The sequence below is a fragment of the Synchiropus splendidus genome, chromosome 11, assembly GCF_027744825.2.
Source record: "Synchiropus splendidus isolate RoL2022-P1 chromosome 11, RoL_Sspl_1.0, whole genome shotgun sequence".
In the NCBI taxonomy this organism is placed as follows: Eukaryota; Metazoa; Chordata; class Actinopteri; order Syngnathiformes; family Callionymidae; genus Synchiropus; species Synchiropus splendidus.
In genome coordinates this window covers 15173181-15316769 of record NC_071344.1, presented here as the reverse complement: position 1 = coordinate 15316769, position 143589 = coordinate 15173181, and the positions used below count along the sequence as shown (strand labels likewise).

Sequence of the window (143589 nt, the reverse complement as noted above, 5' to 3'; positions counted from 1 at the left end):
TGATGTTTTATAACTCAACCGATCGCAACAGAATTGCTATCGATCCCAACTCAGAAGTTGAGCACCGGCAAGTATCGCACGCAGAAAACACTCGCAACTGACACTGCCAGTGTGTTGACTTTAAATAAAAAATACAAATTACAAGTCATGTTTTTAGACTGTAGCGAGACGTGCTGTCATGTATTGTATGGTTTAGAGACAGTCGCTCTGACACTAGGAGACTTTGAAGTGGCGGAGCTGAAGGTGCTCAGGTTTTCATTAGGAGTGACTAGGAAGAAGAAGAATAGAAACAAGTATATCAAAGGGATGGCAGGAGGTTTGGACTCATGGAGAGGAGACACAGGAAACATGTTGGATGTTCAATGTTAGAAATGAAAGCATCCAGCAAAAAGAGAGGGTAAGAGGCGCAGTGGTTAGCAAGAATGTCCAGGGTTTGAATCCAGCTCTGCAGCTTTCTGGGTGGAATTCACGAGTCTCCCTGTGTCTGTGTGGGTTTTCTCCAGTTCCCTGGAGTCCATGCTCACTAGGTTCATTAGACACTCTAAAATTGCCCCTAGGTTTGTGTGTGAATGGTGCCTTGCGATGGACTGGTGACCTGTCCAGGGTGTATCCCTGCCTCTCGCCCACTGACCACTGAGATAGTGCTGGTTAACTGAAGATGTATGATGAGGGTGGGTGTGACTAGAGTGGATTCACAAGATAACACATGGCACACACTCCACTGAGTCTGGTCTGCTTTTAGGAAAAGTTTTCCCTTTTTTTGGTCAGACTAAAGACATACCTCGTAACTCTTTGTTCAACATTGCTACCCTCTCCAATGGGCATTGGGTGATGGAGAAAATAACTGACCCGCCCGCCATCACTGTCTTTTTCGAGATAGGCCACACCCTGAAAGGTTCAGTTAAAGTCTATGTCCGATCAAGATGTCTCCTGCATGTCCAACCCAGAAGGGTGCACGATTGTATCTCTTGATTTCCCAAAGAACGTCTCAGAATTCCTAAAGTGGTGGGGGATTCAGTTTGTCCTTAAATAAGGGACGGACTGTCAGGAAGTTACGTAAGTGTAAAGGTGAAGAGTACTGATGGACGGTAAGTTGCGACTAAAATTGGCGCCCAAATTCCATTACCAAATCTGAGATCAAATTGATGACACCGTTGCCTCAGCGACGGGGGAAAGTTCGTCCCGCTAAGTGTTTGTGTCTGAAGGTTATCTGAAGTCACCCTCTTTCTGGTGAGATTGTCATGGCTCAGCAAAACGGCTCAGTGGAGTGTTGTGGCTACATCTGCTGCTGCTGACAGGGGGTCCGGCTGCTGTGGAGAAGACTGAGGAAGCAGAGCAGGAGCACACTGGGACCACATTTCCATCATCTCATCCATTAGGGTGCGTTGTGTGTCCTCAGCTCATTTAGGATGCAAGAGACAGAAAAGTAGCTGGTTCACAAGAACAAACGAGTCCATAGCGATAGCTTTTATTGGCTGCTTCTTTGAGGGACGGAGACATGACATACAAGCTGAGGATGTGCATGGTGGCATTAGCACATGATCGGGCAGGCTCTCCAGTTGCTTCAGGGAAAACAATCACACCAACACGCACGCCTCCTCCAGCATCCCCCACCGGCATCATCCCCCATAGACAGAATCCCAATCATCACCAGAAATGATCTATAAATGTGTGAACGCCTCATTTACGCCCGAGTCAAGAAAAGAAAAAAAGAAACCTAAGACGCTGCCACCCACAACAGCTGTTTTCCACAGCACGCGGCTAACTGTTCCTGAGTCAGTGGTTGCTAAGATTCATTTGATGAAGAAATGAGTGAGAAGAGTGTTGGAGCTGGTCTCTTATATATACTGACATATGCTTGTCATGGAGGCAGAGCAGGGTCGGTGTTCAAACATGGTTTAGTCCAAAACCAAAAACGGTCTCACAAAAATGGTGCGGGGACAAAATCTGACAAGACAAGAGCAGACTAGGAAAGACTTGATGATGACCTGGTGAGACAAGACTTACTTTGATAATGAGGGTGACTAGATGAGTCAAGACATGGCTTAAGTTGATGATGACTTGATAAGTAGACTAGGCGTGAGGAGACAAGACTTGGCTTTACCTTGACAAGACAAGGTGACGACTAGACGTGACAAGACTTGACTTAAGTTGATGATGGCAATTACTGGATGAGGCAAGATGAGACGACGACTTGACGTGACTCAACTAGACGGTAACTTGACGTGGAGACTTGACGGGACAAGACATGACGATGACTTGACTTAACGGAAACTCAACGAGACGGTTACTTGACTTGATGGCGCAAGACAAGACGATGACTTGACTCGACAGGAACTCAACGAGACAGTAAACTTGACTCCATATGAAGACTTGACTTGACGGGGCAAGACCAGATGATGACTCGACTCGACGAGGTGGGATTCGATGAGATGGTTTCCTGACTTGACTTGTGCAGACTTGTCTTAACTTAATGATGACAATGACTGGATGAGGCAAGACGAGACGACGATTTGACGTGACTCAACTAGACGGTAACTTGACTTCATATGGTGACTTGACTTGATGGGGCAAGACCAGATGATGACTCGACTCGACAAGGCGGGATTCGATGAGATGGTTTCCTGACTTGACTTGTGGAGACTTGACTTAACTTGATGATGACAATGACTGGATGAGGCAAGACGAGACGACGACTTGACGTGACTCAACTAGGCAGTAACTTGACAAGGAGACTTGACGGTGCAAGACAAGACGATGACTTGACTTGAGGAGCTGGGACGGATATTTGACTTGACATGGAGACTTGACTTGACAAGGCAAGACCAGAGGATGACTCGACAAGACGAGATTCGATTAGATGGTTTCCTGACTTGACTTGTGGAGACTTGACTTAACAAGTGGACGACGGCATGACGAAACATAACAACAAAGTAACCTGCAACAGAGGGGCAGATAAATGAGACAAAGCAAGAAACCAAGTGCCATCAATGAAGGGAGACGCAGACAAGACAGACACAGTGCTCACAGGAAGACAAGACTAACCCTTGCAAAATAAAACAAGAAGTCAACAACATTCAAATTAACGGACGACCAAAACTAACCCTGACTATCAAAATACGACTGGTGAAGTGTGACAATTCTCTTCATTTCTCATGCTGCAGCGACTGAAATGTTGATTTTGGAAATGCCTCGTTCTATATGTTGATCAAATTTAAGCGCAACCACATTTCACTTTTAGTAAGTCAAATACCCGCCCCAAAACTTCTGAAATGACAAGGTAATCCAGAGGATGTGCCACCTATCTGGATGCTCCAAAGTGCACGTCTGCTAGAGTGTAGGCCGGTTTTGCAAGCGAGATAATGGTCCACTTGGTCACAAGAGAACATTTGTGCCTGACAATCACTCCATGTTACAAGTGCTTAATGGCTCCGAATGGCTCGATTTGGACTGAAAGCAAGCCTTAAAATATCCTGGATCGCTAAAACTTCAGACGGTGAGTGACCGGGAGTGATGAGGTGGCAACTCTGAAGGAAGACTCAAGTCAATATTTCCTTTCCTCAGAGCTCAGATCAGAGAGACATGTTGTTATTTTTAAACACTTACATGCCGTCTTTTTTTTTTTTAAACACCTTAGACCCTCAAGGCAGATTCTACTTTCAGCGTGCGTTCTTCTTCTCCCAGCATGTCAGAGGTTACGGTCAGCGGCACATCAGTGGGCTTGTGTAGCAGGAGAGGCTTCCAGCATGTGGACTGTTTACAGAACACAGTATGTGAGCCCTGGCAGCTTGTTGCAGAGTTGATGAATGTGATTTGCACTTTGAAATAGCGCAATTGCATTAGAGTTTCTGTCACTGCCGGGCAGACTTGCAGAGTCAGAGCTCCTTTGTTTCTAACATCAAATCTTCATTATCTCCAGAGTTGGTAGTGAAAGGTACACACCGAGAGGACTAAAGGTTTTCAAGGCATTACCTCGTGTGTTTTAATCTATATTTTTGTTTAGAGCAACTGCATGAATAAGCTAAAAGAAATGTCATTTTTGTGTGCCTCTCTTCACATTTGGGGAAAGCATCATGTTGTTTTCTGTCTCTGGTGATGTGGAGTGATTTCCCAACAGCTTGACTCGTGGTTCTGACTCATTAGCTCCCTGAACTGCCACAATGAGTCTCATCAATCGTGACAGCAGCTTTTCCTCGTACCTGCCCATTACAGGTCTGTGTGCTTAATAACCCAATGTGCCATTAATCACTTGCTAGTGATCCAACCACGACATTTTAGGAATCTTTACTGTGTGGCTGTTTGAACAGCAAATGCAGAGCCTTGTGTTCCATGTCACCTTGTTGAATAAGTGGTAGTTGTTGCAGGATATTAAACAGGTGTCCATTGTAATATCCAACCTCAGGTGGAGTAATGTAACTCGCCTCGATCCCAACCTGCAACACCAAAATTATATGCCTTACATGAGTTTGTTGGCATTTATAGATTGACTGCGATGAAACATTTGGCCACATGTGAAGCTAATAATAAAGCATTATTTTTTACTTTAGTATTCAAATATTTTGGCATAAATTTATGAGTTTCAAACTCTGACCTCAAGGCATCTCCACTCACCTGTGTCAAAGTCAAGGCCCGGGTGCCAAATCTGGCCCTTCAAGTAATTTCATTAGGCCCGCAAGACCCCAAAATATGAATAGTGACTACCTATTCTCAATCTCAATCTATCTTCTATATAGACTTTTCAATAAATTCACTTTTTTTTCATGGTGCCTCGGTCTTGGTCCCCAACTTTGTCCGCGTGCATGACTGAGGTTGTCACCTCTGACCTAATCGGGTGTGTCATGAGGGACACCTGGGACATGAGAGCACTGGATTCATAGAGATAAAAAAAGACACAACATTTGGACGATTGTCAAGTGGACTATTGCGTAACGCAGAGGTCAGTGCTACGCATTGCATGTTGACACGTTGGGCTCTCAATTGAATCAATATGTTACACCTCACATGACTTAAAACTGAAGTTACTTGGAAGATGAAGGAGTAAGAAAACTTCTGGGTTGGTGCGAACGTGGGTAGGAATAGAAGGAGAATGGGCGAGGAAAAGTAAGATCCAGGTGAAGCAGTAGGGGACAGAGGTGGAGGTGGTTTCCATGAACAGAAGAGGAAAACAAGATCAGCTATAAGCAGAGAGAGAAGCCAGGCAGGAGTTTGAGTGAGTGGTAATCAGACTGACTGACGGCAAGGAAAAGAGAAAATCATGGGATTTTTTCTCTGAATTTTAATGAACATCATTAAAATTTGGCTTCCAGACATTTTACCTGAGATCATCATTCTTTCACTGAAATGGCTTTTGACTTCATTCATCTTCTAAGACTTATTCCCTTGTGGGGGTCGGAGCCGATCCCAGCTACATAGGGTGACAGGCAAGTTGCCAGCCTATCAGGGGACACACTATTCACTCAGTCACATACAGACAGTTTACAGTACTCAATTCACCGCTGTGTGTTTTTGAATTGTGGGAGGAAACCAGAGTGCCCGGAGTGAACCCACACAATCCCCACACTGAGGTCGCCCCAAGCTGGAAGAGAACTAGCAACTTTCTCCGTTCGACTTCATGCTGCAACCAAAACAAACCACTTGTTTTCTTTCTCAGAGGTTTGGGGATTTGACTAGGAAATCCGAAACAGAATCGGTAAAGAGATTTTGACTTTCTACCAAGTTCATGAAACCCACCCCATTTTTCTACCCGCACACACTAGACCCCGCACCTCAGAACCTTTAACACACTGACTCATTAAACTCTGGTTTTGTCAGACTGTCAATTTAGATTGACGATATTTTATTATTCATTCATTCATTCATCAGGAGCCCCAGAAGAGACTTCAGTGGATTTTGAAAGAGACTTTGTACTTGGAAAATATCCTCAATCTATTAATAAAAACTAAAACATCACTGAGGTTAAATACAAAGTTCAGCAAAGAGAATTCTACTTTTGAGATGAACTAAAGCCACGGGGGGATTTCTCCTTAACATTGAAAATATTTGAATAATAAATGATGTCATTTACAAAAATTATCAAAGTGAACTTTGGGTTATAATGAGACATGTTTTTGCGCAAGAATGTGCATTTTTAATGAGCTGGAGTGAAATATAATGCACCACAAGGCAACACAAACTGCTGTTGCCACATCTGTCAAGCGTGGTTTCTCGGCCCCTTTGGGATTCAGGATCTGGTGTAATGACCCGTCATATTCCCTCAACTCCTCCGTGTCTCGCAGACACATTTCCACACACACACTCTGATTAGACGGGAATCTGGGTTATCGGCACACACTGGGCAGAGAAACCATTTTTTGGGAAGCCATTGAGGTAGATTGAAAATATGAAATCCCAAACAAATGTTCCTGTCCCTGGCTAAATGCACCGCAAGGTTAGTGCACGTCATCTATTCTAATTCCATCAACAGGAAAGGTCAGAGTGGTATAATAAGCTGGCATGATTTTCCCCCGGACCCCAGCGGCACTTCCTCAAATTCCTGTTGAGAAGTTACTTTTGGATCATTTAAATAATATTCTTTACAGCAGGTACCTACTCTGCTTCACTCTGGTCTACTGTGGGTGTACTGAGGGTGGGCGGCTGAGCAGGGGATTTTCAACATCTTCACTGAGCTCGGATCTAAAGAATCTTCAGAAATGTCTTTTCACCTTCCTGTCAGTTTTTTTAAACTTCCCTGACACCTTTACTGTTTCAAACTAATCAGGAGAGCCAGTGTTGTGGAACACAGACATCTTGTTTGTCCTGCAAGATTTACCCGCTCTTCACCTTCATCGCTACATACACACACACTGGCGTGAACACACACACACACACTGTGAAGGACTTGTTCCTGTCCCAGGTGCAGAGAAATCTGTGAAGCAGCATGTGGCTTGTCCCAGTTCTTCTATTACCTGAGTGTGTGTGTGTGTGCGTGTGTGTGTGTGTGTGTGTGTGTGTGTGTGTGTGTTGCGACAAGAATGACCCATTTGATTTCCGATACAGGCTCTAACTTTGTCGAGAGAAATGTGCTCTTCATGTTTGCTGCATCCGCAGTTTTAATGCTGTCACACAGTCGTGATGGAGTGCCTCAAAGAAATGAATAGGAATGCATACGTGCATGCATATCTATGTAGTTCTTCATGCACATGTAAATATTTAATGTACATTTACATGCTTATGTATATTATGGGATTGAAATATATATATTCATTCATTCACTATCTGATAAGTAATCTTTTGTTTCTCTCCATTGTGACTTTCCCTATTGGTGATGTCATAGAATACCTGCTCCTGCAACATAATTATTTTGTCATCAGTCAATAAACGTGTCCATTCATTTGGAGCATATCTGAACAATGAAGATTTGAAACCCAAAATTATATGGATTAGAATTATTATTATTAGTAGTAGTAGTAATACTAGTAGCCTTCTAATTTATATTAATAATATAATAATTAATTTAATGATTCATATTCTCATAAATGTAGTGATATTACAAGCCATTAAAAAATAAAAAATAAATATAAATTGATATTTTCTTTGAAATGTTCTTATTCTTTTAAAACCGTTATTATACTAGATATTGTGTATATCTTGTGGCAGTTTCTGCCATGTTCTGTGACGGTTGCAGTATTCTGACATTCAGATCATGCACACATTAGAGACGGGGAGAAAATTCACAGTCCATGTCCTCTGAGAAAAACATCTTGATTTGTCGACCCACAGACCCGAGCGTCCACGAACACACACACACACACACACACACACACACACACAGACACACACACACACAGGATGAGCAAGACTGTACTACAACCACCCACAGCCCACATCAAGGACTAGATCCAGAGTCGTGGCTGAGCAAAAACACAGGAGCCGCACTAACCGCGGAGGAATGGAAGTCAAGACGACCACGCGCCTCAGTCCCAAACACTAATCCTACTACCATGGCAGCAACCATGAGCATTTACTCTGTTAATGACACTTGTAATGAACTATTTAAACTGATTGATATTTGAAAAAAAGTCATTTAATGAACAGAAACTCTAAATTTTAACATGTTAATGGAGGGTAATGTGTGTTTTGACCAGGCCTCTTTTCTACTATCTAGCTAGCTAACTAGCTTGCCCGCTAGCTATTATGAGTAGAATATGAAAGCTAAAGAGACGCATCCAGCTTGATTAAGTGTGTACGTCGAGGAATATCATGCTGTTTTTCCGATTCTATCTTTTTTTAACTAAATACCAAATGGGAAACTTCTGAATACATAACAAATGCGTACTGTAAATGCACTGTTACAAACACTAGCAAGCTACAGTACTTGTGGCCTTCATTACACACAAAAATAAATTTAAAATGTAAAAAATAACAATGAAATGCAAACAATTGATAACCATTAGCATGATTTATGAACTAAGCAGATTCCATCAAATACTTAAAAATAACATTTTGTTTCCAACCGGAAATGCGTCAAACTTCGTGTCACGTAGTTACATATAAATAGTTGTTGCCAGTTTTAAGCTTCTTTCACTTCTTCTAGATTTCTAGAAGTCACCACGGGTGAATATTTCGTGCTTTAAGTGGATTATTCTCTTCTAAACCGCCTAACAGGTGTGTGTTTGAGAGGAGGAGTGGAAGAGGGAGCGAATGAAAGTGCAGAGGAACCACATCGACAGGCGGAGAGAAAGTAAGAGAGAGAGAGAGAGAGAGAGGGAGCGCAGAAAGCTGCGCTTCTTTTCTTCTGGGTGTCAGCTGCAACAGCAGCGGCGGTTCGGTTCAGGGCGAAGGGTGACCGGGTCCCGAGGTGAAGGGTGTGTGTTCGAGTTGGAAAACTTTTCCGCCTCCTGGTCAAGACGTCTGAGATGTGAAGAAGCTTGAAGTATGGCATGTGAAGATGGTTTCTGGCAAGAAGAAGGAGATGGTGACAGCGATGCTCCCCGCTCACATTCTGCTCTACTTTTTCTGCCTGACCACTTGGTGAGTGGGTCTGTCTGCGGTCCTGAAGCTTCAGCAGCTTTGAGCTTTTGTCGTCCTTGTTTCAGCGTGAGGAGAGCCACAGGACAGACCAGGAAAGATGAGCGGATATACCCGGAGAATTTCACTCGCATTTTGGACCGACTTCTGGACGGATACGACAACAGGCTCAGACCTGGATTCGGAGGTACGTGTGGATCCATATGTCCATGAAGTGCGTCATTTTGTTGACAAAACTCAATCAAAGTTGCGCATCTTTAAGCTCTTCCCCGCGCAAGGCAGAGTTGCCTTGACATCTCATGCAACATCAAATCGCATATTCCCCACTTTACCCTGTAAGCTTGGTAGTTTTGCCTTCGCAGGAGTCATTGCTCTAAGCTCGCACGTTCATGCCGTTATATAATCGTGTTGCGGGACAAAACGGTTAATGCACAGTTCAAGTGCTAAAAGTGCGGATTTGGTTGTCTGACTCCCTGGCATGTTCTCATTGAACTGCAGCCTGTCAAGAACATGCACGACACAGCTGCACTTTATCCCTTCTGTATACCAAGAACACACATGTTCATTCACAGAGGGGCGGAAATCAAAATGGATTAAGTTTTCACTTTTTTTTAAATCTATTTCTTTCTTGCATTTTCTGGGCGATAAGCTGTGGCATGTCTTCTGGAATGGCCGAGATAGGGTTGCAGAGACCTCTCACTTCAAGTGATAGACTGTTTGGAAAGCTGGGATATGGCATGGAGGGGTTTAAAAGATGAAGCATCTTAAGGAAGTCTTATTCTGCGTTTTGTAGGTCCTGTAACGGAGGTCAAGACAGACATTTATGTGACAAGTTTTGGGCCTGTTTCAGACGTTGAAATGGTAAGTATAACTAACAGTGATTTCTCATAGCTATTGTTTTCTATCTCCCAAATCGTAAGGACTCCACACTCATGCAGCATAATGGGCAGAATCTGAAGATTGTTTTGAGCTCATTGTATATTCTTATGTTGAATCATAGTAAATAATCAGATAAAGTGAAAAAAAAAATTCTGAGGTTCTGGACAGGGAGGAGCGTTTCAAATGTAATGTCCGGAATGAGACTGGTCAGAAGAGATGCCAAATGCTCTCAAGAGTTCAATCAGTCATTACAATTGCAACAAAATGATCAACTCTACATTAGAGACTGAAGTGGCATCAACATTGCTTGTTTCCGTGCTTCAGAGCCCAGTTTTACACTGGCCTGATGGCCACTGCATTTTTCCACTGATTCTATAGTTATGATTATATTTCATTTTTCCATTTTATACTCTGAATTCATTCCCTACTTTCCTGTTGAGCCCAAATGTGTTATACTTACACTATAGGTGTTGATCCTTGTTGGTTTGCACTTTACACACAACTGAAACGCTTCAAATTTTGAAAAACAAAGCAGCGATTCCAAATCTCATCTACAATGGACTAGCTTCTTATGATCTCTGTTTGGGCACAAGATGGTTGGTTTCATTGACCCACTCGTGAGATTACTGTGACATACTCTAATCCATGAGATTATATCTTGGTTTTCCACATGAAATATGATCAAGACTCTTCCTAACGCTGTCACTCTTGTGTCAGGAGTACACCATGGACGTGTTCTTCAGGCAGACCTGGGTGGACCGCCGCTTGATGTATGAGGGTCCTATAGAGATTTTAAGGCTCAACAACTTGATGGTGACCAAAGTCTGGACACCAGACACGTTCTTTAGGAACGGGAAGAGGTCCGTTGCTCACAACATGACGGCACCAAACAAACTCTTCCGCATCATGAAGAACGGCACCATCCTCTACACCATGAGGTATTATTTGTTTTTCTCTATTTGGTTCAGTGTGGAGACAGAATTTGTTGTGTACATAGAGACTTCCTGAGGCTTTTGTGGTGACATGTTGTGTGTTTAGGAAGTATAGAATTTTTTTTTTTACTCTGTGGATTATCTTCATCTAAGTCTAGTGCTGTACTAATGAAAGAAAAATATTTATGTCAGCCTCTAACAATGTGCTACAGATAAACAAAAATATGTTTCAATATTAAACTCACATTTATTATTGTTAATAATGTTGGTGGTAATGGTTTCTGTCTGACCCACCACAGACTGACGATCAGCGCTGAATGTCCCATGAAGCTCGTGGACTTCCCAATGGACGGACACGCATGCCCGCTCAAGTTCGGTAGCTGTAAGTCCTTTTCCTATCGTCTGAGTGAAGCAAGAGGACAATGGAACAAGAACAGCCTACGTTTGCCCTGAAACCACACGTAAATGAGGTCATGAGAAGTTGAGCTGGCGACAGCATAGGCGAAGAAAAAGTTATCACCGACACTCACTCTTTAAATTCACCTTGAACTGAATACTTATCCCTCATAAATGAATTGGTTCCTTGCAAAGAAGTCAAGAAAAGTTCCTGCAAATTCAAATTTCCTTCACTTCCAAATGAAGACACAGGGTCACAGTTGGGAAGTGTCCACAGCAGCAACTGTAATGAAGCTTCAGATGCAGTGTCCCTTTTGCTTACTGCAGCATAGACATACCCTCTACTCTATTGCCTCTGATGGTGTCACTGATCGTGTAGTGTCCTGCTTCAACATTCCAAATTCCGTTGAGAAGTTTGTGGCGAGGAGTGGAACTGAGTGCTCCCTCGCTTCAGCACAGTGATTTCTTCTGAAAGTCTGAAAGCCGTTGAGTTTAAATGGCAGAATTACATGAAGCACAGCATGGGTGAGTTCCTCCGGTTTAAGAGTGGGTGCGTGCCTCAACGTAGAGTTGCTTTTAGTTGCCATGGCGACGCAGAGCTCACTTATTAGCTGTCGTACTTTGACATCATCCTGGTTCTCTTAATTTCCCAACTTTCATATCACACACAGAGTTGCAACAGAGGCGGCGGGAATAAATTAGTCACCTCTAGTGTTTGAGATTAGAACTCACTCGTGGCTCACTGTTAGTCTTTTGTATGATGGATTACAGTTTGGATATAATATGTCCGCACTTTCCGCCGATGAGACTCAAGTCGTACTGCTCTCTCTGTTTACACGTTCCAAAGTCATTTCACAGAAGACCAGCTGAATGACTTAATAGGTCCATTCTGGAGGCACTGCAATTTGCAACAAGTGCACAAGAAGCAGCCTCAGCAGAGTTTTTATGATCCCTCTAGAAGTCTCAGTTTGGTTCATTAAATATTGTCCATTTTGGGATGCAGAGAGTGTTGATATTTTTAAACTTAAAGCTCATCATTGTGCAAATGTTTTGACAGTATTCTCATTTGAATACGCTTGATGACTTTCCATTGTCTTTCATCTTGTTAAATTGCAACTCGATTGATGTTTATATTTGTGCTCAGTGATGTGCTTCGTTGGTCTTCAATGACAGACGTCTGGTTTTATTATATATAGTGTATTTGAACCTTTTTTTTTTGTCCTTCCTTTGGTGTTCTGCTCACATCTCATGCGGCTTCATGGGGACCCTATAATTTGGCTGCATCGATTCAGGATTTCGGTCAATTTGGTGCTTGAATGGGACCCGAAATGGATACACCGATAATCACCATCCTACTTAGTGTGATGTCTCTGAGTGGGAGTTGGTTTTATTAGATGGAGTTGTGCATCTGTCCAGATGATTTTTCACATTTTCCATCAATGTGTCTAGATAGTGTCAATGCTGTGGACCAAGTATCATGACACCTTGTGTCTGTACTCCGAACTTGGTGTGTACTGTGAGGTTCCCCAGAATACATGAAATATGCTAATAATAAGGTTTGATTCCTTGTAATAGTGGAATAGGTGTCAACTGTACTAATCTGCAGTGTCATCTTTATTTGTAGAAGAACTTGATTGTTAGTTAGTGGATCATTTTTGAGCACATTTGAGAGCTTCAGTATTTTAGTTTGATCTCGAAGGACACTATGACTAGACTATGATGAATGAATGAATGAATGAATACTGTGAGTTTGATACACCGACACAAAGTTGCCATGCTTGGGTGTACACGAATTCCACCTTCTTTTTAGGTCTTAGAAGCACAATGCATGTTGGTGAAAAGCCTTTTGAATGCTGTTTTAAGTAGCTCAGGAATGTAAGAAACAAATCTGTTTTGCTTGATCACATGACTTTCTTCAGCGCAGAACTGAAATGGAGTCTGAAAAAAAGAAAAAAACCCTGAAGATTCAAGTGCTTTGTAAGCCACTGAATGGTGCTTATTATAAATAATGAAGTGTTCTATTCTCCAAGTGAACAATGAAGGCCTAACTCAGCATCAGTGTTTATATCGGAGGCGCTGGTCAGCAGAATTGGCTTCTCTCAAGTAGCTTCTCTCTCTCAGTCTTATCGGACACACGCAGCGGAGTTGAGATTACATCTTCCGCGAATCTAAAGAGTTTTTTTTTTCTTCTTGGGTTAATGTGCTGTCAATTACCCAGCGTGATGACATTGTAAAGGACGAACTCACGTCTCTGTCACTGTCATCCTCCTCTTTTCATTTTGGCCCTCCTGCTCCGGCGGCTGGCCTCCAGTCAGGAGGCAGCGACCATGCATCTGATGTGGCCTGAAGCGCAGGAAAGGTCAGGTTCCCTTCCTCTGCCGCAGGACAGCACAGACCTATGCAGCTTGTTTCCATAGCTGGTGTGTGTGCGTGTGGGGGTGTGTGTGTTAATCTTCCCTCTGTCTGCCCTGCCTTCATTTTCTCTCCATCACCCTCTCCCCTGTTCTGCTTCTCCATCTGGACGTGCGTGCGTAGCCACCGAGTTCCAGTCCATGACACACCAGAGTCATTTTATTTTGGCAGCACAGCTGATATCTCGCCAATGTGGAGCTCCACAGGGAGTGGCAGGAAAAGACAACTGTCATTTTTCACTGCATCCATCAAGGGCCCAACCTCATCCATACATGCACACAGCACTTAGAGGAGCTGCCACGGTCAATAAATACAGTAAAAGATGATGCTAGTCGTGCCACATTTGATGCTCACATCCAGCGGTGTGGAGCCTGAATCTCTCAAAGTAGATTAATAAGTTGCAATTTCATTCTCTGCGATATTAAACAGAATACTTCATTAAAGGGATCACTGGAGGTACAGGCTTCTGCAACTATATTCTGCTCCTGAGGTTTAGTTATTTGAATAGTCTCCAACGATCACTGCTGGAGGAATCATGCAGTATGTTTTATATTTCCGACAGCCTTGTTAATCATTGATGCTGTTTGTCCATAGATGCCTATCCTAAAACAGAGATGATCTACACTTGGACAAAAGGACCTGAGCACTCAGTGGAGGTCCCTCCTGAGTCGTCCAGCCTGGTGCAGTATGATCTCATCGGCCAGACGGTCTCCAGTGAAACCATCAAGTCCATCACAGGTGGGAAGACACTTCGATCAGCAACATTGGATTTTTAAACAGTCTTTATTTTTTTATGAAGAAAAAGTTCGCACTGACAAAAAGTTACATGACGTTTTGCCAGGTTTAATAATGCACCATTCCTTGTTGGACGGCTGCTTTTAGAGCACAAATTCTGCGACATTCTGTCAGAAGAAGTCAGTTTGTATATTGAAAAAGTGTGAACACTTTTGGACTCAAGAGCACTTACGGGTCATCTTATGAAAACTTAATCAGCAGCTGATTTTAGCTTCCGACCTCAGATGGTGATTGACTTTAAAGATGTTGCCTTTCATGACGACAGTGTCGTGTATAGCCAGGTCTGTCGTGCCAAGGTGGTTGTGTGAACAGCAACCCTTTTGCTGTCCGTTTGCAAAAAAAAAAAAAAACTCCAAAGCAACAACAGGAATAGATTATATTAGATTATATTAGATTATAATAGAGCATCACTGAATCATTTCTGTGGTGGAGAGAAAACTGCAGGGACATGGCATTCCAGAGCGAGATCTGGGTGCCAACACCACCTCCTGCCTCATAAAGCACATTGCAATCAATAATAGCTTAAGTAAATGCAGATTTCTGTGTTTTATTGGATTAGGACCGGGTAACCGGGTATCGATGAGCTCCTGACTTATGAGCTGGCTCCTGTGGCTGGTTTTTGTTACACCCACTATCAGGATCCTTGGTTTTAAGATGGACAGTGATTTTAAAGGTGACTCCCAAATGACCGTAATTGTTGACTTATTTAATGTCAACAACAACAACTTAAGTCAGCTGTCTGAGGTGAAGACCATAGTCTCCGGGCAGACAGTGGTCCGTCCCTTTATTACGTCTTGGCTGTTCTACTGTCTTCTTGTTAAAAGCTTTTCTCCATATGAATTGTCAGATGCGCTTTTAAAGGACTCCCTATCTGACAGACATGTCCCTCTCTGGTCCTGCAGGTCAGCTGACCAGCTGCTCCTAGAGGCCCGAAAAACAAAGTTGGAGACAAGTTTCTAGCTCTCGTCCCTGTCCTGTCAGACAGGGCCAAAATACCTAGCTTTTTTTAATCACCTTAGTTGTATTTTATGTGATATTGAATGCATTTAATTATGGCTCCTTGTGCGTCCTATTGTTTTGAGTATATTTTTATTAACTTGTGTACAACACATTTGCAACTTTCAGTGCTTTATTATTAAGCTAGGTTTTGGCTTTGTACAATGCAGTTGTCACATGTTGACAATCGTCAGATGGAATTTTTATGTCTGATGTTGACCCAGAAGTCAGCATATTGACACATTGGGTTTCAAATGAATGAAATGCTCACCCTCATGCTCTATTTCCTGGTTCCATGGGCGGTGCTTCAGTTATCCAGTATGTAAATAAAAAAGTTTGGGCTAAGGGTAGAGCCATAGGGAAAGAAGAGGTTGTAATCTCACATGAGTTTTTACACACATTTTATTAAGAAGCCAAAACAGCACACTTGAAACTGATGCTATGAAGTGAGACCCTACGGGCCAATGAAAGTTTAATGAAGACAAAAATGTAATTCTGGTCTCCAACCTACTTCCTTTGTGTCGATCCTCCAGGCGAATACGTGGTGATGACCGTCTACTTCCACTTGAAACGTAAAATGGGCTACTTCATGATTCAGACGTATATCCCCTGCATAATGACAGTAATCCTCTCCCAAGTGTCCTTCTGGATAAATAAAGAGTCTGTCCCGGCGCGCACCGTCTTCGGTACGTACTCCTCACTCATTCACACCTCTTTTGTTGTGACTTGTTTGATGAAAACAGAGCAATCAAAGCTCGGTTATCTTTATTCTCCATGACAACTGAAGCTACTGTACGTGCTTTTGAAGATCAGTGGTAATAAAATCACGTTGATAAAAGCAGCAGAGCTTATTTTTAGCACCAGTGACAAAATAATCCCTGATGCATAGTACAGTGAGATGGTTTTATGTTTCCTGTTATTCAAAGTCTCTTCATTTCTTACCCTGATGCCTACACAGTTTTATGACAGCCTATTGAAGACGCCGTCATGAGCTACATGTGAAGCTCTGTTGTGTTTGCAGTTAGCTCTGTCTTTGGATTGCTCCTCCCGCCAGACGCCACATTTGACTCCCTGCCTCAGTGACTCAACTGGAGCGTGGCAGTCGGGAGGACAAACTGGAGGAGAACGTTTCAACAGTTCATCAGCTCAAAGCAAACACGCTCCTGCTGTCTGTGCGTGCGCCTGGTGTGAGCTCAAAAAGCAAATGATACGATTTCGGAGTTGAAATGTCGGCATGCGTCTGGGGGCTTGGATCACCTTCAGAGTCATTGAGTTGACATGTTGAATCACACCGTCGTGGTGCGAGAGGTTAGTCATCCGGGTCAAGGTGTCTGAACAGCAGCTGTCTGATTCCTGAAACGCTGCTGCTGTATAAGGAATAATGAGGTGTGTTTTTAAGGTAATTCCATCGAGGACTACGGTGTTTGATTTCACTATTTCATATTTTAGACAGCGAATGTTTCTTGACATGTGCCTGGAAGTTCACTCATCATTTATTCAGCAGATAGTCCTCCCTTTAAAGGCTGACTGAAGAATCCAAAATGGTGTTGCCAACTTTCACTTTCCGCTGCCGGGAATTTATTTTGCAACTCTATACAGAGTCTCAGATGGAAGACAGAATATCCCAAAAACATGCTCTGGCTCGCTCATGCAGTTTTAATTTTTTGAGTATTGACAGCAGGCCACGGCTTGAGACCAGAAGGGGCGGAGCTAAGTAGAGAGTATAGTATGGGCGTCCAGCTGCATTTTCAGAGCCTCAGTTCCAGAAGCGCAGTTACAGAGGTGGTGGTGTGCGAAGAGTGAGAATGAAGGAGAAGCGTGGAGTGCGACTATGGCTTTCATTTTATTAACTATGCAGGCATGCTCAAAAATGGCTGCCAACTTGCGGGGCGACTTGCGCCCTACTCCCAGTCTGACATGGCCTATTGAATCGGGTTTCACGGTCCAGGGTAGTTGGCTTGAAAAAGTTTTGAAAATTTGTGAAGATCCCTAGAAGAGATGTCCTATCGAACCCTGTGTCAGTAAGTCAGCAAGATATTTACAGTTATTTGACACACAATTACTACTACTTATTACTACTAGTTATTTTCTTTTGTTTTCATGCTAAATAAAAATGTAATAGTATAAATGCAGGTCAGGAGAGTCTTTTCTGTTTTGTCGGTCAAGTTGGAGAATATATCTTGGCAAGCATTCAAATGTTTCTCAAAGAGGGTTCGATTTTTGCAATGAAGATGGTTGGGGTTCTACAACCATCAGCTATTTTATTAAAGAAAATAAATACAAATAAAATACCTCATCTAAAACTACCAAATCTGAAGAAAAGCATGAATGAAAAAGAAAAGCTTCAGTTGAATATACAGGTCACTTATTAAACCTTTATGACACTTACACTTGAAGCCAAGTGTTCTCGAAAATACAACTTCAAAAGCAAAGTGTATCACTAAATTGGAAACTCTTGCTTCAAGAGGGACTTACAGGAAAATGACTTGTCAAACAGGAGCCTTGTGTTTTTCATTCTGTGGTTTGTGGCTGTGGGTCGTGTGAAATAGGGACTTGCAGTCCTCACAGTCAACCCTGGAACAGAGCAAGGTGTCTGGATGTGTTATTGAAAGTCGAGTTAGAGCAGCACTGTTGCACCGACATGATTATTGATTCATCTAGGCAAGAAAATACAATCTCTATTCATGTAACATGAATTAACTTATTTCAAAAATCAACCCTTTGCTAGGCATGTTCACTCTGGATTCATTCATGACTTTTACTGTGCAAGAATTTAAGCTAAGCTGAGCATTTAAAAACATACTTAAAGTCGTTGAATATCTCTGTATTTTTTTAATGATGGCACTCCTCTCTGTTACGCCCGTAGCTGTTTCCTATCTGATGCTCATTCCCTCCGCTGTATGTGGCCTCCAGCAATAGTTCACCTATCAATGTCATTCAGCCGCTTATGATTGACAGGCAATTATTTGCCGCTTGCGCCCGGGCGCTGGGGATGAATTTGTGTTTGGAAGGACTCTGCGGCAGCACAGGTTGTTCCTGATCCTAAAAGGGATTTTCTCTAAATCACATTACTGTTATTGGTAAATAATACCAAGGGCGAATGCGAGCTACTGGCTGACGGTTTGTCATTGTGGACGCACACGTGGCTCACCACAGAGGGGAGATTAGAGTCTTGTTATGGTGGAGCCGCCACTGAAACATCTTTGTTTAACCTTCAGTTTTGCCTAAACACACCTGTTTGTCAAAGATAGTGTCGTCTTTTTGTGCATCTGCAGCGTAGCTTAGTTCATGCATGCATTTATTCATCGGCTAAACAGCCTCTTGATGATGATGTTAGACTTAATTTATCAGTGTTTGTATGATATTATAGTTGTCAGAATTAGCGCTTAAGCTATGGGGAAGATGTGTGTGTAGCGTTGACTTGGATTCTGAGCAAGTGCACGTGAGCGAAGCTGTAATTTTAGTCAAGAAAAGAGACGAGATGATGAGAAAAGTCATGAATGTTGGAGTCTGTCGTGCTCACAACAGGACACTCGAGCTCATCGCTCACAGTATCAGTTTGGGAAAATAGAGCCTGATTGTTAGAGGAATGCGCAACGATTTGTGTTGAGTAAAACATGGAAATAATGGAAAAACAATTACAATGATGAATGCTTCACTTGTGCTCTCACAAACTGGCGTACTTACATGTGGTGAAAATACTTTTCAGATGCTTATTTTGACCAGGTATGTTGATCCTGCTGAACAAATGTGAGGCAGAGGGATCCAACGTTGCATATTGAGTGAGCGACTTTGACATTGAGGTCATAGAGTTAATTCATATTAGCAGACTTAGAATACATTTTTTATTAAAAAAACTGGCCTTGTTATCACTTCCACCCATCGGGAAATGGCTGCTGTTATATGCTATGAGTTCCTTACTTGGATAATAAAAAAGGTTTAGGACTTACACCAATGAGACGAGGTGTTCTCTTGCCTGTAACTGTGTTGCTGGAGCTCTTCTCTGACATCACATTGGATACCTGCTGTCTCTCCTGACAATCCCTTTGTTTTCAGATTTTATTGGAAAATACATGTCTTTTTTATGTATTAGCCAAAGGCTTGTTTTGGGAAAACAGATGGAGTAAGCAGTTCAACAGTTCAAGTAAAGAAAAGATGAAGCGATGAAGTGAAACATATTTTACTGCAGGACGAGAAGTGTTTCTCTTTCACTGTCTCCATTTTTCTAGCTGTTGTTCAGCTGCAGAGCAAAACTAATCACCTTCCTTGAATTGTTATAGTCAGAATACTGCTTTCCTTGTAAACAGACAGGTGCTGTCTGAGATATGAGCCATGACGGATTCTTCGGAATTGTCTTCATGTTTTGGGGAATATATTTGGAGCATCGTGTCTCATCAGTTAATGAAATATGCTGATGGGAGACGCGCAGCAGCACACGGGTTATTAAGCACCGTGCAAATGATCTTTGTTACTATTTATTCTGCACTGACGTAGCAGAGCTCTCCTGTTTCCTTTCGAGTTCAGGAAGTTTTCCCTCTTTCGTTTTCCCCAGGCATCACCACGGTCCTGACCATGACGACTCTCAGCATCAGCGCTCGCCACTCGCTTCCGAAAGTTTCCTACGCCACTGCCATGGACTGGTTCATCGCCGTCTGTTTCGCCTTCGTCTTCTCCGCACTCATCGAGTTCGCCGCCGTTAACTACTTCACCAACGCCGAGCTGGAGCGTGCCAAAAAGAAGCCGCCCAAATGCCCCCCCGGACCGCAGACTACGCCTGTCAAAGTCAAGGACGTGGAGGAAGTGCTGCAGGTGATTTGCGTTCAAGTACAAACCTCTATAGCACTTGGCTTTAAGTGGCAATTACCTGCGTGCTTGCGTGCAGCTTCACCTTTAGCCGAAACACTTGAAGAAGTAGGGGAGGCTCAGGAGTGAGTGGAAAGCAGGGTAGAATGCAGATGCAGATTTCAGTCACAGTTGGGGCACTGTCACTTTAGTTTTACTGCAAAAACCCTTCAGTAAAACTAAAGGGTCATTCAGTTAAATGATGAATTTAAATGCCATGTAAAAACGTTTCATTTTGACAGTACAGTATGGTGAAAAACTGCGTAGCGCAAGAAGCTCAGCTGAGATAAATTGTACGATTCTGTTGGCTGAGATCTTCAATACTCGATTCATTGTCAACTTGTGAAGCAGCCACGACGGGGTTCAAAGCCATGCTCACTCTTCCTCAAGCAATGCTGTTTAAAAGAGGCTCTGATGTCTCTTCAACACCTCCTTGGTGAGGTATACTGGCAGGCTTTAACCACTCGCGACACATGGGCCTTTTGCAAACCCTACCTTTAGCCAGAATGCCTTAAACATGCTCTGTGTTATCCTCTGTTTTCCTTAGTTCACTTTGCAGGATATGATGCGATCAGAACTTGAAAGAAGTCAACACAATAAAAGTTGGATGAGTAGAGCGTGACTCAACCAGGAGCAGTGGGAAAAAGAGTAGTCTGGATCTCTTTGCTAAAACTGCTGCCCCTGCGACTCTTCCATAGATTAGCAGAAGCAAGAAAATTGATGGATTGTTGAATGGTCAGTGTAAAAATCGTTTACTCTCACTCGACAGAGTATTAATGGTCGAAGAATGAGGGTCTTTTTAAAACTCGTTCTTGTGTACTGTGAGTGTACTAAAACAAGAAGGTTTTATAACTGCTATTAGCTGATCATTAGAGCTGACATAACATTGCAACGCATGCGTCTGTTTTACACGAGTCACCCCCCTCCAGTCCAAATCCAGTGTGGCATAATCACGCTTGAATGCAATATAGTGACAACAGCACTTCAGTGGATTAGGAGGTTTCCACAGCAACAAGGCCGTCTACATCTGTATAGGTTTCAGAGAGGCTCGGGGCGCTGAGAGAGAAAAATTAATACTCTCTTCCTCGAGAGCGGCTCCTGTTGACTCCAGCGAGGTGCTTGGCAGGAGGGTCGCCGTCTCTTTTCACACTTCCACCTTCACAGATTGGAACCTGATAACAAGAACACTCTGCAGGACGCTTTAAGAGGGGTGGAGTGTTTTTGCGTTTTTTTTTTTTCCTCGCCAATGTCTGGGCGCCACCACGCCTGAAAACATCAACTCGCAAAGGATAAGCTCCTTTGATGCAACACAGCATTACTGCCCTGACGCAGTCGCACCTACTTTCTGTCTTAAGCTTGTGCGAAATGAGCGAAATCCTCCATAAGTGACATCTGTATCGGTCGCACGCTGACGCCTCCGAAGGAAGGCCATCTGTGTCAGATCAATATGACAAGATTTACCGCAGCTTTTCAGATAAACCCACTTAAAGAATCAGCGCCTGCAGAAATGCTTCGACGTAACACAACTGCAGTATTTCCCTTTTTTAAGTCTTTTAATCATAGATATCATTTACTGTACTCTGTTTATTTAACCAGTGGTGACCATAGCATTAGGATTTTCAGAGCCTCCTCCAGCTTGGTAGAAGGCCGGACAGGGCTGTGACGTCTCTTGCAGGGCAAAGTAAACGTGACTGTCACATAGCTCTGGAAGCAACTCTTACTTTCACTTATATGTGAAAAATGGCTTCTGGCTTTCTGAAACTTTTTCAATAATAATCCTGCTTGACGTTCATCCATAAGCACTCGTGGGTGCTTTTCTAAGTAGAGGACTACTCCATATTCAACGTACTCCATAAATTGCTTGCCTAAAGTGAGACCACCCTCTTCAACACCTCACTTGAAGACGGCCTTCTAATTCCATTATACTGGGTGACTTTCAATGATGCAACAAAATCAATACATTTATTGACCCATCAATTTTCAGTGAGGGATATTTCAAATGAGCCTCCCTGAACAACCAATCCGTGTTCCTCCCCCCTTCGCCAAGTTATTCAGAGAATATGATGTTATGTCTCTCCACACGTCGGGACTCACCTCTGCATGGTAATGATCCCGCGTTCCCCCCGTTTAAACGTTTAAACCATATAGATTTTATGCAAATGGCTTGTGTAATATTATTTATCCTCTTGCTTAGTCACGTAGTCACTGCTTGTGAATGACCTCAAACGAGAGCGTGCTGAAGTCGACCCTATCACTTCCTGATGCTGCACCTGTCCACCTTCACGTTCACCACTGTACATTGGGCGTTTGCATATGCATGAGCAGCCCTTGATGCTCGGCGCCAAGTGCATGCCGGAGAACTACTCGAGCCATCTGTGAAACTTTTACTCGGAAGAAGGAGTTCAAGGTTCATAGATTTATGCAAACACCATTGTGCCTTCAACTGCAGTCAGACCTCATGATTAAAATCTATTTTCCAACTGAGAATGTTTGACATGATTATGGCTCACTTCTCTCATTTCTTTGCGGTACGAAAGCTGAAGTGCTGCCTTTTCACAATCAATTCGACTTCTTGCCGCGAGTAAACTGATGTAGACAGTCACAGGTTAATGGTCAGTGTTTCAGCAGCAAAAACAAACGTGGGGGATGTGGCTCTTTGCTGTGCATCAACACTAGAGCCAGGGACGGTTGCTAGGGATCAACTGGGCTGACGACGTGGAAGCTAAACCTTTATCACATATAGATGGACAGGGACCCAAGCAGTCATTGACAAAGATAGCCAGGGCACTCCTGGCATGCTCAGGATGCCATGCAGGCTTGAATCTAGGCGACCACCTAACCCAAGAACAAGTTGAGACTGAGACCAGAACATACCAAGTAAAAAAATTTGAGTGCCTGAGACAGTGTCTAACATGGACTACTCTTCCGTTTTTTTACTGTCTCTCAAATCACACATTAGTGACTCAAACGGTCTACAGGTACAACATGCATGTACCACAGTATGTTTTTATTTCTTCCGAACGAACAACAGTCGGCTGGCATCCACACTAACGATAACATTGTCATACCTCTAACAGATCTACCACCGCAACATAGCGGCGAAGCCAGCTTCGGCTCCGCCCATTTCTTCTCTGTTGGTTCACCAAACCAAGTGAGATTATCGGCACCAATGCAAGAGGTTGCAAAAACGTTGGAATGTGAAATGAGGTCCTTGTCGGAGGTCTCTGTAAACAGTGATGTAGTGTGAATGGGTTTGCATGCGTTTTGGAGTACCGCTCGCTGTCTGGTGACATGTGAGGCCAACTAACAAAAGACAAAGGCATTTTTGTCTGCAAAAGCTCAGATGAATAAAGGATCCCTACCCTGGACAGTATCACTGAAACTTCAGCTCAGCAGCTACAAGGCTGGTTCTGACATGCAACAACTAGACAAATTTAGCCCTACATGTCTATGGAGCTACAAGCCATTTCCAAGATGTGCATATATTTTTGTTGTCACTAAATGGATCTCTACTGTTGCAACAAGGTGGCCCAGTGTGATGTAACGGCTAATCTCCGTGTCAATGAAGTCTGATGTTTTCAGACCTATTTTTCTTTTCTCAACAGCAAAACCAGGACACAAATGGAAACCTAAGAAAAAGGATGAACTACATCTCCCAGCAGGAGTGCAGCAGCCACCAGCGGGCTCCGTCCACTGCCACCATTTCCGGGCTAGGGCACGCCAGGCTTCTGCGACCCGATGTAAACGGCAGCTCCTCCACGCTCTCACGATCCAGCCCCAAATCCGAGAGTCTGATCAGCGTGGCGTCCTCCTCCACACAGCTGGTCAAAAACACGCCCCAGGCAGGAGCCGCGACGCCAGACGTGACGGCGGCGACGCCGTGCAAGCAGAACACCGCCTCCTCATCGCTGCAGCATCTGCTGGGGCCCAAACTGGAGCGCATTCAGCTGATGGGGAACAAAGCGGAGCTGAAGCAGACGCCATGTTCTCAGCCCACGACCGCCGGCATGGGAGGAACCAGTAAAATCGACAAGTACGCCAGGATCTTTTTCCCAGTGTCTTTTGGGGCGTTCAACATGGTCTACTGGGTCGTCTACCTGTCCAAGGACACCATGGTGGCGAAGGGTGGCTAAGTTCTTGAACACACAGCGGATGATGTGTCTGCAAGCAATACACCAAACATATGCGAACAATGTGCTCACGAAGCACTTTGATATCAGCTGGAGCACATTTGAGGACAAATCAAGCAGATCTGACTCACTGGATTATCCCACTGTCCTTTTCACTGGATCTGTCTGTAGACGTCGGCTTTCACCGCCTGCAGTCAGAGACTCTTTTCCTATTTTTGTATCTGGCACTTGAAGACGCGTGGATGTGCGCGCTGACACCAAGCTGTACTTTGTAAATACACATCTACTGGCACCTGTTTCCCGGGCATGTTGGTCCCAATATCTGCTGACCGCCGGTCAAAGGGCCGTCATGTGGCGGTCCAAGAGAGCGGTCTGATTAGACGGAACATCTGCACCGAAGGATGAGCAGCGCGGCCTTTGTTTCGGGTCGGATCAGAACCCAAAAGCCTCTTGTACCCGATTCAAGTTGGATTAAAAACTGAATCACTGCAGATCAAATTTGAGGACGGATGAGGCAGACAGTAGTTATTAATTCTGTTATAATAGGATGTAAGCTTCTTTCAACACAGAGATCGTGATTACAGTCTGAGTAGAGTCACTGCGGAGGTCTGTAGTTCAACGCTGGGGAACACAGAGAGTCGATCAAACTCAGCCTTGAATGGAAGAGACGGATGTGCAGATGTAAGCAGACGCAGAGATCTTTGTATTCAAGCCAAGAACATTTGCTCAATTAAAGCTGCAATACTCAGTTGGTCATGTTTCCATCTTACTTTTGTGCTTTCAGAACCTTCAGTCACTGGACTACTGACCTCGCTGGCATCTGTTCGCAACCATTCTCCTTAAGATCAGGTCGTGATTTCCTAGTGATGGGTAGATGAGGCATCATGAAACAGACTTGTTGGGTTGATGAAACATTGTCCTCATTTTCTGAGGCGCTCTTGGTTTTGAAATGATGTGAGGTTTCACTGAATTAGTTGTTCAAGTCCAAACATTTTACAGCAGACACTGTTTCATGAAACCTCATCAACCCTCAATACTACAAAGCCTCATTTTCAAAGATCTCTACTTGATAATCTTTTGTTTGTAACAGATTTTATGAAGCATCACATAATTTTCAAACTCAGTGCACCACCGACCAAGTTCAGAAAATGAGGCTTCATGAAGCTTCATCAGCCCATCACTAGTTGTGACTTTTTACTCCAGTCACAATGACATTTTACCACTTCAGACCTTGACTGAAACCAGTTTGTATATTCTAATACTTGTGTATTGCCACTATGGTTTCAGAAGCTTCGCAGAGAAATTCATTGTGGTCTGCTCATGAAGGGCTAATGCTGAGAGGGCAATTTTCATTTTCAGCAAGTCAAATGTCAGGTGATATTTTGGTGTGTTTTTTATTGAAAATGATACCCAGAATTACCTGGCACTCTTTTTGGTTGTTGTTATTTTTCACACAAAGTTCACTGCACTAAATGTGTTTGTGTGTTTATTTGTCAAATATTTTCCGACCTTGTTATTCCTAGCGGAGTTGGGGAAGATTGGATTTCACTGTCAGTGATGGAGTCTGACTCAGCTTTATTTGGGTGACGTAACGTTATTGCAGCTCAAACAAAGAAAACGGTGAGACTCTCAATATGATGTTTAGAAATCAGCCTAGTTTGTGTCTGATCATGGTGCGGGGTTCATCGCTCACCGGACTCCGGGTGCAGTCGGAGCCTTTCTTCTCACTGTAAGAGCCAAACCGGTCTTGTAGCCGATCTGTTGGTCTGACCAGAGCCGTGTCTCGTCCACGGCAGACTGATGGACAGATCAAGCGGCCCGCCATCGCCGCCGCTCACCTCTCCTCAACGCACCCATGTGTGAAATTGATTTTGCAGTTATTTCCTCCCTGTTGCTCTCATGCACTCCACATATCTCATCCTAAAAACACAGCTCTGATGAGGACGCCGTGGACAGCAGATTGGGTCTTTACTGCCGCGTGATTGATGGGACCGCTGTGAGCTCTTTTTGTGTCCCGGAACACTTTGGACAACAGATGGTTCAAGATGCTCCTCAGTCTCCCGCTGGCGCTTTTTTAAATATCTGACACGGAGCAGGTTTCCGGGCCTCGAGATCACGTCAGCGATCAATCAGAACCGGGTCAGACGCTTGTGTCAAGGATTCAGGGACCATAAAAACAACAAAGTTTGAGAGTGACTTTTGTTTGAGTTTGAGTAGTTTTGCAGGCTGAGACCTGCGTGGGCTGATTCTTCCTATGTAGAGTTTTCATCCGAGGAACTCGGGTTTCCTCTCACATCCTTATTACACACAGAACTTAACTGATGACTTGAAATTTTCATGGTGTAAGTGAGCTGTTGTCTGTCGACGCATCCCCTGTGATGTTCTGGTGAGCTGTCCAGGGTGTCCCCACCTGTCAACTACCCGAGAAGCAATAGGCATCAAAACATTTGGGTGGTAGGAAATAACAGCTCAGTTACCAACTAAAAATCTGGAATAAATCATAAATAAAACGAGATTAAGGAGGAAATGAAGAGGCAAAATTAAAAGGATTAGAGGAAAGTGTGAAATTCGGAACCGTAACCCATTAGTGGAAATTAATCGGCATTTTATATTAAAAAATCACACCAATTTCTTGTAACTCCGTTGGGTAATATTATGTTGTGTTGACTCCCTCTAGTGGCTGGATGGAAAAATGTATCGGTGGTTTGAGATAGTTGTTTAAGTCACAGTAAAATGTCTTTTGATAAACTCAATAACTATTTATTTGATTTTATTTGTGGTTTAAAATCATATTTTGTTCTACTAATTCTGAAGCGTCATTGTTATAAAATAAAATTAATATGAACATAAAAAGAGGTGATAATTAACCAAATAATTTCATGATCTTAAACTCATTAAACTTGAGAATGCAAATTTATAAATACCAGTTGGAACTGAAAAAATAATCATATTATGTCAAATTATTATTTGTCTATTGATCCAAAGGCAGAAAATAGATGAACTTTCATGAAACAGTGTCCTGATTTTCAGGGGCCAACAGATGGCGCTGTCTGCAGTAAAATGTTTGGACTTGAAGAACATTAGGACAATGTTTCATGAAACCTCATCGACCCATCACGAGTGTCCAACTCTATGTGACCGACTTTACCACAGCCACTGCAGACGCTGATGCTCCTGCTGAAAGTATCATGGTGATGATGACATTGAAGAAGGACACAACACTGACAAGTGAACACACAAGAGACACTGGTAGAAGGTGAATCTGGATCCGTGAGAGAATGAGTCCATCACCTTCATAACAGGAGAGAATAGAGAGGCGGGGTACGTGAGGGGGGTCCCGGGACACTTGGTGCTGAGGAGAAAAAGACCCTACAGAAATAGGACAGATCAGTTCTACCCAAAGTGAACCTTCTTCTGTGAAAACGATTTGGATTCTCCATGTAGAATATGGTCACTTTACTCCACATCAAACCAGAGATCGGCCGTTATTATTCATTCCAAAACAATTAACCAGCCCCCTTTATCTTTTGAAGTCAATTTTTGAAACGAAAACCTGTTTCTGAAAAGGAGGGTTTTGCTGCTCTCTCGTGGTGATGTACGACGTCACACCCTTTAAGTCGTTTCACTGTTTTCAATTGCTTCATCCAAATATCGCGCTGAATGTTTTCCGCTCTTCACTTTAACCCTAAAGAAAATGTCATTTTTGTACGAAGAGTGCAGCTGCTCTCATCTTTAATCACAAAAAAAGGACAAAAATAAGAATTATTGAAAAAAGACAAAGACAATTTCTGTATCGGCTTTGAATGTATTCAAATGCTGTTGGTTCATTGAACTTGTTTGTCTTCAAAGTTTTGTGATTATTGAAAGGAAGAACAAGATGTTGTGGGCAGGAATCAGAAGCATGTCAGAACTGTTGAGTGGAAGCGAGTGAGTGAGTTGGTCAAACTCTTCCTGTCATCAAACGTTCCTGTTAGTTGGACTCTGTAGTGGGATTCACCTCCTGTCCCCTGATCTAGTTTCAATACTTAAACTGGCTTTTACCACACGGGAATTCTGGACAACAGTAGAAGTGAATGTGGTATGAGATATACCTTATTTTCTGTTCCACAATGTATATAAATAACACCATAAATAACTCCTAGTGATGGGTAGATGAGGTTTCATGACACAGCGTTCTGATTTTCAGAGGCCACCAGAGGGCGCTGTCTGCTGTACAATGTTTCGACTTGAACAACTCATTCAATGAAACCTCACATCATTTCTCTACCAAGTGCGCCATCTAGTGGCCTCTGAAAATTATGACATCATCCCATCATCAACCCTGCAGCACTGCTTCTCGAAACCTCATCTACATCAGAGGAACTGCTTGGAAAAGAGTCGCATCTATTGCAACATCTGGAATCACCACATTACAACAGAAGGGAGCTGAGCAGAGAAACCAGGGAAAATCCTGGAATTTACCTCCATAACTGGTCCAAAAAAAATGCTTGCCATTGAGGGACCAGTTAAATTCCCATAGAAATCCATTCCCCTTGTTCAGTATTTTTTCCACAAACAGGCCATATTTTTCTTCTCCTTTTATACCGTATTAGAACATTAATCTCTTTGGTAAATTCCTTCCTATATTCCGTCTCAACAGAACATCTTCAGTGTCACGACTGAAACGCCTTGCACCGGAAAAGTTTCCTCAAACCAGACTTTAATGGATGTCTTCAGTCTCGCTGTTAAACTATTCTCATATTTATAGATTCTACATTTTCAGCCAGGAAGCAGGAATAAATGTCATTTTGGGTTTGATGGGTCTGGAGATATGTGAGGAGGAGAGGCTGGGAGAAAATGATGTGCCCTCAATCTCAGCCACTGCCCTCCTCGTACTGTCAGAGCCAATAAAAATTCAAATGTTGAAACCTGAATATTAAGACGGCAGCAGGAGATGGGATTGTTAGGGAGCGGGAGCATCACGATTCTCCTTTGATCCGCGGTCTCTGCGGTGGTATTCAAACCCAACACTTGTTTGCCGCCACATGCCGGCTGTGATCCGGAGATGTTTTTAGCCGCTGACAGATTACAGGAGCGACTCGCTCCTCGCTGACTCCATTCTCAATCTGGACCTAACAAGTCATCGCAGAAGCTCTGTAACAACCAGGGTTTAGTTTCCGTGGTAACCCGGCCCAAATTGCCGAGTCCCTGCCACACTATGCAGCAGCTGACCTTTATTGTTATATGCTAAGCGCTTCATCTAATGAGGCATTTATGGGACACGAAAAAAAAGAACCCTGAGCCCATTAGGAGCATTTTAGAATCGGGCCGTGAATTAGACTCTTGAGGCTCTAAATCGAACCTGAAAGACTCGCCCGTCGTGGACTGCATGCTAGGTCAGTGCACGTCAAGAGGAATAGATGAAGAGCAGTAGAGCAGAGGCGGCGGAGACAAGGAAGTGGCCTATAGCGCGACAAGCTAAGACGAAAAATGTGAGTGAACAATGAATGTTTGATGTTGTGAAGAGGAAGACAATAACTGATCATGGGTAGCTATGAAAAGGTGGACACCCTGGAAAGGTTGCCAGCCCATCACAGGAGACAAATGCAAGCACAGGCAAGCTAGAGCCATCAATTCACATCTGGCTTTCTTGCTACCATTTTGGGACTTCTCTTGTTGGGGTGGTCTCCTGAAACAGGGCTCTCATCTTCAGAGGCCACTAGAGGGAGCTATAATATTTTATTTTGAAGAAACAATAACGTTTTTAAATCAAGAGAGTGCCACCTGCTGAGCTCTGAAAATGAGGCCCTTTTAAACCTCAGCAGCCCATCACTAGGGAATGGTACTTCAAAATGGTGTCACAGGTAGGATGGTCAACTCAAGGAGTATCAGTTCGTTCAAAGTTTGTGAAGTAAAAGTATATTAATAAATAAGCAGGAATGGTTTTCATGAAACCAATTTAAACCTTCAGTTTTAAGAACATCCCGCAACATCTAGTCGTCCGAAGCAGTGCTCTACAAGGGGCTTCCTGCTGCGGTGTGAATGTATGTCAGCAGCCTCTCTACATGGTCACTACTGCCACTGAGGTGTAAAGCAGGTCACACGTCAGGTCTGCAGGTGAGCCGGCGCTCTAATGTGTGTTTGATGTGTGAGCCGCTGATGTCGAACAAAGGATTTCTTTGAGGCCGACCTATCACTTTAAGAGTGTCAGAGCCCCTCGATGGGCTCCTCATCCCTTCTCTTCCCTCGTCTATCTCTTGCCATGCATGGCTTGTTGCCGAGGTAACTGGCTAGAGATTGGCTCAGCATTTCCATTTTCGCCCCTTGAATCAACTCAGGTTGACACGCGGCTAACAACAGCGCACGGACTCACTTGCCCAGGTATTATCTCTCCCAAATGTCACAGTCGTCCCACAGCTCAGTGGCGCCGCGCTAGTGCACGTGTACCAGATCTAATGGAACCACACTCGATGGCAATCGCAGTAAAGAGAACTTTGTGTCGGTTGTTGAAGCAGAAAATCAACCAGGCCCAAGAAAATGCCACTGTAGGGCTTCCAGCTACACGCAGTTGAAGCTCACCACCACTGTAGTGTAATGCTCCTCCTACACAGTCTTCTTTCTTGGACTACACATCCCCGTATCTCGTCGCCATGGAGGTCATGTGATCATCAGCCTGTCTGTTGGCAAATTCCCAAACTAAACAGAGCACAGATTAGAATGAACTCTTCAGAGAATCTTGACGGCAGGGAGGTGGAGGTGTTCCACCATCTGGGTCCACAAATCTGTGTTCCAGAAGGCTACTGCCACCTGCCGTCAAAATCTGCACATTGAATTTGACTGTCAGTACTAAAAAAAAAACTAAAAAACTCCAAATACTTGTCAACAATGTGGTGCTAGAAGGAAAAGAAATGTTCAATATGTCTGTATGTACATATACACTTACGTACATATAATAGAGCTGTGTATCAGCAGGTATCTTGCGATACGATACGCATCCCAATACAGGCGCGGTGATACAATACCTTGCAATGTATTACGATACTCTAAGTTCAGCAATATATTGCAAAGGGGGGGAAGATCAGATAATTCAGTACAACATTATGAGCATGAAAACAAGTTTATTGTTATGAACTCAGTCCAGTTTTATGAACTCAGTGCAGTTAGATGTTATTTTTAGACTGAATTTCAACAGAGGAACAAGCCGCTCCCTTCATCCTTAGTATTAAACACATCACAACTGCAGCTACTGAATGTATTAAATATTAATACAGCAGACTTAAAATACCAAGACAATATCACACATTCAAGCATTGCGATAATTCATTAAGAATATTTATACAATATTGCATTACAACATCAAATATGACGATATATCAATATTTTATTACGCCCCCAACATATTGTATTTCGGCGTGACATCAAGTCATAATAACAATAATAATACAATATTATTATCATTATTATTACTATTGTATTTCAATGATAATAGTAATAATAATGATAATAATATTGTATTATTATTGTTATTATTAAGGGAATAAGCAGTAGAAAATGAATGAATGTATCAGAGAAAACAATTGTGTTGTGTTGAGTGAGAGTGATGCTGTGATGCTTAATGCACTCGGTGACTGAACGCTGTGTCTGAGTCCACAGTTGACTTAACCCAATACTCTGCCAGACCTCTCCCAGCGTCCTCCAGTGCCTCAGTCCTTCCTCAGGTTTTAAAAACTTGATGCTGCTGAATGAACCCCAACAGAATGTCTGCTAGGTTTGAGCACTGTGGGAATGTTTCAAAAAAGTAATTTCCATGCTTCTTCTTTCAGTTCCTGCGTCTTAAAAATAATCTCAGATGACACGAGAGCATGAGCCAAACTGTAAAGTACAATCTTAACAACAGGCCGAACCGAATTAACACCCATTACTTCAAACATGTCTGTGGAGGTGTGTGAGCAGCCATGCCAGTCGGGCTTGTGTTTGCACTACATTTCCACCTCTTGTCTCTTCAAAAGAGCTGTGTAGTTTGATGTCGTCGTGACACTTCCTCTGCACTGACTCAAACAAGGCCGTCACTCATTAAGCCAGTTGGATTCCAGTCCCGACCGAGCGTGACGCAACTTGATGCAAGATGGGGGAGCCTGGTCTGGAGGTGGTTTTGATGTGAGCTAGATTAATCCCACCCACCCAGAGCGGGCTCGCTGCTACTGTATCAAGATCACGAGGATCCTAGTTCTCTTCTGTTCAGCCTCAGGAAACCACTCTTTTGTCAAAATATTCTTGTAGATATAATGCTAAAGATGGATGCGAGGGTCATGATCGAGTCAAGGCCCACTGAGGCATGAGCACGAGTCTGAGCTCATGCTCATGAAGTCGCTGATATAGGTCATGTTTACTAGAAAAAAGGGAACATTACTCCTCACACCACAGAGAATTGCTGTTAAGGCATGGAGATACACCAGGAGCTCCTTCAGAGACCATATGAGGCCCATCTTCAGGCAGCTCTGTTTTTGCATTCAAAGAAGTCATTTATCGGCGACCTAGTTTTTGGTCCACTGTAAATTGTTACTAGTGCAAATTCAATGGAACTGATTGAAGTGGAGACATCATATCTTCAACCCCAAAACCTGTGCCCTGCGACGGGTCCCTTAAAAGTCCTCAGTGATAGTACACAATTATGGACATAAGTGTTTCACACAAGAGACAGAATTCTGATGCCTGGAGAGTTAAAGCACCAGATTGCTTAGTAGTCTTGTAAGCTAGTGCCAGAATTAGCGTTTCGCCGAGAGCAACTCATTTTTTTACTTTTCGTTATTGAATGACACTTCAAATGAATGTTTTAGACAAATTTATATCCACCGAAAGATTTAGCTTGTGAATGAATTTGGCTTGGAAAATATATAAACTCCTCTGAAGTTCATGCTTGAGAGATATGAGTTCAGTACAGGCAACAATGAGTACTAGTGATGGGTAGATGAGGTTTCATGAAACAGCATCCTTATTTTCAGAGGCCACTAGATGGTGCTCTTGGTTTAGAAATGTTGTGAGGTTTCATTGAATAAGTTGTTCAAGTCCAAATATTTTACTGTTACTGTTTCACTGTTTCATGAAACCTCATCAACCCTTCAATACTGTGTCATGAAGCCTCATCTTGTTTGAGTATTTGGAACTGTTCTCAGTCCCTTCAGAGAGAAAATGAATATGTTCTTGAATATGTGTTCTTGAAAATCAATATGGTGGGGTCACATTAAGCCTGTTGCGTTCTTTGTTTGCACCCACTGATCTCACTCTCCTCAGAGGATCAGGTGGTCCACCTCCATCATCACGTACTTTATTGCGATGATACAAATTCATATCTTCCTTTGTATTCCCGTCCTGCCGCCGCCTCCCTGTTAGTCCTGACAGGTCCAGGGTCACCTTTATGGATCTATCACAGGTATAGATTAGAAAGCGGATCAATGAGGGAGGCCGTTCATACAGCGAGGAGGAGGCCGCCTCTGTGTTTGATAATGATCCGGCCCTGAGGTCCTGCGGTCGCCGTGATCTGTCAGGAACCAAGTGAAGGGGGGAGGGGGCATTGCTTAAAAACCAGAAGGATGACTACCTGTCGACATGTGAGCTGTTGAAGACGTTCGCCAACACCACTAAACACCCATTTTTGCTCAACGTTACATTAGGATGCGGATACAGTCCGCGCCTTCTGTCCGTGCTCTGCCTTCATTCACTCCGTATTTCTACATGTTTCCACAAAGCATACAAATACAGGCCAAAAGGAGCAGTACCACCAAAAACCATGGGGGGCAGTGTTGCTGTTACTACCTGATACGTAGCTCTAATGATTCACAAAGAAGACATAACAATGGCGGAAATTCTCCGTCCTCCAGTTGCGATATATTTACCGGCCTCACTGACCGCCGCCTCCTGTAACGCTGCCTCCATTTCCTCTTCTGTGCAAGAGCTACATGATCGATACTGACTCCACAGTCGCCATGGTGGTTTTGGACTTTGTTGTTGTCGTCAACTTTAGACTCTGGGCTGCTCCCCCTGGTGGATATATTGGTGAACAGCAAAACCAACATAAAGAACACGAGGAAGCATGTGATCAGTGACGGGAACATTGTTTGATATAGATGGGTACAAGCAAAGGCAGCATAAATAGGCCGTAAGAGTCTGTTCATATCCATCGCCCCCTGTTGGCTGGCTGTAAAATTACAACTGAACCAGTGAGTGAAAACTTAACTCTAGTTCATGTGGAGGCGTTTTGGGAAGCCCAAACCAAGATGGTGACCTCAAACCTGTCAGAGGTTTATCTTTTAGCGCCATTGCTGGTTAAAAAACATTCTTGATTTTGAACTACTACGCTTCATTTCTGTCTGTAGGTTTCAAAAAACAACAACCATATTTCCGATGATGAAATTATTGTTGACGTTTCTGAGGGTTTTGGGGTCACACCCAGAAGCTCCACTCTAATAATCTCCCCTTCCTCACACAGAGAATGATGTATCCTTCTTCCCATAATCAATGTGGCTATTTATTGAGGCGGAATTGTCTGCGCTCCTGCTGAGCGCGGAGCTGCTGCCTCTAGGACCCAGTGTGTCTCCTCCTCATCATCCTTTGTAGTTTTGGTGTGAGGGAGACGGAGATGTGCTTCTTGCTTATCACGATTTCCATCCAGCTTGGACCAGCTGAGGAGCAATGAGCAGGGCAATTTAGGGACACCAGCGCCGCAGCCTGATCCCCCCTTTTTTTTTTACTCATTTTATTTTATTTTTTTGGTTCCTGTTTTTTTTTTTTTTTGGCGGGGTCACAATGAAAGCCAGAGGATTGCGGGCGCTTCCCCGCTGTCAGGGACCATGATTTGTCAGCGCTCGCAGCTTTGTTCTCATGACAGACCTGAAGCCGTCAGGAGCAGCAGAGAGCCTTGACATCTCTTCAACTTTCTTGCATCTTCGACGGATCCGGCTGCAGCAGGTACTTTCAGCACTTGTGGTGAGGATGTGTGTATTTCCCCCCCTCACCCCCGCCGTCCACCAACACAAAGGATTTTTTTTATTATTATTATTCAAGTGTGCGGCTCCGTTTTTTTTACCCGTTAATAGAAAGGCGTTTGATGTTGAAAGCTAGGATTTATGTGATGCATTTTGTGATCACTGATGTTGTTTCTGGCAACAGTGAGTGGAGGCGTGGGACGTGTCAGTGAATACTAATTCTTCTCAGTTGCTGGCTACTCGCTGCTCCTCTGTTTCGGAAGGAAACCCCCGGCTGATCCATGTTGGAAGGTGAAGCCGCTGGCGTGTCGCGGTGCTGAATGTTGTGCTGTGTGTAGGTGTTGACGCCGCCATGTGGAGCAGGAGGAGCGCGTCGCTACTCCTCAGCTGCCTGGCGCTCGCGGCTCTGTGGAACACCAGGTGAGTCCAGGCAGGGATCCGCGTCTGGGGACCGTAAAAAAAAGCGACCTGACCCTATACAATGATCGGACCCAGATGCGCCAACAGGGGCCATAAAACTGACCCGGAGGGCGCGCTGGCCATTAAACAAAAGAGAAGCGCGTCACCCAGAACACCATCAGAAATAATAATAATAAAAAAACATGAAAAATAAATAAGAAACACTCGTGTAATCCCAATTGGCTTTAAATAAACGTGTCTTCTGTTTTTGTTACAAGCGCGGTAGTTTTCCTGAGGATGATTTCATGTCGTGCACGGTGCAAAGCCGCTTATTTTAACTGTGGAAGACTTCAGCTGGTAAAGATGGGATCATAAAATAAAAGGTTCGCTTTTACATCGAGTCTATTTGTTTGTATGAATTTGTATAAATGCTGTAGGATTCATATTTAATTACTACACGACGAGTCAAGGTTTTCTTTTTTTCAATAATCTTGCATCCGGTGCCGTTTTGTTGCTTCTTTCAAGCAAACTCTTCTTTCGAACAACGAAGAGTTTGTGAACACAAATTTAATCTCGGACTGAGTCATTCTGAGCAAAATGACGGAAGAATAATCCGGTATAAAACTCGGTCTTTTATTTTGTGAGGGCACATCCGTTAAAACAAACTCAACGATATTCTGCGAGTCAGTGGCTGCTATTAAAACCAAAGGCCTATGAATGTATCTCTTTTATTTCTCATTTTCATGTGTTACTTCCATGAGTTCGTTTTTAAAGGTTCGCAATATATAAAGGTAAGAGCTACAGCTGCTGTTGGACAACACAAGCTAAAAAGCTAATGCGAGATTAGCTCGTTTTAAATAGTTTTCTTTATCTTATGCAAATGGTGGTTTGTAGAACTGAGCTCATTTACATGTGCACAACGCAAGTACGCCATATTTTATGTGTAAACGTGGTGCTATTCTTTATATACTTAGTATTTCAGTGTTTCAAAATGCTAACTAATGTTGCGCTACACTAAGAATAAAAATGTAATTTCAGCAGCTTTCCCTTATTCGATGGTTATTACAATGGGTTCAATTTCCAAAATATGCACAAAAGAATAATTATTTTTAATTATTTATTAAATTATTTTTAGGTAAGTAAGTAATTGATGACCCTAAATTGTCATATGGTGTGTGTGCGAGCGAGTGGTTGTCCGTATAAATGGCCACCGGTCCAGGGTGTCCCCTCATGGACTTCACTGCAACACTGGAGTGAGAATAATAATAAACATTAAATGTGATTTATTACACTATGGAGGAGATTTGAAACGTGATCTGCTAGTTGTACATGCAGCTCTGTTGCCCATGTTTTTGTGCATAAATTATCACTGTGACTGAGAGCTCGGCTGTGATGAATAATTTCCCATCATTCTGGAATTGAAATATCTAACCACATCCTGAGATTCTTATTTATTTTTTTTTCACTTAAAATATCTGGTTTTTGGCATATAATAAGTGATGATGAAACCAGACTGAATCAAGATTATTAAAGGTTTTAGATTCAAAAACATCTGTCTAATGTTTGCTGGACATTTCCGAAAGCAAGTCACTGTGTTTTAGAAACTTAACATTCTCTCTGAAGTGGCATTAACAAAGCCATTCCTGGTGAGAGGCAGGAGCAGGCGCCGCATTGATTTAAACTGTTGTAGCTGAATGAGGTTCCAGTAAGTAGGCTACATTCATCAAGCTACTCCACTAATGGTAATGAGAGGAATGTGGTCCAAACAGTAAATACCCAAATGATGCAAAAATGATTAATACCACTCTCCTTTCCCTGTTCGAGGTGAATTACACCCATGACCTGAGGCTGTAGCGCGGACACCGTCCGCCATCACGCTGAGCTTTAACATGTGCACAAATGTGCTGTCAATCTGAAGCCCCAGCTCCAGTCGCTCATTTACATTCTCAATTGTGATTTTGGCTTCAAGATCAGATGGCTCACAAATGTTCTGCCTTGAACTGGGTCATCCGTGTATGGATGAGGAGGAATAATGTGTGTGTTTGTGTGGGCAGGGAAGGGATCTCTGCCAGATAACTGCGACCCCTTTTTTTTTTTTTCTTCCCTCCACAACCCTGCGGAAGAAATGTTTCAATTCAGTCTTCGTGTTGCTGAAGCGTTGTCTGTGTGTGCGTTGGGCAGATCAGTGAGCGTTGATGCCACATCCGATGCCACGAAAACCAACATCACCTATTTCACTCGTATTCTGGACAGTCTGCTGGATGGCTACGACAACCGTCTGCGCCCCGGTCTGGGAGGTGAGTTCATGTATGGAGGCTGAAAGGGTGTGACAGTATTGAAACCTCATGGTCATGAAGGCATTAGAATTCACATTAGCTCTTGGAGAACCTGAAATCCCCTCCAGAAGCAACTGACAAAAACACTTTGTGTACGAAACATGAAGTTACATAACTGCCCTCTTCCTGGAAAGAACGTGGCCAAATGTCACCCCGAACATGACCACATACCTCGTAAACCTGCAGCGGTAACACATAGTTTTTGTGTTGGCAGATGAAATTGACATTTTGAAATGAGAAAGGAACCCCTCTGGAAATGAAAGTGGATTGTCGGCTCATTAGTCTTCTGTGATGCCCAGTGGCTACTAAAGAGCAGCTCTGGACGACTGAAATTGTGGTCATCTATTCCACAACTCTTGCCTTTGTCTTTGACGACTACTGCACCTTGAGCTTGACACTCGCGATACCAAAGTCGGAAAGCTTGTGCTCGCCTTGTTCAAAAACAAAAAACTTGAAAACACGCCAAATAATGGTGACTCACAAATGCATGTTCGGGGCAGCCATCTTGGTTTGTCCACTTGGGGTAGGTGGGATTTTTCCCAACCTCTTGACGTGGACTTGCAGAACCAACTTCAAAATTCCTGGTTGACAGTGTATCTGAAAGGCACCAATAGTTGCCAATGTTTGACAATGACCGTAACTTGTCAAGTAATTTCTTGAAGTTCTAGCATGATTCAGGTTTCTCCTGAGCATCAATGTAGGTGCCACCTAACCCCAGTGTAAGGGGCCTCTGCTTTTCAGCTGTTTTTGTTAACACCGTCCATCACCGTCTGTAAACACGAGACTCCGCCTTTTAAGGTAGACCATTGAGGGGGACCATGGTACTAGAAGTAGAAATTGCTCTGTTGTTCCACATTTCAGACTGTCAAGTCTGATCAAACCGTGGTTATGGAATTATGCAACACAATTAATCTTTCTCTCATTTTTTGGTCCAAAATATGAAAGGTTTATTCTTTTTGTTGAATATTTTGTAAAAAATAATTCAAATTTAATTAATAAATAAAAGACCAATAGGTTGTCATATTGCCAATACTGGTCAGTCAGTATATAGGTATATTTTTATGGCGGTCAATGAGAAAGGAATTTCCTATAGAAATCGATTGACACAACTAATGCTTTTACGAAGTCAGCCTCACGACAGCGATGTCACGATTTGTCACCTCCTAATCTGCAGTGCAAGCACGGGACTCCACGTCCGGCTAATTGAAGAGAAATAAATCTTCCTCCTCTCTCCTCACCTCTCCCATCATCCTTCTTGTTTGGTATCTCATTTCCAGCTGGCCCCTCACCCCAAAAGCCGAGCTTCTCCCGCAGGATTTGGTGCCATTTGAAATTCTAATTCCTGGGGCCATCAGCCCAGAAGCTGCCATATGGGCAGCAGACCTCCATAGGATTGGCGGCGCTCCATTTTTATGACTACACCTACAGTAATAAAGCTGGCGGCTTGTTTACAGTTGAGGAGAACAAACATATGAAATCGCTGTAAAGAAGTGATTGATTCTGCCACAAAACAGCAGCCCAAAAGAAGGATGGCGACCCGAACCCTGCTGCACACCGATGAATAAATCATCCAAACATAAATTTCATCTCTAACCTAAGTGTGACAGTACCCTCAGAACATACATTTTTATCAGTGGAGCCCGTGGGGACGGACCCCCCCCACTCCCCCACCCCCCACCTCTGACAACGCTCAAAGAGGCGCAGCATTTTGTAGCCAGTTAAGTACACACGGTCGACATCGAGCTGCGGAATCGAGTCTGAAGAGGAAAATGACATCAGATGGAATTTTCCACATGGAAGACACATTAGATCTGTACATCTCGTCTGTGGAAAAAAGCATGTTCACGCGTCGCTGGACTTTGGGTCGTAACACGTTTATAAATGCAGAAAAATAGCGTCAGTGCAGCAGCAGGGTGTTTTATTTATTTATATTTGTATGCTTCTGTCTTCTATTCTTCATTATCTGCCTGAATCATTCAGCCTGCCAATCAATCATTTATTTATCCAGGCTTTGCATGTTGAATGATGCAGCACAATATTAGCGGGACATGCAGTATACATAGATTGTTTAATAAATAAACTGCTTCATTTGAAGAGCAAAAGCCAAGGAATGTAGCGGACGTCTGTTGGTTGGTTTTGCTCTGGCACTGTTGACTATTAAATGTTTGTCATGGGGAAGAGCTGAGCCATAAGACAAGGCTCTCGAACTGAGTTCCTTCTCTCTGCTATCATGTTTGGATGGTGACTGAAACTACATGATCAGGCACTTTCAGGCTGTTCTCACTGGTGCAGTTCTGGTTCAGGATCCAGTGCTTTTACGAAGGAGCTAAAGTATGAAAGCTTTAAAGTGTTCCTCAGACTGAAAGAAACCACACACAAAGTCTAACCAATATTCTCAAACTATTTGTTTCCTTCCACCAATGTAGCATGTGACAACTTTTTAGCAATACATCAGACCAATGAAATAATTTACCGTAAATCCCGGGCTATTAGAGCGCACCGGAATATTAGCCCCACCTACAAAATTTAAGAAGGAAAACAGCTGTTGTTCATCCATAAGCCGCAGTGGTCTATAAGCCGCGGGTGCAGTGGTGCTGTCTGCGTCATAGAAAGGCTTAAAAATGAATGAGGATCACATCTAAACTAGTTTAGAAAGGAAAACGGGCTCTAGCATGGAAACTGACTCATGGAACAAACTGGGCAATGTTCTGAACTCAAAATATGTTCCGACTCCACAGCCGCTCTCAGCTGCTGCTTCTTGTCTCCAGGAAATCAGCTCTGTGGGCGGAGCTGCAGACACGCGGGGGAAAACAGTGCATTTTGAGCGCTTTAAGGGCAATAACACGCCTGTGATTTCACTGGTTTGATGTGATGAGGCTCAATATTTTGGCGCTCTTTAGCCTGTAAACATCCATACATTAGCTGCGACGTTGTATACAGGGGTTGAGACTGCGGTGACTTCAAGGAGACTGCGGTGGTTAAGGTGCTCAATATTTTCATTTCATTGGTCTGACCCACTGAAATTCCATATTAGCTGCATCCGCAGGATTCAGAGCGTGGGTTTTTGGCGCATAGTCCTGAAGTTGCAGTACATACCAACTCGATGTAGAGGCAAAATGTCACACTACAATATAGAGATGCCACACGTTTCAGGTGACATGTGTCTGACCTCCAGGGACTAGACGCTGTGCATGAACCAGTCAGAGCCCCGATTTTACAGTGACATATACAGAGAGGGACATTTTTTCACGAGACAAAGAGTGCAATTGAAGAGAAGCCCAGTTGCTATTATAATAACTCACCCAGCTGACAGCTTCTCCCAAGGATCTGTTCGACCTAGAGATGGCAGCGTCAGAATGTTTCTTTGCTTAATACACTTCCACAGCAGATCAAGGCCTTTTGAGTCGTTCACGTTCCCCTTGCTTTAGACTCTCTCCAAGCAGACTGGGGTACTTTTATTAACGCACCTGAGAGGCGAGGGGAAGTGGATTTGTACACTGGTACAGGTGACAAAGGGCGATCAGGCTGGGTGGGTCCAGCGAACTCAACTGACAGGTTGAGCTGTGACTGGAGAGCAGAAGAGAAAAGGATCGTGCCTCGCCGTTCTCTGCACCACGCAGCCACGTCCTACACACCCTGAAGCGCACAATCAGAACGCCCAATTACACAAAACAATAAACAACATAACAACAATATATTCAGATAGTAATTGTTTTGGAAAATGTCTAAACGCTACATCCACTGTTGTGCTATTTAGCTCCAAACAACTGTTGTACGAAAGGAGAGTTTCACTCCTGTTGATCCGATAACAAGATAGGAAAGCGAAATGTAGGCCAGAGGTTTTCAAGATGAACCCACGTGTCTCCTCTGAGCTAGCGAGAGGTTTGAGAGAAGAGAGAGAAAACAACCACAGTAATCGCTTCAGCAGTGAATTGTGGGCTTGGCTGACTGCGCTTCTCTTGAATTTATTCATAGCAAATACACAATAGGGCAATAAAGAGCAGATTGCTTTCACGGGCAAAACAGTAGTTTTTCCTCACAGGCTGCTAACACAACTGTGCTGCTGTCTAATGCTGCCTTTATTTACTATGCCTCTTCTGTTCAGTCATTGAGACCAATGTAAAAATTCACACAGAGTAAAAGCCCATCCTTACTGAACTGCAGCTCTTGTGGTTTAAAAATAACATTTCCGTTTCAGCTGTATTAAGGCGGAATTTGTCGCTTTTGGACTCAAGTAATTCAATATGAGTGATGACAGATTCAGTTGAAGGGTAGCGCAGTCATAGATTTGCATAGTGTAAAGTAACCTGAAGAGACCTGTGCACCTGTTTAGAATGGATCGAAGTCAGGGGTCTCCAGGTCAGAGGCAAAAGCTTGGTGAGACTAGGACTAAGGCCGACAGAGTGAGGGGCCTTGCGGTTTATTTTTTTTTTCATCTGATCTTGCTATTTATTTCCATTAAAATAGTCCTTGTTCATAATTCCACTTCATGTCAATGTGAACCACTTGAAGATCTATAGAAGAGCCCCCTCTGAAAATGACCACACGTCTGGCGTGGTCTTGACGTCTCCCACCATGCACTGCAGGACTGAAAGGTCTCCCTTCTATTCTGATTTTTTTCTTTTTTTATCATTCTGTACGGATCTGGTCAAAATCAGATGTGGTGATAATAGCATTTGATGGTTTTGCACTGTAATAAAGCTGCTTCCAAGGTTGATCCTAAATATTGGCCAGTGAAATCGCTTAGTGTTTTCTTCATATCTCACTTTGGACAAAGAGAGGGCACACTCTCGGGGCCGCAAAACTGCCTCCCAAGGGCCATTAATGGCCCACAGGCCGCTAATTTGAGACCTTAAATCAAAGGCCTCACCTTAGATCAGCAATCTCAAACTTGTGGCCGTCAGGATACGGATTTGTGGCCCACATTGTGAGGCCCTTGATCTAAGGTCTTCATCCGAATGCAAAGATTGAACACATGGTTTGTGGTCTTTGACTAAATTTCTGTCACACTTCACATTTCAGTTATAATAGGACGGAAAAACCTCTTATTTTGTGAGAACAAAAGGTATGCTCTTAATGTTTGCTACAAATCGAATAATATGTAAAATAAAGTGAGCAAAAAATCCTTATTAGATTAGATTAAATTATGGAAAACAAATTTGGGCAAAATGGGATAAGTTTATTTTCTATCTACTTTGAGGGACAATGTTTGTTATTATAGTCTTGTCTAGACAAAAAAAGCATGGCCTGCTAAAGACCAGACGAGTCAAAAGAGAAAATAAAGTGTGGGTAACTCAGCACCTCCCCCAGATCCAACACCAGCGTCCACTGTTAGATCTATGTCAACTGAAATATGGAAATAGGTGGAAGCATTGCAGCGATTGAACAGGTCGTCTTTAGAGAGCGTGGTGAACCATCCATTGAACACCCCAGCCATGAGTGCTGCATGAGTGAAGCGAACTCTTCAGATGAGGCTCGCTAACCTAAGGAAGCTGTTACCTGGGGTGCATTTCCTGCCCGAGGACGCCTGGATGCCGATTCACAGCTACGAGGACGATTCCTAAAGTTCTTCCACAGTAACAGTGGTAAACGTGATTTTCATGCAGCGTGAATCATTTGGTACAGATGGGCTTGTTGAACCATAATGAATTGGTCGGACGCTGTGCACATCCCACTGTGTCCGGAGATGACTCTGGTCCGTCACCAGAGAGTCCTCCTGCAGCGCTCAGCGTAAAGTTTATGCTGCTACGCGCTCACTCCCTTTCTCATCTCTTCACCTTGAAGAACGTGAGGATCCCACCATCATGTTTTCAGGATTCATTCTTTGGGAAATGTTCCTGAATAGTCCGACACTTTAGCGGGAGGTTCCTTACGGCTGTCGCGCCACACTCAAATGCCTCATTAACCATCTGCTAAAGAATGAAAATATTTGACTTTGAAGGTGTGTGCTACGAGCCATGACTCCGTGTTCACAAACAAAGGCGATGAATTAGTGTCCTCTGGAAGTGCCTCACCTCTTCTATAGGCTTCGAACCAGGAGAGCAGGGAGCAAAGCCATCACTTTCATGGGCATCACTATTCCTGTCAACACCATGAAAACCCCATGTAGTCAACTATATCTCCTCTTTTCAAGTTACAATGGATAATTGTTGTGCATACTCTCAGTAGACTCAAGAACTAGGGACGTTCCATTGGCACAACATATTACAGAAACAGAACCATTTCAAGAACGGTCCACTTTCAAGATTTCAAATCTTCATCACTGTTCTGTCAGTTTTCATCCAGTAGGTCCAGATTTTCACGCCTAAAACGCTGTCCACATACTGAACCCATGGTTCTCCATGGTAACAGGCTGGACTCAATGACCTTATTGTGGTCAGTCAGGAGCTGCAAACCATGACTCTACTGTTGCTGCATGGCCGTGCACCGACTGTACTCTATTCAGGGTTTCCACCAGGATTTTTTTTAACTGTGGCGGAGCGCTACATATTCCCGCTCCTGCACAAAAAATTAAAACAACGGAACGGACTGTTGCCAATCTAGAACTGTTAGAGAAACACAGGGGAAGGTTTTGTCTTTTACTGGTGACAGTAAGAACGCTAGTTTTTAATCATAAGAAGTAAATCTGTCTCCAATCCAAGCCGACCTCAAGTGGTCCGTCTATTTATATGTCCGGCCAGAATGTGTGACCGGAGTTTCGCGAGCAACAGACTTCAGTCATTATGATGTTTCTTTCAAGATTTTTCCACATTTTTTTCCACTTAATTTTCATGTATTTTGAGAGATATTATCTTTAAAAAGCGGCGCTGCGCCACACTGGGTTACATGTGGCGGAAACCCTGACGACTATGTGCCATTCATAGTGATGTCATCGACAAGCATTGTGGATTCTCATATCAACGTTTCATGTGGAGTAAAAATAGTGCTTTTTAAATGTTCATTTGAAGTGTAATTTAATAAGGAAAATGTAAAAGATCCCATTGCAAAAGCACGTATTGCTGTTGTCAGGCTTCACTTACATAGTGTACACCTCAGTTCATACACCTTTGGGAAGAAGAAATATTAAATATATTTAAACATGTTAGAAACTTCTCACAAACAAAGTCAACAAAAAATTGAGGTCGGAACGGTACAGATGATCCTGACTAGCAAAGTTGTGAAGAAGTTGGGCTGACCTTTGAACCTTGTGTGTCAGGGTCATCCCGTACAGTCTTGTTTGTGTCGGCCATTTCTCCTCTCTTCTGTTCAGTCTTTCCTAAACCACGAGCAGTTTATGTAATTCTAATGGGCATGTTATTTTAAAGCCATGACGTGATGTCAGACGTCATTCTGCATGTCTGTGTCCCCCTGGTGCCGAGGCAGCGACAGTTTTCTGCATATTTCATCATTTGCTCTCAACAAAATTGGAGCATGGGTTTTAAGTATTTTGATCGAGACTACTGACATAATTTAGAGACACTATATTTTCAGGTCAGAAACACACTTTTGCGTCAGCTAGCGTTATCCCCTGGGAAAGCCTTTAAAGAAACAGCTTTGAAGCGTTCTGACTTAAAGGTGCGTTTTGTAAGGTAAATCAGCCTTTAGCATCGATTTTTTTTGTTCTCATGTGCCCTTCTTTAGAGCGTGTCACTCTTTAAATAAAGCAAAAAGGAGATGAAAGAAAATATTTTCAGTGAGCTCGGCTCTCACACATCAGACTGGTTTACATAAATAAAGCACCCACTGTATGTCTCTGTGAATGGATTGCACTTATCACCCATCGACCTGCTGCTTCCTCCTGATTTACATCATCCTATAAATAAGGAAGCAACAGCATAATGTCTTGTTAGGGGAGCATGGACGGCGGGCATGAGACCACTTTACTGGCAAGCCATGATCTCTGCAGATTGCACGTGTGATTCTGTTTGCTCTGTCGTACAGAGTCGAGTGAAAGCTTTTTGAATTGACCAAGCATGAGAGATGGAGCTTCAGTAATTATTGAAAGAGACAGAGTGTAGAAGAAGCAAACCTGATGCAGCAGCCGCTGATGCAGGAGCACATTATCACTTGAATGGGGAGCATATGAGGCTCCGCTCTTCCTATCTGTCACATCGGTGTGAACATTTAGGACAAATTTCATACGCTCAAAATCATAGCATGCGCGACGCCGCCGCGGCTGGATTCAGTCTCGTGCTTATGTTAAGGTTCGGCACAGGTCAAGTATCGGTGAATAACCATTTACTGCAGTCAGTGAGGTGAGAATAACAAGGGTTGTTGCGACACATTTTTTTATGATTAAAATGCCTCTGGAATCTTTATAGTTTGCTGGTCAGAGATTGTCGAGTGCATCGCCCGTATGTTTCTGTTTTAAGGGTAGCTTCATTAGTCAGTGCCTTTCTGTCCCTGTTTGGGGTTTTGGGCGAACCTTTCTGTTTTTGTTTGTATGTTGTCCATCTGCTTGTGGGGGTTTCTACCTCCTTAGGTGTGAGTGTGCGCGAGCGCTTGTCTCTGAGTGATAGACTGGCCTGTCATCGCGTCCCCTACGGAGCCGGGAAAGCCCCCTGTTGCCCAGAAAATGGATGGCAGGGAGGATTTAAAGTCACAAGCATTAATTCAATAAAACCCTCAGGATAACGTGGGTCATTTTTTTCTTCCTCTCATTCTATACTGTCATTAATATTTTCAAATATATATTCCTAGGTGTATGTTGATTTTTCACATAGTAATCGCGTCGTAAAGTCAATGGCATTTAGCGTTATAAATCTCTCTTGGCTTGCACCTTTAAATTATTACTGAGACCAAACTAATTATAGAAGTGTCGTGTCGACTTTTCTCGTGTGAATTATTAATTGTTTTAAATCTTGATGTTGTTTTCTCTCCAGACCGGGTAACTGAGGTGAAGACCAACATCTACGTCACAAGCTTTGGACCAGTTTCCGACACAGACATGGTGAGAAACCGGACGTTTACTCGTTTTTAATTCATTCATTCATTCATTCATTCATTCACCTCCTTACAGTCATTCGATGGGAGAAAGTATACCTAGTTTTCCACCTTCACACTCAGTTTGCACAAACGCTGTTCACATGACGGCTCAGAAAACTGAATTATTGCATTAGTCCAGCTAAGTTTCGACTTTTAAAATGCACGTAAACAGCTTAGTCCAACTACGGCCTGGATAATGGGGTTTATAGCTGGACTAAGCTAGCATGTAGCCGAGTTGCTGGGCTATGACCAGACTGTGCGAGCTCCATCTTCGCAGCGGAAGTAAACAAACTCGACTTATCCAAACTACACTTATTACAGTCTGATGATGTCTAATAACCTTCTATACAATGGAGGAGTCCTGTGTGTAACCTGATGCAGTCTGTGTGTCCTCGGTCTGAGCCGGTGTCTGCGGTGATCACATGGTTTTGGAACTCGTGATGACTGATCTTCAACTTTATCATTTTTATTGTTAGTTGCCAGAAGGAGATTGGAAGATGTGATTTGCTGGTGTTAGGAGACAACACGTTATCAGCTGTTAGTGTGGCTGCTCAGTGAGCCGGGGCTCACGCCGGTGATCAAAAGCAAGACTCTTTAGATACTTCACATCCATCATCCTTGTGATACATAGACAACACACTCTCCAGAATATTGAATTTTATACAGAAACTTGCGAGTTTAATCCCAAAACCTGCCGAAGGATACGTGTTGAGCATGATGACGGCTCCATGACGGCGTTGAACATTCGCTCAGACACACTGCTTCTGGACCTCGGAAGTGAAACTAGTTCATCAGTCAGCACCATCGCTGTCTCACAGCGCAATAGAACCGTCTGAAACGGCTCCTCGCTACCTGTCAGCATCCATTGCACTTCCTCTACGGTTATAGGAATCGGACAGCGCTGTGAAGAGCTCACAGCGCCCCCCCCAGTCGCGGACTTGAACTACTCGTACTTCGATTGTCTCTGCACTGCATCTAAACCGGGAGAACATGACACAACAGACTCGGCAGCTTAATCGAGCTATTGCCTTAGTCGCGCTACTCTCCGCATGCAACCACAGTCTGTGTCCCTGCAGTCTCCTCTGCCACAGGAAAGAGCGTCGCTCGCCACACTGCCATGTCTATTCATCTGACAATTTTCATCTTATAAATTATTGAAAGTCCTTTTGTTATTCCAGTCACTGGCTTGTTGATCCTGGGCTTCCCTGTTTATCATTCGCCGACACGCGCGCACCATCATATCAGCAGCGTCCCTGCTATTGTCTAAGATTTATTTCCCCGCTGATTGATCCATCGACAGAGGAGTTCTTATGGCTACCAAGTGATGTATAGACTAAAAAGCACTCACCTGGGTATAGAAGCACATGTGACAAATCGGAGCTCACCGTCCATCCATCATTCAGAAAAGTGCTGAGCACGAGCTAAGAAAACAATTAGGTCCAAATAAGCCTCTGTTTTAGCCGCTTATCTTGTCTGACTCACATTCACCTCGCTGCAAAAATCTCATTTCACAAGAAGGATTTGCATGTAGAATTAAAACAGCTATATCTCAGTGATTTATGCCTGCTTTGAAAGCGTCATAAAAGTCTGCATTATAACATAAAGGAGATTGATTTTTTTCTTTCTGATGCTGCGCAGCAATTCGACTTATTGAGTGTTGTTTGAGTTTGTTATATGGAGAGTGACAGTAAAAGCTTGACAGCGTTGTACTTATATGGAAATAAGGAATCAATGACATCCCGTCAAATGTTTTATTCATAACTCATTTAAAAATAGACCTTGGTCTATTGTTTGCATTTGAGCAAAAATATTCATGCTGACAGCCATTGTTAGCATATCTCACGACCCAATCTCCAACCCTCCATAAATCCCAGGCCTCTCTTGGATTTAAATTTTTGCTCATGTGTTAGAACTATCGGAGAATATTTTATTGTATTTCAGAAATAATAACTGAATAGTTTTAACATTTTAATAGTTGGGGTTTTTTTGTACTCGTATTTTGCTGTTATTATTAGCACATGTAGCACATGCTTATTTCTAGTTGACAGGGTAACAGCTATTTTTGTTTTGTTTTGTTTGTTAATTTTTGTTATTTGAGCTACCTATTCATGTGAAAAATGTGTGCAAAAAGATTCAGAAATTACTTGGCAGGGAGTTTCTGTGTTCTCCCCATGCCTGCGTGGGTTTATGCCAGGGACTCTGGTTTCCTCCCTTGGATGAATAGTGCTATATAGTTTTTGGAGTGAGACCAACAGAGTCGGAGGTCGAGACCCAAACGACACCAAGACATTGGTTAACCAGTCAAGTGTCAGCTGAAACAAAACCGGAACCCACTGTGGCCCTCTTGTGGATCCGTTTGAGACCCCAGATAAATATCGAAGAAAAAAGACAAGGGCAGAATCCTTCTTTTGACAGTGATGCTCTCCAATTATGACAGTTTTCTCTGTTGGTCTCGACCACTCTTGACTTGAAGTCCAGAGTCTGTCCAGTCCAAGACTGAGACCTGGACCATCAAAAGAGTGCCCTTGAGACCAAGACCAATCGCGAGTGCTACAACACTACTGCAATGTTCCGAGGTACAGCCGATCCAATCGCGAAGTGAAACAGTGTTAAAGGAGAGAGTTTATTAACACAACCAATAGTTCAGGGTAAGCAAAAAGAAACAATAATCCACAATGGCATCGGTTAACGGAAAAAGGCGAACAAAGATTCAAAACTGTGAACTCAGGAATCCACAGACACGGAGAAACAGAAGGACTCGGGAGGTGGGGGATGGCTGGAGGCTTGGACAAGTTAAAAACAGGGTCACTTACTCAACAAAAAACATTGGCAACACCAGGAGAGTTCACAGCTCAGAATCCAAGAAGCAGATCAGATGACCAGGTCAGGAGATGCGATGACTTGGTGATGCGTTCACGGACACTCCATCCAGTCCATTTTAAGTGTCCCGACCTGATCATCGATCGCCTCCAGCCACTCACTCCAACCTTTGAAAAATGGAAGAACAAAATAAAACAGAACGGAAAAGATCATGACAACTACAGATGAAGAACATACAGAGGTTATTTGAGTAAATTGTGTGCAGCTGTCGGTATGTGTGAATGGTGGGTTGTCATGAAGTGCACCACCACGTCTTGGTTGAGAGTCACCACGCCTTCAGAACGATGACTCTGAAGACTTAAAGTTGAACTCTCACATGATCAAACTATATGGATATCGAAACAAACAGATGACACATGGCACATCGTGGAGGTGGACACGAACATGATGGTGTTTTTCACTGAAAAGTCTTCAAAGAAACATCATAATGACTGAAGTCCGCACACACAAAAAGAGACCGTGTTATGATGGCAAATTTACATCTCATGATTAAAAACAAGCAGTTTTATTGTCTCCAACTCAGTAAAGGTCAAGTCTTTTTTGAGGGTGGGGGTCCACCATGGTGTCAAAAAATCCTGGCGGGCAACACTGGCAACACTTGGATCTAAATTCAAAGAAGTTCAAGGTGATCAGAGGCAATTTTTGTAGCTCGATTCACCAGACAGGAAGTGGGTTGGTTTGGAAAAACTGCCGCACATGTCAGTCAATTCAGAAATAATTTCATAAGTAATCATGAATTAGTCTCATAATTCAATTAGACTGGGCCACTCGACACGTGAAATCTGATTTACTGAATGAGATAAACCAATTTGCTCCACCACTTGCGAGTCCTTCCCTTTTTTAAATATGAAATCCTTGTTTAAAGTTGTTAAGTGCTGTGTAATGGTTGTGAATTCTCAACACATGGCGGTGGTCTGACATCACAGTCATCGAAGTTCCAGCCTTCACCTTCGACTCGGATCCCATTGTTATGTAATGACAAGCGTTTCCTGGTTCCAGAAATATCTGCGGACATTTGTGTTCATCAGACGACGTCAGTGACCCGTGAGCTACTTGGCGATGGCTTTTCAACTGTAACAATGTCTTTTCACTCGTTGTTAGCAGCTGAATCACACACACACACACACACACACTCAGCAGTCGACAAAGTCTACGCTTCATCTATTTGTATCTGAGCGCGGGCTAAGATGGCAGGGCAGGGGTTAGCTTCAGACGGGAGCAGCAGCTTCCGAGAAAACCTGAGAGAAGTCCAAAATTAAAAGTGGCAGCTCACCCCACTCGCAAACACCTGCGAGGAAAACAGGCACTATCTTCAGACCACCGATAAGAGTTGACAATGTTTGCACCTGTCCTTCAGGAGTACACCATCGACGTGTTCTTCAGGCAAAGCTGGAAGGACGAGAGGTTGAAGTTTCACGGCCCGATGAACATCTTGCCCCTCAACAACCTGATGGCGAGTAAAATCTGGACCCCAGACACCTTCTTCCACAACGGGAAGAAGTCGGTGGCGCACAACATGACCATGCCCAACAAACTGCTGAGGATCAAAGACGATGGGACGCTGCTCTACACCATGAGGTGCTCCAGTCACTCCCCTGGAATACAATGAAGAGAGATTGACTTGTTTAGTGAAGGAGCTTCACTGTGAAGTGTTACAGTCTTGTGTTGTTCTCTTTATCTGTGCTTACGTTTCTGCCACTTTTATCACTTCAGAATCGTAGTTTTAAAACGCACACTCAGCTCCTGTTTACTTTTCATCCGGTGTGTTTTTTGAATTTTCCATGTGGCATTTATCATTTATTCTCTTTTCTTTATGCAGCAGTCTGTTTGCTCTCCATGCATTTGCAATGCACTCCCTCATTTCTCCGTGACTTGTGTGCAGGTTGACGGTGCATGCTGAGTGCCCGATGCATCTGGAGGATTTCCCCATGGACTTCCATTCCTGTCCGCTCAAATTTGGCAGCTGTGAGTTACTCTGATGATAATAGTGCCTGAGGGATCCTTAACTTAAATGCTAAGTCTGCCCACCCCCACCCCCTTCCCCACTCTCCTTATTGATTCTTGGCTGATAGAAAAAGATGCAGGTTAAATTGAAATACATGGCTCATGTTTCTGGCAGCGGCCCATCAGAATGTAATAAATATATGGAAAAGGCAATTACAGATATGAATAGATGTGTCACTGGGAAACAAACATGCAGGGACGCTGCTTATGAAATTCAGCCAAATATTGTGGCTGGGAAATGAATGCAAAGTTATTGCTGTTGGCTTTTTTTGTACACCGAATGGAGAAATCCAAAAATAAGAAGCCTAAGAAAACAAATGTTATTACAAAAGATCTGGGTTAGAAGCAAAACCTGCATGTACCCAAGGTTATAGTCGTATAGTGGGAGGAGCGAAGTATGGATCTTCATCATCTTCTTTTTATTATATTATTATTATTATTAGTAGTAGTAGTCGTAGCAGTAGTATTAGTACTAATATACTACTGGCAGTGTCACTTATTTTTCCTATTACAATAACAATGACAATAATGACAACAATAATAATAATAATAAAAAAGTGTGTTGTAGTAGTAGTAATAGTAGTAGTAGTAGTAGTATTACTTCTTTTTGCTTGTAGTACAACAAATAAAAATAATAATATAATTCAAAGTGTAGCCCTTCATTACTTCTTATTATTATTATTAGTAGTAGTAGTAGCAGTTGTAGTAGTAGTAGTGGTAGTAGTATTACCTCTTTTTGCTTGTACTACTACAAATAATAATAATAATAATATAATTCAAAATGTAGCCCTTCATTTTTTCTTGTTCTTCTTCTTATTATTAGTATTAGTAGTAGGTGTAGTAGTAGTAGTAATAGTAGTAGTAGTAGTAGCATTACTTATTTTTGCTTGTACAACTACGAATAACAATAATAATATAATTCAAAGTATAGCCCTTCATTTCTTCTTATTATTTTGATACTACTACAGTAAATCTAATCTCAGGTTGTATAATGGACCGCTTGATTTGCGCGTGGACATCCTAAAAAATATTCTAGTTATCAATGAGCGCAGCCGCCTCACTGCCTCTCTCTTTCAGACGCCTACACCATCTCAGAAGTGACTTACGCCTGGACTCTCAACGCCTCTGACTCGGTGGTAGTGGAAGGGGAAAGCTCCCGTCTCAACCAGTACGACCTGCTGGGACAAACAGTGGGACAGGAGACTATCAAATCCAGCACAGGTAAGATTTCGCTGTGACAAGACAAATTCCCGAGGGAAAGGAAACGACCTCTTCACCTCCTGCTGTCCTCCGTTCTTTGCACTTAATGTCCAGCTGCTTTTAAAATGGGCCTCAGAGAAGAAATCTTTTACGGCTGGGTTCACAAAAGTGCACGCCACTTCCGTCTCTTTCCGCTTTTTCAGCAGCTTGTTACCCAACCGTATTTTACATAACATTTTGGAGTGATGTCTGATGGCGTTCTCCTTTCGCCATGTTGGGGCTGATAGTAGCCCATGTATTGATTCACAGATTTGCATTTTCCTTTAACGTGATGTCATGTCACACACTCAGCTCCTCAGCACCACGGTTTTTACAGTTGAAGTGTTTTCTTGAGATCAACTTGACAACATGTCAACCTTCAAGTCTGGTAAGTTGGCACCAGGAAAGGCCATCAACTAGCTCAGACCAGCCTAGAACCAATAAAGTCTGTGTAAACTGGACTGAAAATGTACATATCTTACACAAAAGGGGGAGACTCCAAGTGACCCTTGCAAGCCTCTAGAGTCTAGACCCTTCAAAAGTTGAGTGACAAGTGGCAGGAGATTTTAGATAGGGGCGTGGCTAAATGAACAGTAACAAACTAGAAAAGCACTGAGACAGTGCAAACACAGCATTCAGTCAAATAAAACTATTTACATGAATCAAGAAGTTGTTTAGCTTATTGGCTGGATGTGAACTGCGTGATGGCACGGTGTCCTCACCACTTCACCGCCCGGTAGTTTGGTCAGTGGTTCGCCTGTCGCAAGGGTCAATTGATCGTACGATAGTTAAAAATGGACTTGGCGGTCTTGATAAATTGCTATGTGTATGTTTGTTTCATTGCTACGTCTCTTGTCTCTCTTGACTACTATCTAGCCCGTCTTTGCCCATTGATAGGAGGGTTCACTCTGCCCACTATATCGCAGTTATCTAGTTTAGCCGTTTAGCAAGTTAGCAAGGCCTGAGTGGAGCAACACAAGATACTGAATCTTTGTAGAAATAAAGGGAACATTATGGCTTCAAACCTGATGTGTGAGGTGAGCACAAAAATGTGTACGTTGTTCGTTGTTTGACAACAAAAACTGCAATATCAAACGTGTATTCTCACCTGAAACACAACCAACCGAGCATTTTTATGTTAAAGACTATGAATGCATTTTTGTTTTGTATTTATTATTATTTTTTAATATTCTGAAAGTTCTGTAAAAGACAGCCACAATGGTAAAATAGATTACATCACAAAAAAATACATGGTGTGCTTGTGTTGTGTTTTATACATTATCATGACATTAATGGTTCATTTGTTCTCAAAATAAATTATTTGGGGGATAATTTATCGACCAGCAAAATGTATTATCGAGACAGGCCTAGTCACAATAGTGGAATTTCCGATCCTTGAATTGAGCAATAACAACAGTCAGAGTTTAGGAAGTTTTACAGGCGAGAAGCTGTTCACACGTGTTTTGCTGTTGACAAACAAACAAACCCTACACCGGTGAAAACAGAATTGCCAGCTGCACACTGTTGCTCACTCAAACTTGTGCCTGTCAGCCAGACACTCAAATCAAAAGCAAAAGCAATTCAGTTACCTCGTGTTAACTGGAGTCCATTGTGTGTCGCTGAAGATATCCCTGCACTAGCATGGTTTCCTTGTTAATTCATGAGCAATCGTAAAAGCAACTTGTTTCTTTCAACCCTGTCAGCTTCAGTTTATTGTCTGACCAGAGCGTTCTAAATTGGAAATACGTCCAGTCCAACTGGAATGTGGATGTCTTGTAAATCTGTGGCGTGGACATCCATCACGTCTTCCCTCGCTTGGCTTCCAAGAGCGTGATACAAACAGACTAGCGATCTGCGGAGGCGCGTCTGAGACACGAGCAGGTAGATTCCAGATGACCAAAATGGCTGCTGTCTTTTTCCTCTATCTCGTGTGGGTTCCCAAACGCACAAAAGATGTCTCACTAAAGTGCAGCGATGCAGTCATGCGTTCATATTTTGGGCCCAGTGAGGGAAGATGTTGGTGTGTAAAGAAAATGGAGCATTTCACTCAACTGAAGCCACAAGACAAATTAGCAAGCGAATCTGAGCTTGGAGGAAAAAAATTGCCAGTCAAGTTTAGTTCAAAGTATAAATTTAGCCCTGCATTGGGCAAATGGACAACGAGAGCCGGAGGAGTGAAACCCGAGTGCTTGTGTTCAAAATAAGTGCTGTATTTGACTGGCAACCTGTCCAGAGTGTCACCTACCAGAGTGCTTCACTGCCAGTCTGGTTTCTTGCTCTGGAGCAGTTAATCACTTTTTTGTTAGATGCCGTGACAACGTCCCACACGAAAACTGAAATTCAGCGACTAAAAATAGCACCTTCAGTTTAGAGATCAGAAGGAGTCTCAGCTCAGCTGCACAACCAGATGGAACAGAACTTGAGATTGATAACCTAATGTGAAGCCCTAACACGACAAGATACGGATGAACCAATGCAACCTGAGGTTGTAGCTTCAGTGTGAGTGAAGGGTGGTGAACGTTTTTGTTTCCTTTGTTTGTCTGACCTTCTCGAAAAAGTCTCCCTTGCCATTGATATTGGCCACGACCATTACATCCCTCATCACATGAAGTTGTGTGGCGAAAATGGCTTCCATGTTTCACCTTAACCCATCCTCTCTTGTCAAGTACCTTGGTCTCCATGTTAGCCAACTATAGCATGTTTATACTTGCTCTGCTGGCACTCACTCGGTGGTCTGAATGAAAAAGTGTTGTCCGTTGGCCATCTACTCGCCCAGCTCTCGCTTGAATTAAAGGTAGAGCGTGTGGTAGTTAAAACAAAGTTATTTAATTTAGAAAAACTTTGGTTGGAGAGACTCAGACTCAGAAAAGAAACGGCTGATCTGACACTCGTAATGATGCACCGCAGAGTCCGAGTCTCTGACATACTGTAGACACGGAAGTAAATCCATAGGAAGAAGACATTGAATTGGCTTGGCCAGCGATAATTTTCTGCTGAATTTTATTTTATTTGAATATTTTGTCACTTCTTTTATTCATTGAAAAATTGTGCTATGAAATTTTGTCATGCTGGTGCATTTCCTGGACCAGGTACACTGCAGTTTTTGAACAAGCCAGCATTGGAGTTTGTCTACAAGACTATATTTTCAGCTTTCAAGGTTCTATTCATACAATCCACACCTGGCTGGGAGAACCAATCAAATGCAGTGGCACCACTGTTGTTAGTTTTGCTTACAGGAAACTGCATGGTAGCAATGTGAGTTCTCCCAAGTCTGTAATGAAGTCAGATATTAAAGGCACTGAAGACTGATGTAGACAACATTAGCCGCTTTCACACTGTAGGAACCATTCAAGTATGCGTTTGCACAACAGGAACCGGGAACCTTTTTAGACCCATTTCCAGAACAGGGTCTTTTCGTCTCTATGGAACCACCCTCACATAAGTTAGTTCAGTACTTCACATTGTTATTAAACTAAAGACTTATATAAACTGGGTCCATGGTAATTCAAAATAAATGTGGATTAAAAGTGTTTACCAGAGTTTCCGCTGATGTCACACAGGTGGAACTGTTACACATTAGTTGTGTCTCCTTGGGCTTCTATATCTGTGTGAACACGCACTAGAAGAGGAGAATCGTCCTAGAACTAAAGATTCCTACAGTGTGAAGGCAAAAACACATGGTCATTTTTTACGGTGCAACATGTGATCTGTTTAAATTGTAGTTGAAGATAGTATCTAAATCATGATTAATTCAGACTTATCCTTCCTTAAAAGATCTCAATTTAACAATAAGCTGTCAGAGTAGCAACATGAACGATTAAAAATAGAACCATTGTAAAGGCTGAAATAGACTTTAAAAAAAGACACCGTGTGCACAAGTGTGTGTAAAATCTAGACGACTGCAACATGATTGCTTTCTGAAAAGTGTCGAGAAATGCTAGCTCATACGCTTTAGATGGAAAACAAACAAGCTTGAGCACGAACGCGGCTGTGAGTGATTTCGCCCCGAGACAGCTGTTTTCTCTTCCATCCAGGACTAAGCAAGTAAACTGACACCTGAAATTTGCTGTTGTGATTTTAGAATGAAAGACATGGTCAATAGGAGGCTGCTTTTTCAATGCTGGATGTGCAGTGAAAGGTGAACGTATGAAATGTTCATGTTGGAAATGTAAACCTGCAGGTTCTGGCCCTGGAACATCCATTATTTGCTGATATCTGACAGCCTAATTTCCTGATATTTATCCTAGTGTTGGGGGACTGTTGTTCCTTAGAAGATTAGAGCCGATCCTACACACCAATGCTGTCTAGCCCTCATAAATATGCATCACAAATAATCCCCCGCTGGCCATTAGCAGCGGAATAAACGTTGTTTGAGCCGTGTACAAACAGAACTAAATCAGACGCAGGTAGAGCTCGAGCAGAATTTCGCTCCCGAAGCCGCAGACGCACGAGTCAGAGTGCAGCATGATCGTGAAGGAGAGGCTTCTTTAAATAGATGTGATTGATGTGTGGAAGGCGAACTGACAGTGTACACAGCAGCGCGGAGTAATGTTGCATGTGAAACGTCGGCCGCTCAAGTGAAACTGAAATCCTCTTAATCACCAATAATTTAAGTGTGGGTGTAACTGAAGCTTCACCTGTCAGATAAGGCATGTTGGGGACTATCTTCTAAAGAGCCTGTCACCATGGTAGCAGCACTTGTTGCCATGGTAACGTAATACAATCATGTAATGCGCAAGCGTGTATATATAGCTTTCTTTGCGTCAGAATTGACACCTTAATTAATATGTTAATATGTATAGTCCAAATTGGGAAATTGCACAAAGACCGATACAAATAAATTATTCAAACACACGATGTAGAAGTAGCTTAAAATGTTAAACATGTTTTTGAACCTTCAGCTTCCTCAGATCTTAATGGGCAGATGCTTTTATCCAAAGTGACTTGGTAATCGAGGTTCGCTCGACAGCACTAAGCTAACCAAGGGTTTTTCTTATTCTGTTGCCATCTGGTCTGTTATTGTTATTTATGTATTTCTTGTCATGTCATTTGTTCATATATTATGGGTATTTATGTATGTATTTATTTGTTGTGTGTTGTTTGTGATTTCACCATTCATTGCCACGTTCTTTTTGTTGTGATGGGTAGCTGATGCTTTGTGTACCTCTTTGATGTTTGTTGTGTATCTTTAATGTCTCGGGTGTCTTTGTTGTCATTGACTGTTGCTGCTGTGAGATGTTCAATTTCGCCACTGCGGGACATTTAAAAGGCACCTAATCTATTCATTTGTTCAAGAACTTTACCATCTTGCAAAGACAGTGAACCTTAGTAACAATGGAGTACAGAGGGTGCCTTTAACTAAACACAACTTCAGATAGACGGATGTACTGTAGTACACATTCCAGTTCACAGGTGGCGCTGTATCGCCCTCGCAACAAAGAAGGCACTCTAATTGTTCAGCTTGTGCTGTGTAGAGCTTTGTTGCGTTTTTTTTTGTTTTGTTTTGTATTTTAGGGCAACATTGTCGGTGTGTGAGAATGAGTGTGCTATGTGATGGCTGTAACTTTGCGTGAGCTACATCGTAGTTAGCGGATGGTGCTAATAGCGATGGATGAATGAATGAAAGATATTGTTTAATTCTGGTTTGAAAATGCAAACTTGCTCAAAACATGTTTTCGATTGACTTCCTATTGAGTGTGTCTCCTCCTCTTCATCTTGTCATCCCACTTCTGACGCCTATTGTCTCAGGAGATACCACACGACCTGTCGTATACCCTGGAATCTAAAGTGTTGTCTGAAAGTTTCTTCTCATCTTGCATTTATACATATGTAGGTGGAAGCTCTGATTCCTTCTTCAATAATTCTCTTATAAATATTGTCTTATCGATAGTGACTCAGCGAGCCATTTTGGTTGTGCATTCTCTAAATTCTCTATTGGAAAATGATATTTACAGTCTGTTCATTGAAGTGGGAGCAGGTGTGCAGGAAGTCACCTCGTGACACCATTATTTTGGGGTAATCAGTTTGCAAAGTGAGGTCTAAAACGTGTTCTTGCTGTCTGTCTGCTCAGGTACACGTTTTTTTTTAAGCTTTGAAAAACTGTTTTGCATTCTGCAACACTCTGTGTAATGTAGACCAGAACATCATTGTAACCAGGTACGTAGGAGCAACTTCAGTAAAACCATTTGTATGTAAATTTTGACACGAGGCAGTACGACTTGACCTCAGCGGTAATGGGTCTGTGTAGGAGTTTGATGAGCCTCCGAAAATTCAGCACGATCCTGAAATCAATTCGTAAACTATAGCAATGTCAGAAGTGGGTGATTGGAATTCCCCCCCAAAATAACAATGAGTGTACATTTTCAGCGGGAAAACAACATTATTGCGAGCAGGGTTTTTCTCTCCGCTGCCATTTGTCAGGAAATATGTTGCACAGGATGAGAAATGTGAAAGCAAGAAGGAGAATCTTTGTGTCGCTGGGAGACAGCCGAGCTAAATTTAGTCCTACTACTTACTAGCAAGGGAAACATAAGAGCGCAGGGTTTGATAGACAGTTATTGAAGAGCAATGATAACAGGGTGGATAATAACGCTGATGGAGAGATGGAAGAGCAGTGTTCTCACACACATCTGCTAATGATAGTCAAAGATGGCTTCTTCCACTGGTGCCGTTCCTCAGTCACTAGTCTTTGGTCACTTCAGGAGCCCAGGTCTTTTCATTCGGACGACCCACTCTCTGTAATAAGTTGCTTGCTTCTTGCACTGTACAACTATGTGCCATCGACATAGGTGTGAACACCAGGAACAGTAACAGCATGTTAATATATATATATATATATATTCATGATTTTTTTCTGTCCATCCAATGGATCTTGGGTCCAGGTGTTCAGAATGTGCTGCCCTAACTGGTTCCTCTTCAGAAATATTATGACCTACAAGTACAGTTTTCGTCGTGCAGGCTGTTTTCTTAGACCTTAGTTGAAGCACATTAATCTGGAAGCTCCTGAAACTGAAGAATTCTTGAGGGAATTTGATTTGATTAAGGCAGGAAAGTGGTTTGGCTGGTGTGAGGTTCAAGGTGACGCTGTCTGCTCTAAAATGTTTAGACTTTAACAACACATTCAATGAAACTTGACATTATTTCTAAACTAAGAGCACCATCTAGTGGCATCTGAAAATTAGGACTCTGTTTCACTACACCTGTTTCATGATACCTCATCTACCCATACCTTAGTGAGGGAGTTGTCACATGGATGTGAGCCATAGTTCTATTCCATGTGTCATCCTTCCTTCGTTCCAGAATCTGACCAAAAAAATCCATGTCCTCAAAGAACTTTTGGTTGAAAGTTTTTAGTCCCAGTGTCATGCAGAACACTGCCATATTTTTGTATTGTGTTGTTCAGATTTCTCCAGGTCAGGTTTTGTTCCCCAACGATAGAAAGCTGTTGCATTTAATTGTAAATATTTTCAACAAATCCAATGACATTTATAGCCTAAATTTGTCCCCAAAAATGACCCTAGATTCCTTAGACTTCCTTCCCCAACAGTGGCGGAAAGTAAAGTCCTGTTTTTTTCCAGCCTTCTGACTAAAACTGTGAAATAGAATGAGGAGTGGGCGGTTAGCAAAGCATCGAAGCACCGCTGTGGAGTGAGCTGCTTTATTTTTACTCACCTGAATATGGGCTCGGAGTGTTCGCTATTTTCAAGTCTGCAGCCGTTTTGGGGACGTGTGGGTGTGAGCATTCAAAATGAGATGAGACATCAGACGACCTGCGTTTTCACGAGTGGAAACTTTTCTTTTTTATTCTAAAGTCACCAGCATTTCATGTTGCTCGGTCCTATAAGTGCCCCCCTCACCACCCGCCCGCCCACCACTCCCTATAGATATCAATTACCAGTATAGAGGATTTCCCCAGTGACTCCGCTACCAAGGGACTCCCTGCCTCAGCTGTGCTGCGTGAGAATATTCTTTCATGCACTAAATGCTCCTATCTAGGTTAAGTGGTGTATGATGCATCAAAAGGAGGCAAAAATGCCTGCCAGTGACTGTGTCCCTTGTTTAACTAGTCAGCCCTCATCGTCTGATTGGCTGACTTTGAATTAATCATTCATTAGTAGTGTGTCAGTGTTTGGTGTAGCGTACTTGCAAACTGGGTCATTTGGCACATAGGAATGTGCTCGGAGGCTTCGCAGGGACGGGCGTCTTGCATAAGTGCTTGAACGTTTCAACGCTTTGTGACAAAAAAGACTCCCTGAAATCTGCCGCACGTTTGTTTGCCGCACACATGTCGGCGTTGCGTCATGTTAACATCCATGTACAGTCATCATCTTTGCTTCATCTCGCTTGTTCATGCATATTTGACATTTCCAGGAGGGAAACATGCTCGTGACGAACGACGTCGCGATGACTGCGAGCCAGAGCACTAGCCGCCGCGAGAGGCTCAGGTCGTGGAGTCAAAGGAGAGAGAAGAATGGAGGTGTAGTGGTGTTGAGTGACGCTGATCTTTTCTGCCCTCGCCTGTACACGGACCCAGCGCTAATTCAACACATCAAGATCAATTTAGTCATGGTCCTGAAAAGTACCAGTGAAACCAGTTATATAATACCTCAGTGTGCCCCGGAGCCGCTTTGTCAGGATGGATTAAATAATTACCAATGCTTGGTTTGGATTAAAAAAGGAATGTTGCGTGAGGTTTCTATTTTCCTGTCAGGGTGAGGACGCGTAAAGTTGCGATAGTCATGTGTCTGCTCTGCAGCAGTTTGCACCTCAGCAGATCTGGTCTCAGCGTGGACCTTCCTGCGGTGTAAGCAGGGGACAGCGTTGAAAAACGTGATCATCTTTGTGCTTCCTCCCTCCGTCGAGCGATCACAGGCTCCTCTGGAGAGAACTCTGCCTCATGTGGTGGGTTTCCTTGCATGTGCGCCTGCTCCCCCACCCCCCAACATGGGCATCACCACTGGCATGCAAATTCAATTACAGATCATACAAAGCTCTGTAGGATAGCGAGAGCCCACTCACTACCCACCAATTCCCGCCGCCTGAATGTGCCGACGTGCGTTTCTGTTTCCAGGGCTGCTGGAAAACACGGGCGGTACAAGTGCAGCGCTGTAGAAAGAGAATAAAAAATATCTTTCGGGATTAGTCCCTAGAATTGACACCCCCATCCCCTCCCCCCGTTTGCTGAAAAGGACTTCCCTCTTGCCAAGTGGCAGTGTGTGTGTGTGTGTGTGTGTGTACCAAGGCCTTCATTTCAGAATCGCAGCAAATGAGCTATGTTTCTCTGTTCTGTTGCCATGGGTAACACATCTTTCTCTTCTCATGTCTAATCTTGGCTTCTCTTTGAGATATCTTCCATTTGGAAAGTCGGCCCGATACTGCAGCATTGGCAGTGAGTCACGGCTTCGTCAGCTATTAGCAACTTGCTTTCCTGTATGGATGTATGGATTAGATGGTTTAACACGGCCTTTCAACTGACGCCGGCATTTTATCTTTGTCTGGAGCCGTGTTGTCTTTCCTTTAACATCCTCAAGTGCAGTGATCAGAAGGTGAAGCTGCTTATTCATTCATTCATCAGCAAGCTCGTGCTGTGTTTTCTAGCTTCGAGCTGCTGAGTCGGTCGTGTACACGAATGCTGAATTATTATTCCTGATTCATCATGATGCAGCTACATTATAAATGTCGTGACAAGACAGTTTAGCGTGGAATAAATCATCGGAATGCAGGTACTTTTTCAATCGTCTTTCTCTACTGACAGCATTTTTGACAACTATTCCGTGTTATTTACACAGAATTCATCTTGCGATCCCAAGAATTCAACTTTCAATCTCATAATGCAACGATAGCTTCTCCAAGCTTTTCTCATTTAAATGAATGGAATTTCAGATTGAATTAAGTTTCGTGACTCATGTTCATAGAGATACATGTTTGTGAAGTACTTCCTGTTCCAATTCCTGTTCCAAGATAAATTGAGAAAAAATTGTGACAATGAGTGAAATGGATGAACAGATTTCGATGAAATTCTCAGGAAAACCTGAAAGTGCAGCAAAGAATTTGCTGGTGTTCCATGTTGCCATCTGGAACCATGACTCTTTTGAAGGATTTGTCCATAAGCGTGGAGACTGTTTCAGCGTACACTCCTCTAGATTTCTTCTTCTTCAACTGTGTGTGTCGCTGAACTAAGTTCTGGAACATGACTGCCACCTCTGGAGGTCAAAATCGGCTCATTTAAATTTGTCTATTAATGATATCAGTGAGATTTCAAATGCTTAAGAAGATTAGAGGTTAGAGCCAGTCCATTTGGTCCGTATCCTTAAGGTTTGTGGAAACATGCAGAAATACAGACGAAATGAACGCAGAGCATGGACAGAAGGCTCCGTCCAAATCTGGATCCAGATGTTACATTGAGTATAGATGGGCCTTGAGAGGACATCGGCGACCTGCAGCTGGTCCACAGCAGAGATTGAGAATCATGTTGCTGAAAATGACAGCCAAGTTCTTGTTTTTCTTGATGAATTGATTCAGTTTTATGCAAATGATTTGTTACTTGACCCCGTCAAATGAGTCTTGTTATTGTTCCGAATGAAGTCTGCACATCAGCGAGTTCGTTTCCCGCATGAGTTCCTTTAAAATAAAAATGTAGATTCAAAGAGTGGAGCCGCTGCAGCCGAGTGGATGCCTGCTGCTGACCCTGATTTCTGTCTCCACAGGTGAATACACAGTGATGACAGCTCATTTCCATCTGAAGAGGAAGATCGGCTACTTTGTTATCCAGACTTACCTCCCCTGCATCATGACTGTCATCCTCTCCCAAGTGTCTTTCTGGTTGAACAGAGAATCGGTGCCGGCCAGGACTGTGTTCGGTAAACGCCTTTGTTTCCCATTGACAACCGTTTTCAGGGTATTTTTATCTCACTCCAAAATGTCAGCTCTGTTAGACATCACCAATATCAGCATGGGGGAGGATAAGTCTGGCGCTGCGATGACAAATGGAAGGAAAACAAAGACATATCACCGGTTTTTAATTAGACCTGCTCCTGTAATCCAAAAAGGAATTGATCACAGCGCTGGGAAACTGATAAGATGGAAGGAGAAGTGGCTGAGAAATCAAGAGTAGTCAGGACCTCAAAGAAATCCTGCTGTTATCGTGACTGCGTGTCGTTTAAAGTGTAAATGAAGGGAAAAAAAAACAATGAGATCTAATTTTGGACAAACAAACACTCAACAGATTAGATTAGATCCCATAATCTGAAGTAGAGGATTGTAACACACACTTATTTATCATTATTATTTTTGCCCAAATAAAATACACTTACAGTCTCCTCGTCCAGTCACTCAAGACCAAAACCTTTGCTGTTACCTGGGGGTTGTCATTTCCCTCCCTGGCGCGTCACACGTGCAGCCGCTCCAGTGAGCACTGGAGGTCACAGAGAAGTAAAGCCAAAAGGAAAAGGCAGTGATGGAAGTGTCAGGTCACTGAACCGCAAACCCTCCCCGCCACAGCTTCGGCCAGACCTTCAGGTTATCTATAAAACACTAAGGACACACATGACCATTCAGCGACCTGATGTTTGTGACTTGAACGCTGTGAACCGACGTGTCTGTTTTCAGGTGTGACCACCGTCCTGACCATGACCACCCTGAGTATCAGCGCGAGGAACTCGCTTCCCAAAGTAGCATACGCCACCGCCATGGACTGGTTCATCGCCGTCTGCTACGCCTTCGTCTTCTCGGCCTTAATCGAGTTCGCCACCGTCAACTACTTCACCAAGCGGGGCTGGGCCTGGGACGGGAAGAGCGTCGTGATCGAAAAGGTGACGAGACGTTTTGTTCCTGAGGATTTCAGTTCAGGAAAAATGAGGGGAACCTTGCGGTCTGTGCTGCACCACTGAGAGGCGAGGGTTGAGAGTCGGGTTTCCTCTCTGCACTCAGGTTTTCTCCCACACTCCTGAAATATTGCTGAGGTGAAGTGGTGACTCTCTGTTGAATATGCTCCCGATGATGACTTGTCCACAGACTCCCCTGCCTCCAACCCCTAGTAGCTGGGACAGCGTAGCACTCGACCATGAGTGGGTCACATTATATTCTGTGACAGCTGTGAGCCAAGCTATGATACAGACGAACAGAAGCAAAAGAGTCGCAACTGTATATGATGAAATATGTTATTTAGTAATGTTTATCCTGGATATAAAGGTAAATATTATAGGTAGTTTCATTATAAATATTTCATATTGTATTTTGATGTATTTTGAGGGACAGGAAACACTCTTGAAACAAGCATTCATCATTAACAGAATTGTAATTCGACATGTCAATGTGATTATCGCTAGCTATGGAGGAATAAAGACAGAAAAATTGGCAAGGGAATTGTCATTATTCCCTCAATACATTCTTAAAAAAGGAGGATTATTTTGAACAAATAGTGAATAAAATAGTCATTTTGTAGTTTTGCTGACTACGCCATGAGGGCCTGGTAAGTTCAGGCAAGGGGCCGCAGATGGCCCCCGGGCCGTAATGTGAAGGGTTTAAATGAACTCCCCATGCTTCGCTCAAGATCCAGTAGCCTGAGTTAGATTGCCGGGAGAAGCCAGTTGAGGCACTAGTGAGGTGGTATCTTATCCAGATACTTCCTCCTGAGATTCTTCCTGGCAGCACGGTGGAGGTCAGACCTTGGACACACTGGAGAGACACGTCTCTCAGTTGGTGGTCCTGTTGAAAAGCTTTAAGGGTTTTATAAGCTGAATGAAGTCTGGCCCTCTTTGCTCAAGCTGCCCCCGCGACCCATCGTTTGAAAAGCGGTAGAAAACACGATCAAGTTCACAGCCGATATTTCTGATCGCCCCGTTGCTGCCGACCCGAGCTGAGCTCTGATCATCCTCAAGTGCTTTCCCACTTGTGTTTAAAGTGTGACAGTGAAACCGACGTCATGTCTCATTTGACCATGATGTGGCTTCAGGCACCGAGACCCTAAAATGGTTCACTGGACTGTCTGACTCAGCTCCTGAGTCGGTGATGTGGCGTAAACGTGTTAGCGGAAGCTCTGACACTGATTCATGCGGCGTGAACGTGGCAGGTCAGGTCAAAAAAAGTTCTAAAATAATCTCCTCGCCGTGTCATCATTGGTCAGTCTGTGATCAAGATTTTTATTTGAATCCAAATGAAAGGTGCAGCCTGACCTTCTTGTTAATCCTCATACTTCTCATGCTTCTTGCTGTGGTGAAGGTTTGCAAAGGAGTTGCCCCTTTATTGCCGCTTGTAGTCATCAAATTGAACACTCCAGAAATGCATTTTAAAGAAAGAGATATGCCTCTCCTGGGAGGCTTTTAGAGGCCACTACCTCATCTAATACTCCCGCAGCCGACTCGGGCTCTTAGAGGAAACTAATCTTGATGGTGTTGTTTGTAAGCTGTTCCTTTCAATCTCGACCCACAGCTCCTGATGAAGGTGCAATCGGCCTGTGAATCTTGACTTCCCCAGGCTGGTCCTTGTCACCGCAGCATAACTAACCTCACCGTCCTTCGCTCACTTGCCCCTCAGTCTCCCAGAGAAACTATTCCGCTGACCTTATTTACGACCCGTGCTTTTTGTGAGGATCCTCATCCCAAACCAGACTGCCTCTCAGAGATAACGTTTTTAAGATCTCTTCTTGTGATCACACTCTTTTTTTTCTCTTTTGCTTATTGCTACCGCAGCCCACGATGGCTTTGTCATCTGAAGATTTCTCCAGAGGGAATGTCGAGAGGTTCCTGGACAAGCTTTCTCTCCTAAATGTCATGAGGCCTGCCCTCGTGCTTCCTTCCACTTGCCTGGAATACGTCTCCAGAGAGACGTCCTGAGGCAGCTGCCTCATCTCGTACAGTCGCCTTCCGCTCTCTCGCAGACATGGAGAAAACAACTGTTTTTTTTAAATGAATTTTCCATGTCATAGGTATCAGTCCACGCTCCTTCCATCGGGCCCAGCCGCAAATTTACCTCGCAGTGAAGCATCTTTTCTTGTCTGTTGTATTCACTGGTTTTTGTGTTGACAGAAAAAAGAGAGAGCCTCCATCATCAAGAAGAACAACGCCTACGCCGTGGCCGTGGCCAACTACGCCCCCAACATTACCAAGGACTCCGGCACGCTGCCCACCATCGCCAAAGGTGGAGCCTTGGATCCTAACAAACCCAAAGCGGACGGCAAAACCCCGGACAGCAAGAAGACATTCAACAGCGTTAGCAAAATTGACAGGATGTCAAGGATTTTGTTTCCGGTTCTGTTTGGCTCCTTCAACCTGGTCTACTGGGCCACCTACTTAAACAGAGAACCCGTTATAAAGGACATGGTCCCCTCCACTTAGAGCCCACCCTTTAACGGGTTCTGGTCCGGGGACCGAGAGACGAACCAAATACCTCCAGCAACTGTGTACACGTACGTTTGCAGAGTGAACTCCTGGACTGGTCCTCTATCTCCGCCTGTTTTCTACACCGTCCACAGCACTTTTGACAAGTCGAGCTTTTGTAAATGTCTCTGTATATTTATATCGATGGTTTCATGGTGATATCTTTGTGTGACTTCTTTATCTAGAGTTCATATTTACTTGAAGGTTTCCAAATATGTGACCACTGTACATAACTCAAACGAGGAAACACAAACACATATAGTTTATTTATTCTCTCTCATTTACTTCTAAATGTTTGGGATTTAATAGTACACTTTACTCTCTTGATATATCTTGAAGGAAGTTTTACTTTTGAATGAATGCGAATTGTTTGGTTCATATTTAATTTTTTTTTTCCGTTGCCATTTTAAGTGGCCTATTTTCTCTGTCCAAGCCAACGCAAAAACACTATTGTACTATATTGTTACTGTGAAGCAGAGGTTTGATAATGTGTGTGTGTTCAGTGGGGCCCCTGCGCCACACAAACCCGTCGTTTTACCTTTTAACAATCGTGCCTAGGCAAAAATCAATTTTGTTCAAGAAAAGTTGTGCAACAAAATGAAGTCAATATCATATGCTCAACACTTATTTGAATAATAGAACCATAGTAAACTGAAGCGTTCTGAAGAATGAGCTGAGCCAAAAGGCAAAACTCTCCTTGTCACTGCTTGAGCTACGGTTAGCTCTCACTTATTTAGGTTGGACCTGGAAAAACAAGATCAAGTAGCGCAGCCACTCCTTCCTTGCGATTCGCTCCAGGCAACTGGGGGAGGCCTGGGACACTGTGGAGATATCCCTCAGCTCCAGTTTCCAGTGAGAGGAAATTCCAGGCTTCTTTGCATTGGCTGCTGCCCCCGCGATGTTGGCAAACAGGCTGAAGTGATGACTCTTCCTTTTTACCAATTTACCACGCATGAATGGCGTCAAAATAAAGTTGTAATATGACTCTATTAATACAAATATTAAAGAAAAACCAAGTGTAACTACTGACTTACCAGTCATTATGTTCTAACTTAATGTGTTTCCCAGGAGCCTCTTTTGAACACGCACACGCCGTCAAACAAAACGCTATTATTTAAGGTATTTATTTCGTTATGGAGTGCTTAACCTAATGTTGCATGAAGTAGAAACCTAGCTTGTTTTCTTTCTTACTTTTTTTTTTAATTGAGTTATTTTTCTTTCCACATCAGGTTTTTGGAAATATATTTGTGTTCAGTTCATTTATTTGTTTCTATCACAACTGTCCTGATGAAATCTTAAAACATTCCAGATAAAATGATTGTTCACAAGGTGGATGCTTGAGTTTCGGTGCACACTTTCTAATAAAAACACATATCATCTCCAGCGTGTGGTGGAGCGGTGTTTGGTGGTTTGGCCTCAGCATGTGAGGGCCAGGCAGGGTGGGTTGGTGTTCCGGCCGTCGATGGACCTGCACCAGTGGCTCTTGTTGAGGAGGAAATCAGATAACACCAATGGGACGATCAAACACGATTTCAATAAAACCAAAATGGTTTCCAGTTTCCAATAGCCGGCGTAGACTGCAGTGGAGGGATTTAAAAACACTTCCTGTCCATCGAAGCCTGATTGGAAGAATCCACCTCGGTGCAATCCGATGCTCCACCAGAGACAAACTTAATCAACGCTTGCACAGAACAAAGCGTTAGGATCATGGTTCGGGGGGCCATCGCTGCCCGCTCCTCTGCTGACTCACACTTTCCGCTCTGAGGAATCAGAAGTAGGTCGATCCACGAGCAGGAGGCTTGGAAGAGCAGATGAGCGTCCAAATATTGGAGCGTACGTCGCCACATTTCAGGGTTAGCGACAGAATCCTGCTTTAAAAAAGGGGGATGTTTGGGAGGGAAGCGGAGCATGCAGTCGCAGATGAGACGACGGGGCCATGAGGGAAAGTCACACGTCAGAGGATGCCAACACCATCATCCTGGACCCATCGTGATGAGTGTTGGCTCAAAGCCCTGTGGCACTGAGCGGTGACTCGCCGGAGTTATATTTGCATGGACTCATTTCTCCATCACCATGGTGTCGTGGACTCCTTTAAAGGGCTGCGTCTCCTGGACAGACAGCTGACCTGATTCATCCGCTCACCTTTGTGATGAGGGTTAGATCCCAGGGTTATTTGATGTCTAAACAACATCCTCCATTTAAACTATTATGATGGTGTGAATGATTCACCATCATTGTAGGGTAGAGTGTCTCTAAAATAGGAACATGCCAGTCAGGAAGCGTGGCTGATAAAAGCTCGCAGGGTGTCGTTGCCCACTGAAAAGAAGCTGTAATCTATTCCTGAGTAAATTTCGTTGTCATAGCAACTGGCATCCATTTTTAACCCTGATCTGTCGCCTCGATTCAATGTGACTTCCGGTTTAGTCTAACAAAGATGCACAGCAATAGCAAGATGATCAAATCTTTACACAATTTGTCTCGTCTTATATTAAAGGCTTTTTACTTTTTGCGATCTTTTGAGTTCAGTTATAATAATATAAAGGCACATATTATTAGCGATGTTATGTATTTTAATTCCGATATTGTCGTCCTGACGGGAGATCTCATGATCGTCTGCCACTCGCAGTAACGGGTGAGCAACATCTTGTGGTCTTGTATCGTCTTTGGTTAGTGATCAACTCCATTTCCCAGAAGTCCGTACGAGTAAATCGTCACTCACAACCGGCAGCATGCCTGAAACTCATGCGTTAGTGCGACTTTTACGCCACAAAAACTAAACTTTTTAATTCATGCATTGCTATATATTTATGTTTTCAGCGCATCAGCGCGAGTCCTTGTCTAAATTATCATCCTAGCTCGAAGTTTAGCTCCCCGGCTAACGCGGCTAACCTGACATGTTGTAAACAACTGGGTCGATATGTCGTATTCTCTCGTTAAAAGGTGGCGTGGGACGACACTCTTCAAGTGTGTCAAGCAGTTTGCATTGTATGATAGGAAACAGCATGCGTGTCACTTTAAAGGCTCAGTTTTAAGACGGTTGAAAAGGCTCCCTGTGGTCACCGGTGACCTCAAGATGATGAGCAGCCAAGCTGACAAGGTAAGGAAGACCAACTCTGGTGGCGTTTTATGATGTTTTGATAAACGATTTGGTCTCGTATTGCTAACTCTATGTGAGTACATTGTGCTTGGTCTTGTTTCAGAAGTGACACAATTGAAATTTCTAGCTACGATGGGCGGATCTCAATGAAAACGATGTGACGTGTCCTGTTTGTTATTGATTCTGGAGGGACAGAGGAGAGGTGTTAGGTTAATAGATAACTAAATACTGAACTCAAACCTGGTTAATATTTGGAAAAGACCACAAACAATAATGATATTTCGATTTCAAATTATTTTCTCAATAATAGTAGGAGTGTAATAACGTTGTCTTCTCTGAAATCTTTACAAAAACAGGACAAACATTACCATTGATTTTTTTTTTTTTTTTATGAATGAATTAATTTCATCTTCCTTTGACACTTCCTCTCACCAGAATAACACCCTTTGTTTCCTTGTCTACCAGGAGGGTATCGATGTGGCCAAGTTCCCCACAGATCGCATCAGGAACTTTTGCATCATCGCTCATATCGACCATGGCAAAAGCACTTTGGCTGACAGGCTGCTGGAGATGACAGGTTTTGTGATTTCTTTATTCCTGCTGTCACCGTCTGACACAGAGCGTGTTTTGTTTGATATGTTATGTTGATGTATCATGGTCTTTGGCCTTGTTGCTGTATTTTCCATACTATCAGAAAAAAGGTTTTGATGGTCCTCCGGCTTATACGGGGATGTGATTTACTGTGTATATACTGAGAAATTACTTGTTCTTTAAAGTTTTTGGTGTTTGTAAATCGGAGAGAATCTGAGAGAAACATAACAAAATGCTGCTTGTGGCCAGGTGAGAGCAGCCACGGATGACTGATATTTATTTAGGTCTCAGACAGTTAGTTTTACTGTCATCAGCGTGATAAAAGCTTCCTTGTTTCTCTGTTGTTCCACATCACACTTCAAGTTGGGGGCAAAGACAAATGGATTTTCAGGAGGACCTTTGTAGGGTTTCTGCCTCATTCAACAGTTTTGAAATAGAATAAATGTACCCTTAATATGCGACATATTTTTTTCTTTTTCATGATGCATTTATTGACTGGTGCGACTTACTGTATACTCTGGAGCCACTTAAAATACCAATCTTTTGTGTCTTGACTGTCAAAAGGAGCCATCGCCAAGACTGCGAAGAACATGCAGGTGCTGGACAAGCTGCAGGTGGAGCGGGAGCGGGGCATCACCATCAAGGCTCAGACTGCATCATTGCTGTACAACCACCAGGGGCAGCGGCACCTCCTTAACCTCATCGACACACCGGTAAGTCCTGCAAAGTCAACAGAGAGTGTCGAAGTGGGTCGATGTCAGGCTGCGTCCTTGACTTTAAGAGCCTTCCTGACAAAGTTTGTGTAAGGTTCATCATATCTTGAATGACGATCAAATGTTTACTGCAGAGTAACAGGATTGTACCGGTTTAATCGTCAGTTTGACTGAAGAAACACAAGCTCACCAGACTCTCTCTGCTTGGATGAAGTCACTCAGCACACAGACGCTGACTGGCACTTGTGATCTGTCAACAAAGCAAGAATTCAAAAGACAGTAAAAATGCTGAGTTGAGACATGACACTGGAGGTCGCCTTTCTTTTCCATGACATCGGTTGACTCTTGCACTGTAGCTTTAAACCTATCCTAAAGTGGAGCTGTTTCAGTGCTGTTTCTTTGAGTTTTATTTTTAAACTGTCAGTGCAGAGACAAGACTTTCTCACCCAACTTTACCAAAAATAAAACTACGGTCAGCATTTTTTATTGTGTCCCTTATAGTATTGTTTTTGGTGTCCTGTTCTAACTGTGTTTTAGTCACATGAATATTATTTCAGTCGACTAAAAGTCTCATTCTTGACATTTTTTTCTGAGTTCGCTCATCACACAACACACTCAGTTTTAGGTAAAGGCACGATGTATTTCTTGATAGGCTAAACTTTGTTTCTGAGGTTGCCACAGGCACATATTCTCGTGAATGACTGTCGCCTGTGTCTGCAGCATCCGCAGTTCATGTATATTAAAGGACATTTAACATAGCATTTATTTTCTACACATTTAGCCTTGTTTCTATTTGTCAGCTCCATTTCGTCATGCACAGTTATTGTCACATGACCAGAGTTTTCCCTCAATATGAACCCGCCAGTTTCATTCCCAGCCCTCTCGAGTCCCTAACTGAGCCGTTGTTGTTTTCAGTATTTTCTCTAACTTCTGTCTGTAGGGTCACGTCGACTTCAGCTACGAAGTGTCTCGCTCCCTGTCTGCATGTCAGGGCGTTCTGCTGATCGTCGACGCCAATCAGGTGCCACTCCAGAATCCCCCTCCTTCTGTCTTAGCCACAAGCTGAGGTTTCTTTTGCTTCCCTGGAAGGGAATCCAAGCGCAGACTGTTGCCAACTTCTACCTGGCCTTCGAGGCTCAGCTCACCATCATCCCAGTCATCAACAAGGTCTGTGCAGCAACATTCTTCAGCATTTTTTAACGCTTTGTTTGGTGACGTCTGGATCTTTTCTTATTTAGATTGATTTGAAAAACGCAGATCCAGAGCGAGTGGAGGCCCAGATCGAGAAGGTGTTTGACATCCCAGCTGAAGAGTGTATCAGGGTGAGAGGGAGAATGTTTCCTGTGCCAATAAAAAAGGCTTTTAAGTCTTCACTTCTAATTTACTTAATATTTAGTGAAAACCATGCTGTATTTCTGTGCCATTTCTTTGCAGATCTCTGCTAAACTAGGCACCAACGTGGATAAAGTTCTGCAGGCAGTGGTGGAGAGGATCCCTCCGTAAGCCTCCCCTTCTGTCGTGCCCCTCACACCTGATGCTTAAGGTGTTTTCTTCGTCTCGTCCTCTCAGACCTGCGGCCAGCGTGCGTGACCCCTTCAAAGCCCTGGTGTTTGACTCCAATTTCGACCACTACAGAGGTGTGGTGGCCAACATCGCCGTGTTCGGAGGCCGGGTGCAGAAAGGCGACAAGATTGTGTCGTCGCACCTGGGGAAGACCTACGAGGTCAACGAGCTGGGCCTGCTGCGGCCAGATGAGCATCCGACTCAGAAACTGTAGGTCGCTCTCCTCGGTTTTGTGTCTTTAACAATCAAACTAGACATTCTAGTCATGTTTTATTTTCGACATCAAATGTGATTGTATTTGAAACAAATCCCAATCTTCAGTGTTAAATATATATATATATATATATATATATATATATATATATATATATATATATATGTATATATATATATATATATATATATATATATATATATATATGTATATATTCGTGACTGCATGATACAGTTCCCATCTGCCATCACACATTGATATTGAATTATGATGAATATAAATTTAAATGCCCATATTAATTTGTCTTGATGTGCTTGTTAGGACACCGTGAGGACCCTCAGTCACATATACTTATCCTCAATGTTATACAAGCTATTTTTAAGTTTTCATCCTCACACTGAGGCTTAACATCGTAGGGACTGGCAAAGATTTTCTTTCAAAATACACCCACAATTGTTGAAATTTCTGGCCTGAGGATCGACCGTTTTCATCGAGGCGTCGTTCTAGCAGTGAACGTGTGCTGTCCTGCAGGTTTGCTGGTCAGGTGGGCTACTTGATCGCTGGAATGAAGGACGTGAAGGAAGCTCAGATCGGAGACACGCTCTACAACCAGCAGGAGCCTGTGGAAGCTCTTCCTGGGTTCAAGCCAGCCAAAGCCATGGTCTTCGCTGGTAGGAATCCGGTGGTCACAGTAGGGTGAATCCTTGATGCAGAGTCTTATCCTGCTGCCATAGAATATTGGGCGAGGCAGGCGGTAGCATTAACGTAATGGGGTAAAAGCCTCCTCTCTTTTCGCAATTTTTATTTTGAAAGAGCCCAAAAGGCATCTGTCTGGTCGGCCACTCATTTTCCATTTATAATCTGAGATGTTTTTTGTATTTTGCTGAGGAGACAAAAAAAGCCAAAAATGGGTGACCTGACAGCTCATGAACTTTGACTCCTTCTGCATCACTGGACTCCCGAACCTAAAATCCCTCCAGTGGCTCTCCTGCGAGTGGCGAAAGTGCAGCCTGGCCTCTCTGCGTGGATGAAAATGGCTCAGTTGATGTGCACTTTGCCTCTTATTTTAGCTTTTTCCGCTCCCCAGGCATGTATCCCATGGACCAGTCGGAATACCCCGGCCTTCGCAGCGCCATCGACAAGCTGACCCTGAACGACTCCAGTGTCACGGTGCAGAGAGACAGCAGTCTGGCCCTGGGAGCCGGCTGGAGGTCAGCGCCGCCGCTCAGAATTACAATGACAACCGCGCTCAAAATCCACAGACTCCATGTCAAATCTAAATTTCCATTTTCTAATGCTTGTTACAACTCAGTTATGAAACTGACTTTAAATGTCTTGCATTATAGTTCTGTAGGATCACATTCTTAACTATAATAATCTCATGACATGTTAAAAGAACCACTTTTTAAAATTATATCTCTGTGTTAAAATATAGAATTGCCAATATTAGAGTTTTTATCTTTTTTTCTGCTAATATGCAAGGATTTTAGTTTCTCATATTGTGTTTTCAATGTCAATCCCATTTTTCATAATTTAAATTAAAATTCACATCTCCCTAACATGAAATAATACATATCGAGCTAACAGAACTGGTCTTTATTTGTGGAATACTGTATCACATATTTTTCAAAAAAAAAAAAAATTTAATGCTATTTTCCATTGTTTGTGTTATTCTACATACTAAAATGATTTGTTATCCTTTTGTTCTACATGAAAAGTGTTTTTTTCTACTCTGTCATTTCACTGCAAGATTTTCTCCTTAATATTATCTGTAACTGTCCCACTTGACTCGAGTCATATCATGATCGCACCACCTTTGCAGACTGGGCTTCCTGGGTCTTCTTCACATGGAGGTTTTTAATCAGCGGCTGGAGCAGGAGTACAATGCCTCTGTTATTGTCACAGCGCCCACGGTTCCCTACAAGGCCATTCTGTCGTCGCCAAAACTCATCAAGGTAAGAGCCGCGCGTCTGCTCGTGCCCTTTGTGCGGCCGACTGTTTGTGGACACGTAAGCGGGTAGTGATGATCAATGGAAGCATGCTAGATTCCTCCATGAGGGACTTGACAAGACGATCAAACTTTTGCAACTGAATAGAGACTGCAGCCATTTGGGATGGTTTAAACATGTTTAAAATGTGTTTTGTCTTATGAGGTCTCAGTGAGTGTGTGTGCGTGTATTAAGTTTGAGGATCATTGAAGCTAGTTGTGTCAGAAGTGGAATGGTCAGGAGTGAAAGATCTAACGGAGGGGTCTGCGATGGAGCTGAATATTGTTGTGAGATGGGCGGATAAGGAACCACATTTCAGGATCCATGGGTGACCAGACCTGTGTGCACACTGAAGTTCAGAGTCTGAGGCAGATGCCTCCTGGTTCATTTCACTATCTCATCATTTCTGCTACCAGGAGCACGGTGCTGAAGAGATCACCATCGTGAACCCTGCACAGTTCCCAGACAGATCAGTGGTGTCTGAGTACCTGGAGCCCATGGTGCTGGGAACCATCCTGGCTCCTGAAGCGTACACCGGGAAGATCATGGCTCTCTGTCTGGTGAGACCTTCACCTCTCTTGTTCATCGACGAACATCACTGTCTCGCCTCTCCACGTCTCCAAACTCGTCCCCCTGAAGTGTCCCTCTAATATACTTGGCAAGCAAATATTTAACCCGTTTTCTGTCCTGCTGTGTCAGAACCGCAGAGGAACCCAGAAAAACATGGTTTACATCGACGAGCAGCGCGTCATGATGAAGTATCTGTTTCCTTTAAATGAGATTGTGGTGGACTTTTACGACCAGCTCAAGTCCATGTCGTCTGGATACGCCAGGTGAGATGTGAAGCAGACCTGAGCTGCCCGACAGCGGATCACAACACATGTCCTTTCTCCTAGCTTTGACTACGAGGACGCAGGCTACCAGGCGGCAGACCTCATCAAGATGGAGTTCCTGCTGAACGGACGTCCCGTGGAGGAACTCACCACCATCGTGCACAAGTGTGTAGCTCTAACTTAGTCAAAAATAATCCATGTAACTCCACAATATTAGTCAGGAGGTTGAAGTATGAAGACCTCTGAGACCTACACAGGTGGGAAACGTTCCTCAAATTGCTGCGCTCTTAGTGGCGAACTTGGGAACTACATCATACGAGACCACCTCAAACATGCCTCTCAAACACATATCAATGAGTGTGTTCACAACACAGACAGATGCTGCAGCTCATCGCGCCCGTGATGTACAAGTAAATGTGGTTATTGTGTCTCCACAGAGCACGTGCGTACAGCGCGGGGAAAGCCATGTGTGAGCGACTGAGAGACTCTATACCGAGGCAGATGTTTGAGATCGCTGTGCAGGCTGCCATCGGGAGTAAAATCCTGGCCAGAGAGACGTGAGCAAACACTTCAGCAATTAAAAAAAAAACCCATCCTAACAATGATCTGTTGCTGTTTCAGAATAAAAGCTTATCGGAAGAATGTCCTCGCTAAGTGCGTAAGTACCACGTGAAGGTCCAAGTGTTGGAATTTTTCCGACAAGTTCTCACCGTCTTGTGTTTCCTGCTAGTATGGCGGCGACATCACTCGGAAGATGAAGCTCCTGAAGAGGCAAGCGGAGGGCAAGAAGAAGATGAGGCGCATCGGCAATGTGGACGTCCCCAAAGATGCCTTTATCAGTGTCCTGAAAATGAACAAATAAGCTTTAAAATTAAAGAACACCATAGATGATTAAAGTTTCAAACATGAATGTATCTATACAAGGTGACGTGAGGACGCTGAGGACGAGGAGAGTTCATCTTCTTGTGTACTAAAGTTTGACCCCAAAAGGGTCAATTACTTTGTGTCCTCTGGACTAAATCAGCAGCTCAAACACGACTGAACCAAAGTCTTTTCCTGCTGACTGGTTGTCTCTCAGCTTCCATGTGGAGCACTTTAAATGCTGTAGACAGTTTCCCACAATTTTAAACTATTTTAATCCATAAACTTTTTAATGCAGAAGGTCATTGTCCTCTCTGGCTAATAATGTTACTGATCATAAACAGTCGAGAAGGTTGATATTTTATATGTTAATATTGCTGTAGCTGTCAACAGTTATGGCAACGAAATGGAAGAGTTTAGTGTATGTTGTGAACTAAGATTACAATAAACTTCACTGTGCTCGTAACTCTGGCTATGATCATAAAGAGCCACTTGGGGGCGTCATTGTTATATACATTTTTGTAAGCGCCAACTGTCGACACTCTTTATGTTACAAATATTATCCCCGCCATTTCATATTTGTCACATTGGAATAAAATTACTTATCAATTCAATTATTACATTTAAATAACTTCATCAACTTCTGGGGCAGCTCACGAAGCTTAATCTGGAGAAAATAGTTGTCGACCAGTAAAACGGAGAATATTGGACCAATTGAACACTCTCATAATAAAATAATAAATAAAAATATATATCTTAAACGTTAAATGATTTCGCTTCTAATCGAACGCGAACAGGTAAGTAGTTTGTCCCAAAGCGCGACCCGTACTGTAATTCTCCATGCGGAAGTGATGCTTTCATAGTGAATTGCGGTTACTAAGCTATGCGACGCAGGTTAATTCATATTAATTCAGATTTGTATGATACTATAATGTTCCTACACTTGGCTCATAAGTATTGATGATTGAACACTAGCTTTAGTCTCGGAGGAAGCCCAGAAGCAGGTTCCGTTTGACTTCCTGCTCAGGCAGCGTCATGAAAGTCCGCTCGTCCGTTTTCGCTTCTTTTATTTTAATATTTGAGGTCATTGGAGTGGCTCTGTTTCTTCGGGGGTTCTTTCCTTTACCGGTCAAGTCTTCTGTGGCGTCTAAGAACAAACTGTCGGAGCTGCCGCCCGAACCCCTGGCAGGTGAGTGCACCTGAGTTGCGTTCACTGACCTCTCCCTGCACACATGCTGGAATACTCGCACCCTCGTTTGGAAAGTCGAAATGTTAAAAAGATATCTTTATTGTTCCAGGGGGGAAACCGAACACCACCCGCCTGCCGGGTCCTCTGTTCAAGAGGGTGGTCGTCATGTTGGTGGACGCTCTGAGAGAAGACTTTGTCTTTGGCCCCAATGGCCGTCTCTATATGCCTTACACCAGACATGTGGTGGAAAAAGGCTCCTCGCACAGCTTTGTCGCCAAAGCAAGACCTCCGACTGTCACCATGCCCAGGATCAAGGTGAGACTATGAGGTCTTTGGTCAAAGAATAACCCAACACAACTCTGTACTGGATGTGGATCGCACTCAAAGTTGAGGTTTCAGACTTGTTTAACTGAATTACATATCGCCAATATTTCAAATATCACAACGCGTTTGTCAGATTCTCTTTGGATATTTAAATTTCCATGACTTAATAACACATGATTTATGTCGCTGATATTTCATTTTGCTCACGTTGCTACTATAATTACTCATACCATTGATTACTAAAATGTTTTTTATCTTAATAATTATTATTGTGAGATTTCTCCACTGTGGGACAAATGAAGGATGTCTAATCTAATATAAAAAATAAAACCATATTTCCTCATGCAATAGTTAATAATAATTACATTAGCACAGACAGGATGTTGTGTGTGAAATGTAGTGAAAGTATCTCAATAAATCACCTAAATCAGATTTTATATATGTAATAGACGCGATCTGTGTTATGCATTGGTGTGACCGAGAGAAAAGAAAGTTTCAACTTTATGTTACAAATAGGTTGAGAAATGTGGCCTTTCAGATGTTGCTCAATAATAATAATAATAATAATAATTATTATTATTATTATTATTATTGTTATTATTATTATTATTGTTATTATTATTATTATTATTATTATTATTATTATTATACCCTCACAGAAACCTTGTAGAGATTATGTCTGTTGGTTGACACTTGAGCACGTCTGTATTCTCCCAGAAGAGCCAGAGGAGGTTCAGGTCGTCTGTCTGTGTCCCTTGTGCGGTGTCACTTCATTTGAGTACAGAAGTATCAAACCCTTTTGCCAAAAATGAACTCCTAAGTGACAACAAATCATGAGTAGTTGGTAAAGAAGATGCCAAAGCGCTCGGCTGGACTCCGCCGCTGCAGACAGTGACGCCTGACTGGCAGCAACTAAACTAGAAACTGCTCACTCGGCTGTTTTTGAGTCAGCAAAGCTGGCAAGCAGCACCCGGGGAGTGACGGCGTCAAAGACACAAGACTTGATGAGCGGTGACGGAGCAGAAACTGAAATAAATCTCATTTGCTATGAGCAGAAAGCGGCGTCCATTTTAATTGGGAACTGTTCCCAGATAGCATCAGAGCTAATGTTGATATTTGCTTTTCAAAAATCCATCCGGGTTATTGTGTCCACCCACTGTGATCTGTGGAGCCGCTTGTTTTTAGCAGCATATACAGTATATTCCCCTGATGCCAATGTCTTTAGTTTTTATGGCCGATCTCATCCCAGTCAAGATGGAGTCAGAATGTGGATCGGGTCAGCGAAGATTGAGGGATTGAGAGGGACAGATGTTGCACCCTAATCCTGGATCAACAGATTTACAGACGAGGGGAGGTTGTGCACAGAAAATCAACACATCAGGTGATCTGAATAATTTCAACACAGATACAAAAAAAAATGTGTGGTAGGAAACGGATAAGAAACAAACTCACCTCCCCCACTGTAATCTCAGATTAGTACAGGCAAATGAAGTGAGACGTAAATACATATTTTACATACATATTACCCACAGATACCAAACAAAAACGACCCCAATAATAATGCAGGTATGTTAAAGTGACAGTTTATTCGACATAAAAGGCCAGTTGAGGACATGCCAGTGCACTAATCTAAATGGTGTTCTTCAATATTGAGAGTGTAATAGACAGAGAATATGATTCTAAAAAATATGAATTTTAACCAAGGAAACACTGAGAAAAAATTATATATTCATGTGATCAAAATGAAACAGTTTAAAACACTAATAAAAGTGAAACTTTCATTTACTAAGAGGCTCGCAATTATTAAATATGAAATAAAGTTTTCAATATATATTAAATAAATACATAAAATAAACCAAATTTAGTCAAGGAAGTTATTTTTTATGCGAAAATGGGCGCAAACCTGTTAGTAGAAATACAATGTTCAGTGTTCATGAATATCTACGGATCATAGAGGAAGCTCCGGTAGGGGGCAGCAAACACCAGCGCCCCTCCACCGTGACTGCATTGCAGCCTGTGAACAGTCAGTGACCTGTAGCTCACACACTCATTTTGGCAGCGAAAACTCATTTAGATGTGCAGCGCAGATGGAATTTGCTTCTATTTCATACTGAAATCATCCTGAGCTTTCCATTTGCCTGTGGGGATGTAGCACTTGTACTTGGGGTCAGACAGCTGAGACTTCCAGTCGCACCAATGGATTGGATTGATCCACCTGTAATGGAGGCGGGGAGAGAGTTGCTTCTCCACTTTGTGCACTCTCCAGCCCGCACCGCAGTGTGGGACTGGATTTAATTTCCACATCACCGCACCGGCAGCGGGAGACACCACGGGTGTCTGAAAGTTCAGCGTCTGCCGTAACTTGCTTGTTTATTGTTTTACCACCATCGACTTCTGCTGGATGGCAAATAAAGCCTGGCTGTAAATGTTCCAGCAGCTCTTGAACTGCACGCGTCTTTTAGAAACACCCACTTAAACAGTAAATCTATCGTTCCGTACCACATCATAAAGAACAGAGGCTGGAGAGATGGATGTTACAGCAAGTGAGTTCAATAGTTGCTGTGTACTTTCAGTCATCAGTTGGAGACTGTGCTTCAACTGGCTAGTCTCCATCCACTCTCATCCCATCTTCCTACCTGGTCACACCTTCATCTTGAACCTCATTGGCTGTCCTCCTCCTCCTCTTCCACATCTCCTACATTCTTGCAGATCAAGTAGTCTCTCCTTTTAGAGACTCTCTTGAGTCTCTAAACCATCCATCATGGCAGCTGTCAGGACCAGTCTGTAGTGTGAGAGTCAAACTCAGTCACAAGGGTCTGAAAAGTTCAAGGCAAGAGTAGAACTACTTTACTGAAGGGTCTGCAGATGAAATTCAGAATCTGAATGCGACGTCAATTTTAGCACCTCCGCCTCCTAACACAAGCAACACTCTTCTCTCCCTCAAACACAAACATATATCTATTTTCCCATCTTCAACCTTCCTTCTGCATCAGCTTTTGGATGTTTCCTCCACGTCTTGTTAGTTCAGCACAGTTTACAACGCTTCTCTTTCGCTTGTTGATACTCTGATGCCACTAATCACACCTTGTGGTCGACCTTGCCTGCACTCTCTTCTTCTCTCAAACACTTTAATGCCTCCATTTTCACTACATCTATCCGGGCAGCTCTGCGCCATGGCTCACTGTGCGGTCTGCTTCTGACTAAGTGGTTGCCGGTTCAGTTGCGATGTGTTTGGGGGAGGGCATGTTGTTTTGTTTTGGGTCTGAATTTTGTCTCTGTGAGATGTTTGTAGCTGTGTGACACATACAAAAGAGGTTCCGGAGACACACGAGTATTTCCAATAAGGTCAGCATATATTTAGTAGAAAGAAGTCAAGCTCAGGAGCAGGTTTTGTTGAGATATAACACTGCAGGAAACCTTGGCTTTGGCAAGGTTATTATAGTGAATGAAAACTAACAAAAAAATACAACTGGAATTGTCAATTATTTTTGTCAACTGAAATAAAAAAAAAAAAAGTCTTTCATAAAACAATAACTAACTGAAACTGCATTGTGTTTTTACAAAACTAATCAAAACAAAAAATTATAGCAAAATTGTCCTTTGTCTTTATGTCCAAAAGGAGCATTTTGATATGATTTAAAATGTATTTATTTATGCTTGGCATGTTTTACAACAGCTGTTGTCCAGGTGCAGCAGGTCAAGTCCATAACGTCACTTGCGTTGACAACCTGACCTTAGATCGCTGACCAGCGCGATGGTGGTAGTTGTGAGAAAAGCATCATCTTTACAAACTGAATGCATTTTTTACATGGCGTCTTTTATTTTGAGTTTTAATTACTATTTTTGTGACCTATTTCAAATTGCCAATCTTGTTCCAATACCCCATATTGAAGGGAAAAATAGAACAAAAACAAATGAAAACATTTTTCAATGAGCCAGCTCACTCTAAAAACTGATCAAAACTAACTGAATTTCAGAACTAAATAAAAACAAAAACAAATGAAATATCCCAAACTATTATAACCTTGGTTTCGGGTGTGCACATCCCACTTCTCACACCATTTGTTGCAGTGAAAATAAACTCTCAAATTGGCCACCAACCTAGATGTAGAAGGTCCAATAATAGGGGGAAAAACTGTGTCCTACAATGGTCACTTGGGTGACACTAGTAAAATAACAGGAGCAAAAGAGCACATTTATCCAAGCTATTTTCTCTGACCAGCCCTGTTAGCTCTCACTGTTTCTCAGATGGGAATCCAAATGGACAGAATGTCTGAGAGTCATGAGACTCATTCATTGGTCCACTTTGTGGAAGGTCACAGTTGTAACCTCTTAGTGTTTTTTTTCCCCACATTTATAAGCTCACATCCCGCAGGTTGTGTTTGACATTAAAGTTGCTGACTTAAGACCAGGAAGAAGAGTGACTCATTTAGGAGTCTGCGCCTGTTGACTTCAGCAAAACTTGTAATATTTTTCCATTTCCTTCTGACCAGATCTTTCATCAGATCCTTATCCTCCTGCTCTCCACTCCATGTGTGAGCAACCCTCTCTTAGCTGACAAGGTAGCTTCAGCCCGGTTTCATTAAACTCTCTCGATGAATAGAGCTGAGCTGGCGAAGAGAGACAGCTGCTTTTGAAGTGGCAGCATCCATCTCGTCCTGAAAACATCTGCACTGGCAGGAGAAAACAATCTAAAGGAAGGAAGAGAGGAAGTGGTAAATAATTGAACGCACAAAGACGGAGGCTTGACAGGCTCATTTGCCAGTTGGGAGACTCCATTGTGTCGCCCATGTTGGTCTCATTGTCTGAGTGAGGCGCGATAATATACTGTATAATAACTCAATAATAGATGATTTGTGTGAATAATCCGGGGGTGGCAAGGAGTTATGACTCAGATTTTCTTGTGAACTTTTGATTGATTCATCTCAGTGTGGGTGCTGCGGGAGCGACAATGTTTCTAAAAAATGTGTCGAATAATGTAGATAAAACACACTCTGTCTCTACCTTAATGCTTTCATTACATTTGTTATTACTTCAAGAGTGAAGAAGTATGTGTGAGCCAGACTTTACAGCGATTCATTTCACTATTAATTATTTATATCACGGAAAAAAAACACTAAAATGTTGGCTACAAATATTATATATTAATTTTGCTATAGATACTAATGCAAATATGTATATATATACACACAAGGCGGACATAAATGTGTCCCTGTGTACATACATCCGAACGCGTTATGTATTTTTATTGCATCACGCAGCAAAAAGACAGCCTTTTATTCCTGAGTAATTCAATTTAAAGGGCGTGCAGCTGCATATAGAACACTTAACGTGAGGATATAGGTGTATTGCCAGTGCAGGGAATTGGACTATTGAAGGGCAAATGCATCCATAATGTAATAATGTTGTAAGAGGAGACGTAAAAGATTGGCTCCGGCCGGAGTCTGGGCATGGTCACCTCAGATTGGGATACCTGAACCTCCCTGTGGGTCGCTGGCTCAGCTATAGTTATCTCCTCTGGGTTTAGAATAACAGTGCTTCCTGCCAGAGTCTGCTTCTATGTAAGAGCTTTGTACTGCGCCCTGGAGGATGCAACTCGCTGGACTTCTGAAACACTCAGAATTCATTGTCAGTCAAGGAGAGGCTGCGCTTGTTTATGTAATGATGAAACCGGGAGAAACATCTTAATCATCCATCTACCTGATGTTTTCATCTCACTCCGTACAGCTGGGAAGTTTGGGTCTGAATCACATAAGCCGGCTGCACTTCAGCGAAGTTGCTTTGTTCACTGATGTCATTCTGTCTTTGGATAAGAAGTGAAAGTAATGGGATTTTGATATTAAATTCAACTAAGTGGAGACAACCTGGCCAACACGAATCAAGATCTCAGCACCTGAAGGCAGCTTGTTTCTATATAGTGGATGAGCAGACTCCTCCGTGTGTAAGCACTCAACACCATCTGTAGTACTTCTTCAAACTCCCCTCTCATACTTCAGAGTCTCTGCACAGATTGTCCTGTGCGTCCTTAAGATCTACAAACCTGCTTGACACTGTTCTGATGGCACCACTTCACCCTTCCACTTGTGACACCAGTGATCTTTAAGTAGTTACTACTTCACTACTGTGAGACGTTTGTAGTTGATCAGCTCATTTCTAGTTCAACTAAACAACTGTCTGTCCAAAGCATCAGAGAGTCTTTTTTCATTGGATGTTTCAGCGCAGGACCGTTGGAAGGAAACGTGTTTTGGATGCATATTGGTGTGGACTTGTCTACAGTAGTCCCTCTCTTGTTGGGGAAGTTACTTTCCTGAAAGTGGAAACCATATTTATTTTGCTTTTTTTTTTTTTTTTTTTAAATAGAAACATTTTATTTATCAATGGTCAGCAATGCACATACAAATCAGGTTTAAATGTTCAGTGAAGTAGAGAGGAGCTTTGTGTTGAAAAACAAACAGAACAAAACAAAACAAACAAAAGTGAAACTTTGTGACATAATTCCAATAGAAAGCTGTCATCATAATGATATACTGCATCACAGGTAATGCACTGAGACGTACGAAAAAGGCTCGAAAGAAATAACAGTAATTTTGAAAATGGAGCCAGTTAATGTGTGCACAAAAGAAAAAAGAGAAAGCAAGAGACAATCAGATTTGAAAGACTGAAAGAATGAAATGAAAGGACTCCACACATTCGCAATTTTTTTTTCGCAAGTCAATAAAAACCATCTCCACCTGCTTCTGAACTTTTCCTACGCCTTGCCTTCCCCAAACATGGCCGCTACTATATTAAGGATCTTTCTTTGGAGCATTGGGTTCCTGGAACATCCCTTAACTGTGGTCCTCAAATTGGGGTACATCGACCCCTAGGGGTATTTGATGGAAATGCATCAAATTTTAAAAGTAACATCATATTATTGGTAGCAGAATTTATAGTACTTATTTGTATATGTTTGTGTTGTAGTCATTTTATAGTTCATTAAAAATGATCATAAATTGGATGCAAGTTAGAGAGTGCATTGTTTGGCTGTTACAATATAAGTGTTGATACTGTGGTTTACACCCTCATTTTCTCCCTACTAAAAATTCTTAGGCTACGAAGAATAGGTATTTTCCATGGGTTGCATCACTGAAACTTGACTACCACACCCTTAGGAGAGGTAGAACGTTGCCGTACAACCATAGGGCTTGAAATACATTCATAATATTGCCACCTAAAAGTCTAAAAAGACCACTATTGCAATGCTGAGATGGGCAGCGATGCTACTTTGTAAAGCCCTGGCTACTCGACACTGAGCTTTGATTTTTGAGTGTCACCCGATATTAAAACAATGGAAAGCTGCTCAGTACATAACAACCTGTGGGGTGTTCGGACCAATAACTGTAGGACAAGGTGAGACCCGGTTTTGGACTCCGGGTGTTAATAATATCACTATTGATCCTCACGTAACAGGATGTGATGAAATATCTGTTTATAATTGCACATATACTAGTGAGGAAAACCCTGTCAGAGATTGCAAGACATATTACTGTGTAATAAACAGTCTGTCTGTTCTTCATTTCATTGAAAGATTTTCTTCCTTCAATATCGTGAGGTCATAGGTTTGGAGACACACAGTTTAACACAAGTTAGAGTGTGTATTTATTCATCTGTGAAGATGCAGAACCTCATTGAAATGTAATTATCATTCAAAGGACACTGACAGAACCTACCTCTGTGCAGGCTCTCACCACTGGCAGCATCCCAGGCTTCATTGATGTGGTAATGAACCTAAATTCTCCTGCCCTCGCGGAAGACAACCTCATTTGGCAGGCCAAAACTGCCGGGAAGCGGATCGTCTTCTACGGGGACGACACCTGGGTGCGCCTCTTCCCCAAACACTTTGTGGAGTACGATGGCGTGACCTCTTTTTTTGTGTCCGACTACACCGAGGTGAGTTGAGGAGACCTCTCTTTATTTTGATCATTTTTTAAATTCTTCATCGGTTGCCAGTTTGAGCAGTGAGATCCCGAGGCAGCTGCTCTGAGGGAATTGTCTTGAAACCGTATATCCCTCCATGTTCAGTTGACGTTAGCTTCACTGGTGATCCTTCTTAGGTGGACAACAACGTGACCCGTCACCTGGACAGCACCCTGAAGAGAGACGACTGGGACATCCTTATCCTGCACTACCTGGGTCTGGACCACATCGGCCACATCAGCGGACCGCACAGTTCCCTCATCCAACCCAAGCTGATGGAGATGGACGACATCCTGAAGAAGATCCACAGCGCTCTCATCTCCAAGGTGACGTTTCTGACTCCCCGCATGAGAGGACTTCTCTGTCCACTGAGCCGTTTCCCAATTATTACTCATCAATTAAAGCCTATATGGAGATGTATTTTAAATACCTGACAGTAAGATGAATCTATGAATTAGGAAGCTAATGAGCACATTATGTGATGATGGACTCGGCGCCACCCTGCGCATCATTTCTGCAGTAGAAATCTGAGCTCGCTCACCATATTTCACTTGTTTCACGATCCTCCTTAGCTGCGTTCTGCTGCGCAGGATTCTTCGCTGAAAGAACCGCGTTCTCAGGACTATAGTAAGCTCCCGATAAGAGCCGTAAACATCATTATTTACTATGACACCTGACGACTGAGGTCGACGGTGTCCTTCATGACGCCGTGATTAATGGTCCATGCTAATGCTTGATGCTATCAGTGGCTGTTTTCCCGCGTAAGCAGGATTTGGTGGCCGTTTAATTACACCGCTAATATGTAAGTATCCAGCAGCTATTATGTTATCTCTCCGAGCTGCGCCAGAGATCCAATAACCCGTTCAGGTGGTCTGTTTTCTCCAGTTTGGTGTTGGATCAGCGAACAGGGTCCTCCCTCCTCTCTGGTCCAACAGCTGTGGATGTGGTGTGGATGTTTGATGTCGTGTCTCAAGTCTGTTGGTGCTGAAGGAGCCCGACTCATGTTCAGTTCTGGGAGCTTGTGTGGAGTCATGAACCGATCTGGTTCATGACTGTTGATCTGGTGGTTGTCAAACTGGAATTAATACACAGGGACATTTGACTGACTGTTTTAATCTGTTCTTTTTCAATCATTTCCCCATTAAGTCTCACTCCTCACTCATTCCACATCACTCCTATTTGGTAAATTTGTCTTTTAATATACATTTATTTTCTTCGTTTTCTCTTCTTTTTTCTTTTAATCAGTGTTTTTACATTTGACATTATGATGCATTATTGTCTACTGTCTGCTTTTCAAAAGCCTGTGATTATAATGAGCTCAGACGTAGGACTCTTCTCCAAATCATACAAGTTTTTCAGCCATAAAACCACCATTCAATGGTCCTTTTTTAAAGTGTCTCTTTCATTCATTTTCTGTTTCTGAGACATATTTTCCATTAGAATATTTATTAATCTGCTTTGTTACAATGAACATTACATCCTCATTTAAAAAAATATATTTTTTTCGTCTTTGTTTATTTTTCCCATATTTGTATTTACAGTTCATCCTTTTAATGTATCATTATCTTGTTTTGTCCCTTTTTGTTTCTTTTGTTTGTCTTGAAAATTATTTTTCTTTTTTAGTTTGTTTAACTCCTAAATACACTCTCCAAATTGAAATGTTTGTCATTCAGGCAACACTTTGTTTATTGTTTTTGTTTTGTTTTACATAAATTGTGTTCCTATGTCCTTTTATAAATTTTTCTTCAGAACAAATTATGAACCCTTAGACATCCCTCAGCAAGAGAGCAGGTGTGGGGTGTTCCTGTCTGTAACTCTCAACACGGGGATCATTGATTTGTGAAATGTCAACATTGAAGTTGGACATTAATGTGAGCTAAATAAGCGAGTGACAGAAAACCTGTGCTTGTTGGCTTCTCTCTGTGATATAAACTTGAATATCACGGATATTCTCTCTCTCTCTCTCTCTCTCTCTCCCTCTCTCTCTCCCTCTCTCCCTCTCCCTCACTCCCTCTCTCTTATGCCGGCGGGGTAATCTCATCATTTCCTCGTCTACTGCAGGCGTGAGCTGCCTGCTGCTGCGAGTAGCGCGGCCAGACTGAAACATAAATATCCCAGTGTGTGGATATTGGACGCCTAATTGAGCTTGATCGTATTATTTTGCACCTGCAGCCAACAAAACACGATTTGAACCTAATTGTGGAGCAGGGCTGGTGTTAATAGAGAGCACATGACCCCTGTCTCCTCCGCTTTCAGGACGGGAACCTTTTAATCACTCGCTTGTTGACATGAGATGAAGAAACACAGAACCTTTTAAAATGTTCTGTTTAAGTGAATAAAGAGTGGTTCTTCAACGTGCTGTATTTGTCTCAGACCGAGCAGTTACATCTCAGTTCATTCATTTGTAGTGGCTTATCTTCTTGTGGTGCAGTTTTCCATTCCTCCTGCTGTTTCGAGTGGCTACCAAAACATTTTTTCTGGTCTTCATCTGCTCCTAGTCAACTGGAATGCTTCCAAAAACGGTGGATCAGTTGCTCTCCTTGAACAGCACATTCTATAGTGCTCTCTAGAGGCTGGCCCCGGGGACATTGGTGGCCCCCTGAACAGCTTTCATGCAGCACTCTGACATAAAATGTCATCGTAAATCAGAGGAACACTAGATCAAAATGGGGAGCATGACCGGTCTGGTGTGAAGTTACAAAGCAAATTCCTAATAGTGAAAACGTTTGTAAACTCATGACGGAATTGGAGCCTATCTTTGCAAGAGCAGATCAGAAAAACCCAACATAATCTATGTTGAATATCAAGTTGGCTCAAGCAGGATTTGGACTGACAACTTTCTTGCTGCAGCAGGGGCCACTGTGTTGTGTAAACTCCTCTTTGTGATTCGAGTCTCTTGGGTCTCAGTCGTCTGATACTTGAATAATCCAAAGCAAATGGTATCCTGAATTGATTTAGCTAACATTTATTGTCAGATAATTACGGCAACATAAGTCATCAGCAATGCAATTGCTTCTTGTTGACAAGCGGGACTCACACTGCAGTGTGGGACTCTCTTGTCCTGGTACTTGAGTCTCCAGGTCCAGATGGTTGATTTGACGGTTCTTCCTGTGTGAGCCACATCTCTCAATTGAGCAACCTTTTGTGTCTATGTTTACTGCGTGACACACAGCTCTTTACTATTCCTTGGTCGTCCTTGTGGAGTTTCTCCCTGAGCTTATGGGTACTCCGGTTACCTCTCACTATTTAAAAACATACAGGGGTTAGTTGCTGACTCTAAATTGAGTCTGTGCCCTGTGATGGTTGCGTGTCGCTGGGATTAGGCGTAGTGTAGAATGATCATTATATCAAGAATATACGAACCTTTTTCTTAAGTTGTAGCGATGCATTCTCCAAGTGTTTGTGGTCTAAGTTTGGCCGCCAGCTCGTGGCCGATTTTGTTGTATTTCCTCAGAGTACCAGCCGTGGACAATTGCCAGACCTCCAATTTAAAAAAAAAAAAAAAAAAAGCATAAAACTTATTTGAGCTCTCAAATTAATGAAATTCCCCCCTTTATTGAATTATTCCAGCTCTTAATCAAGCAGTGTCTGAAGTTGACACTGTAGCTTTAGTGTGATCCTGCCGGCCCGGGACTGGCGAACCGACATTAGATTGATGTTCACCGCGGCGGTACACAAGAGATCTGAACACCAAGTTTTACATTAGAGCGCCGTGATTGATCGTACACTTGCGCAGAAAAGAAAAATACTGGTGCAGAAAAGCATAACTTATCCTCATTACCATCCTAATGTCCCATCATGGCCACGCTGTGAAAGATCATTCATCACCACGTGTAAGCAACCATTTTGTCTCTTGTGCGTGCATTTCCAGTGTTCTACAGTAGAATTATGCGCCGGTGATGTTCGCGCAACACAGCTAATGTTGGCGAGCCACCTGCGCGCTGTGTTTACTTATATTCTGCTGCTGTGGTGTGTTGTTTTTTCCGGTCCGTTTGCTCCCTGTTTACTCGTCTGTTTTGTTAAAGTCGTCCTGATTTAATCTCACATTTCATCTGACATTTTGTCGAAACACTTCACTCCACCTCTCCAACAACTTTACAGAAGTGTCAGGTTTTCTTTCCTTGAATTGACTTGTTTAAAGCGTTCACCAAAGAGCCTTTGAAGCTACACAATGCCTCGTCATCTGTATGAATGGTTCCATTACTCCAGGGCAGGTTCCTAAAAGAGAATCTCTTCTGGCAGGAAGCGTCTTGATCAAAGCGCGTCAACGTTCCACTCGTCTGTTCTTTGTTTGCTGCATTGATTATATTTCCTCAAGTGCAGAGATGAAGGCAGTCGTTTGTCATGACTTCCTTTAAACCTGCAATAATTCAATACCTTCCCTCTCTACTTATCAAATACCTCCAATACAATCAGGCCGACGCTGATCTGTTTTTCTAGCATCCATCCATTTAGCTAATGCACCTTTCTACAAACCGGATTACTTTTTGTTTGTGTCATTAGAGTTTCAGACAACGGACGCATTGTCAGTCTTGAATAATTTACAAGTCAGGGCAGTGAGATTTGGCCTCCCACATTTGCACAGGCGAGCAGGAGTCCATTAACCTTGGTGTCTGTTTCCCCCAGGAGGCGGAGGGATCGTTGCCCTACCTGCTGGTGTTATGCGGAGACCACGGCATGTCGGAAACCGGCAGCCACGGCGGCTCCTCGGAGCCTGAAGTCAACACACCGTTGGTGCTCATAAGTCCGGCCTTCAAGAGGAAAGGTAAACGGATTAGCCTGGCCGCAGCACAGATCCTTCACACACACACACACATACACACGCTTGTTTGTGTCCTGTTATTGTGTTCTGGCAGTGGGGGACCTGGACCTTTCAGTGAGCAGAACTCTGGTTATTTAAATGGAAGTCACCTGAGCAAAGTTGCAACACATAACTTAGCAGCAGCATGGATTAAACAGATCAAAGGACAACATTCCAAAAGCCTGGACTTTCCAGCTTGTTTTCTTTGCGAATCTATGGCTTGTTCTCATCGGTCGCGTCTACACAGCACTGGAGTTGGTCTCATCGTCTGGTTCTGGGTCACAGGCCTTTGGCCTCATTAAACCAGCATTTGCAGTCTCTGGATATGCAACTTGTAGTGGATGTCATGGTGGATACAATTGACAACACCAGTTCCACAGTATCTGCCGAGCTGAAACACAACTTCTTAAAAACATTGATGTCATTGCCCCGCCTCGCTCGCCTTTCTCCCCGGAAGTAATTGGAAGTATTTACTCAAAATCTTCAGCTGCTCTTTCATTTTCATGAGTAAGAAGTGATCATCGCTAACATACTGCAGGGTGCAGTGCTGCAGACAGAAGAGTTGAGAAGCTCTCACTTCACAGAGAGAGAGAGGCCAGTCCAATCAGAAAATGTGGTATTTGGAGTGCGCATTTGTTTTATACCACTTGTAAGTTCCAGGTAGGTCCCTGTGTTTGGAAGATGATACTTTACTGTGGGCGCTTCAGACTACCAGCAGTTTCACCAGTCTGACCTGCAGCTCAGCTGCTGAATGTTTGTTGCAGGGTCGTTCAACCTGGTCCAAACACTGGGATATGCAACCCCAAATAGCCGGGTTGTCCCAGTGATTTCCTTCCATTACTTTTCAACTTTTTTAAAACTCCGACAGACAGACAGACAAACCAAGGCTGCTGAGGTTATAGGTAAAAGTACATATTAGTCATTTAAAATAAAGTGAGACACAAAACACTGTACTTTGTTTGGCTGCTTGTCCCAAAAAGAGTCAGTCAACTTAGTCGTGCACAGAATACCAGTGAAACAAAGCACAAAGTTATGAAAAATCAAACACAAAATACCTGTCTTCTGCTTATCTGAAAAATAATTGTAATACGTTCATGAATTAATGTTATTCCCCTTCTGTTACCATGACAACTGTCTGCATGACCACTCAAATAAATCTAAGTTCCTGTCTAAAGTGCAAAATTAAATATTCATAATTGTTATTAACTGTTTTTTTATGGTAACTTTTATATGTATTATTTCTTATTGTGCACGTTTCAAATCAATTTTGATATCACAGCTACAATCCGACCAGCAAGTCTTGGATCTGCCCTGTGGCCTCCGCTGTAATGCACCTGGGGGAGCATCAGTTCGCCCTCATGCCTCCTCCGGAGGACTGAGTTTCTCTGTCTTACCAAGAGTGCAGATATCATTTCCACTCACGTCCTCACCCGAAGCTTGTGACCACTGGCTAGCAGGACAGTGAAAATCCACAGCCTTTCTTTTGGCTCAGCTCTTTCTTCACCATCATACACTGATCTGTTTCACCTGTCATGTGACTGTCTAGAAAGAAGACCATCACGAGTGACACTTGAATGATGAATGAATTCAATTACTTACACATCAGCGAACAGGTCTATTGTCTTAGAGCTGAACCTCTTCTGAAGAATCTTTCTCTGTAGGCTTCAGCATTTATAGCTCTTCCATGCTAATTAAAAAGCAACCAAAAGATTCAGATGTAACTTGTGATATTTCTCTCCGCCTGGCAACTCACATTTAGTTGTTTCGGCAAAATATGTGGATCATAAAGTTATTATGAGAGCGAGGTTGGATTCATGCGTGAATTATCTTTATCTTCCCCTTCAAACTGTTTTATGAATATTGTTTATGAATAATATTACATCAAGTTTTTAGTCTTTTCCAGCAATGCAATACAGTTGTGTTCGCAACCGTTCTGGCTGGAAAACTTTATGTGGTCCTCACGCTGGCTGGGAACCATATGTTAGTGCTTCTGTGTTTCACCTCATTGCAGTTCTCTGGGCTGCATGACAGTCATCGCTTCATAAAGTTTACGAGTCATGTGATCGTCTACATGCTGTTTTGTTTTGTAAAACATGAACTGACCCTCATCTTTAGCTGAATTGAGGTGATAACCAGAGCCCCAGAAGTGATAATAACAGAACTCTATATAATGAAAAGAGCTGAGCCAGAAGGAAAAGATCTTTTCTTTGGATCCTCATTCCTCCTCTTTGTTCATGAGATCTGGGTTGATATTTCTTTGGCATGTGAGCGCAGTAGGCTCTGCTGGAACCATTGGAAGAGGAACCTGGTCATGTGAGACCCAGGCTTGACTCACGAAGCATTGAAAGATGGTAAATGTAGAAAACGTAGATTTCAAGAGGAAGTTCACTGGCTTCTGTTATGGTCCCCAAAGCCTAAGAGGACATTTACTCTAACTGCTGTTGTCGACCGAGATAGACGGTCCACTCTTACGTTGCTCATTTCTAGTTGAAGTCTACAGCCTGGAATTGAAAAAAATGAAGTACAGAAGTACAGAAGTTGTTCCCATTCATTTGCTTCTCCCTCACTGAACCGTGCTGATTTATTATATTGACCAGTTGATACAGTGGTTCCATGCCTCGAGTCTGGTTCCGATATAACTTGGTGTTGGCTACTAGAGTTTCATTCTCTCTAAGAATTATTGAATTTGGGTCCATAATAATTGAAGCTCATTCATTAGGAACGGCTGTGGAGTCTGACGTCCAGCTTCAATTTATGTGCACCAACATTGCGTGGCAGTCCACCATGCCAGCTCTGCTACCTAAAGATAAGGTTTTCAGTGGCCGCGGTGGTGCCAGCACTCCAGGATGTGACTTGTCAAACCATATTTTGCGGGAAGGTCGTAAACGTCTGGCGTAGCCTCTTAATTGAAAACGCAAGGAAAGATATATTTTCCTCATTAAAAGCGATCACTCCTTAAAGCCTTCAAGTGGTTTCTGTGCTTGGTTTTTGGCAGCCCACACACAGATGCAAACACATAAAAATATGTTCTTTACTCAGATTTCAAGGAAAGTTGCTGCAAAAGACTGAAGCCTGTTCTTGGACGACTTAAGCAAATCCCCACCGAGCCAGGTTTTGATTATATTGTGTTCATCTCAGCACAAAAAGATGTGTAGATTTATGGAGTCATCTCACACAGCCACGGGCCTAATACAGCAACACCCTGTTTTATTGCATACCTGTCTTATTAAAAGATTTGATAAATCATGCCGCTCTCACTTGGTGGTGTCCAAATTAGTTCTTAGCTCTGGGTTCTATTTCACAGGTCCACCTCTGTAGACAAACGCACGCAGACACACATATTGATCTGCAAAAGACACTGAAATAATTTAGTCATTTTTGCTCTCGCTTCTAAGTCTTCACTCAGACCGTGTGCAAATCGACCCTCGCCTCTTTATGCGTCTCTCCTCGGAGCAGAAGTGTCGACGTTAAAATAATTTTTTTTTAAATCCAGCGGCTCGTTTTTGAAAATGAAGCGGGCCTTTTTTGTGCGTTAATGATTGTCATTATCATTCAGCAGTTTTCTCGCCACTTGATCCGTTGTGTCAGGCGTCCCCCGGGTTCTCCCCACTGAAGTGCTCATGAAGGTTATTTGTGCCTCTCAGACTCAGGTGTGGAATTTTCAATAAGCATCAATCCGTGTCTGTAATTGAGTTAGATGTTTCATATGATTAGTGGTTTGACTTTTGACGGCCTGATGTGGGGAATGTCTGGGCCTCATGTTTGTGCTTCCTCTAATTGAAAAACGGTATCAAAACTGTGCGCTCTGGTGGGAATTCAGTGTTTTTTGGGTGTCATTTTGGATACAGATCAGTTGTAATTTATTAAAATTGAAGTCATTCCAAGTAAATCATGTTGGTTGATTTGTTGACATGATGATTCATCCTTTTTCTTGTCTGACGTCTGGAAGTATTTATAGTTTTATATAAGGCGGTGTGAGAAAATGTTAATATATATAATATAAAGGTTTTCAGTCAAATAGTTTTGTCTCAAATTTTACCTTTCCATTTTGAGTGATATTGTGTGTGTTTTTGTGGTGACTCAAGTATCATGATGTGTATCGTGACTTCTTACCTAAACTCACCACTAGAGAAAGAATGAAATTCATGGTGTCTTTGTACTGCTGCCTGTATGACTACATTTATTTCAGATCCACACAGTCCTCACCAACCGTCCTGTATCACTGTCATGTTTGATGTCTCACATCTCTTTTTTTTCTCTCCTTTTGTTCTGTCAGCGGGGATGGAGAAGCCCGGAATCGTGGAGCAGGTTGACCTGACCCCCACGCTGGCCCTGGGACTCGGCCTCCCTATATCTCAGAACAGCGTCGGCCGTATCATCCCGGGTGTCATGGAGGAAAATTCAGTGCGAGACCAGCTGCGCTTCCTGCATCTCAATGGCCACCAACTCAGCTGCCTGCTCAAAGACAGCATGCCTGACTACCAGAAAGGTGCGTTCACATGAACCTCTCAGAACTGTGATTCAAGCTCGACCAACAAAAATCTCAAGCATTATTTTAAATAGCCAGGCAGACCACTTTAGACACGGAGCTCGTCTGACTTGTCTTCAATCATTCATAACTTTCCACCGTAACTGTATTTTTTGTTTCTACTCAATCGATCCTCCCGATCAATAGTTTTCTCTTAGCCTCGACTTCGATTTACAGTGGCGACTTTGAATTTGTCTTCAGCCTCATTTTGTTTGTCGTTCCTGCTGCACGGCTGTTACCACCTGTTGCTGCTTATGGTTAAATATTTTATGAATGTTTCTGCTCCCTGCTGACTGCAAAACATTGTTACAGCTGCCGTTTAACACATAAAATGGGTTTAATTTCCCAAAGGAGTCCAGAGGAGTCAAACTTATAGTGAGGCATGATTCAGTGTGTGGGGTGTGGGTCTCTTCCAGTTGTTAAATCATGCTGGTGGGTCTAGATCTTGCAGCATGGTTTGCTGACGGGCAAAAGCATACCCAAAAAGTGGTTCTTCAGTGGTCATAATGATAACTAGCTCCATAATATTCACTCTCTTTCTTTTCTGTTTGTCATTTCCTCATCAAACTTCTGAGGAAACAGAACCATTAAGTCATTTCCATTGTGAAATGCCACATTGGAACAACAAAATTACTGTGTGAGAATGCTGTTTCTTAGTGTTTTTGAGGTTGTCATTGCTTCATATTGGTAAAGTGCAATCGGAAAACCTTCCTCACCCTGGACACTTTAGTGTGATGTCCACAATTCAGCATTTCTAACAATCCGCTTATGATTGTTGGGTATTTTACTGTCAAACAGGGGAGCAGATCAACGGTAACTTCAGGTGGATATTTTCACATTCATGCGGTCTTGAATAGATATGAACTCAGGCGTCCTTGATTCATCTTTTTTACATTCAGTCCTACGCTTCTCTGTTGATCACCAGACATCTGATCGTGTTTGGATCAAAGAAAATGCAATTTAATGCTCGCCGGAGAAGGATTTGATGCTTTAACTCCTCCATATCCTAATGATGATGCTTGCTGCTGCATAATGTGTTTGAGGTCCCTTTAACCTGGTGCATGTGTGGATGTAATTACTTCCTACGCTGGAGAAGGAAGATCTCTATTATGAGCTGCCATGAATGTGGTCCTGCCATAAGACTCCATTTCCAGCCTTAAACCCAAAAAGGTGGTGTTAGACTTTAACTCTGGGATTTAAGATTTATTATGAAAGCCATCGATGAGAGCAAAGCGACCCAGGTCTCCTGTCTGAAGGTCTGAAGGTGAAGTCTCCCCATTGTAAATCTTTGCATTGATTTCTCTCAATCCCTGCAGAAGTCAGCCTTCAACTGAGAAATTCGTCTGGGAGTCTTGAGATGACTTCTTTGAGTGTGAACTGCGAATACTATGAGCTGATATCTTGTCTGCTTATACATCGAGGTCGCAAGTCTTTGTCAGAACTATCTCTGCCGTCTCCCACGCCTGCATCTTTTCTCCCTCTCCATCTGTCTCTCTGTCACTGCCCCACACTCGCACAAACATCTGATGCTCCAGTGGCAGGAATTATCACTCTGCTCGAGCTTGAGCTGCCGCCAGTCGTTTATCTTATCACCAGAAATTAGACAGAGCAAATTGGAGGCAGAGGGCTTTCTCACCAGAGAGTGCTCTGCTATATTAGCGACAAGGCAATATGGAGTAATGATGAATATTACATGAGGCAGAAAGTGAGTGTCACAATATCGTTCCACTTGTCTTGGCTTTTATCCCTCAAATATGTCGCATTTGGACGATCACCAGACGTAGGACTTTGTTATAACCTTTTAAAAATATTTTTGAATTTTATTCAAATGGAGTAAAAGTCTGACACCCTGGTGAGGATCACATCCTCATCCTTTGATTTATAATGCACGATAAAAGGAGGTGTAAAGTGGGCAGGTAAAGGAGTCCTTAAGTGATTCAGATTCAGTGACATGAGAGAACTGCTTTGAGTCGCCACAAGACCTCCACTGCTCTTGGAGATCAATTTATCATCTAGAGACGCTGCTCATCTTCATCGAGATACCAGTTGCGGGTGGCACAGCCATTATTTCAGGATGTCTGTCTGTGGTCTGGAGCCTTGGGAAATAACTAGAAACACATGATCACAGGTGGGAATTTGCTGTCTAAGCATGGTGTCTGGCCTTAAGAGAGACGCTCAGCCATCTGGGAGAGACTCAGGTCAGAACTGCCGCTCCTCCAAATAGGGATAGGTTGTGAGACAACACAGATCTCGGTTGGCCTGAGAACATGTCGCTGTTCCACCAGACATGCTGTAAAGTAAATTTCATCAGACGAAAAGAGATGAAATAAAGCGATGATGAGACGCCACCAATGTAATAATAGCGCGGACGAAAACTGCGTGAATTTGTGTCATAGCTGACGAATAATTGTGTCAGTTGAAAACCGATAAACAAGATGACACTTTTCTAAAAAGCATTTGTCGGTTGCAAACTTTATTCGGCGGGTCAAACTTGCTGCAGCACATGAGCTTCTATTTTGGTCTCAGGTTTCCATAGTGATGAGATGAAGAACGTGTTTTCTCTTCCATCCGGCTGATCATTAATTGTTCTTGACTCTGTCCCCTATGCGACCGACTGCTGAGGAGTTTGCTTGTGAAGTTGTCGGGCACACATCGGGGTCGTCTTTGAACGGGAGGTGCATGTCTTCTGCTGGTGTCTTTGTTCTAAAGAAAAGGACGTCTTCAAAAACAGTTCTGCGTGAGCTTCCATCTTCGTCCTGTCACTCTCCGCTGCTTGTAACCTCAGGCTTCTTGCGGAGTCATTAACCAAATCCGTGCTCTTGCAGACAGCTGACACACGACCATGACCATTGATTCTGTACGATTCATGCCTGTGGCTCTGGGTGCTAATATTTCTACCGAGCCTCCCGCCAGACGCTGGCACTATTCATCACCTCGGTGGCTGTGCTGCTGCTGCTGTGCTGTTCGACTAGAATATTGTTGTTAGGTGTGCGTTTCATTGACGTGACTAACAAATCAAACCCCCTCGTCGGAGTTGTCCTTGAGCAGGCGCGTGAAGCACCGGCGTGGAACGGAAACATAATTTCATCTGCTTTGAGTCAACATTTGGGTGAGCTACAGTTGAGCCCTGTTTTTGACTTAGGGACTGCAGAATAGCAGCCACCCAGACCTCTCAATGATGTTTAAACTAAGTCGCTGTTCATAAGATAAGATAAGACTTATCTTAAGATAAACACGCGTGACTAACTTTGTCTTAAAGGGGTCCTATAGTGTTGTTTTTTTTTGTTTGTTTTTTGCTGTTGAATCTCATCTGTTCAAAAAGTAGCTTTGCATCAAAATAATATTTACCAAGTTCTGTCTAGTTTAAGTTTAAATGGCCGACCCAACATGCCTGTGACCCCGCATGTCCTTACACTTTTAGAGAATGCAACATCGCAGCATTTAAATTAGCCAAGGTACAAGACAACTAGTTACTGCTTTACCCAAGTAGATGGCAGACATGAGTACTATGAGGGTGTGTTTTTATGAAATACAATGCGACATAAAGTGACAGCAGTGGTGTCGTCACAGCATGTTCGCTGTCACAATACTGGAGACAGTTCATGGTGAAAACACTGACAGATGTAATGCAAATGTAAAAATGGATGCTGCAGCAGTGGTGTTCACCGTTTCACCTTAAACAACAAACAATAAACAACAGTGATACTCTAGTTGCGCAAGAGTATAACTATTGGTCAGATACACGTCTGTAAACACTATGGAACTCAATATGGCCGGCGCCTGGTGATGTCATAATTTAGAAATTGGATAACTAAGTACCCAGAAAGGGAAGAAGAGGTTGTCTTGTCCTGCCATCGCTGCCTCCTGGGGCTGTGTGACCAGTGGCACAGTGCCTCCGCCTATTATTATCATTATCATTTGCACTTCCTGCTTGGCATTTTACATGAAATTGTTGCAGCACATTGAACCTGTGTCTTAAGTAGCCATTTGGATACATTCCAATAAATATTTTCCTCTAACCAATTGACAAATTTCTCAATTTTGTCATTCAGTATTGCAACTAGGAAGGCGACGCTAGATCAATATTTAAACCTACTGGTTTAGCCGAGCTGCTATCATCAATAGTTGTGTGTCATCGATTGGCGGTGTGACTTTATTATTGTACAATCTCAGAACCAATCCGCTCAATCCGTGACTGAGAGCTGAAATAAGGGATCGCCTTGCTCTTTGTCGTAAGGCTGGAATCGATTTCCGCACAGCAAATTGAATTAATGTGGTGTGGAATAACTTTCAGCACACGTTTTTCAATCAGTAAAATGCCATCATGGACGCGTCTACTTTTGTGTACGTTTGATGGATAACATGAGAAAACGGTTCCTGCTGGGTTGCAGAGGTCGGCTTTGAAAACTACCGTGTGGCAGAGCGGGCGCATGGCAACTGGATGAAGCTCTACCTGGAAGGAAACACGTCAGAGGTGCTGGGCAACATGGGGAAAAAAGTCCTGAAGCAATACCTGGAGGCGCTGGCAGCCATGAGCTCAGCTCTCAGCAAACAGCTGGGCAAGTACGACATGTACTCCATGATCGTCGGGTTGGTGTTTGTCTTCCAGGTAATCACATTTATTGATATTTTATTTTAGGCTTTGTATAAAAGTATCATCACTGGTGGGATTCAAAGATTGATCATGAAGATCATGGTCCTTGGATTAGACTCCAAAATGTTTGGCGTGGCAAGAGCGACATTTAGTGGCCTCTGAAAATTTGGCTTCATGATACCTCATCTACCCATCAGAAGGATCGGCTCATGGTTATGAGTCAATAGGGTTGGAAAGAAGAAGAAGAAAAAGTCAAAGAAGAATAGAACTAAGACAATGAAGAAGATGAAGACTGTAGGCAGATGCTGAAAAGGTGGAGACAACAGAAGGAGACGAAGACAGAAGACAAACAAGAAGACAATAACAAAGAAGAAAACAAAGACCAACAAGAAGACAAAGATGAACAAGACATACAAGTAGAAAAGTTAAAGTCTAGATGATGAAATTGCTAAAGAAGAACACAAAGACAAAGTGGATGAAGAAGAGAGACAAAGGCAAAAAGGGTTACGGTGAAGAAGTAGACAAAGAAAAAATGACCAAGAGAAAGAAGGGGGTCATATGCAAATTGGCATTCATCACTAAAGACAAAATAATAATTCAATAATATGATAACAGAGCTGTGTAATTTGTATATTGTCTGATGTCTGTGTATTGTCCCACAGTTGCTGCTGGTGTTGCTGCTGGCCATGCCTGAAGCGCTGAGCGGGGCAGCAGCAGTGGACATCCCCATCCTCTCCGCCCTGCTGTCCCTGCCTTTCTACCTACTCTGCCTGTTCCTGGCCTCCGTGCACGTCCTGGTGTGCACCTCTGCGGGGAACACTTGTTTCTTCTGCAGCCTCTCCTGGGGTCTGGTGTTTGCTGCCGTCGCGTTCTCCTCTGCAATGTTCTGTATTCTGGTTTCTATGGTTGCACGGCGGCTCCCCGAAGGACCCAAGATTCAAGGGAAGGTGAGTCATGCCACTCAAAAACAAAGATTGGTGCATGAAAAAGGATGTTTGAGTCTCTTAAAGATTCTGTGTGGTGAAGGCTGCAGAGGACTTTTCTGTATGGAGTTCGATGGTTCCCATCATGTGTGCGTGGGTTTCCTCCCACAGACCAAAACCATACTGAGGTTAATCGGTGACCTTAATTTCTGTGTGCGTTTTTGAGGGTTTTGCGAGCTCTACAAAGGACTTGTCCGGGGGGCCCTCTGCCTGTTGTCCTGTGTAGCTGGGTCGGCTCTGAATAACAAGTACAAATGCTTAAATTCACCTGTCTCCCCCTGAGGATTTCTGCTATTAAAGATGCAAGTGGCCTCAAGTTTCAGCGTAATCTGTAAATCTAATTATTTTCCAGTGAGCAGAAGTTGCACCTTAAATAAAACAGCAACGATAAATTAATGATAAAATCGGCGTGCACTTTCAGAAAAGTATCGGCTTGTTTGTGTTTGCAGATGAACCTTGATATGCTGCAGAGATTCTTTTTTAGAATTTCAAACACATATTTTTTGTTGCCAAAGAATCCACAGATCAAATGAAGTTAGCGCAAATTCTGCTTGGCTCGGTGGGAATGCTGTGGTCTGCTCTATTATACGCCCACTCTGTCCCTGCAAACTAACGCAGTTTTAAATCACTTCTGTCCAAAGATACCGCAGCGCAGTGTAGGAAACTCTTGGCTCTGTCGGAAAAACTCTGCTGTTGTTTATCGTTGGGTAACATTTAATCAATGTTCAGTTGTTTATTTAGACTGTGTTGTCATTGCCAGAAACACTTGTACAGCGAGACACAAATTTGCATTAAACTACAGACAATTCTCTTAAAGTTGCTGTTGTTGCTGTTAAGACTACACTGTCTTGTTCAGGACGGTTTGGCTCCTGAAACACCCGTGATCTGAAAAGTTGCGTGTGAGGAAGTGGATGTGGAGAACTCTTCTCTGAAGAAGTGCCAGCGGCAGGCTGACTTTGCTGCAGTGTCCTTCTGTACGTTTACTCTGGGTGTCATTGGCTCTTATTATTTAACAAATCCATCAGCTCACTCTCATGCACCGCGCCGCTACACTGATTAATATAGTACATCATTTTAGATAGAATATGTATCGCCTTTTTATTTACAGTGCTCGATAACCTTGAGATGATTACGGAAGTATAGAGTTGTAATTATTTCGGAGGAGGTGGTCGTGGCTTCGGTTGAGCGGACCACGGCTTGTTGTATTTATTGCCAAAACTGTGCATGTGGCTTCATCTCACTGTGATTCCAGTTGTATATGGCAATGAGAAATGGCTGTGTTACTGCTCATTTCACTCTAACCAGGACCTTTTAACCACATCATGCCCTTTCCAACAGGAGGACAAGAAAACTTTCCAGTAGTCCACATATTGGTTTCAAATGATTCACCAAATAGACTCATGAAAAACAGGGTCTTGAGTGTAGCCATTAGCACTGCAAGTCTATAAACCAATCTTCTTAAATATGTGGGTCTTGTTTTGATTTACATTCTCTTTTCATTGCTGTGGTTTTGCCTCACCTGTTCGATGAGCTCCAATTAGAGGTGCAAACCTCCCGTCTTCACTCCCAGTTGCTCTCAGAAGTGATTTCTCCACAGCACGTCGTCACTCATACCAATTTATCTGTAAAGGTTACATCTCATTTCCACTCTGGAAACTCCAGAAAGCGCTGACCCAGCAAGAAAATCATAGGAAAATCCAGTAGGGTCATTAATCTGGAAGAAGAAGTAAAGTTTTTTTGTCTTTTCTCCAGAACAGATGGAAGAACAGAGTTCAAGTCTCTTCCTTACGCTGAAATATTTTTATTTTCTTTATTCTTGCCTGTTCGGCATTTGACAGCCGGAAGTCAAAAGTGCTGAATTGGCGATAGGTGCTGAGATTCGCTTGGGGAGTGAATGCTGACCCACGTGGTCTGATCCGGCAGATGAGTGAGCTACAGCAACAGCCACTTGATGTAGATTTGATGATTCATCCAGCGACGAGATCACTGGTCCAGTTTCCGCTGCTCCTCTGCAGCACGACAATATCCTGCATTAGGACGGCCTATTAGCGGACTTCACATTCTAATCCATCCTGATTCATTTTCATCTCTAGATAATGTTGATGTAAATGATCCTGATTTATCGCTGCGTCGTTGGCTGTGAATCTCTCCCTGAGATCACCCGCTCTGCTCATGGCAGGACCCTGAGGAGCTCTCCAATTTACTCAAGTGCTTCAGTTCTATTCAGGAAAACAGCCGCTCATTCATGCCACGTGCATGAGCTCTGAGGCGGCAGCTCCATGATTCCCATGGTGACGTCAGCATGAATGGCAAACTGTATGGTTTTACTCATTAGTTTATTATTTTTAGCGCCACGAGGCATCGTGTGCTATTTCATAAATATCATTTTTTGCATATTGTGATGCATATTCAGCCACGTAATAGAAGTGGTAACCAAAATATCGAGGTGTAGATGTCAAAACCTTGTCACTTATGTAAGATCTTAAATAAGATTCCCAAGGCTGATTCTTTAGTCTTGTGTAACAGGGTATTTGAATCATTTCTCAAGTCGTAAGGTTTGAGTTAAGCATACTGGTTCACATGTCGTGAGGACACAGACAAAAAGCAGAATTAGAAGTGTCAACAATGAAGACACCTCATTGGGAGAGTCTAGACAAGATCAGAAATAAGTATGTGAGAGGGACATGTGGTTTCCACGACTAGTAAACCAGCTTGGAGTCATGTCTTAGTTGAGTGCCACCAAGCCTTCAGAATAATGGTCTCTTTTTAAAGGTGAACTCTCACATGACTGAACATATTAAAATGAAGGGGAAACAGAAACAGACAGGTAACACTTAATGTGTCATGGAGGAGCACATGAACGTGGTGGTTTTGTTTTTAATGGAAAGAAACCTTATAATGACTGAAGTCCATTGCTTGCGTAAGTCAGGTTGCGCGGTCCGGCCCAGTTTACGAAGAGATGGACCGATGCCGATTGGAGACAGATTTACTTGTCATGATGAAAAGCTAGCATTTTTATTGTCACCAATTCAGTGAAAGGCAAAACAATCCCATCTTGGCTGCATGTTTTATGGTGGGATGGTGCTCTTTGACAGTTTCCAAAAAAAATCCTGGGGACAAGTGGAGAAGTTTGGAGACAAAGTCAAGTCACATGGTTTGTGGATAGCAGAGATAATGTTTGTCCCATTGTTGGAGATAGAGAAACGAGGTTAAGAAGAAAAGGAGCAAGACAACTAATGAGATTTATGGATGTGGTTCATGAGGTCTGGAGTGTTAAAACACATGCATTGGAATGCATGTGTTTGCTTGTGAACCTTTAATTGAAGTGTAAACTCACTCACGCCACTTATGTTTAAGTGCATATGATAACGTTAAACATGTACCGGTGTACTTTACATATGAAGTACACTTATGAACCATGAATGACAGAGGGTGTCATGACCCATGGGCATGACTCATTTACTGGCAGAACACACTGTATACTGACCCACATATCAAGGCTAAATCTGGAGAATGCATCACCTTATCCGGCTCTGCCTTAGTGACAATGGAGCTTCATGGAGAAGTGTCCTAAATTCCTTACTCGCGGAAAACTCAGCCTTTTAAGGTAGACTATTAAGGAGGACCGTATAGGATGTACCATGCTTTCTAACGTTCTACGCTGAAAAATAACCTTGAAATGCTGTCCATCACTACTTGATGTGTACTGCGCATCAAAATATATGTTCTTTGGAAACCTCTGCTTTGAGACCCCTAAAGGAGGATCTGCACCGCGATCTCATGTATCTTTGAATCCCTGATCTCCACTTCCTGGACCTTCGTATAATCACTTGGAACATTAACACTAACCTTTGACAAATTACTCCCTAATAGTAGCTGAAGCACACTCTATCTCAAGTTGCGTTTTAATTACTTTTTACTTTTTAGAAAGGCGGGATATTGCAAAAACCGCCGGGCAGATTTTAATCAACCTTGCAGTAGCAGGTTGACCACCAGCCAAAGAACTCATTACATGTTGGAGGAGAAGCTCACAGCCCGTTTTTTGTTTTGCTTCTCACACCATCATGCAAATGCATATCCCGGGGAATATTACCTGACCGCTGTTGTGCTGCTCTGTGGGATGAGATTTTAGTCGTGGCTGAACATATTTGTGTTTTTAGTCATCGTGTATCTCAATGGAATCTCTGTGCTAATGTGAATAATGGCCTACTGCTGCCCACATGTATTATATATAAGTCATCGCTCCGCATAAACGTGATGTGTGGGCACACTCAGCCTTAATCACTGTCGTACGGTGGTGAAAGAAAGACAATTAGTGGACTCTGAAGTCATCGCTTAACTGCTCATTAAGGTTTTAGTGCCGCGGCATCACAACAGCTCCCTCGTTGTGAGACTGAAAAGCAAACTACGTTGTCTTCTGCTCTTAAATCAATGTGCGCTTAAATCTTTTGAAGTCCTTTGTTTTGTTTTACATTCACAAGTAGTAATACAGCACCACCATCAGTGGATCCAAACGTGATGCCTTTTTAAGTATCTTTTCCTGCCAATGTTTGAAACCGCTCAGTGAAATTCTGTTTTAGATTCTCTGAACTTCTCAAGGTTTTGCTATTATTTCTGCTCTCTGTATCGTGGTTTGATCTTTTTTTTTTTTCATCTCTGCTAATGAAACTACATTCAATCATGGTCAACGTTCTCTTTTCAAAGCTCCGCCAGCCTTGATCTCTGGTGTCATTTGATGTGGTATTTGTATATCGAGTCTGGCTAATGTTTCAATCTGATGGAACATTCTGTCGCTTTTTTTTTTTTTTTTTTTTACAAACATATGTAACTTTTGTTTGTGCATCATCGGCTATTTTGAAAATAGAAGAAATAACATGAACTTGGCTCGCGATGCAGATGATGAGTTCAGTTCATGAGCCAAGTTGTACTCCAGGAGGAGAACCTTATTGAAAGACATTTTGGAGTTGAACCATGGCGATTAAACTCACTCATGCAAGCTAAGATCTGGGCTGAACCAAATTCATAATTGTTTGTGAGAGAACCCAGTTACCAGGTCGTCAGGCAGGTTTGAAAATCAGAGAAAACATTCCACCTTCTATCCAAAAGGCTTCTTCAGTTCTGGAGAGCTGGGTTGGCGACAGGCTTATATCAGTCTAACTGGATGGGCAAGGATGAAAATGACCAAGGAATTCATATGAAATAAATACTCAGTCAAGTGTAATAGGTGACAGTTACATTTGTAGTTATTAAAGGGTTCAAGACTAGTAGTAACTAAGAGAATACAGTAGCAATTTCAGATTTCCATTTTCCCATCAGTCATTGTGCTTTTTTTTTCTGAGGTTTTCAGATATATTTATAATTGGCCGACTAACTGTTATCTCAATGTGTCACGACGTGGAAATGGGAATGTTATCTACTGCTATGTACAACTATATATTTAGTGGGCCATGTGGAATGACTTGTCAGGCCACATTTGGCCCTCAGGCCTTGATCTTGACCTGTGTATGAAACCGTGAGCCTCAGTGGTACATTGAATTGCCAGTCCATTATTTTGAAGTAAAATAATGTTTTTTTTTTATCCAATACTTCCAAGCGTCAGATGCACATGCTCATGCTGTGATGTGCCATGTCATTTCACAAGATGCATGGTGTGTTGAAAGAGACAAAACCCTTCCAGCCACCAACTGAATTGATCGGACCAAGAGGTTCTCGTTCTCATTGAGTTATCGGTTTGGCACTTCTGAGCTCAATGTTGGAGTCTGAAATTTGATGTTTGTAGAACATAGAATCCAAGGTGGTATTAATGCGGAACAGAGTGAAGTATTGTTGGCTGAAAGGGGGGTGTTTGTTTATATAATGATGGTTTCCCCTCTGAGAGTTTCTCTGAGAACAAATTATTATGAACCAATGCTTAGTGCATGGGTTGCCATGAGTCTCTTGAGTTGTTGAGAAAAAACAAAAAAAAACTCTTGTCTTTCTGTCTTTAGTCTCCGGTCCAGAGCAGCGGAAGTGAGTGGTCACTCTCAGAGCTGGACGTCCTTCTGCTGGCCGGCACAGTGGCTCACACCCTCAGCCTCGCAGCCAGCAGCTTCGTCGAGGAAGAGCACCAAACCTGGTACTTCCTGCTCAGCACGCTCTGCGTCGCCGTCTTCCAAGACGTCTGCCGCAAATACTTCAGCGAGAAGAGGAGCGATGGCGAGGAGGACGAAGAGGAGCGCTTGCTTCCTTCCAAAGATTATCTCCCCTCGGCCTACCACAAGACAGAGAGGAACTCAGAGAAGTGGTTAGCTTTAGCCACGCCGCCCTTCGTCCTGCTCTGCTGTCGCCTGCTGCGGTCCCTTAACCAAACCGGAGTCCAGTGGGCTCACCTTCCTGATGTAGGACACTGGCTCAACAGGTAGGATCCGAGCTTCTGTTCTGCGATCGGCTCAGACAAATGATCTCTAACCCAACAGTCCCAATATTTCATGGTTAGATTCTGAACATACAGTTGACTGGAAGTCAGCTCGAGTTCATCTGCTCCCACTTCCTGCCTCTTGTATAATCTGTCGTCTTGGTGAAGTAATAAACGCTAGTGGCCTTTTTCAATCACACAAAATGAAGCCGCCTCGCTTCCTCTTTGACTTGTGACACTCAGTTGTCGCCCTTGGATGGAGATCATCTAAAGATAGAGTTGTCAGCGAGGCTGTTGAACTTAAACACCTCCATACTGTCACACACACGTTGGAGATCAATGTCGCAATCTTCTTCCTGCTCTCCAGCGACCACAAAATCACCATCTCAGGTGTTACATGCCGATGAGCTTTTAGGTTCGTAATAAATTACATTACACTTTGGTGAAAGGTTCTTTTTCTTCATGTCGCCTCCTTGTCTGCAGCGGGACTGTGAAGACCGACGTGGATTGAACTGGCTGCTCTCTCACTATGTCTCTGTGTCGTCTGGGTCTGATCCATAGATCTCTGGGAAACACACATGCTCCACATATGATGTAGAGGTGATGTCGTAACCAACCAAAACTAAATGAGATGGTGCTAATGAACAGAACATTGAAGTTTAAAAACTTGTTTGAGCTTGAAAATTTGACCATTCAAATTAGGATTAATGACTTCATTCTTGAATTACTCAATTGTAAAGCTGCTAATTCATTTGATTCATTTTTTAATCGAGTCCCGCCTTCTGTTCTCATACATTGTTGCTATTGACAAGTTAGTAACTGGGCATGGGGAGCAGGTTGTGGTCCATCAAAAGAGAGTCTGGGTGCTGGAAGCAGTAGTTTTCCCTGCCAGAACCTTCACTGCCAACATCGCTGCAAAACAGGAGTCACTCAACATCTGGAGCTCTGTGTTGGAAGCAAACATGCAAAGTGGATTTGGGCTGTCGAAGACCAGTTGAGCTGCTCCTTTGTGGGTGATGAGCCGAAGCCCCACAGCAAGCCGAGGACCAGTCGAGAGTAGCTTAACTTAAATTTATATGTCCTTATTTGACATTTCTGAGGTGGACATCATCTTGCTCCGGGCGAGTTTGACCCGTCTGCAAACACAAGGGAAACAGGGAGATCAGCCCTCCTTACTAATTACCGACCATCTTTGACAGAAAAAAACTCTGGTTCTGATTGCCAAAAATCAATTGTTAAATTCATGTTTTCTATTGAGGAAGACTGGGGCGAAGGGCAGCCTTCGGAACCTTTTGCTTTTATGAATGCGGCCCATGTGAGGTCAGAGCAAAACCACAGCTAACCAAAACTAAAAGAAATTGTTAAAATATTGTGTGAAAATGCCCTGTAAAAAAGTGCCAAGATAATCTCCAGTCGCCTCCAATATTTACATTTTATATTGACAACCTTTCAATTTAAATAGAACCAGCAATTTTCATGAAATCATGGTTCATTGTAGACATTTTAATAAATGCTAACCATGTGAGGTTGGCTTTGCTTTGCTTGGGTTGGACCAGTGCATTAATAAGGACAGTCGCTAGTTCCACCAACAGAGAGATGGTGGTCTGTAGCATTGATTTCCCATCTTGCTCATGCTGTCCACCTACAAGTTTTGAGGAGGGCTCCAGTCGAGGCAACTTGTTCCTGTTAATCTTGAGCTCCAGTTGAAGGGCAGGCAAGCACCGTGCGCTGCTCCGTTATTTCAGTCAGGAAACAGACCATGAGTTTGTCAGAGGCATCAATATTCTGTGGACAGCACAGCACAGAACAAGGGATTATGGTTTCTTCTTTAACATGCATCCCATTGTGGAATATAGATGTGGATTCTGACCTTTTCCGTATCCCATGTTATCCCTAGCTGCTACCTTCTCTGCTGTTGCTTGGGTAATGATATGCTTGTGCTCTACTTCCACTACTGCTACCACACTTCACTTCAGTTTCCTCACGCAGTTATTTATTGTCTCTGTCTTTCCAATCGTCATCTGTATTGGTTGAAGTGAAGAGTCGGTTTAAAGACGTGCGGCTGTTTAATATTTAAACCGCTGCTGGAGGACATGACTGTCAGTGTTTTTCCTTGTTTGCTTCAACGGTAAACTTTTGTGCTTCTTCTTCGATTGTATTAATTTGGCATGGGTTGATTTCCCCCTCCCTGCATCTGATTCTTTAAAAATCTATTGAAAATGTTTGAGGCAAACATTTAAAATATGAATGTCTGTCTGATTCCTTGCAGCTCGGAACACAAGACGGTTCTGTCCCTGCTGGCTGCCTTCTGCCTGGTTCTCATCTACCTCCTGGTTCAAAGGCGTTGCTCCTGGGTTTCCAAAGTTGCGCTAGCCCTCGGACTTGTGGGCGTCTACAGCTACCGGGCTGCTGTCGGCAACGTCATGTTCCCGTGGCATCAGTCCAGTCGCAATGCTTCCAAGTAAGTTTGGGTGACCTGCTGAGCCAAGCGTCCTCTGATACCTGATTCACTTAGTTTGCCAATGGTGCTACATTTTGGTGATGAGATGTGGTGGAGCCAGCGAAAACTGTCCTCTTTCCTTCAGTTAAAAAATAATTCTAACTTCAAATCCATGCTGTCACAGTTGAAAAACATTTTCATATTGTCAGACCAGAACACAAGGCTTCTAAGTGGTTCTCACAGACAGCACCCCAGTGTTAACATGCTCCTGCCTGCTGTAGAATCCACCTTAATTTATCTGTGACAGCCCCCTGTAGTGACCCACTACGAACCGGCCACCCTCATCATCTCAGGTGGTTTCTTAGCCATGAAGAATGTAGGCGATAGAGTCTGCTGGAAGAAATCAGGTTGTGTCATAATGTTATTGTTGTTATCATTGTTACATATCAAATTTTTGATATTATGACTAAAGATATTCAGCCAAAATGAGTTTTGAGCTCCAGTCCCAAATGCTACAGCATATCCAAGTATCTATGTATAGTATTGTATTGAAATAGCTGACATGAAATATGAAGACAATATCACACAATCAAGTGTTCCGATATTTCTCCAAAAGTATCGATACCATACCCCGCAATCGTTGAGCGTGTCGATATTTTTGTGTCACCAGAATCTATCCTGAACCTTCCTAGCAGAGATTTGTGTTGTATGGGAGTCAAGTTGTTTGCTCTTTTAATATCTCGGAATTTTTTTTTTCTTGCGAATAAGGGAGAATCTTAACTTTTTGGTTAGTCCTGAAAGTGATTCCTTCACGTTGTACTTTAAATTGATTGACTCTTCATTCTCCACACTTTGATTTTCACCGTCCCAAAGTGCCAGAAATATGGAGATGATGTCTCGGAACAGTTGCTTTAACATGTAATATTTTAATGTTTGCTTGATTCGCCAAGCGCCATCTGTGCTATATGCTTTTCTAAACAGTTGACGAAGTGAATATTCCGATGGTCACATGGCAGATTTGATGGCTGCTATTTTGGTTTGGAAGTCATCACAGCAGCTGTTAAGTGTTTTGCTCACCTGTTAGCCAGCTGCTCCGCACCACGCACTTACTGCCACTAACCCTCCTCAGAAAATAATGAGTGTGCCGGGCAGCAGCGTCCCCTTACGAGTTCTCCTGACCCGCCTTCATCCGGCAGTGATAGCTGACCCTCGCGACCTTTCCCTCTCTCCTTGGCGGTCTCTTTTACCAGCTCTCCTAATTAAAAGCTCAACCTCTCACCCACCCTCCAACAAATCCACCTGATGAAGCCGAGCAGGGACCCAGTCTTCTTATGACGAACACGTAGATTGACAGGTGTGACCCGGTCCTTCAGGTTCAGCCTCAGACTCCGGCAGGTGGATCATTAAGGTTCATTTTCAAGTCTAGACAGGCCGGTTGTCCCAGCTGGGATACAGATTCAGCATTTGTTTTGGTGGAATAGCGTTGCATGTTTATTTGAACTGACATCAGAATAACCCTGGAAAAGGCTGGAGGTGATAGGACCAGACTGAGCTTCCTGCCGTCAGCAGCTCATCTCTCTGACATCTGATAAACTGTGTATTTATAACCACAAACTATTGATTCTAATCTCCAATATTATGCCAGTTCATGTCACGTCAAATTTGAATCTTGATCAGGATCATTTTGGCTGCCGCAATGAATCACGACTGATCGCCAGCGACACCTGCACTTACAGGGCAGTTTGCACCTAAATGCTCGTACTTCTGTGACCAAATTCAGAGACGGCACAAGTAAGCCTCTCTCGCTCACATGACCGTAAGGATCACTGAGGTTTCACATTAATATAAACCAGAGAGTGCTGCAGCCTATGACTGAGACCTGTCAATCATTGGTGTGTGACTTTATGACTCACGTGTGTAGGAGAAAACGGCTTTTCAATAGTTGTCTGCTACTGAAGTTTTATTACTCAAAGTAGTATTTATTTATGGAAAAAGTCAAAAGGATTTTTGGGGAAAGGAAATGCATTAATTGGTAAAAGACCGAGACCAAGGACATCAAAAGGCCAGTTTTGGCCACAGGCTGCATTTGTAAATTCTGTCTGTGAAGAACCAATTTTGATTTTAATGTCTGTCTTGCAAGAGGCTGTCTCAGGTCTGCTTTTGTTTGGGTGATGTTCCCACCGTTTTTAGAGTTTCCTATGTTTGAGAAAACATCTGGCAACTCTGGTTCTGAAGTTGACCAATGGAAAATCTATACACTAGCCAGACCTTGCCTCAGCTTGTGTGCTGAGGCTAGCCGGGGGGCGATTGAGCCCGAAAGGTTCCAGGCAGTCTGGATCTGGGACTGTAAAGGGTAAAGCTAAACCTGTTGATGTGATGCGAGTCCAGGGAGACTTGTTAAATATCTCATGAGTCAATCAAGTACTTGGATTGATTCATCCTGATCGAAGCATATACAAGCTGCTTCTGGCTGCTGCCTCTCTTTGGAACGGGTTGTTATGCCGAGACAGGACCCAACACAGTTACAGGAAGCGACATGGTGACAGATGCTTCTGTGGATTTACTGTCAGACGTTTTGGACAGAGCCGCTCTCACTTTTCATCCGCTCTGTTTTGTCGACAGCTCTTTCAGCAGGCGATGATGTCGAACTGAATGAACCTGAAAGCTTTTTAATTGTTCTGTCTGAACAATTTGGCGCGTGGCTATCGCACGCCTCACAGCTCTAAGCAGGTGCTCGCCTGTATAGTGCGCGTATTTGCATTTTCAAACGTGGTGGTGGTGGTCGTTGTGTTTACTGTCTCCTCCCGATCATAATGCTCCATTTTAGTGCCGGCGTTGCGACCTCCTCGCTTTCAGTTGTATCTATATTTAATGTTAAAACATTAAAGTTAATGTTGGAGACATCAGAGGCTATATTGCGCGCTGAATCTTCGCTTCAGCACCATGGACAGCTCCTGCTGTCCGTATCTTGTAATGCTCAAGAGAGGTAATGGAGCAAAGTCTTTTAATGTCAATGCAAACCTTTACCAGTCGAGTCAGTGCCACTCTTCATGTTTTTTTTTGTATGTTTTTTTCCTTCCTTCCTTTTTGTTTAAGAGCTTCAGAGGTCTTTCTTTTTTCACTTTCAGCATTTTGATCTGCATGTGGTGCTGACCAATCAAATGCGTAAAGAGAGGCAGGGTCAGAACTTTTTCTTGTCCCGCCCCCCGCTTCGTCCACTCTTTGCATTGCATTTGTGGCTCTCTGCTGACCAACTCTTTGTGATCTGAGACAACCGTTTAAAACGTGGATAAGATTTCATCTCAATTCAATTCAATCAAATCTTGTCTTGTCTCAAGCCGCCTCCTCCCCCACCGGTCCATTCAGATGTGGTTTTTGTTCACGTGAACAGAAATGCAGCCTCAATTACGACTCATCATCAGATGCTTCTCCCCCTCACCTGTCACCTCAGCGTTGGCTGCTCCTTCTCTGGCAGCCACACACAGTCGCGAGGCCGTCTGAGGACGGGAAGTCTTAAATTCTTGGCTGTTACCTTGAAGGCCTGGCACGCCATTCGTTTTATGCTTTCACACTGGTTTGCATGGTCCTGACTTCCATAACATTCCTAGCTTTTGGTTGTTAATATTGTGGATTCTATAGCTTATTAATTAAATGCAGACCAAAAGCACAGCATTTTATTTTAGTCAGTCAACTAGCAAGCTTCTTTTACTCATCTGTAATTCATCTGGCAGCGTCCATAAACTAGAAAATGGTGCAGAGTTTGATGACTGTTGATGGACTGGTGTATTGGTGCTTCTGTTTTGTTGTGACTCAGTGTTGGTGCTGCAGAACAATTTATGGGTTTGGATATTGTACGTTAGATTTTGCCTCCTAGATTTACAATCACGTTTCCGTTCCCGTCTAATGAGTGCTAGTAAATACATGCAGATTTTTGGGGGTCATTGAGTTTCACCCCTCATCGAGATTTTAAATACTGTATAGGCAAAAGGACGTCCCCCATTTTTTTTCCTCCCCTCCTAAAACTGAGTCACCGATGTCGTAAATTAACAGTCACAGTTGCAGCGCAGTGTTTTTATCACAGAACAAATTTGTCTGGATTGTATTTGCAAATTCCAATTGTTCGGATTTGACTGTGTGTGTGTATTTTAGAACGACCCAATTTGGTCTGTCAGCATAGAATCCATTTCTCTGCAATCGAGGTGGAAACAATTTGCATTTCACCTCAGTCTTTTTGTTCACCCTGCTCCGTCCGTCTATCCTGCGCAGGATTATGCAAAACACCAATCTGCCGATTTGAGCAAAACCCCACAGGAGGGGCGGAGCGTTGACCTAACAAGAAACTATTCAATTTAGGGGGAGGGATACAGCAGCCCCACCGATTTCTTGGGAAGATCACCTTCAGCCCCGTTGGAGCGCTATTAACTTCCTGTGTCATGACAGTCAGTCAATGCAACCTGCACATCACAGGGTGATTTAAGATTCTCTTAATATATTAGTCATATTTATTGCTATTGAATGTGTGAAGAGAGAGCGCAGTACAGACCAGGCCATCTGGGCACCATCCTGCCAAATGTCCGCCCTCTTTCCAATAATAGAGGGAAATAGAGGGAAACAAATACAGTTTTATGGATTTTATGGTGCTGAACTGGAGCTAGGAAAAGGCCATCAGTTAGAGACTCAGGGCGTCCTGGGGACAACCTAAACTGAAAAACATGGGAAAAATTTCCATTCATTGCTGCCTGTATGGTGCCTGAATCGTAGCGCCATCATACTGGTTTTCATGAAAAGACTGTTTCTCCCAGGTAATTATGCTGAATGAAATCGAAACTCACCGATTCTAATGTCTTCGTAGACCCACTGCTTTGCCATCCTGGCGCCATATTTGTTGTTCTCACAGTTATCCACTTCTCATGAGTCGTGTGACTCGCAGTTGATGGGTCGATTCTGCAAGGAAGTGTTGGTACAGTATGTCTGGTGCTGTTGGCATGTCTTACAAGTGGTATTTTTATCCTGGCTCAAAAGAGAAATAAAAAATTTGACTGAAATAAGCAGCTCCACCACAGTTTAAAAAAAAATCCTGGTAAAAACCCTTCAATAACTTATTCATTTCTGCCTTAAGAAAAGCCACTCATTTCCTGCACCGGTTAATATTTTCATTAATAAAATATAACTATTAATAAATTTAAATTTTCTGTCGTCTGTTTTTACATTGTCGACATGATATAGTTGCTGAGGCGTGACTCAGACCAGGAGAAAGTCCCTTTGCCTCTTGTCTTCAATCTTGAAAATGGTCTATGTAAGATGTGTTTAGCTCTTCGCAGGAAATATGAAAGGTCCGTCCAGATCTATGAGCGTTTCATTCAAGTTTAGATTGTGCGTGTACGTGTGCTCTTGTTCACACGTCATGACCCATTTTATCAGTTTGGGATTCATCAACAGACAGCTTTTGTGCTGGTTTCCAATTCAAAAAATAGCATGCATAGCAATGCTTCTTTAAAATGGAAATGTATTCCAACCCATCTCAGAGCACCTGTGAACCTAACACACACAGAAACACACACACACTCATGGTCGCATCCACCCAACTAGAGGATATGGGTTATGAATGACAGGGCTGCCCTTCAGTGTCATTTATCAGAATTAGAATCAGAATCAGAATCAAATTTATTGCCATGGTCAGTGGGGAGCCCACTGACTAGGAAAGTGCCTTGGAATAAAGTGCAACAAAAAACAAATAAAATAAAATAAATAGAATAACATTACAACAAGGCTGTTCATGAATTTAACAATCTGACGGCCGAGGGAAAGAAGCTGTTCCTGTGACGGGAGGTTCTGGTCTGGATGGACCGTAGCCTCCTGCCAGAGGGAAGAGGAACAAACAGTCTATGTCCAGGGTGAGAAGGGTCGGCTCTGATCCGACCTGCACGTCTCTGGGTCCTAGAGGCATACAGGTCATGAAGAGGTGGCAGGCTGCAACCGATCACCTTCTCAGCAGAACGTACGATGCGCTGCAGTCTGCTCTTGTCCCTGGAGGTGGCACTGTTGTACCAGACGGTGATAGAGGAGGTGAGGATGGACTGGATGATGGCCGTGTAGAACTCCAACAGCAACTTCGTCGGCAGTCGTAGTTTTCGTAGCTGCCTCAGAAAGAACATTCTCTGCTGGGCCTTCCTGATGAGGGACCTGATGGTTGGCTCCCATTTGAGGTCCTCAGTGATGGTGGTTCCCAGGAAGCAGAAGGAGTCCACAATAGGAATGGATAAACCAGCCAACATGAGAGGGGACGGAGGAGCTGTTACTCTCCTGAAGTCCATGATCATCTCCACTGTCTTCTGAGCGTTGAGCTCCAGGTTGTTGTTGCTGCACCAGGACACCAGCCGGTCCACCTCCCTCCTGTCAGCCGACTCATCTCCATCTGAGATGAGCCCGATGATGGTGGTGTCGTCCGCAAACTTGATCAGCTTCACGGACTCGTTTATTTAAGCATCATTAGCTGTTCTTGAACGATTTTTGGGAAGTAGATCTCAACACGGCTTGTTTCATCAGGTTGCTCCTGGTTTGGATGCAGATGAAAACAGTCGGAACTTTTACCACTTCTGGGGAAACTGATTTTGATGCAGTCAAAACAGCTGCCGTTCCTGAAAAAGTTCACCATGATTAACATTACAAAGTCAACCTCCATGCTGAGGTGTGTTTACTCACCATGTGATGAATTCCCTGCTGCTTTAGTTAACACTTGTGCTCAACTACTCACCGCACATTCACAGTTTACATACAGTGAAAATAAAGTTTTAGGCAAGAGTGACGCAGATGACACAGTGTTAATCATGGCACGCTGAGTGGAGACTTGGAGGTGTGGCTTCTATATATACTGCAACTGTTGGAAAAGTTCATCAACACGCATGCATTAATGGAGAGATTTCATTCAAAGCAGCAGGCGTCCCCTCAACAGATCTCCCTTCGCATGTAAACAACTTCAAATGAGAAGATGCGAGAACGAGAAGAGGCATCGAGTGTCTGCCACTTAGCTGAGGCAGATGCCACATCAAAACATGCTGAAATAGACATATATATATACATGTATATATATATACATATATATTTTTTATTGTTCATTCATGAGTCATCAATATTTGATATGAGAATGATTAAATTATTGTTGAATCTGTGCACTCAAACAGGAAATGGAAGTGCAATGCTTTGTTTCTGAAGGGCACAGAACATGTTTTGCGTTTAGCCTCCTGCATCGTGAATGCATCATGTGTTGCACCTGGAACTGATCCAATGAAAAAAGTTCCCTATGAAAGAAACATTATACATGATGAATATGTTTTCTGTCATTAATAAATCCAAAGTCCCTGCCCAAATATTTTTATATAATTGTTTAAAAAAAACTATGGTATTGTACCTCTCAGGTATCATTTGCAACTCAAAATGTGTTTTACTGTACAACCAAGTTTATAAACTTGACCATAACTTGTTATTAGGAACATACCGTACTGACATTTGTACACAGAATTGATTTATTAATTTCTTTCTGGCGGGATTCAAATGTCTTGCTACATTCTATTAAAATAACTTTGAATCCAGAAAGAGAACGGTAACACTTTACTCTAAGTGCTCATCTCTAATGCATTGTTAGTACATTAATACGATGCCTTTATGAGACTTTTATAGAAGATGTAATGCCTGTTTATTATCATGTAGAACAGTGCTACTACTGAGCATCTTAAAAACACCACCACAACAGGGCTGTTTGAAAGTGTAAACAATATAGGAACACATTTTAACCTCCAGCATGGACAAGCTTGTGAGAGGACTCACCATTAAACAGAGCCTCTGATGTATAACAACAACTGGTTTCAGATCGAGAGGATAATGCTATTTGTTGTTAGGTGAAGGGCTTCTGAGTCTTCATGAAGCCTTGTAAATGCATTGTGATGTGTTATGAATGTGCTAATAATACATCACAGTAAAGTGCTACCGGGGGTGAATGTCTAGTGATGGCGGCTTTGTTTACATAGAAGCTTTTTTTTTCTGGAAAGCAAAGCTGCTGTTTCAGATTTGTTGTCACTTTTGGTATTTTTCGGAAATAAATCTGTTCCTGCTGCGACCTTTAATTAACTTTGCCGAGACTCACGCCGCCAGCGCCTGATGAAGGGGACACGGAGGACTGTGGCTTTTCAGAGCGATCAGATTGGGCCGCCACAAATAAGAAACAAAACTGGCTGTACTGTTAACCCCCTCCTCCCGTGGTGCAGCTCTCCTGGTACAGGACATCCTAACCCTGCCTTCCTCACAGTACACATGAGTCAGAAGAGGTAGTCAAAGCTGACTCAGGCAGGTGTGGAACAAAGCAGCAGGAGATCGAGATTCTTTCCGAGCTCCGGCCGCTGTTCCGTTCTCCTCCTGCGGTGAAGGGAAAAATCAATATCTCCTCTGCAATGTCTGTCGAAATATGACACGATAAACTCCTGACAAACTGGTTAGTTATTGTCCTGTCTCGGGGCAAAGTTCGAGGCTCTGCTTGATGTCCCACATCCTTGGGAGACTTGGCCAAGTGAAATCATGAAATGCAGGACCTGGCAAAGCCTCAGCTGTCAGGTGCGCACCGGCATCAGAGTGATGTAGGGCTTGTACATGCCGTCGCACTACAGAGAACTGGTGTGTTTACCTGACCTTTGAGGCGTCGTAGAGTTTCCTTGCGGAGTGTTTGCCAGTAGAATTCATCAGGCTCTAATCAGTTCAGTCCTGATCAACAGGGAATCCTGCTGATCAGCCCCCAGACAAACAAAAGGCCCATTAATGCTGGCTTTCATTGAGCTGTGTGGCTGGGCCCCGGTGTAATGGGAAGGAAGACAAGTATATTGGTGCCATTGCTCAAGGAAGGGAGCAGAGTGAGCACTCTAGTGTATGGTCGCACCTGCTTCACCATTGTCTTTTATTAGCTGCATAACCTTTCTATAGGAGGCAGTTTAGAGCCGCACATAGGGAAGGCTTGCTCGGGTGGAGACGCTCTATGAGGCCACTTGAATTGATGGTGGGCCGTGTCTCTGGTGTTCCCCTCTGCTGTGAGTGAACTCGCCATCAATGGCTGTTAAATTCAGTCGTGCGTACCCTCTCTCCCTGTTCTGCTTTAAGGATCTTCTGGCATGAACCCGACTGATATTGCCGTCCTACTCCATGTGTCTTTGTTGAATGAAACGTCAAATTCTCAACACTTTTCTATCTTCACCTCACACAAATCACCCTCCTGACAAGTCTTGATCTCTGACACACAGCATTTTAACAGTGTTTTAGACCCATGTTTTCCTCCTCCACTTTGTTCACTTGATGTCAACACACCCTGGATTAACTCAGTTCCTATTATCTTCTTTGTTCGTCTTCTTGTTGATCTTCTTGCTTGTCTTCTTCTTCATCTCTTCGTTCTCCATGTTCTTCGTCATCTTCTTGAGGTTGTCATACACCACATCCACCAAACTTTTTCAGTCTGTTCTTATTTGTCTTCTTATTGTTGTGCGTCTTCTAGCTCTTCTGTAGTCCTGTTCTCTTAGTTGATCTCCTTTGCTTATTTCCCATCAGGGGTTTTCCTCAGGCAGTCAACCTCCTCAACCTTACCTATCTTGGTCATCCTCCCCAGATCAATGTCTACATGTCCTCATTCATCCATCCCATTAACCGCCCTCCACTTCTCCTTTCTCGTCGTCTCAGTCAGTCTTTGTCCAACATGTCTGCTGTCTCTCCTCCCAAAATTAAAACAGTGCATCACAGTTTGCTGCTGGCTGAATGTGGGAAGAGTTCAGTGCAAAGACTTTGGGGGTATTTGGAGGTGTCTGTGGACATCTCTTTTCCCAATACTGGTCAGCCTTTGCTTCTCACATGCGTCACTGAGCGTCAGCAGCGGCTTCATATCTGGTCAGTCGAGCTCTTCAGCTTGGGATGATTCTGCGCTGGAGGCTGTCGAGCTTCTCTCGCTGTAGCTGGACATTATTCACATAAGCTTTTATGCATGGAAATGGCGTCAGTTATGTCTCGAGGCAGACATATCTAAATCCCCAAATAAAGAGCGCACATAACTGCCACAGTTTTAAATCCATTAATTAGATTTAGTGGCGAATAACCTTTGTGCTGTCTGCTGATGGCTGGATCTCGGTCAGACATTAGTGAGCTGTCCGGCCGTGTTTATGGAAGTACGGTGACGAGTGGGTGAATCCTCCAATTCCTCCAAGTTAAATCAGCAGGTTTCCAGCGGTAATGATTATAATTTAAATCTGACTTCTTGAATCACGCTCCCCTGGTGCAGGAGGAAGATCAAATAGTCACGAAACTATTAGGCTTTAAATTGGTTTGCAGTTCAACAAATGCCTTCTGGCTACGCACACAGCTACCCAGAAAGTCCAAACCCATCACCGCCTTCACTTCGCTTTCCATTATGCATTCCATAAAAGACGACAATTCCAGCCATATTATTCTGGGAATTGTGAATAATAAAGACCATCGGTGTATGGAGGGTTGTACTTTCTGTGCTTGAGCAAGTTTCCATAAAACCATGGGATTAATAATACATGAACTGTAGAGGCTCGACTGCAGGGTCAGCTATTACCTCGTAACACTTTTACACCTTTAACTGTGACCTTGCTGGTTCAGGAGTGCTCCGATCCCTTGAGCATTGTTCCCGTGTATCTCAGCAGACCACTCCAACAACTCACCACCATGTCGGTGGAAATGACAGGACTCATTTATGCCTCTACAAAACCTCTGCTTGAACTCTAATGATGAGGAGAACTGGTGAGAGAATTAAAAACTCATTTGAGACTCCAGTCAATTATTAGTTGCATTCCTTTTTCCAGTCTGATGTTTGGTCGGAGTGTTGTTGATGGTGGTGTTTTGCTGATGTTTTATTGTGCTCTTGAAAAAAGACAATTCTTATCTCAGTGAGGCTGAAATTTTTAATTGAAAGTAAAACAGAGGTAGGTTGTTTTTCTCTGTCTCGAGCCTGAGTATATAAGTTTGGATGAACTAAACAGTCTGAAAGTTTTTTAATGAAGTGGTGCCCGGATAACAGTGACGTTGAATGACAATGCGAACAAATTGTTTATATTACGACATTCATACTTCTGTGTCGCATTTCCCCAAAACAATAGCTAAATGTAGGTGAGCCTGTAAGTAACCAGGAAAACTGACTTGGTCATGAATGCTAACTTAACAGGAAGTAGCCAAACGTTGAACAGGAAGTAGTCTGCAGCCTTTCAAACTGGAAGTTGGTGAGCGTCTTCTGAACATGAAGTTGGTAGATGTTGCCCGAACAGAAAGCAGCCGAATTTCGCTCAAACAGGAAGTAGCCAAATGTCGCCCGAACTGGAAGTTGCGGGATGTCGCTAGAACAGGAAGTATCTGCTTATCGTTTTATCGTTGGAAAAGGAACTGGTCTGTGTTGCACTAGTTCATGTGTTGCACGGATTTAATGGGAAATTCCATTTAACAATAATAATTTGGGTTTCTTTGTTTGTCTTTCTTTTAATCCCTGAACAATGACGCACAGTGTGATGTCATCAGTACGCGACAGCCCTGAAACATTTTACAAGCTGCACACAGGTATGTCCAACTAGAAGGAGACTCCGGGCAGAGATTGTGTCTCGGTTGACCTGGAAACATCTTGCTGGTGGGTGGAAGTCTTGGCCTCTTTACTAAGGCTGCTGCCCCTGCGACCCTTTGGAAGTTGTTACATTTTTGCCATATTCTCATGATATTACTTTCCTGTCCTCCATCTGTAGAGCACCATTCCCAAGGATTTCATCTTCACCAAGTGAGCCACGGGTCAACTACACAATTGTAGTTTTCCTAATGAGTGTTTTACATTGTTGAAGAATGTAAGATTTAGCATGAGCTTGCATGAGCTCATCCTAGGGTTAGTCTGGGGTCAAACCCTGCGGCGCCAGAAATGTAGCTAGCACACAAGCAGATGTTTATCTCTCTCTCTCTCTCACTCGACCATTAACTCCCCAACATTGCTGGAGCTCGTCCCTCAGAGGTTTTGAGCAGCCTGAAGTGCTGAGCTTCTGTGTTTTGTCTGAGTGACAGGGTGGGGAAACGGCTTTACTTTCTCCCTCCAGGGACTCACCGTTGTCTTCGGAGTGGATAGAAAACCAGGCTTCCACAGAAGCCTCGTATATTTTTGGCCATATGTACATTTTACTGTGAAAAGCATCTGAACGTTCTGCTATACTTCATCAACCCTTTTACTAAAACTGCGCCCTCTGATGGTCAATATGTGTGAACATTTAGGATTTCATTTTAATAAGTCAGTCTGTCCAAGTAGCTTGAATATGGAAGAGATTTTAGTTTCTTGTGTGTATGCGCGTGTGTGTTTATCATTATCTCATTATGTCAACTTTTTCAGTCTCAAATTTGGGCTTCAGAACAGTTGAAATGGGTTTGGTGTTTTTTCTGAGAATTGTTAAAACCGTTATGAAGTGTGTTCAGATTGTCACTGCTGGGTTTACTGTTGCAAAAGTGATGACATCATAAGGAGCCCTTTTATAGGCTTAAGTGTTTAACTGTAAAATCATTGTTGCTGAATTAGTTGGGGTTTTTTTTAAACAAAAGGGAGCAGTTTCTCAGCACATAGATCTTCTGTGGCCAAGGAGCCGTCACAGAAAGAAGTGCCGCCTAATAGTCAGGTTTAAACAGAAGAACAAGATAGGAGTTATAAGCTTTCGTCCCGGCTGACACATTTGCTGACTCCGCACTTCTTCTTAGAAAGTTATGACTTCCTGTGGCGTCCTGTTTTATAGCCTCTCACTACTGCTGTGAAATATTGGCCAGATAATGCTTCTTAGGGTGTCGTAACGCGCTGCTCCAGCACGCCGCTATTGAAACTGATGGACGGCACGCCAGTCACGCTTCTGTTTTCGCCTGATTCTGGAGAGAATCTACATTTTGACAGTGACCTTTTCTAACCTCTCTGGTGGGCTGAAATGCTGCTGGCTCCATTTGCGCAGACGTCCGCTGGAGATCCCACTCTGATATAAACAAATAACGCTGTGATCCTCTGAAACGCCCGGAAGTCACAGCAGCATTTCCCACTCCCTGCATCTTCCGAGTCCTGACAGTCGTATTCAAGAGCCAAACTTTGACTCGCCGCTCATATTAGCTGGGAAACTTTGAAATGAAAGTCTTCCACTCTCCCTTGTCAAACCTCCAAGTATTTGCTTGGCATTTTTCTCAATCCTCTCCAATTGTCTTCTTACTTCACTGTAACATCAGCTGCCATATACAAGTTCTCTCAGTAACTAGCTACAGTCTTTGCTTTTCCTGGACTGCTGCCTGTTTTTCCCCCTGCGGATCTCAGAGAGAGAGAGAGAGAGAGAGTGTGCTTTCTCTGAGGAGTTTGTCTTCCAGCGTGGAACTCACCCACGGTCCAAAAACATACGGAGGTGAATCAGTAAGGGCAGGTGTGTCCCGTCCAGGGTGCCGTCTCCTCTCGCACAAACTGGCAAGTGGAACAATGTGGGTGAATGAAGTTAATTCAGTGTAGTGTGTAGAGCATTTTGTTGGACACTAGAAGTAACAGAAAGTGAAGTCGTCCAGTTAAATATGGCTGACTGATGGAAGATTCACTCTTTTTAATGGTTTACTACAGAGCAGACTTGCAGCCAGCAGGAAGTCCGGGTGTCCTGGGACCCCTTGTATGGGAAATCCTTTTGAGCGGGACTTTTTGAATATTGTTTTGTTATTCTCTGTTGCCACTTGAGTCTGTATGGGAAGTGAATCTCTCTCCAGTCTGCAGCCGTCCTCACTCGGTCCGTCTCTTCTTAAGCCAGAATGTGTGACTTGAGTTCCGCGAGCAACAGACCTAAGTCATTATGATGTTTCTTTTGTGATTTTTCCATGAAAAAACCTGTCACGTTCATGTCCACCTCCATGATGCGTTGTGTGGTATCCATTTGCGGAAACCCTGGATGAGGAACTCCTCACAGCACAGTTTCTCAAGTGCCTCCACTGAGCTCCCCTCTTTCTCCTCACGCCACTGAGATCTGACACTTTTGTGCTGTCAGTTTTTCTTCCTGTGCGGGTTTAAGGTTTGTCAACAACAGAACGTTCAGAAGTCGGTGTGATCAGCTGCAATGTGTCAGGGTGGAGCGATGCTAGGGAAACATCGATACCATATTTCCATCCAGACATCAGAGTGATGGACAGAATGTCTCCTTTCTGCAGGCGGTTCCTTCTCTCTTTTGAATTATTAACGTTGCATTGACACACCGTACGCCAGCAGGGGAGCTGAAGAGAAGGGGCGGACTCCTGAACTAGTCTGTTTATTTCATTTAAACACGTGAGCTCCCGGAGCGGCCAGACTCAGAGCTAGAGGAGTCAGAGTTGGACTGAGTGTAAATGTGTGTTTTAGACTGGTGCAATAGAGCAGAGGATTATTATGACATTTTGAGAGGAAATAAAATGAGAAGAACAACATGGAAGTTTTCTGCTCAAGACTCGATCATTTGAAATGAAATACTAAAGTTTTTTTTTTTTAAAGGAGTTTTCATTTATCAGCATTAATATTGTTTATAATATATAACAATATGATATAATACAGGGTTTTTATGCACCTATATTTACCTTTTTAGTAAAACAAAAACACTTTAAATTGGCTTTTTTTATTACAATAATTATTTGTTATTTATTCATTTTAAAGTGACAGAAAACAATGAGCGTATTTTTAAGTAAACTTCCTTATCAGACACAATGCGGTGACAAAATATTTTCTTGGCTATTTGGAACATTTAGATCATTTTTCAAATGAATTCTTTTGGAATGTGGTTTGGCTTGTGTTTTTATATGACTGCAGCTCTTTTTTGCCTTAAAGCTATTTACTGTGAGGATCATTTTTCATCTCTAACTGCGTGAATGTGTTTGATCGCAGAAGCTGCTTCTCGTTTCCTTTTCCAGACGAGAGAATTTGTTTTTCCGCAATTCATATCCTGTGATTTGTTCTTGCCCTCTTCTCACGACAGGATTTTGAAGACTTTCTCACCCAGACGTCATTTCATCCAGAAATGGCAATTTATGAAAACATGTTTTTATTTTTCCTCCTTCTCCCCAGAGGAACGGTGGAGGCCCGCTTCGTCTACGTCTTCGTCCTGGGCATCCTCTTCTCCGGCACTAAGGACTTGTTGCGCTCCCAGATCCTCACAGCGGATGCAAAGTTGAAGAGCAGAGGATTGTGGGAGATCTACAGTGGCCTGGTTCTGTTAGTGTCGCTGTTGTTCCGGGCCCACAACCTGCCGGTGCTCTGCTGCAGCCTCCTGATCCAGACGCTCATGACCCAGTTCATCTGGAAGAAGCTCCACTACGACGCAGCCCAGACCACCATCATGCACTACTGGTTTGGACAGGCCTTCTTCTACTTCCAGGTAGGTGAATGATGGAGAACAAAGGAGACGACATAACAAACTCAGACAGCAGCTATACAGGTAATCTCTTGTCCTAAACTGTGAGGATTAAGCTACAAATACTGTATCGCCAGTGGTCAGCCTCACGTGGGCCACTTCAAATGACCAGTTGGCAGCATCAGGCCTGCGAGCCCTGAGTTTGACACCATGTCAGAACGTGTGAAGAGTAGCTGACACAAAGGGTTCTTGTGTACAACTAGTTTCCACAAACTCGACTCCTGCTCTTAAACCTGACTCTTTGAAATTCACCTCTATACTTCACCTTTGGACTGCTGCAAATTTGAGCCTTGAAAACTTGTCTACAGCAGACTTGACTCTGACATGACCCCTACAAACTTGAGTCCTGCCAACCTGACTCCTACAGACATGACCCCTGAAGACTTATGTCCTGCTAACTTGACTCCTGGACACTTGACTCCTACAAACTTGAGTCCTGCACACTTCTGCAAATATGACTCTTGAAAAAATGTCTACAGCAAACGTGCCTCTTGTAAACCTGACTCCTGCAAACTTGACTCCTACCCTCAAACTTGACTCCTCAAACATGACCCCTGCAGACTTGACTCCTCAGACATGACCCCTGCAGACTTGACTCTCTAATGTAACCTGACCAGATTTGACTCCTTCAAACCTTCGGGTTCACGGGTCCATCAGGTCTGATTCTCTTCTTCCTCTGGAGCCTGAACGATGGTGAATTATGGACATATCTGCTGTACCTCTCACCTGCCATGCTCTCCTGAGAAGCTGCCACACTCTGTCGCCTAGCAACCACACACACACACACACACACACACACACACACACACACACACACACACACACACCTCCACACTCGCCTGTGCGTGCGTGCGTGCGTGCGTGCGTGCACATCTTGTGAGGTCGATTGCACCTCAAGGTGGGACAAGATTCTGAGATGGTGTGATGTCTTCCTCGCAGTCCAGCCTGTCCAAGATCATCAATAAAGTGAAATAGAGTTTCACCATGGAGGGGAGCGATGTGGAAAGTTCTTCCGCTCACTAGTCTCACTTTAGCTCCCCAGACAGTCAGGGACGGCAGGTCACAGTGGATGTAAACCCGACTAGTGTAGTGTCGTCTCACCTGCGTGAGCTGGACCAAGGTTGCAGATTTGTCTGCTTTGACACCTAAACCTGATGGATGTGTGGATTCCTGCATCACCTTCCTTTCTCCGTTTCTCCCCGGTGTTATCCACTTCCAGACTCCGCTTGTCCTTGTCAGCACATCAGGAGCTTCTGGAACTTGATTCTAAAACTCCTGTAGCTTAGCTCAGCCTAAGCTTAGCTTAGTGTGAGAAGTAGCCGCGAAAGGTCAGCTTGCTCTGGGAAACTAATATGTGAGTCCATTGATGGTTGCCTCAGGCAAGGATGTAATGTGACCGTCGTTCTTTTCCATCTGTTAGCAAAATAACTCGACAGATTTCAATGAACCAGATGTTTCAGTGGTGTTCACCTTCTGGACCAGTGTGTGAGTTGATAGAGTGCGATCCGGAATGCTACTGCCCCCTGCTGTCTTAGTGAGCTTGTTGCTAGCAACTGTGTTTTATAAAAAGGGCAGTTTGGTGTCAGTCTGCACTCTCAGAGTGTCTTTGTAACTCATGGTGCTCTGACTCAGAATAGTTGTTTATGTTTTCAACTTAGTCTGCGGTCATGAAGTGGCTCTCGACTGTGCCCAAGTCTGAGTGAGTGCCTGTGATTTGGGACTTTTGGGAGGAGTACCCGGAGGAAACCCTCCTGACACTGGAAGAACATACAGTCAGAAAGGATCCTGGATTCAAACCTACCACTTTACCTGCTTTTTGTGTGTGTGTGTGTGGGACATATCAGAGGTTCCTGTCGGTGTTGTGGCAGACTCGAGCTTTTTGAACCGCGTCACTTGTCGTGTCAGCTGGACGGATGCAAAGGTTGCACTGTGAATCGGGGTGTCATCTCCAACTGGGCTTTTTTTGTTCACGTCAAGTGAGAGTAGCCCTGACAGTGCGGCACCATCGGCATTGTTTTTCTCCAAAATGTCCCTCTGCGACATGACACAGTCGTGCGGTGCGACAGCCCATAAATTTGCAACATCACAGGAAGGTTTGGCGACGGATCAAGTCGAGAAGAGCCATATGCAGCTTTCACCCTGCTGGCTGTGTGTTTCAAGAGAGGCCAGCTGTTGACGGGAGCCGCACCATGGCCCCGGCACCGAGGCACGAAGAGGCCGCCCAGCCTCTTTCCTTTAAGGCCGTTACCTCGCGGAGCACCAGCAGATGTCGAGTGGATATTTGGCAGCGCTGTGTGTGTGCAGTAGGTGTCCTCGGCAAGTCAAAGAGCAGCCCACTCACCGAAACACCCAGCGCTCTTAGCCTGCACTCGTGAAGTGGACCTGTGATGATCACCGCTTCCAGCTCGGTATTTTTATTCTCGGAATCCCTGAGAGTAGCGTTTCATGATTCACACTGAGGGAAGAAAAAAAAAATCCTTATTCATCTCACCCCGTCTCTCTGCTCCGGCGTGATGCTGCCGCTGCCGTCTCATCTCCTGGTTACTCCGCTCGATATTAGGAAATTCTGCCAGGAGCGTTTATGTAGGTGGAAATCACAATGATGCCGGTGAAATTTTAGCTCCGCGAGAGTGAAAGTCTGCTCGACTGATGTGCAGCCTGTGATGAGGCTCAGAGAGCGACGTGTCATTACACCTTTTTTCCAAGATGAAGTTCAGCAAAGGTGCCGGTGGGATTATTGTGGAACTGTGTGCTCAGATTATTGAGGATGAATTCAAACTCACAGCAGCTGAGAGACAAGCGTCTCTCAGAAGCGACTCAGGAAGACGTGACTCGATAACCACTGAGTCATGACTCACCAATAAGAATCACGACTCATGAACGACACGGTCATGACTCACTGACAGCAGTACAACGATTCCTAGATGGATTTTATCCAGACACGGAATCTTGAGTCAGATAATTGAGTTATGACTCAAAAAAAGATTCATGACTCATCAATGCTAAGAGCGCAGTCTGGTGAGAGACATAACCGTAACCTCATTGATAACATACCCATGAACCAAGGGAGAATGAACGATGACCGAATGATGACTCATCAACAGTACTAAGACTCTATTGTGTAGTCATGAGTCAATAATGACTGAGTCATGACTCAACAATCATAATGAGTCTACATTGTGGTTAACCATAGAGTCAGGACTGCTTTGTAATTGGATGAGTCAAAGACAGAATCATGACTCGTTAACAACAGAAGAATGATTCTTCAAGGATGAGAGAGTCATGACTCGTTGATGACAGATTCCAGACTGGTTAATGACTGTGTCATGACTCATTTACCAGAAAATTACATTATATATTATTTTCAACACAATGCTCTGTTTAGGCCGTAACTATGACTCGGTATGTTTAACGACCGAATCATGAGTCAATAATAGCTGAGTGAAGACTCAGTGTTGATCAGTGAAAAGAGAACTATCTCGCTCAAGAGTCATGTTGAGCGAGATATGGATTCGACTCATTAACAACTGAGAATCATGACTGGATAACACCAGAGTCATGACTCATTAACAACAGGTGAATGACTCAAAGGGTGAGAGAATCTTCATTCAATATCAGACTCTTTTATGGTAGAATCATAACTTGTTGATAACTGATTCATGACTCATAGTAGAACGACTCATGACTTGATAACAGAAACACAATTGGTTGTCAACAGACTCGTGACTCATGAACAAAAGAACGTCTCACTCATGACTCACTAATGTCGAAAGAATAACTTCATCTTTCTTCAGTGTCTGGAACAACAGTGTTGTTCAACAGATTTTTCTCTCAGCTCTAGAGAAGCGCTGCAGCCGAGCCTGACTTGCACTTGAGCGACTCTCTTCCGCAGACACAGCTGATGACTTTCTCCTCACGTCGCGCTGAGCTTCAGCCTCTTGTCTGTGTTGCTCCTGCAGGGAAACTCCAACAACATCGGCACCGTTGACATTTCGGTGGGCTTCGTCGGTCTGGAGAGCTACGTGGAGGCGCCGGCCGTTTTCCTGACCGCGCTCAGCACCTACGCCGGCCCGCTGCTCTGGGCCTGCCACCTGGTCTGCTACCTCAGCTCCGAGAGAAGCCGGTGAGTTTCCTCTTAAGCGTTGGTGTCGTCAGCTGCTGGCCTTCATGAGAATCCATTTCAATTCTGCCTCCTAATTGTTCTGGAAGCTGAGCAGGGAACTTCCCTAATGGCTCGGAACTTTGCACGAGTGAGAGCCTCTTCCTGAGGCTGTAACCAGATTAACCCGCAGAGAGCCGCCGGCTGGAGAGCCGCCAGACTCCTGAGAGCTTCCTGTGGTCAGTAGCACTGCAGCACATCCCGGACTTGGGATTGAAGCCGTGAGGTGCATGCGATTGGTCCGGACCACTCATCACATCCGTCCCTGCCAGTTTAGTGCCCAAGCTTTTAATCCAATGGCAGGAGTTTCCGTCTCCGAGCTGCTGCTGCTGCTGCTGCTCAGCAGAAAGTGAGGCTTGATGTGGACGCTAATGATCCGCTGCTCATGGAAAGCTTTCAGAGCTGTTGGCACCATCAGGCATCAGGAGCAGTGGGGGGTCGGCGCCGTCACCTCTGTGATTTATTCCAACTTTAAAGTGGAAAAATGAAACTTGGATCGAAGCTCGTGTCATTAGGGTGAGCAGTGAGATGAGTTCACCACAAACAAGTTTGATAACACACCATGGACAGACGGCATGGTGGTTGGTGCAGCAGAAGATCTAGCTTTCAGAGAGTCGGCAAGTTTGGACACTCTGGTGTCCTCCCACAGTCCAAAGCATACAAAGGTTAGTCAACTGTGGGGGGAGTCTCCCACTCACTAGCAGCAATAGGCCACGCCCCTTTGGTCCCATGATGGCAGTAAGTGGACAATAAAGAATGAGTGATTCCACATTGCATGACTCCTTCCAGAGTGATGGACAGTGATGAAGGGCGGCGAAGAAGAAAGTGCAGGCAGGGCGACCGTGACGGCAGCCTAGCAGCAAGATTGAAAGGAAAGTTGTGACAGATGAGGGGGCTGCCATGATGTGTGGTTTTGAGACTGGAGAGTCAGAGTTGGAGATACTAAGGTTCGCATTGGGAGCGAGTGGTGAGGACAACGGTCGAGGTTTACGTTGGAGGCAAACGTGAACTCAGGTCAGATGGTGTGGAGAAGAGGAGGAGGAAGACGACCAATGAGGTCCATGCTAACTGAGGATGAAGCAGATGCGAGTCACTCAAGGTTGAAGTGGAGGAGGCTGACTTGTGACTGACGGTAAAAAAGTCACAAGCAACCCAACAGATCAACTGAAAGCAGCTGGTGAATAAGCATCTGGCCCACAGCCACGCTGTCATCTTCTTGTATTTCTGGGAAACTGCTTTTTAAGAAGTGTGCGTCTCTGACTCCACTGTGACTGAGAGCCTTCCAGGAAGAGTCAGAGCACAGCACATAAATGTTGCAGGAGAACAACTTCCAAAACCTCTCTGGCAAAGTTTTAGCGTTGCACCGCGGCGCCGGATGTTTTCCTCCCACCTATTAAACTTGTCAGATTTACTTTGGTTTTAAATCGCGATCTGAATGTTTGCTTGTTTGTCGACTAACGTCTTTAGATGGGCGCACATTCATTCCCTCCATGGGGGGAGGGGCTTATAACTTCAACCCTTCATTTGGATTCAGTTCAGCACTGAACACAATTCTGCAGCAAAAGCAGAGGAGCAGTGGAGTCGTTTGGGGAAAGTAGCTTTCACTTTAGACTCATCAAACTCAGACTCTGACTCGTTGTAATCGCAGATGCCTGCTGAGAGAGTTCCTTTGATCCAGACAGACCTAATCAGTCGAACACAGAGCAGCTTTGTCTTCGACCTCACAGTCAAACACTCCTTGATGCCATCTCTTTGACAGGAAGTGGCTCTGACTCATGAGCGCAGACTCGAGTCTCGCTGACGTTGGACCACTTTTTCCAGTTTGTCCATACAATAACAGGTATTTGAAAACAAGTCAAGAACAACTAACAAAAGAGGAAGTTGATGCTTTTATTTTTGCAAACACTCCAAACTATGGTGAACAAAACAAAATATATGCTGATCTAGTCCTGACAGTGAGTCTTTTTGGGTGACTCATTTAGGAGGCAGAATCCTCCACATCTGAGGGAATAGACGTGTCTTTCAGAAAAGCTTGACAAAACTTGTCGGGAAGAAGTATCTGTAAATATATTTTCATATTCCGGTCGACCAGACCTCAGTCCACTTTTCATCTCCTTTGACTCTCACTGTGACTCTGCTGAAGGTGAAAAGGTGAAGCTGTTCCTTCGCCACATCCTCCTGCTCTGTTTGCTGATCTCATGGAAAAACCCCAAAGCTCCAGATGAGACCGCGGCAGCAGGAGTCCTGATGGAGGGATGAATCTGAACCCACTCTTCCTCAGTCCTGCCGCTGCTCCTCGTGTGTCACGCCATTATTCATCAGAGCAGCCAAGCCGCAGTGTTGGTCAGCGCTCGCCGAGCGCCAATGTTTGTTCTCCAAATTTACATTGTTCTGTGCGAGTGTGTGCGCCGGCCCTCTCATTAGATTTCCACCTCCAAGTTGGACCGGTTCCTGCTTCTCCTACTTCATCATCACGCCTCTGTGTTCTGGAGAGAGAACGCTGGGCCCTCGCCTGTTCCACTGTTATTTTTACTGAGACTGGAAGGCTGGTCCGACATCTCTGGCCCCACTTTTGCCAACCTGGGCTGGAGACTCTTCCCGCCGAGGTCATGTGACGCGTTTGAAAATCTCTCCGAATTTGACGGCAGCATCTTGATTTAAGGGAAGTGGACGGCAGCAGCTGGTTCCCCCAGATGTTTGCTGACGTTTCTCCAATGATCCACTTTCTTCTGCTGCCAACACATTTGAAATGAGCTGAGATTGTCTGACCGCTGTCTTCGGTGTGACGTCTCACTCTGTTTTTACTCCATGGACGCATCCAAACGGTGCCTTCAGGCGTCATTGAGTGAACCGTCAGGAGTTTAACCGTCGGTCTGCCGTCTTTTTTTTTGGCAGAATACAAATATAAAGACGTTTTTATTTGGCTCAGTCTCCTCAGTGGCAGAAGTTGATCGACGTCCAGACTGGAAGGAGCCTGATCCCTTCCAGAGTTTCCACCAATCCGCTTTGATTCATTTGAATGAAGACAAATGCTACAACAGGACAGTACGGCTGTTAAAGCTTACGAAGGGAGTTAACTTTACGGATCAGGAGTTGGGAAGGAGTTTTCTCCTGGGAATTATGTCGAGGATGAGGAAAGTTCCCGAAGTTAAATTTGCATATAGAAGATTCGTGCCCTGCGAGATCAGATTGTTTGACTGTGAGGCATCGTCTCCATCGCTCTCGCCAACACTGTCCTCCTGTCTTGACCCATTGAGAACCTCTTCAACTCTGACTCATTCAACTCTGACTCCTGAGTCTCTCAGCCACATATCATGGCAGCTACTATTCAGTAAAGCCTCCCTCTCATTCTCACTGCTGCCCCGACATCATGTTCCACCATGCCTGCACTCTCTTCTTCACCTGTCCAGGTTGATGAGGCTTCATGACACAGTGTCCTGATTTTCATAGGCCACCAGATGGCGCTGTCCGCTATCAAATGTTTGGACTTGAACAACTCATTCAATGAAACCTCACAATGTTTCTAAACCAAGAGCACCATCTAGTGGCCTCTGAAAATTAGGCCACTGTTTCATAATACCTCATCTACCCATCACTAACTACAGGAAAATCCCTGACCTGTTTTCCCTCCAGCTCACCTTGCCACCAACCTCCTCCATACACTCACTATATCATCAGCAAACATCAGAGACTCAGCAGCTGTGTATCATTTCTTCAGAAACACCTGAGCTGACTCCACCGATCCTGACCACCCGTCCTGTCCATGCTCTCCTCAGGAGTCCAGTCTCTGTAGGTCACGGTTGCTACTGTTTGGCTCTGCTGCGGTCCATTCCCGCCGCCGCCTACGTCGTCCTGGTGACCGTCCTGCGCTACCACCTCTTCATCTGGAGCGTCTTCTCCCCCAAACTCCTGTACGAGGCCATGCACCTGCTGCTGACCGCTGCGATCTGTCTCGTCTTCAACATGATGGAGCAAAGTCCCAGCTCCGGCTCGGAGTAGACCCCACAACCTCTGATGACAAGGTACTTTCTTGAGGGGTAACATCTGCCTTGTCTTTATTGATGTTTGGCTCCTCAACTTGTCTTCACCAATGCTGCTCCACGGAAGAACATTCTGAGTGTAGCGGCCCAGACGTTGACCCTGGAGTGGTTGACCTTATCCTCCTGAACTGTCTCCAGAACTCATCAAATCACATGAAATCCAGAACCAAAGGTGAGCTGTTCTCCTTTCACCTGCAGGGGGCGAAGCAGTGAGTCGTCCACCCAAACTCACCCGAGGTCCAGATCACTGACCGAACCCAGCAGCCACGGCAGAAACGACAAACTGGACGTGAAGCCTCTTTGTTTGCTGTGATGTCAAAGTCTTCGCAAGGACGACGCGTAACGCTCCCAGCCACTGGAATTTCAATGTCCCCCGAAAGACAGAGGAGATTTCTGGATTTACATTGGAATGTGGAGAAGTCAAACCGCATTGTCTGTCGAGTTGCAGTGAGGCGGAACTGGGGAAACAAATCTTGTCTTGTTTAACACAGATTTGCTGAATATTTTTTTATATATTTAAGCAGTTTATCTGGATATAATTCTGAATGATGAATGATACTGTGGCTGGGTTTCTGTACTTGAATCAGGTGTGTATTTTTCTCAAGAAATTTAAACCAGTGCAGAAATGTTCGTCGGCCACTTTCTCTGGCTGGTGGGGTTTGTACCGACAACTTTTCCTAAATAATGAGTGTGAATAATAATAATAACATATTTATATTGTATTACTATTATTTGTGATGTTTTTCTACCAATTCCAAAGAAACTTTTTTTCCGGTCATTGAACGCACCGTCAGAGCTTCCTGTGAGGAATGTTTTGTTTGAGTGTGAAGCAGCTGGGATGAGGATCAGCTCCCACCGAATTTTACGCTGCTGTTACCCATCTGAGTTGGTCATCTCTTACTATCAAACCTGAAACTGGTGAATACACGACACTTCAGCTGTTGCCGTCCAAGTTTTTGTTTACGATAGTTTAATCCCATTTACGGATTAAAATGTTCACAGTTCGTATTTTTGAATGTAGCCATTAGCACTACAATGATATTAAACTTGCATTGGCTGAAGTATCCAGCTATGTAATATTTGGGTTGAAGTACTGTTTAAGGCATGATTTTCCACCAGAGAGCGCCACCTAGCGAACTCTAAAAATGGAGACACTTCTTCTTCAGCTTATCATTGCAGCATTCGCGCTAGCAAGATCTGGATCAACCAGTCGGTCCCAACTGCACAAGAACCTCTATTCTAAACTATTCCAAGCTTCTCAAGTTCAGTCAAGAACCTTCACTCGGTGGAGGTTTTATGCTGTGTAAGCAATTTTCTGGCTTCTGTCCTAAAGAGAAATGCGCGGTGGAAATGTAGTTTCGTCTCCTACTGAAACTACTCTTCAATCTGTTTTTCTTTTCATGATGTTTTTTTCTCCATGACTCTCAAGTATGTTTGAGTTTTCTTTCTTCTCACTTGTGTCCACGTGTCACCTTGCTAAGTTCGCAGCAGAAATAAAACGGGATGTAAAAGCTGTTGCAGTGCATGATGGGACTCCACGAGTCTAGCTTTGGTTTCTCCAGACCTGAGGAGTCCTGAAATTGACCTGACACCTGGAGAGAGCCATCGATCCGCCGTGTTCATCTGGTAAAAGCGCAGCTCAGATCAGCTTCCTGCCCTCAACCTTCACACTCGGCTTCAGACCTTCAGACCCGTCCTCTCTCATCAGCCTCACTGACCACACGGTCGGCGGCGCCGCTCTCTTAAGACCTGCCAGCAGATCACCGAGGTTAATGGGCCAATCGGGTGCTGAAGTCTTGCTCCACCGGCTGCGCAGGATCTGTCCCACGAGAGGTTTTCACTTCCAGCACAGCTGAAGATTCCTGGCGTCAGGAGGTGTTCCGGTACCACTCCTGAGGTCAGAGCAGGTCAGTCCTCAGTGAACCAATCGGCTGTGGCTCTGCGCCGCACACCGAGGTTTCTCCTCCTCTGCTGAATGGCAGGAAGATGAATGCAAGTTTGGATGTGGCTCCGTCGGGAAACACTTCCACCTGCAGGAGGTATTGATGGATGCCGGGCTGCTCTGGCAGGCTTCCACCTATCACCTGCTCGCGGCTCAACCCTCCTCCCCCCTCAGTGTTGGAATGGAATCAACGTGATGTTGAACACTGAGCCCTGCTTCATGCCGTCGTTCATCCGTCCTTCAAACTCTAGTCTTCTCCTACATCGGCACCAAACACCAAACCTGTGGCAGCATAAACTCTGCCCCAGCTCCTTGGGGACACCCTGGAAAGTACTCCAGTCCATTACAGGACACAGACAAACTGATGCATGTTTCACTCAGAGGGAAATAAGTAGGTGATGTTGTGTGGCCGCGGCGCTGGGCACGGGTAATGATCGGCATCAGTCCGGCTCTCTGCGGCATCACAACTCACCTCACCGTCTCCAGTTTGCTTCCCTGATGTTGGTGTTAGCTGTTGGTGCCTGTTGTGCAGTGACAATCCAGGGGAGAGTTGCAGACTGCGACTCAGACTAGCGTCCACCGGTGTTCGCCACTAACTGTGCTCAGTGTGTGGCAGCAAACCCGAGTCACAGGAGATGACCTGCTGTAATCCACTGCGCAAGCAAGTCCAAACATCTAGTCATAGTTCACCTAGCACGACCCCCTGCTGGTTGCCTCCTCCAACAGCACCGACCAGCATGAAAGAGCAGCCGTCCAGTAGTTGAAAGGAGTGAAAGGGAGCGAGTCGGAATGAAGCCATTGATGAGTTGGCAGCGGCCAGTCAAAGACTCGGACGTTAATGATCCACACTTGTGTCAGGAAAGGCTCAGCGCTGCCTGATAAAAGCTACTGGAGCTTCTCCAGACACAACTTTCTCTGGCAGCTGCACACACAAGTGGATATGTGTCCAATTAGAGGCTTTTAGAGGATATTGACTTGGTGGGTGCACGAGTGCGGCCGCCGCTTCGTCCTTGACATGTCATCGCTATTCAAGAGAGAAAAAACCAGGCCGAGCGCGCCACGGTTCACCAGTATTTATGCCTTCGCTTCCGTGATGCACGCCGCCGTCACCCGTCCCAATATGTGCCGAGTCATCACTTGTGCCTCTGATGTTCTTCTCCCTGGAAGAAGTTTGAGGTGCAAGTCAGCGTTTTTCCGCTGCGTGACCGGAGCCAGCGGCTGTCATTACGCTAATGCACCAGCAGCGGATCCCTGGCGAGCAGAAAACCTCCCCCGCGGTCCAGGGAACACAGATCTGGAGATAATAGGCGCCGGCGCTACACCCTGCTTTTGTCAAGTGCGCCATTACTCGTCATTATCCGTCCAGCGGCTGCCGCTTCTCTGCGGGAACAAGCTTGTTCTCAGAGGCACAGAGTTCACTGGATCCTCAGAGGAGATGGAGGAGGCCACTCCACTGACAAAAAAAAAAAAAAAAAAAAACGGCTGGGTCTCTTTGATGAGGCTGCTGCCCCCGTGACCCTACTTTGTTAGCCCAGAGAGTGGCGGTGCATTTTCAGGTGCGGAGAGAAGAGTTTCATCAGTGAAAAGCAAATGCTTCGAATCTGAGTTCAATTTTCAGTTGATCTAACTATCATTATGACTAGGAGGCAGATTAGCAAGGCTAGCAGTTTCGTAGCAACAGCGTCTTCGCTTGACTTTAGCACCGACTGACATAACTTACTGAGTGAGTCAGTGATGGAACATTACACATTCAAACACATGTATTCTGCCCCAAAACCGGGTCTCATTGAAGGCTGTGCAAGCATGTAAGGGTCTTGTTTGCAAGTGTCTAGAAGCCGAGCAGCTGCGTCTCTAGAATCAAAGTGGTTCCACCTCACACCTCGTCCTTCAACTTCAACTCAGCTTGGTCACTGAACCAACCAGCAACACACCTGCATCTCACAAACCGCAGCTTGGAAAAACTCATCTTAACTTTTCACTGAAAAACCTGGTGACAATCGCGAGCAACAATTTTCAAAAAGCAGCTTGTGCATCTGTAACGCCAGTGTAATCGGTTCTGAGGCGGAGCATGGGCTGGAAAATGGGAACATGTTCAGTCCAATGACTCCTCATTTCAAGCGACTCTCAGGCGTCCTGCTCTTATAATAGGAAGATAAGTCGTGCTGTCACTGTGGGAGGCTTGTTTGTGTCCAGGTCAGAGGTCAGCAGGTGCACGCGGATGCCACCTTTCCTCTGAGAAAGTGACTCAGCCGTGTTTTTCCGAGGCTCACGGACACTTCAGCCAAAGCGGTGACCTTTGTTTCTCTGTGGCTGTTGAAGCTCTGACAACTTTATTTATTATCGAGCAGCACTTCTCAGGCAAACAGAGAAAGGGCTTCAGGGGTTCTGTGAACATGTAGAGCACATGAGTGACTGGCGGATGATCAGATTGGGTCAGGGACGAAGAATCGGGTCTCCTAACCCTAATGTGGCCTTCACAGCAGCACAGAACTTGCACCACTTTTTGGGTAGGTTGTCACGTCTGTTACACAGCTAGTCACCATGTTTGAGTCACGTGACCTCTGCGAGGTCCAGGTCTCAGCCACTCTTCTGTTCTGCACCCCAATCTTGGTCCTCCACAGCAAACCCTTCACCTTCTCCAATCACCCCTCCATGTCACCTCACTGGTCCCTCTGTCTCAATCACTTTCTCCTCATATTTGCCTCCAAACCTGAGCTGATTCACTCCTCCTCCTCTAAAGTTGGATCAAAACCAAAACCAAACCAACATCACCCGTCCCACAGCAGCAGCTCCCGCTTGCTAATATCATGTTTTTCCTCAGCGTCAACCTCTCTCCCACATCTACTGGGGTTTCTCCCTCAGTCTGGAGATGATCCTCCTCTCTGATGCAACCACCTGCAGTATTTCACCATGCTCTGTGGTCGAGCTACTTTTGAAGGGCACCAGTGCCGAAAGAAAAGTGAATCTGTAAAAACTCAGCCGTCTGGCAGGTGGATGAGGAGTCCACAATTAAATTCCTCAAAGGGCCACATTATATATTGACACCGGCGTGAGGGGCCGTCGAACCACATCGACAGGACACAATGAATATTTAACACAACTTCAATTTTGCTCATCCATTATGATAAAACAGGAGCACTTAATGTGTGCTATAGGATTTTATTTACATTTTATTCCAATATAAAATGTAAATAAAATGCTCAAAAAAATGAAACTTTTTAAGGACCTACTATATTGGAAATTATGGCTAAAGCAAAAATGATATAAAGACACTGAAATTACACTGTGAAAATGAGCAACACCCTTTAGAAGAATACAATTCAAAAGGGAATAATATCTTCAGTAGTTTTGCTCCTGAGGGCCACGTAAATACAGGTAAAGGACCGCATGTGGCCCCCAGGCGGCACTTTGTCACAGGCTCCTGGTGATACTCAAGTACACACAGCAGTGCGTCATATGGCGATTAAACACCGTTGGATTGAATGAACCCTTCAGAAGCCCCGGTACTTGGACTCGATTTGACTCGCAGCAGAAAAGCGGAGGGAATGAGGTGAATATCAGGTGCTAGTTCTTGTGTGTCTGAAATGATCCCGTAGAAAATAACAAGTGACATGAGATCATTGAGCTCGTGTGATGTGGATATAGATTTTCTTCACACCTGAGAAGTTGTCGGCAGAAGCGACAGAGAGCGGGAAACTGCGCTTACGCGTCAATAGGAAGGAGAAAAACAAAGCGGACGATTTAAGCTTTGGTGCGATTGAATGCTTTATAGAGGAGCCCCACCTTCGCGACTCCAACAGAGTCACAATCTTTCTCCACGACTTTGACTCATCCAAACTTTGCGAGACAAATCACTGCGGTGCTGTTCTCCAGCGACTCACCAGAAGCGCGTCTAAAGCTCCGGGTGAGACTAAACACGCTCTTTATTCACAGGTAGAAATCTCGACAGCAAACGAATGAGAAGAAGGTCGATCGGGAAGCAGTTCCGAACTGGTGCCGGCGGATCCGAAGTCTGATTGTCCGAGCGGAGGATCAGGAGCGGCTGTGCGCGGCGCTCGCGGCGGGGAAGATGTCCTCGTAGGCGGGCGGGAGTTCGCTGGGCAGCGGGTAGGAGAAGGGGAAGCAGTGGTTGAGCTCCGGGTCCGAGGACGCGTATCCCGGGAGCTCCACCGACGGGTGTCCGGCGCTCCGCACCTCCGCTGCGCCCTCGTCAAAGACGCTAAACACCGCCAGGTTGATGTAAGAGACGGGCTGCAGGTCCGCGCAGGACGAGTCCCGCTCCTCGCGGAAGAGAATGGCCCGCGCGCTCTCCCGCTCAGCGCGCCGGCTGCGCGCCAACTGCGCCGCCTTGTAGCGCTTGATGATCAGCAGGTGGATCAGCCCCAGGACGCACTCCAGAGTGCTCAGCACCGTGGACAGCACCAGCCCGCGCTGGTAGCCCCGCAGCCGCTCGCACGCGGGGGTCACCAGCATGGACTGGTAGCAGTAGTGAGAGTACTTGCGCTCCACCAGAGCCGCCGTGTCCCCGTCCACCACCGCGCCGGAGAAGGCGGTCAGCACCCCGAGCAAGAAGACCACAACTCCGAGGAGGAAGAAGTTCCTGCAGCCGGCTCTGTTGGTGCAGCACAGCATCGCGGTTCCGAGCAGGACCTGGCCCAAGCCCACCAGGATCCCGGAGTAGAAGGCTCCGGCGGCGGCGCCGAGATGGAAGCGCTCCTTGACCGCGGAGCCCAGGGAGACGCACCGTAATCCCACCACAACTTCGCCGAGGGCGCACACGAACAGGATCGTGCTGGAGAAGACGGTGCACAGTCCTTTCCCACTCAGCTTCATCATATCCCGCCGGTGCCGCGCTCGACCCGCCGCCCCGCTGCCTCATCCTCCCGCGTCTCCTCTGGAAGTGCGCTCACATCGGGGCATCATCTGCCGGCGGGTCCTCCGGTTCTCAGAGCGGCGGGTCCGCGGCGCGGTGGCGTCGCTGCCGCATGTCCGCCGCCTCACGCGATCAGTAAATATTTAATAAGCGGCACCGGCTGTGGCGTCGATAATCCAAAAGCGGCGCAGAGATCACTTCACTGCGCGGTTCTCTCCCTCCTGCTCCTGCTGAGAGGAGCTGCAGACTGACGGGAGGGGGGAGGCGGAGAGGGGCCCCTGGCCACAGACCCTCATATCACTTGACGTCAACTGGCGCATGAGAAGCTCAAACTAACTGTTGATCCGGCGAGCACAGAAAAGCTGCAGCGTCAGTGGGATGCAATCTGAGTTCTCATTGGAGTCATGTGATGCGGCATGGTTTCTGAAAGTCCTCTCAGCGGCATGAATAACGGAGTGTGGCTACGGCATCAGGACGCTCTCAGAATCAGGTGACTGGAGCCGTAAAAGTCCAATGAAAATGAATGGTTGGCTCAGAAACCAGAGAAGTAACCATCTGATCCGAGAGGGAGTGAGTCACGGCAGCTGTGTGGGAGCAGAACATGGAGCCCCAGGTCTTTAGAAAGGCGACTTCATTCATCTCCACGTGAGTCGGTGGGCAGCACAGAGTGTGAACACATCATCACCTGCTTGATCTATGAAACAGACGAAACGCAAAGCTGCGTTTTTGTCAGTAGACTGTAATTTTTAATCTCATTTAATCGCACAGCAGAGTAATATGTTAGATGCAGCTCATCCATGCAAGAGTTAAAGTCAAGTTAACTCAACTCAAGATAACTCAACTCAACTTTAGTGTGATAAAATGAGATAAAAAATTGACAGAACTAGTTTTTAATCCATCAGTTTGGACTGTTTTTGATCTGAAATTGGGGTCTAATCCCAATTTTGAGGCGATCAAACAGCACATCTCATAAACTGTGGCAGTCACATGACCCCAAGTTTGAGAAGAATGTGGTGACTAAATGAAGCAGACACGTGGGCCGACCTCGTCCCTCCATTTATCACAATGAGCCGCCTCACTGAGTGGAGTGTTTCTGTGGGGTGATTCACGATTTTGCACAGGTTTGCAGACGACACCGAGCCCCGGTGAGTGATGGGCAGATTGATCGGCAGTCGCACCGGCGGCGTGTGTGTCCGTCCATCACACACCCCCAACCACCCCAGCAGCATACATGTCCTCCACATTTGTGATAAAGAACCCCACAGCCTGGTTCAGAGGCGACAAATAAACTTCTCAAACTAGCTTTAGTTTAGCAGTGAGCAGCAGCCGACGCCGCACACATACTGATGCCCGGAGGTTTCACAGTCCTGGTGATCCACAGTGAGGACAGCATCCATAAACCTCATAGTGTTTGCTGCTATTTACCTCCAATCTCTTCACTTGGTGCTGTGGCTCCGTCTGCTGTTGCCAGGTGCAGTTCTGCAGCAGCTGTGACATCGCTGCCTGAAAACCTCCCAATGTAAAGTGATCTCTGGCCAAAGCTGGAGGACACACAAGTGTTTCGGGAGAGAGGTGGCAGTTTAACACGTCCAAATCATTTCTTTAAAAGTGATGCCTTATCTGTGTCGAGGAGTGGAGGTAAAGGCACGTCGGTCAGCTCTCACACTGTCTTCAACGAATACTATACCAGTGTCTACCTCGAAACTTCCACTATATAGAAACAGCTACCTGTAAATCCCAGACTATAGAGCGCACCAAAATATTAGCCACACCCACTGAATTTAAGAAGGAAAAAAGCTGTTGTTCAACCAGAAGCCGCAGCGGTCTATAAGCCGTGGGCACAGTGGTGCTGTCTGCGCCGTAGAAAGGCTTCAAAATGCATGCAATGCATGAGGATCACTTGTAAACTAGTTTGAAAAACAGGCTCCAGCATGGAGACTGATTCATGAAACAAACTGGGCAACGTCCTAAACTGGAATCATCAGCTCCTCACATCTGTTATGGACATTAAAGCGCTCCAAATGCGACCCACATTACCATTATAATTATAGAGCGCCAACAGTGAGGTACAACTACAATACAGCAGCAGATAGTACTAAAACAGGCGTGATATTTTACACTTCCATCCACTCATTTCTTAACACTAATCTCACTGGAGGTCAACAGCAGAGGCCAAGAGGCCCAGTCGTCCTGTTCCCTGGACAACCCACCTGGAAGACGTCTTCACTTATCTTGAGCGTGTTCCTTTCTCACGACCACAAGTTGACCCGAGAGTGTCGTCCTTTAGCTCAGCTCTTTTTCCACCAGGAGACTGATAAACGCCCTCGTAACTACAGCAACAATCAGCCAAGCTTCCTACCCTCCTTTCCCCTCACCTGCGAACAAGACACTTGGACACCTCACGTTCTGCTCCTCTCCAACTAAGATCAAGGGTCACTGACTTGAAAAGCTCCTCCCTATCATCTACTATTACACCTTCCGATAGTATCACATCAACAATGAACACTGCCATCC

At 43.9% G+C, this 143589-nt stretch overlaps 5 protein-coding genes across 13 annotated transcripts; 4 read left to right on the top strand and 1 right to left on the bottom strand.

The window, feature by feature from the left end:
* The first annotated feature begins 8426 nt into the window (after positions 1-8426).
* On the top strand, positions 8427-26270 carry gabra4 (gamma-aminobutyric acid type A receptor subunit alpha4). Of its 4 annotated transcripts, none has more exons than XR_008416147.1 (10): positions 8427-9009; positions 9075-9193; positions 9800-9867; positions 10603-10823; positions 11117-11199; positions 14220-14363; positions 15950-16102; positions 19969-20225; positions 23864-25069; positions 25173-26270. XR_008416147.1 is itself a non-coding variant. In XM_053879822.1 (10 exons), the coding sequence occupies exons 1-10, from the start codon at positions 8927-8929 to the stop codon at positions 24389-24391; spliced, it is 1590 nt and encodes a 529-aa protein (XP_053735797.1). In that variant the 5' UTR covers positions 8427-8926; the 3' UTR covers positions 24392-26270. The 4 variants fall into 4 exon arrangements, 3 of the variants coding, with proteins under 3 accessions (XP_053735797.1, XP_053735796.1, XP_053735798.1); XM_053879822.1 differs by having other exon boundaries at positions 15950-15988; positions 16055-16102; positions 23864-26270; XM_053879821.1 differs by having other exon boundaries at positions 23864-26270.
* Positions 26271-34988: 8718 nt separating this feature from the next.
* On the top strand, positions 34989-68924 carry LOC128767646 (gamma-aminobutyric acid receptor subunit alpha-2). 4 transcript variants are annotated; one of them, XM_053879827.1, is made up of 10 exons: positions 34989-35332; positions 35688-35769; positions 37930-38045; positions 46946-47013; positions 51286-51506; positions 51811-51893; positions 53010-53153; positions 63878-64030; positions 64779-64981; positions 67196-68924. In XM_053879827.1, the coding sequence occupies exons 2-10, from the start codon at positions 35702-35704 to the stop codon at positions 67502-67504; spliced, it is 1365 nt and encodes a 454-aa protein (XP_053735802.1). In that variant the 5' UTR covers positions 34989-35332; positions 35688-35701; the 3' UTR covers positions 67505-68924. The 4 variants fall into 4 exon arrangements, with proteins under 4 accessions (XP_053735802.1, XP_053735803.1, XP_053735805.1 ...); XM_053879828.1 differs by having other exon boundaries at positions 34989-35350; XM_053879830.1 differs by lacking the exon at positions 35688-35769.
* Positions 68925-70248: 1324 nt separating this feature from the next.
* guf1 (GTP binding elongation factor GUF1) lies at positions 70249-77974 on the top strand. Its single transcript, XM_053879817.1, has 17 exons — positions 70249-70643; positions 71109-71220; positions 71799-71947; positions 72888-72968; positions 73037-73114; positions 73186-73269; positions 73382-73446; positions 73517-73720; positions 74256-74395; positions 74812-74935; positions 75547-75679; positions 76129-76272; positions 76412-76545; positions 76609-76710; positions 76983-77102; positions 77167-77203; positions 77276-77974. The coding sequence occupies exons 1-17, from the start codon at positions 70464-70466 to the stop codon at positions 77405-77407; spliced, it is 2019 nt and encodes a 672-aa protein (XP_053735792.1). The 5' UTR covers positions 70249-70463; the 3' UTR covers positions 77408-77974.
* Positions 77975-78256: 282 nt separating this feature from the next.
* pigg (phosphatidylinositol glycan anchor biosynthesis class G) lies at positions 78257-135758 on the top strand. Of its 3 annotated transcripts, XM_053879813.1 has the most exons (14): positions 78257-78595; positions 78705-78910; positions 86639-86848; positions 87013-87201; positions 91502-91640; positions 95953-96165; positions 100596-100813; positions 101461-101745; positions 107769-108178; positions 110445-110636; positions 125716-126025; positions 130021-130184; positions 133997-134242; positions 134459-135758. In XM_053879813.1, the coding sequence occupies exons 1-13, from the start codon at positions 78442-78444 to the stop codon at positions 134217-134219; spliced, it is 2913 nt and encodes a 970-aa protein (XP_053735788.1). In that variant the 5' UTR covers positions 78257-78441; the 3' UTR covers positions 134220-134242; positions 134459-135758. The 3 variants fall into 3 exon arrangements, with proteins under 3 accessions (XP_053735788.1, XP_053735789.1, XP_053735790.1); XM_053879814.1 differs by lacking the exon at positions 130021-130184; XM_053879815.1 differs by lacking the exons at positions 78257-78595; positions 78705-78910; positions 86639-86848; positions 87013-87201 and adding an exon at positions 90325-91422.
* A 4227-nt stretch (positions 135759-139985) lies between these two features.
* Positions 139986-141501, bottom strand: LOC128767654 (transmembrane protein 271-like). Its single transcript, XM_053879842.1, has one exon. The coding sequence runs from the start codon at positions 141036-141038 to the stop codon at positions 140235-140237; it is 804 nt and encodes a 267-aa protein (XP_053735817.1). The 5' UTR covers positions 141039-141501; the 3' UTR covers positions 139986-140234.
* Positions 141502-143589: the final 2088 nt, after the last annotated feature.

Excerpts from the sequence above, each read along its gene's own strand:
- LOC128767654 (XM_053879842.1), bottom strand. The coding sequence starts at position 141,038 with ATGATGAAGCTGAGTGGGAAAGGACTGTGCACCGTCTTCTCCAGCACG.
- guf1 (XM_053879817.1), top strand. The coding sequence starts at position 70,464 with ATGTCGTATTCTCTCGTTAAAAGGTGGCGTGGGACGACACTCTTCAAG. Across the intron at positions 74,936-75,546 it reads GCCCTGGGAGCCGGCTGGAG|ACTGGGCTTCCTGGGTCTTC; the intron begins GTCAGCGCCGCC and ends CCACCTTTGCAG. Across the intron at positions 77,204-77,275 it reads AGAATGTCCTCGCTAAGTGC|TATGGCGGCGACATCACTCG; the intron begins GTAAGTACCACG and ends GTTTCCTGCTAG.
- pigg (XM_053879813.1), top strand. The coding sequence starts at position 78,442 with ATGAAAGTCCGCTCGTCCGTTTTCGCTTCTTTTATTTTAATATTTGAG. Across the intron at positions 87,202-91,501 it reads ACAGCGCTCTCATCTCCAAG|GAGGCGGAGGGATCGTTGCC; the intron begins GTGACGTTTCTG and ends TGTTTCCCCCAG. Across the intron at positions 108,179-110,444 it reads GTAGGACACTGGCTCAACAG|CTCGGAACACAAGACGGTTC; the intron begins GTAGGATCCGAG and ends GATTCCTTGCAG.
- LOC128767646 (XM_053879827.1), top strand. The coding sequence starts at position 35,702 with ATGTGGAGCAGGAGGAGCGCGTCGCTACTCCTCAGCTGCCTGGCGCTC. Across the intron at positions 35,770-37,929 it reads GCGGCTCTGTGGAACACCAG|ATCAGTGAGCGTTGATGCCA; the intron begins GTGAGTCCAGGC and ends TGCGTTGGGCAG. Across the intron at positions 53,154-63,877 it reads GACTATCAAATCCAGCACAG|GTGAATACACAGTGATGACA; the intron begins GTAAGATTTCGC and ends CTGTCTCCACAG.
- gabra4 (XM_053879821.1), top strand. The coding sequence starts at position 8,927 with ATGGTTTCTGGCAAGAAGAAGGAGATGGTGACAGCGATGCTCCCCGCT. Across the intron at positions 9,194-9,799 it reads GCTCAGACCTGGATTCGGAG|GTCCTGTAACGGAGGTCAAG; the intron begins GTACGTGTGGAT and ends TGCGTTTTGTAG. Across the intron at positions 9,868-10,602 it reads CTGTTTCAGACGTTGAAATG|GAGTACACCATGGACGTGTT; the intron begins GTAAGTATAACT and ends CTCTTGTGTCAG.